Genomic DNA, 125,980 nt, shown 5'->3' with positions numbered 1-125,980 from the left:
AAGATAGGATTTTTTTTAATACTGTACACACAAATGGCAAAGAATGAGAAAACACTGAACTCAGCTGCATCAAGCATTATTAAGTCTGACAGAGGTTTCTTGTAATGTATGCCCATGCATTTTTATTTTTGTTTTCTATATGCTGAATTTCTTTGCTAGCACTGAACATACAACCCATTGTAAATAGTAGCCAAATAACGTCTGGATCTATACTTGATAATAATTAACCCCAAAGCCAAATATCCTGCATGGACGGAGAGGTATTTGGCTTTTTTTCACAGTCTAGGTGCTCCAGATGTCTCATCAATGACTTCTGGGTTGCACTGACTTTGGGGGTAGACTAGGCTAGCAATTTTAGTTACCCATTGCCAGCACAGGATCTACAGCATGCACCCACTGGAGAAGTGGGAGCAGCACTGGATTTTGGAAAGTATTTGACAAAATGTGTTACAGACAGCATTTTCTTTTTGCAGTTCTACAGTTGGTTTGAGAAAATTCATGTACTTCTAGGCAACCAAACCCTGTAACACTGTGTGTACTGCCCCCTCATAGGAAGCTAATACAGTTAGCTAAGGTGTGGTCAGTCCTAGCCCCTCTTTCTAGGAATGTTTTGTTATCAGGAAATGGTCCCAAATCATAACTCATTTTCCCCTCTAAGAATATCAACATTTCTTTTCTTCCATTCTGCCTTTCCCAAGTCCCTTTTCCATACAAAGCACGAAGGGCAGAATGAGAACACATCACGCACCCCTGAGCCCCTCCCACCCGTCATCCACTGGCTAATTATTGTGGTTATGCACAAACGTCCTTCAAGGCCCTATCCTCACATCCACAAATGCCAACTGACCCAGTCCCCAACAGCCTGCAATAGAATAGATTTCAACTATCTTCTTTCTGAGCGGTGATTTTACCAGCACTACAGAGCTCACTACTCCGAGCACGTTTGAGGCTGTTTCAGCAAAGGGATGCCTTTTTTGGTGGGTTTGTTTTGTTGTTTTTTTTTTTTTAACATCTGTCATTATCTATCCTGACGTAATATTTATATACACACATACACGTATAAATAAATGCAGACACATACACGTATAGATAAATAGACCTACATGCTGACTTAAACAGACAAGCTAGCAATCTGCTTTGTTAGCACTCCTAAGCTGATAGTCTATGAAGTAGACAGCTCATGCATTAACTCAATACCCTCCTTAGGAACCTACAACATTCTAGGAATATTAGGGCTGTGGCAAAGCCTTCAGTAGCTGCATCAGCTTATAGTCATTGACCCCGGTGCTGTAATGTTACCCAAAACTACCTTTAGTCCTGTTTTAAATGATTAAAGTGCTCTGCCTTCGCTGCTTCCTGTAGGAGGTTATACTGCAGTTAATCTTACCATTATTGAATTTTTCTTGATGTTTTAATTTAATCTTCCTTTGCTTTATCGAATTTCATTATTTGTCGTCATATCTGCTCCCCATCTGAACACCCTCAGCCTTGTAGATCAGAGGCCTCGCTCTCCACCACTTTCCACCTCGCAATCTCATTTACACTGGCACAGAATGAGCATTAAATGCCACCGTGCTGGCAGGGTACAGTGCTCCTTCCAAAGCACAGGAGTAAACAATTGCAAAGAGACAGGAACTCGGCGGGGATTCTCAGTGCTGCCTTTCTTTTTCTTGATTTACTACGGAGTGGTAAATGGGACACTTTGGTCAGCCATGTCTTGATCTGTAAATAGGAATCACAGCAACCCCTGCCTGAAGCACAACTGGTGGATTTCATTGTTATCGATCAAAAGCTTTCAAAAAAAAAAAAAAATCAACATTTTTATAGAGGCTAAATCAGGAGGAAAGCCAGCCTTTGGGTTTCTGGCTGGCTGCTAGGTCCCAGCTGAAGGCAGCACTATCCTTGCTCGAAAAGATTTGCCTTGCCTCTTCTACCATTAATTCAGCCCAACACAGACAGACTCAGCACAGACTTTCAGAGGACAAAGACAGACAGAATGAAGGAAGTTTGAGCCTAGAGGAACAGGACTAAAAATATTTTTAATTGAGACATTAGCTCCCTTTATAGGCTGATTTGAAGTAGAATGAGTAATGCTTCCAAAAGCACTTAAAAACATGCTTGTACAAAACCTCCCTGGATTGCCCAACGCAGCTACATCCTCATTATGGGAGCACTGTGCATTCATTGAAACAGCAAAGACAAGAATCTATCTCCAGCATATCAGTGGTTGGTAGGGCATGGCATAACATCCCTCAGACGAAATGCAGGGAAGAGGCATTTGCACACATGCATGGGAACTGTACAACAGCTCCTTTTTCCTACAGTGCAAGGAAGCAATTAGCTTTACTCAACTGCGGGGCTCTTCGTAGTCTTTAAATAGCAACATATAAAGCATTGCTGTGACAAAGCCAAGTCAATCCTGTAAATTCCTGGACCAGAACTTTAGCAGAAGGACTCAGGCCATTCTCTCCAGTGGTTCCCATTGCTGTCCTGCCTTACCCTGCATCACTCTCCCCACTACCACGCATGCCCAGGGCCAAACACATACACTGCTATGGATACCAAAAACAAGCACATACCCCTGCAATCCTTATCATTCCTCATGCTTATGGAAGGGGGGTGGGGGGTCTTCAGTTGTGGGCTGCCTCCGGGAGAAGTATCCAGAAACACAGATAGGTTCCAGTCCTGATAGCTTTCTGAAAGGTACAACACAGCCCGATCAGTGGCACTGCTCAGCAAAAAGGCAACAGAATATTAGCAGTTCATGGTGAAAACCTTACCCCTCCCCCTCTAATTTCTTGCAAATCTTTCTAGTTTTTCTTTCTTCATTAAAAAAAAAGGATAAAAACAAATAGTTTGTACGTAAAGCAAGTAGAAGGGGATTGTTTTTCCAGTCTTTTGTAAAGCAATACTAAAAATATTGAAGAAGCAACACCTTTGTCCAAGCATTTTGCTTCTTTTCAAAACCATCTTTTGAGGGAAAAGTATTTCCACAGATTTTCAGCATATTCTACAGGTTCACCCTCATCCCACCTGGCACTGCATTGCTAATAGGAGGAAATACACCCAGCTGGCAAAGAATGATGAGAAGCACCTTTCCCATCTGGGCTTTAACTTCCACCTATTCATTCCAAAATCCAATTTTTCCTTAAAAATCCCCACTAGCAGAAGATCCTTCACTGCAGTGCATCAACACTGCTTTCTGCACATTTCAAACTCTCCATGGAAAGGTCTCCCACTGCTTCCCTGCAGAGCTTATTCCAGACTAATACATCTCAATGGCAAAGATTTTTCCCTTGCTGTTCAGCCATAGTTCTTGTTCTCCCCTCCTTTATTACCATCTTTATTACCTTTATTACTTATCTTTTAAAATTATTCTCCTTCCCAGAGGGTGAGAAAGCTGCCTTTTTTATGCCAATAATTATCATAGTACAAACACAATGGGAAAAAGGTAAACTAAGTAACACACAGGGCTTGAGTGTGGGATAAAGGAATACGTAATTCAAACTGAAACCTCAGAGAATTACATCCTTTTTTACAGTTTCCAGAAATAGTAAATTTGAATCAAAGCTATTTGCTTGACCTGAAATAGTTGATAATATGCTGCAAACCAACACCTATCATTCCAGATTAGACAGCTTAAGGGATGTGCATCGATACCAGCTAAGGGAAGCAAAGTTTCTCCCAGTATTTGGCTTTTTTTTTTAGTACAGAGGTCATTAATGTGCTGTATCTTACATACGTTACAAATTGAACTTGGTACATTAAAAATCAGCTTTAATTTATGGGTTACAACCTCCCTTGTTTTAATGTTATTTATGTCAAATGACCGCAGAGCTACAAAGTCAGCAGTCATGGATGGCTTACAAACAGCAACAGCTTTGAACTGAAGACTTTATTCTGCTTTTAATGCTAAATACCATGCCTCTTCCCCATAACTTACCAATCTATCCTAATTAAAGATTATAACGATTTAAAAAAGACTTTCTTCAAGACATTAAGCAACTGCACTAGCTAACTTGAGTTTTTAGCCTTCATGTTTATGGCTGCTCTAAATGCTCTTACAAAGGTTTTATACTTTGAAAACTTTAAAAGCAGACACAATGCAGTGTGCATACTGATAGGAGACAGCCTCAGGAACCTATGTTCTACTCTTCATTGTCTTGATGAATCACTAAGCGATCTCTAAGAAGTCATCTCACCTCTCTTTGTCAATTTTACAATAAATAGATGAAGTTCAGTTCACAAAACCTCCGAAACACCAGAGAGAAACCTGGAGAAAGCATACCAGAAAAGTACTGCTACTATTGTCAGAATGCAAAAAAAAACAGAAAAAAAAACACCAACAAAAACACTGTGCCAGAAAAAAATCATGGGTGGATCGTTCAAAAGACCAGGTGACAAAGACCTTGTGAAAATTCCTTCCTGAGTTTTGATCTCAGCCAATAGTCTGTTACTTTCATATGTAGATGTGTGCACGTGTTTCTTTTTGGTTCCAAGTTAAACTAGTGCTAGTCACAGGAGGTTACACAGCTGCATGGGTGGAGTTCACCACCTCTTCCCATGTTCTTCTCAGCTCTGTCACAGCCATGACTGGGAGCTGCCAAAGGCTCCTCGGACCAATGAGGCATCTGACAAAAGGCGGGTGATGGTATATTTTTGATAAATTAATAAGGCATTCCAATAGTATTTCTTTAGGAGTTTTATGTTATGAGAAGCTCTCAACCTTATTATTTTCTATTTTCGTACTATAAGTGGGCTTTGCTTACAAACATCAGAGGACAGATACAAAATGTACCGTATACAACTGCAGGTAGCTTCATTTGAGAACAACTTTCTAGAAGAACCAAGTTTCCTGTTGTCTTCTTTTGGAATTGTAGTGCATATGTTGAAACTTGTATATCATTTACAGTATTGAGTCTTGTGCCACTGCTGTACCTGATGTATCCAATCTGGATTAAACAGAGTATGTGCCACAAATACCAAGATGATGCCGTAGATTTCTTCTAAAGAATTTTGGGAGGTTCTTTAGAGAGTGCTGGGTGATGACCTCAGCAATCTGAGTTGCAATGAAACACTAACAACTCTTACTTCAGCAAGAGTTGACAAGAACAGTGAGATAAGAGATGCATTAAAGCACATACCTAAGGGAAACCCTTACCAGCTGCCTCCTTTTGACTGTTAAGACATGCAGCAATCTTCATGTTAGAAACAAGAACAAAACACTCAGATCATGCAGATGTAATGCAGGAGAGCCCTCTTGCCGTGGTAGTTTGTTGTGGTACGATGGAGCATGGCAGAGGAAGGAAAGGACAAAAATAGTCCTGAGTTAACAGTTAAAAGCACATATTATGCCTTTCCCTTCAAAGGCACTCGGGTCTTGGGAGCTCCTGTTAGGCCAAGGCTAACAAGCTGTATTTCAGATGGGTCAGTTTGTTTCAATTGGGGGGAAAAAAAAAAAAAAAAAAAGCAGCATTGCTCTAGTCTTGATTATATTAGGAAGAATCGCTTAGAAGCATTTTTTAAAAAATAACATTTAAAAATACTTACTATGTAAACGAACACCCCAGCAGCAGCTGCATTTACATTCTTTTGTAGTAAAGCAAGACGCCCACAAGGGGGCAGCATTTCCCCAGCTGAAAAAAGCAACAACAGGTGAATCTTTCTTAATTAACCCTCTGACTTCCGTGCCACTCATGAGTTAAAGCAATCCTGAGGTTCTTCTGACAGTCCAAAAGACACAGCTTGAAATGTAGATATCCACAACTACACAAAATGGTTTCAAGTGCTGCCAGGGACACCACAGGATTTGCGTGGGATTATTGCAACAACATTAAGAACTCTCACAAGCAACAAAATTTATTCACAGAATGTATTCAATTTCCCAAAATTGATTTGGAAGTAGCCAGAGGTGAGCAAGCAAGTATCCTTGAAGACATTCATTTCACCAAATACAAGAAAAAGTCCTCCTTGGAAGTGCAAGTCATAGCAGGTAGGAAATAGTGCTTTCACTGAAGGAATTCCAATCAATCTTACTCTGACCATGAGAAGAAAAAAGCAACAAATCACACACCTGCTCTGATGAACGCAGCAAAAATCAATAGAACTAGCTACGGAGATCTGGCTCTGTGATCTCACACATACTAAAAATGAAGTTCCAAAATGAGTGTGAAGTCAGTCCAGTGTCAGCAGCCTAAGCCAGCCACTACTTTCATCTTGTCCTGCTTCCAGACAGCTACATAAAAAAAACAGGGCAACTAAAACAGGAAATACAAATTAGATTTAGAACTAACAAGTAATTTCCTTTCTAATTAAAGCTTTTCTGTAAGCATGGCAAGTCTGACACTCCTGCACCCTGAGGAAAGGCCACTTATAGGAGCTGCACACCTCGTACATCATTAAACCATCCCCAACTGCACAGCTTGCCATTTATCTAGCTCTAGAAATGTTATTTAAGCAGTGTTAATTAACTGCACTTAAATTAGCAAAACAGGTATTGAGATGCAGGCTTTAGTCTGCCACTATCAACTGGTATATTACCAGTGCCCTCTGGTTAAGAATTACAGAGAAGAGGATGATCTCTGACAATAAGCAGCTTCTGTAGCTTCACTGTGAATTCATCTTCAGCCAAAAGTCACAGGGAAGAAAATCAAGTAGAGAAAGCTGGGCTTGTTTCACATTTTCTCCTTACTGAGGTTTCTTACGTGGAAGCAACCTTACATGGAAGCAACTGACTTGCCTTTTGTTTACTTACTATTTTAAAGACTGCAACTGAACATTTAGTTGTCTGCCATTTCATTTTATTAACAACTTGTAACACCACTACTGGAATGCATATAAAACATTTACCTAGACACATCCTGCTTATGAAAAAAGACAGTAGTTTACTTCACCCAAACAATGTCAGTACATTAATCACCGCTTTCCAGCAGTTCCTGAAAGTAGACCGAGTTGACATAAGCATTCATCCACATCAAGTGGCTGTAACTTTTCCTGTAGTGAAAGTGAGAAACTGCAGCATAGTAGTTCTGCCATGCTTGATAGTAAGATTTCCAGTAGTCTTCGTAACTCCACGCCTCGTGAGGAAAGCCAGGAACACCATCATCCCAAGAGCCACAGGAGCAGTCATCTCTAGTTTTTCTTGGGGTAGGATCAGGGTACTGATGGGAATGCTTTTTCTTTTCTTTGGCATTTTGTTTCAGAGCTTTCTTTTTCACCTGATTTTGCTTTGGGGCTTGTGATAGCTCCTTCGGCTTCCCTGGTGTGGGACAAAAGCCTGTAAGACCCTGACAGGTGGTGGGGACAGCATTTTTTGCCTGCTTGTCTGAAAATGCTTCAAAGCATGAGTTATTTCCACTACTGTGAGAGGAAGCCCTTGAACTGTATGAAGCATCACTGTCATCAGACAGAAGGTCGTTTGCTACCGTGTCTCTATTATGTTCCACCTCTTTCCACTCTGTACCACCATTTCTGGGGAGTTCACGTTGATCTCCTGGGCCTGAATAGCTTCTTAAAATTTCAACATCTCTCTCCAACCCTTCTTTAATAAAGTATTCGTAGTCTTCAACAAACTCTGAAAAGTCCCAAGGACTGTTCTGTTGGTTTTTGAAGGATGATAAGCATGGAATTCTGGGCAGATTTCTTTTTAAGGCTTCCTCATCTGGAACCTCTGTGTTACTCTGCCCAGCCATTCTGGAGACAGTTTCTTCTTGATTCTTCTGCTTCGTATTGCAGCTGGAGGTTTTGGAGTTTCTGCTGCTTTTTTCCACCTTGGCAGAATTTGTGTACTTTTTCACCTGCTTTTGTTCCAAAGCATTTTTTGGCTTTTCTACAGAAGAATTACCAATTGGAAGATTAGAATGAGGCTGAGGTACCTCTGCAGAATTATCCTGGACAGGCTGAAGCACTGGTTCTTCTGGTTTAAGACACACAGCGTCAGAATTTACTGAAGCACCTGTGTATACAACAGGTTTGACTTCAACCTCCCCATCTTCAAACTGATCCATCATTCCAGGAGGAATAGGCTCTGCACAAAAGGGAAACAAGCAAGCACTCAATTAAGTGCATCCTTCCTTCCAGAATTCAAATGAGTACTGAAGCAATAAGCAGATAAGATGTTAGGATATGTAAAATTAAAAGTGCAAACCAATGCCTTCACTTCTTGAAAATATAGCTCAAGTATACAGAACACTTTTTCCAAGGGAGGCATCAAGAAGCTAATTAACACTGTATGTACTACATTAGTGAACTATTATTCATTTCCATTTTTAATCAGGTAAAAAGTTTAAACAATTTTAAGAAGGTGAAGTGCTACAATTCTAGCAGAATAGCTTCTAGCAGAGCAGAGGAGTGAATCTTTGGCTGTTTCTATCATTCCTTCCTCCTACTCTATCTTATAGCCTTGTAAGCCTTGCTGAAAGGCTTACTACTACGTTTCTGAAGTTCCAGGAGTTCTGTAGCTGCGTAAGAAACAGTTGGATTTCAAGTTCCTGCCTTCATCTACAGACATGCACTACAGACATTTTCTATCCCTTTGTTTATTACAGCAGTTACACAAGTGGTCAAAAGCACTGAGGATAAAAATTCTGACTGTACCAAAGTTATTTCAAGTTTCAGCAAATATTCATGTCAGACAGCTGTTACCCGAAGTCTTGAATGAACAGCAGAAAGAAATCAATAGGGAAAAAAATACACAGCTGCATTCACAGGACAGAACGTACCTGGTAAAGGAAGAAGCCGTAGGTTACATTTCTGAGCAATTTTCATCATCGTGTTTTCTTCCTCTCCACGGCAGCAGTATGTCACAGATAAGCCTAAAGTTCCTGTGGTAGAAAACAAAGTATAATCACCTAATAGACCCAGAAGAACTGGTGCAACCTCGAGAAATCCATGGGACTGTTTTTACCGAAGCGCCCGGCTCTGCCAATACGATGCATGTATGTTTCCCAGTCTACAGGGACATCCAGATTGATGACCAGATTCACTTTTTCAGCATCAATTCCACGAGATGTCTTGAGAAAACAGAGACAAAAGGGGATTCATAACTGAATGGGCTTGAAAAGATGTTTATGTACTGCAACACATTTGCGAACAACTGCTCATGTAGTAACTCAAATTGTTGCAACACGTTATAAAGCATCTACAATTTCCCAGTGAGTTTACATGGAGAACAGACATCCTGCATTGGAATGTAAAAATTATGGATCACTGTTTTTTCTTTTTGTACTGACAGTACAAACAAGCATGTTTCTTCCAAGCATCAAAATACCTGCCAGCAAGTTGTAACTTTTTTCATGACAGAACCACCAGCAGCCAACTGAAACACATCAGCAGCCAAAAAAAAAAGGCTGAGTACTTCAAACATAACCATTGCTCTATTTGAAGTTGCACTGTGAGTATACTGCATTAAGGAAAGCCTAATCTTTCCCACAGTTCCCACCCAAAGTAAACCCACCTCTATTCCTCTGGAATCTCTGCAAACTTCTGCCATTCAACAGCAAAATTACAAGTGTTTTTTTTTTTAAAACAGAAGGATAACAGATGACAACTAAGTTTCAAACTTGAGCAGTGCCCAAATCAAATACTTTAATAGCACATCAATGTTCTAGTCAAATTAATTCTCTGAAATGGATGTATTTGCAACAGTCAGGTACACTATGACATGGTAACTCACCAAGTCTGTGGAAATCAGAACTCTACAGTGGAATTGCTTTAGTTTAGCCATAGCATCAAGCCGCTGGTTTTGATTCATGCTGCCTAGGGAAAGAAAAAAACAGAAACAACTTCAATGTTCAACAGTTTTATGCCTCCAAAACTCCTGGAAGGCTCTACTTTATAAACTATAGATGACATGAGAGGCAAGCCAATTCTAAATGAGTAAATATAATGAATAAGACAAGTGCTCATTTTAAAAAAGAAACCCATTACAGATACTTAACCCATCTGAATAACACAGATTTCAGACCAATTTTTATATCACCACCCCATAAGCCATGAAAACCTGTTGAATTAAAAATTGAACGGAAGATTTCTAATGAACACTAAAAGCTAGCTGTTAGCTTTTTTACAGGGAAAATAAAGAGATTTAAGTTCAATACCTGCATTCCCAAAAAATACAGCTTTGAGCTGCAAATACAGCTTTATCCTTAACACTCTACAACACTTGGCCAAGTATTCATAACACGATTTTCAAACAAATTAGAAGGCTGCAAGCTTCATCAATGCAAAAATTTAACTAACATGGAAGTCTTAGAGACCCTAATGCTATTCTTAGTAATTCAAGCAGAGGCCATGCAAAACAAGCTTTTAAGATCAAGAGGTATTTTCTTATGTTAGGTCATATTTACACACAATTTCAACCAACAGAGAGCTCTGGACAGGCTTACCTGAAATGCACTCAGCAGGAAAGCCTCTGGATGTTAGTATTTCAGCTAGATGTTGAGCCCTAACAGAATATTCACAATAAAAACAGTAATTAAGAGTGCACATCTAACAGCCCACATACATTTCTTAATACAACACTGTTCTTTATAGGCAAAGATTCCACTGCCATCTTATGGACAGTCCATTTATAAGTGGACATGAGTAACAGATAATAGGACTCACTGTAATCTAATGTACGAGGTACTTCTGTGCTAAAGTTTTACTGTTAACATTTCAGACTATTTCAACACTTCAGCTCTGTATTTCAGAAATTTGCATATTGTTTTGAGACCTTTATAAAAAGTGTTAAAAAAGATGTGCAGAAATTTATCCTTGAATGGATTTATTACCTGCTATGCAAATTTGAGAAGACTAACGCTTGATTAAATGGAATCTTGCTGAACAACTCTTGCAGGTGCTGGGTTTTTTCCTCAAATGTTTTGTGTGGAAGTGGATGGGAATTCACAATTTTGTAATACTGCTTCAATCCTGAGCATGAAACCAAGACATCAAATTAAGGATTTCCATAAAAAGAAAAAAGGCTGAGACATGCTGACAAAGACTTTTAAATGCAAACACACCCACCAAATAAAATGTTACAGAGTAGGTTTTTTCTTAAATGAAAGAAACACAAAGAATCTGAAAATTGTGAAGGCATGCTTTGGTCTCAGTACACTGTTCACAATCTATTGACAACACGATCAATAAACACAACTCACCAATGAGACTTGGATCAGTAGGATTCAACCTCACAAACGTTGGTTCTCTCATGTACATTGTCAATGCATTAGCTAATGACTCAGGGTAAGTAGCTGAAACAGCAAGCATCTGTTTATTGGCTGGCAACGAAGAGTAAATCCAACTGTGAGAGACAAAAATGGGAATGACTAACAAAAATTGATCTAATGTGCAGATAAATACAAAGGGTAAGCATTTTTCTCACTTGATTTGCTCCTGAAAGCTGCCTTCTTCCAGAAGCTTGTCTGCTTCATCAAGAATGAAGAGCCGAATACTGGCAGTGTTCAAGTAGTCCAACTCTATGAGCTGTTTTATTCGACCTAGATATGAAGAAAAAACCTAACTGAGCTTCTCAAATATTAGCTCCGAGTTCAAGCTAAAGAGAATCTAACTTGCCATTAATTAAGGACTGGTTCTCAATGGTCACCTTTTAAAATTAATTTTAACAACCCTTAAAAAAAAAAATCCATATTTAGAATAATCTCTCACTGAAAACACCATCTTGGTCTGAATGTTTTTGGCACTGCCCCTTTTTCAGTAGTAAAAGAGAGTTCCAAAGGAATCCAGATTTCAGAAGTACCAACTATTGTACTTTCAAGTATCAGACAGCATCCAGTGAAGCAAATTGAAACATACCTGGAGAGCCAACTGCTATGTGGCATTTCTTTAGTCTGACTTTGTCCTGGCTCAACGGAGTCCCTCCAATGAAGACGTGGCATTCCAAACCTTCCATTTTTATCCCAATTGTTGTGATAACAGCATGAATCTGCACAGCTATCTCTCGTGTGGGAGCCAAGATAAGAACCTGTGAGTAACAAACAGCAGTATTTGAAAGCCACACAACAGTTTGTAAGATTGAAGCACATCAAGTTGTGATGTGTTGTTTAGAATCATAGGATGGTTTGGGTTGGAAGGGACCTTTAAGATCACCTAGTCCAACCCCCTGCTATATACAGGGACATTTCCATAGCCCAGGTTGCTCACAGCCCCATCCAGCCTGGCCTTCCAGGGAGAGAAGATCCACAGCCTCACTGGGCAACCTGTTCCAGTGTCCCACCACCCTCACAGTAAAGAATTTTTTCCTAATATCTAATCTAAATCTTCTCTATTCCTGTTTAAAGCCATTTCCCCTCTCCCCTTACAAAAATTCCCTCCCCAGCTTTCCTGTATGAACCCTCCAAGCTCTGGAAGGATGCTCCTTTTGGAGCCTTTTCTTCTCCAGGCTGAAAATCCCCAGCTCTCACAGCCTGTCCTCATCAGGGAGGTGCTCAAATTTCAAATACTGCTGTTTATATACAATTCACTAAGTGTCCAGACACTTATCCCAGTACAAGAAAGACAGAAAGCTGTTGGAGAGGGTCCAGAGGAGCCACAAAGATGATCAGGGGGCTGCAGCACCTCCCTGCAAAGACAGGCTGAGGGAGCTGGGCTTGTTCAGCCTGGAGAAAAGAAGGCTGCGGGGTGACCTCAGTGCAGCCTTCAGTACCTAAAAGGAGCCTACAGACAGGAGGGGAGTCAGCTCTTGGAAAGGGGAGGTAACAGCAGAAATGGTTTGCAGTTGAGGGAGGAGAGATTGAGGTTGGATGTCAGGGAATAATTCTTTCCTATGAGAGTGGTGAGGTGGTGGAACAGCTGCCCAGAGAGGCTGTGGATGCCCCGTCCATCCCTGGAGGTGTTCAAGGCCAGGTTGGATGGGGCCCTGGGCAGCCTGGGCTGGTATGAAATGTGCAGGTTGGTGGCCCTGCATGTGGCAGGGGGTTGGAGCTTCGTGATCCTCGAGGTCCCTTCCAACCCGGGCCATTCTGTGATTCTGTCACCGAGGCTCACCTGCGTGGCCGAGCTGTCCAGCAGCAGCGCATCCAAGGCGATGGTGGAGAAGACGCACGTTTTACCGGTGCCAGACTTCGCCTGCACGATGAGATCTGGAAGGAGCCCACACACGTCAGGGAGCACCGCTCCTCCCGTCCCGCCCCCGGCTCTGCGCGGCCCCCCACTCACCCAGCCCGCACCGCCCCAGCGGGATGGCCTTCAGCTGAACGGGCGACGGCCTGTGGAACCCAGCCGCCTCCAGTCCCGCCAGCACCGGCGGCGACAGCAGCAGCGAGCCGAAATCAGACGGGCCGCCGGGCAGCAGCACGTCGCGCGTGCGGAACCGGCCTTCAGCGGGCGCCGCCATCTTGCGAGAAGGAAGCGAGCGCGTGCCGCATCTCGCGAGAAGTACCTTCGGCCCGCGCCGCTCATGCGCTCTGTCCGCCCCCTCCGCCCGCCGCACCGCCAGGGGGCGCAACGGCCGCGGGGCCGCGCTGGGTTGGCGCGCTGTTTCTTGGCGGGCTGTGTTTACCTGTGTGCCTGCCCTGTCCTGCCTACAAATAAAACAAAATATAACCATGGTGCAGCTCTGAACTTCAGTCGAATCCAAATGCATGAATACTCTGTATGTGCATTACTTACTGCCCTCTGTAGAGCACTTGTTTTGAATTGTGGGTGGTTTCATGCACATGGGTTTTATTGTCGCCGCGGTTCAGAGGCTCTGGAAGTGCAGCTTCCATTGATGGCAGTGGGATCTGAAAGGTCTCAGCCGTGGCTCACACTGTACCAACACGCAACTGCTGTTATCCTGACATCTCCAGGAAGCCCCAGTGTGCTGTAATGGCTTTGGGTGTGCCAAGGTCTCCATCACGCCTCTGAAATTCCTCCTGTTTGCATTCCTTACAGGGAGAAAGACACGAAAGAAAAAGTGGCTGAGTCTGCTCTGCTGTTTTATATCATTAGATGAGATCTTCCCGTGAATATCTGAGCACAACACCCACCTCTGCTGTGGGAGCTCAGCCCTGCAGGGCGGGCAGATGGTGATGGCAGGGCTGGGCTGCTCCAAGGAGGTGACATCCAGCATCCTCTTAGCTCCAATTGTTCTTAATTGTTAAGTGGATATTCCCCTTGGGTCCTCAAGGGGAAACGGGTCTCCAATGAGATAATTCTCTGGATACATCTGGGAAAGGAGACGTGGATGTAACAAATGCTTTGATTAAATGCAGCCTCTTATAACCCTTTTAAATTGATGTGATTTAAACAGACAACGAAGAGCAGTCAGGAGTATCTGTGCTCACTGGGGAAGGGTAGAGAAGAGGTGATAAAACATGCCCATGCATTGAGCTGCTGCTCCTCTCTGCTTCCCTCACCTCTCCCTGAGATAGCGGGCATGTTGTGGTACAACTCAGTGGTTTGGATACAGATATCACTGTCCTCTGCCATGCCGTGTTAATGAGACATTCAGACACATTGCTTTAATTCAGAAAGACACTGCTGTCTGTGGAGGCTTAATCAATTTTCTCAGCCTCCACTGGAGTTTGGAGGGAGGGATTCCAAACCATCTCGATGTCTGTATGCTGCACAGGACACGGCCACTGGCAGATTCATTGCCCATCTTCCTTTGTTTTTGTCCCTCGCTGACTGGGCTGCATCAGATCAGCTCCTGCAGCCACCCTCACTCCCTGCAGTACGCACACAGTACTGAAAGCTGTGGCACAGGCTCTGTCTCTTTATTTTTACATGACCTCCAAAGTAACGCCATGGACATTTGCTCGTTCACACTAGTCAGCCACCCCATCATTTCTGGTAGCTCACTGTAACAACCATAGTACCTGGTGCTTTAATAAACCCCAGCTCCATAAGTTAGATGTATCAAGGGCTTAGCTCTTCCAACACACATAGCAGGAGCTGCTGGTGGTAGAGGCATGATTCAAGGTGAGACAAGGCCGTGTCTGATGGAAGAGATGCTCAGATCCTCAAAACTTTCCCTCCATTGCTGTCCCAGGGGTGCAGAGTGATGCTACCACACTACGTAGAAATGCACACTGCATTTAGAGCAGTTGAACAAGAAAAAAAAATAAATCGTGGATCTGAAAAACTGGTGGGCTTCCTACAGTCAATTATCTGTGAATGTCAGCTTAAGTATTTCTCATCGATGTTGAAACAGTGTGGTGTTGTTGCAAGCTGAAGTCTGCACATCGCAGATTTCATCAGCAGTGCCACCTCGCCTGCACTGCAAATGCCCAAGCGACTGCCAGGGGAATTGTTAGCAGAAAGAAAGGCTTAGAAGAAAACACTTCTAGGGCTAAGTCATCCCCTAACTGCTCAGTGCGTACTTTATTTCCCCAAAACAGCACTCACCACCGTTTTGTCCCTCTTATGATCCCACTTCATGTCCTGATGTTTTGTCCTACCTGATGCAGAGATAGGCATCCCTACCCACAGCAGGGAATTGGTGCTAACTGGTTTTTAAGGTCCCTTCCAACTCATACTGTTCTATGATTCTATGAGGCGCAGAGTACATATTCAGTTTAATTCCACCCAAGATTCCTTCCTTTGTGAACCTACATATATAAATATCAGCTTTGGATAAACAGCTGTGTAAAGCACCCAAGATGTGCACGCTCATATCAAGGTCAGCTTCTCACTGCTTCAGATCACAGAGCACTTATCTTCCAGCAGCAAGGCAGGGCCCATATCACGTGTTCAGCTTCCAGCTTGCATTGTTCCAAGTCCTCCTAAGACTGACACGTGGAGTGCAAAGAAAGATCCAGGCATCTCGAGTACCAGCACTAAGTACTCACTGCAGATTCATCCATCTCTTTCTCTGGAACTTATTCTCCATCCACTACAGCTAATCCTGTATTAACTCTTTGAAAGAGTAGAATAAAGCACTCCAAGAGAATTTCTACTGGCTTCCAGAGCTGTCAAGTTGTGTACATCTTTTTAAAATACATTCATTATGGGTTTGAACGTAGTTACTGTAAACAAGCACCTGCCTTGTCTGATTCCTTTAGCTTCAAAGGATTTGTCTTTTATATCTGCTAAGATGTGGAGTTACTCAGAACAAGTCTTGGTTTCCATAATATTTATAAAATAGTTTAAAAGTGAGATAATCTCACCCTCCTTTAGCAAACGAGTTCGGATGAAGACATGCTCTGTACTTTGCAGCACATAGAAATCACTCTGAGGAGGGTAGTATGTGTTTGTTTACACTGCCATAGTAACTGTGTGTGTTCTCCATACAGTGAAAGTACCATTGATGCTAACACAGATAGTGGATTCATATTCACCACCACTGCAGAAGCAGGCACTGATGCAGCTACTTCCAGACTGAAAAGCCTCACATGCACAATTAATAATGATCTGGAAGGGAATGCCCAAAAACATGCATAGTGCCAGAGGGGCAGTAAGCAAGCAGCTTGTCACTCCACCAAATTCCCCCATTCCATCTTTAATCACCATGACTTACAAAGACAGAACGTTACTGTTTTATTCTTCCCACATTCCACTTCCAGTCTTTTTCTGACCCTTCTCTGCAGCACGCATGAATTAAATAGCAAGCTGTCCCAGGCGAGGGCCCTGCATTATTTATCTGTGCTGTTTGGAGCCTAACACGGTGGGTGCTGAAGGAGGTGAGGAGCAGAGGTCACGCTCACACACAGATACACAAACACATGTGTTATCCTTTCCCACAGCTGAGTATTTCTGAGGAGAAAGTTAATAAAGTCAAAGCAAGCTCTTGGTTTTCAGATACACGTTACCTTTTTGTTATTACTCAAGGCTTGCAATTAAATGAGAACTACTAAACCTCCCATGTCTTAAAAAAATAATTTTGGTTTTTATGTTAGAGAAAGGCAAGTCTAACGCAGGATTTCATTTTAAGTATGATAACATTACGGAGTCACAAAAAGAAGCCATCAGAATATCAGCTCAGATAAAATATTTCAGCTATGGCAGTGATGAGGGGTTTACCACGACTGCCCAGAGTTTGCAATAAATAAATATCATCTCATTTTAATCTTGGATAAGCTTTTATACGAAGGTTTGCTAAATTATTTTTCAGCTAGTATGAAGATGATCTAGGTCACAGAAATGCAGCCAGCCGAGCTGTAATCCAATCGTTCTGGAGCTCCGGATAGCACAGTGAGAGCAGCAGTTCTGCTGCCCTAGCACTTACCCCACACTTCAGTGCTGGCCGTGGAGTTTTTGGGGCTGGAGCCCAACTGGGGCTGTGAGAGCCTTTACTTCAGGGCTGCAGGCATAGTGGGGTATGGGCCTGAGAGGAATTCAAGAGCCACAAGTGCAGAGACTGCATACAACAACCAACCCCGTGGAATAAATGGTTCTGTTTTCAGGGGGAACTCACCACTTAATGCACAAATATAGAAGCAGAATCCAAGTTTTTGATCTGATATTCTTACCTACCTTGGATGGCTGCTCATGGCCCAGTGGATCTTAAAGGCAATGGATGCAATTTAGGTCATGCTGAAGCCTCAGCGAGAAGAAATTCTGAAAGATTCGCCTTCGGTGTGCAATAAAGTAAAAAGAAGAAAATTCAGAGATAAGCACGGTTGTTAGTTCAACAAAGAACAGCCTCGTGAAAGCACTGAGGAACAAGATCAATGAACTGAAAGACAGCAAACGAGATGAGGAAGCCCTCAGCTGTGAAGGGATAGATGTGTTCTCCAACGAGAAGGAACGAGGCAGTTCACGTAAGTAAGTACAGCTCTGAAGGCATATTCTATTTTTTGCCCAAGGATCTCAATTTTTCATTTTATGCTGAAATAAGCCACGTTGCTTTCTGCTGAAGGGGGTTTTGCTTTCAACTCTGTGCTTTCTTGGAGTCCTGATTTTCCACCACGCTGCACCATCTGCTCATTGCTCACACTGCTGCGGAGCGGAAGGGAGCAGAGCCTGCAGTGTTGTCCCCACTGAGAATCCAAATGTTGGGCTGTGGGGAAATCCCACTGAGGAAATGCTCTTCATTTTCCTGTTCTCTTCCAGGTTCCCGTTACTTTGGAGCACACGGATATTCTGCTCCTTTCTATATCAGCCTCGCTGGACATATGCAATCCTGGAGGCTAAAAAACTGACCAGAACACTGACCTTAAGCAGGAGCCAAGCAGAAGCCAGAACCTTTTTGCTGTTCATCATTTGCTGGCAGATCACAAAGCTCAGTCCTGCAACTGTGACAGAGCTTTCTAGAGCACAGCATCTGCCGTGGACATGTGCAATAGGTCCTGGATGCTGGGCATACTGGAAAATGCAGTATTGCTCAACTTAGATTCGATGCTTCCAATAATTATAGGTATGCTGGTTTTTGTTTGTTTTATATTGGAATATTGCAAGCGCTGGGAGAAGCACCATTTAAAATAATGATAAACAAACAACTGCTGTAAAGGAAGCTGTGGGGAGAGAGTGCCATGCCTGGGATAATTCCTGATCTGATTTCATGCTGTTTTTTAAGATGCCAAAACTGCAGTGCTCAGCAGCAGCCGCCTTTGTGTAGACCTGGAGAACAGAAGACATAGAATCATAGAATCATAGAATGACCTGGGTTGAAAAGGATCACAATGCTCATCCAGTTCCAACCCCCTGCTATGTGCAGGGTCACCTGCCAGCAGACAGACCAGGCTGCCCAGAGCCACATCCAGCCTGGCCTTGAATGCTTCCAGCAATGGGGCATCCAAACCTCCTTGGGAAACTTGTTCCAGTGTGTCATTCACTACTCTCTTTGTGAAAAACTTCCTCTAAATATCTAACCTAAACTGTCTCAATTTAACCCCTGTCTCAATTTAAGACCATTCCTCCTTATCCTATCACTATCCACCCTCGTAAACAGCCATTCCCTTTTGATGGCTGCTTCAGTCCATTCCCCACCAAACGTAAAAGGGCACCTACGAATACCACTGTTTCAAAGCTGACTTGGATAAATTAAGCACTTGATCACTTTTCAGCTCAAAACAGCTGAACCTAGGCTTACTTATGTATTACAAGTATAAGCTTCGGTGCCAAGCCACAAGGAAGGTCTAATATCTAAATATTACTCTACAGCTCTGAGGTAATTCAAAAATTAAAGAACTTTGCTCCCTGTTTTAAGAAGAGAAAGATCTTGAGCCACCCAAGCAAGGCAGAAACCTCAGATCTGAGGCTGTGGGTCCTCCTGCAAACAGACCCTTCAGGAAGGCACAGAAAGAGGAGGGAGGATCTTTCGGTGTAGCATGAATAATTGGTGGAGGCAGGCGTTCCAGCCCGTGTTCTCCACACAATGCCATCTTTCTGATTTTGTACCACTGACTGGCTGTTCAGAGCTGCCATATGACACTTGACATGCTTGGATAGGCAGGGGAGCAACATCCCCCAGCCCTGGGCCTTGGGGAGCATCCAGCTGGCCAACGAACCCAGCCAGACTGCAAGAGAAGGTGATGGCTGGGCCAGTTGGCTGAGACCTTAGGAAAGAACAGGCCTGGCAGGTGTCCTGCTCACCTCCCAGTGTGCTGTTAGAAGCAATTAACTTTTTGATAAGGCCATTTCTTTAATACGTTAATATCTTTGCTGCCACACATGCTACAAAACCTTGGAAAGAGGTGCAAGTTTCGTGCCTCCCTTTGTAGGCAGGACATGGAAATCCTGCAAAAAGAGGCTGGAAATCTTGAACAGAGATGCTGGAAAGATCAGCAAATGTGAATTTCTGAGCATTTCCCAAACATACGTGGAAGCCCAGAACACCAACTTGCTATTTAAGTTGGGTTTTGACACAAAGGTCAGCTTTCAGAAGCACCAAGGCTGACTTCTACAAACAAAAATGTCACTAACAATAAAAAATGCTTTCCTTCAAAAGAATTAAAGACCTGAAGAGCAAAGGCTGCAGTCGGTCTTTGACAGTGCTGACATTTACAGCAGAAAGCAAGTAATTGTCTCCCACCCCAGACGTGAGAGCAGAGAGCAGTATCACTCATTCCATCAAGTTCTTTCCCACTGCAGAATGATTCACACAAGGCTTGTTAAGCCAGCACAGGGAACTCAGCATTTATTACTCCAACAATACATTGTGCACAGGAGCAGAGAACAAACAATACCGACATAAAAATACGTGAGAAACGTTGGGAAAAAAAATAATAAAATTCAAAGCCTTCCAAATGGAGTGCAGCCGCCAAGCCCAGTATGGAGCTCTGGAGGTGTTTCCTGGCTCTGTGTCCGTGTGTCTGTGCAGGGAGGTGGCCAGCAACACAACACAGCAAAGTGGAGTCTTAGAATCACAGAATCACAGAATGGCCTGGGTTGAAAAGGACCACAATGATCATCTCCTTTCAACCCCCTGCTATGTGCAGGGTCACCAACCAGCAGCCCAGGCTGCCCAGAGCCACATCCAGCCTGGCCTTGAATGCCTCCAGGGATGGAGCATCCACAGCCTCCTTGGGCAACCTGTTCCTGTGTGTCACCACCCTCTGAGTGAAATGCATCCTTTCTCAGGACAATGAGAGGGTCCAGAGGAGCCACAAAGATGATCAGGGGGCTGCAGCACCTTCCTACAAAGACAGGCTGAGGGAGCTGGGCTTGTTCAGCCTAGAGAAAAGAAGGCTGCGGGGTGACCTCATTGCAGCCTGCAGTACCTAAAGGGAGCCTACAGACAGGAGGGGAGTCAGCTCTTGGAAAGGGGAGATAACAGCAGAAATGGTTTGAAGTTGAGGGAGGGAAGATTTAGGTTGGATGTCAGGGGGAAATTCTTTACGATGAGAGCGGTGAGGTGGTGGAACAGCTGCCCAGAGAGGCTGTGGATGCTCCGTCCATCCCTGAAGGCGTTCGAGGCCAGGTTGGATGGGGCCCTGGGCAGCCTGGGCTGGTATTAAATGTGGAAGTTGGTGGCCGTGCATGTGGCAGGGAGTTGGAGCTTCGTGATCCTCGAGGTCCATTCCAACCCGGGCCATTCTGTGATTCTATCATTCTATGACAAGGAGCAGTTCTGCGCACCGACTCCCGCACTGGCAGTGTGATGGGTCCCTGTGCAGCCCCTCACCGCCAGTGCTGTGGGCAGGGCAGGGCAGGGCAGGGCATCCCCCTCCCACGAGCTGCGGGTCGCCCATCCCCGCACCGCCCGGACCCAACGCCAGCGGAGCGGAGGGGTTTCGGGGCCGCCCCGCCGCGCCGTGCCCGCACGCATCGGCCTCGGGTTGGGGCCGCCCCGCGGGGCGGGCAGCGCCGGGACCCCCCTCCCTTTCTCTCCCTTCTCCTCCCCTCCCCGCCGTGTGCAGGCGGAGCGCGGAGCGGCGCATGGAGGGGCAGCGCTGAGCCCGGCCATGGAGCAGCACCTGCGGCGGCTGAAGCAGGAGCTGGTAGGGGGCGGCGGGCGGGGGGCGAAGCGGGGACGCGCGGGGCCGGGGGGAGCGGCGGGGCTGTCCGCGGCCGGCGGGGCGAGCGGGCGCTTTAAAAAGGAAAAAGAAGCGGCTGTCAGAGAAGATCGGGAATCAAAGAAGCGTTTGTGGGAGCGTGCGAGAAGAGTAAGTTGGCAGGAATCAAAATGATGCGAAGAAAGCGTGCGGTTGTCAGCCGTCAGACGTTTGGAAAAATACCTCTTCTTCAATAGGAAAGCCTTTGTCGTAAATCAGCGCTGTTTTCTCGCTCGGATTCGGATTGTAACCGCGCTGCTAGAACTTGCTGGGGCTTGTCTGCGAGCCGGGCATTGTTGGTGCTCGGGGCTTTGCTGGGGATGGAGCAGCGGGATGAACTGCTGCCTTATGGATCGTCTTCGGAGGTTTGTCTGGGGAGCAGTGCAGCGACCCGATAAATAGATAACGAGAACAAAAGGGGAAGACGAGGCAAAGCAGAACGGGTAGGTGAAGTTTCTGGTGTAGGGCTTAACAGGATGGTGATTTCGGATAGAGTTCTGTGGGTTTACCCACGGTTTTCCTATCCTTCATGAATTACAGGAAGCATTTCATGTATAAGCAACAGTGCTGAGTCAATAGAGAGACATGCCGAGGTCCACTGGAGCCTCAGCACATTGTAACCTGGAAGGTCTTTAAAATCTGAGCAAGCTGGAAGGTGGATTAAATGAGTAGAGTCCAAAAGAACGTGCCTAGAATAACATCCTTCACCCCGCATTTTGTCTTAGCAATACATACATCTCATTCCCTGAGCAGCATTTTATTAGCCAAAGTATTGTCACTTTGAAAACTTATTTCAGCCTGAAATTCCCATCTTGGTGCTGCTCAGCACAGCCATGTCAGGGTGCTCCAAAAGCACGATGCCAGCAAGCAGTGATTTACTGGAGGTGGGAGGTCTGTATTAATTAAAATAACTGTAAGTGATATCCTCAGCAATAATAGCTTTTAAAAATCAATACTGTCAAGATAGCCTGGAATTAAAATAGATTAATGTTTCTTTAAAGACCGGCAAGCAGGGCAAGAGACAGCTGGGGCCATCTGCACTCAGTGGCGAGTGGGAACGGAGCCTCCTGACCCTGCCTTCCTGCCACTTTCTTCATTACATGGCAGGTCGTGCCTCCAGACATTAAATGCACCAGAACCGAGATTCGTGTGGGAAGGACTCAGTTTGTTTGCGCTGCCAGATAGAGACAACAGCTGCCCCCTGTGCAGCTAAATGGGAACCTGGGCAGAGAGCATCGAGTTCAGAACCAAGGATCTGCAGCGTGTGCAGGAGCAGATACGGTCAGGGGAGGAGTACTGATGTGTTGTTGTGTGGGAGCAGCTGTGCACCTGGAGGAGCTGGGCAGCACAAGGCAGAGGTGTGAGGCCTCCTGATCTGCACAAGTTTGCTCCAGTTTCAACCATCACAGCTGTTTACTGGTTTTGAGAAGGGTTTTGTGTTTTTTTTTTATGTTGGCACAGCTCCCAGTTCACAAGGAAAGGTTATCTTCCAATGCAACCCTATCCCCCATCAGTGTGGGATTCGAAGATTCCAGCTCTGATAATTATTTTTTATCCCTGTTTTGTGTATTAAGACCGTATTGAAGTGACTCTGTGCCTGGCTGAGGCTGCTGTGCCTGGATATCCCAGCACAGCTGTGTGCTGAGCTCACACAGCCCTTTGCCAGACGTGGCACAGAGCAGCATGGGTCCAGGCATGCACACCCAGCCTCGGTGTCAGGCTCTGGGAATGTCCCCCAGGCCTCTCACAGCAGCTCCTGAAGATAAATTTGGCCCATTTCAGTCAATGAGAGCACTCATATTCCTATTGCATGTTTTCCATTGTAAGCCGATAGTTTCTGGCATGTGTGGTGTCCCTTTGATTGGAATTCATTCAGAAGCTTCCACTCACAGGCACTATGAAGCCAGGCACAGCTCAGCTGACACAGCCATTCATCACAGCCACACGTGAGCCCAGCATGGAGCTGCATCCATTCCTGACACTGTGGCCTCATCCCAGTCCTGGCACCGACCTCAGGAGCAGCTCAGCACCCGCTGGGTCAGCTCACTGCCCCTCAGCCTCTGCATATAAGATACAGAGACTTTGTTCACCTCTTCTAGTTTGTAGGGCTGGCATGGAGTACGTCATGCTCTGCCACTCCTTCTGGCATCTGTCCTTCATATGGCAGTCATGAAACCTGCCACAGCACTTACGCAACTTCCATTAATGCAATTAAACTAAATACCAAAAGACTAGCAGGCAGACTCTGAGTCTGCAAAGATCCTCCTGAGGCACAGAAGTATCTCAGCTTTCTGAGCTGCTGAGTGTTATCTCACCAGCGATGTATGAGCATTTAGCTGGGCATCACCAGCCAGCTGGGCACAGGGAAGGACGTTTGTGCCTGGACATCCTACTTAACAGCAATAGGATTGTGCCAGGAGAGGTTCAGATTGGTTATTAGGAAATGTTTCTTCTTAGAAAGAGTGGTGATGCATTGGAACAGGCTGCCCAAGGAAGTGCAGTCACCAAGAAAAGGGTGGGTGTCACACTAACATGGTCTACAGCAGTCACAGGCATGGTCTGATGGTTGCACTCAATGGTTTTTAGTGCTCTTTCCAACCTTCACGTGTCTAAAGGTGCCCCACCTGTGTCTGCAGTGCTTGGGCGAGGCTCTGCAGGGCTGCTCATGTTTTCTGTCTGCAAGTGTTCTCCTCTTCCTGTGGCACCTGGTGCTCTGTCAGTTCCTCCAGTTCAGCTTGCTTCTAAACTGATCTCACTGCTGCAGCTGGTTGGGTTTTCCAACTGTTCGTTGCTTCTTAGTATTTCCTCTCCCAGTAAATAACTTCTCTACACAGAAGGCTGTGGATATCAGGCTTTCTGAGGTCCCGTGTTTCAAGCTGAGTGCTGCAGTTGATATGGCACACAAGGAAAGGATGCCATCAGTGGGACCTTGATGAACTCGAAAGGTGAGTCCACGTGAACTTAATGAGGTTCAACAGAGCCAAGTGTGAGGTGTTGCACTTGGGCCAGGACCATCAGGTGTGTGTACAGACTGGAAGAATTCCTTGAGAGCAGCCCTGCCGAGGGGTCCTGGTAGATGGAAAACTGAACTGTGCTTGCAGCCCTTCCAGAATTTCATTTGTCTCATGCTGCAGATGGCATTACTTCTGTAAACTTAATGACAAAGAGATTGTTTGCATTTGTACATAGTAACATCAGTGTAGTACAACGGGATTGGGATTTCCAGTCTCCTTCACAATCAGAAGAATAAATCACTTGTTATTTCTGGCTAGGGGCTGCTATGTCCATGGGGCAGATTTATCTTGCATTTGGGGTTTGTGTGGCTGTTGGGTGAGGGCTCACAGTCAAGTTGGCCAGAGCTGCAGCTTGGATCTGAGCACCTTCATCTTTCTTGGCTTTGTGTTGTTTTTTTTGTTTTGTTTTCTTTTGTTCTGTGGTTTTGGAAGATATTTAAAACAAAACAAAAAAACTTCTGACTTGAACTTCTGAATGTCCTCATTGCACTTTGCATTATAAATGCATCAAATTATTGATGGAGAGTCCAAGTCCCTCCTTGTATTAATGTACATCTTGGGAGACAGAGTTTCTCGCTATGAATATCTTACAGGAATAGAACATTTGTTCTGTGTGAAAATTACGACCAATTATTTTGTACTGTCTCACACTGGGTCCTATTCTGATAACTGTCACACTTAAAAAGGATCCTCTGTGCCTTCGTTAGTGCTGTCCCAGAAGGAAGGTCCAGCAGACCAGGTGTCAGTAATGTCAGTGATGGGCACCAAGGCCTGGGGTTGTGCAGTGATGTCTGCAGGTAGAATCACAGCATCATTTGTACTGATCAAGGGCTCAGTCCCTTGCAGGTTCCGTCGCCCCTGGGGGTGGCACCTTGGAGGTTATGGCAGAATCCCTCCTTGGTGTTGCCTTGGAGGAGGGCAGAAAGCTCAGGAGCAGATTTCCTATCATGTATAACCCTGGACCTGGTCCTCTTATTTCCAGGGAGGACTCCTGAAGATGACTGCATTGGATTTTTGTATTTTTGAAACCACATCTGCATGTATTCATCAATGTTTATGATACCCCAGTGCAGGCAGACACTGCTGGGCTGCAAACTGCCATTACAAATGGCAGTTGCAATTGAACGGAAAGAAGCAGGGTGAGGAGGACAGCTAAGTGCTGTGATCCTTGTCTTCCACGGGTAACATCTGCTTGTGATCTGTTTAACCTCCTGGGAAAACCTTTGGGAAAGTTTCAGCATCCTTCCTTCCTCTTTCAGATGCTCACGGTTTACACCCTAATTTACTCTGGAAGGAAAAGAGGTTAAGATGACTTGAAATCCATGTGAAGAAATTCAAGGACAGGCAGAACACTGCAGGCCGTAGCATCCAGAGAGCACAGCTGGAGGGAAGCTCCCTGCACAGTGCAGACCTGAGCTGGGGCAGTTCCAGCTTGCAGAAGATTAATCACAGTGACCCGAACAGAAACGGAAACAATGTGATCAGCTCAGCACTTCTAAAATAATTTTGGTCTCCATTAGGTCACCCCCTCTAAATACCAATTGTTTCTGTCTGGTGCTGTTGCCTATCAGCCCTATTATTACAAGCTGCTATTTGCCGTTTGCTCTTTCCTGTTCCTCTCAGGAATAGCTTCCTCCTGTTGCACTGCTTTTGCCTCAGAGCCGGACATCTGTCTTCCTCCTCATTACACAGCCATGCTCAGAGCTCTTCTGCCCCGGTTCCGTCTCAGCTGCAGCCCTGAGCAGGCAGCGCACAGAGAGACTGAGCAGGCACTCACTGGAATCATAGAACGGCCTGGGTTGAAAAGGACCACAGTGCTCATCTCTTTTCAACCCCCTGCTATGTGCAGGGTCACCAACCAGCAGACCAGGCTGCCCAGAGCCACATCCAGCCTGGCCTTGAATGCCTCCAGGGATGGGGCATCCACAGCCACTGGGAAAAACTTCCTTCCTTGGATGAGTTTAAAAAGTTCATTTATCTGTTGGGTGGGAAACAGCAGCAGGAATTTCCCTTTTTCACACATCACAGGTATTTGGGTTTGAATTTGTTAAAATGCCAGCACATGTGAAAGGGCTCCTTGGGGCGAGTTGTCATCCTGCAGTGTTAATTAGTCAGGGAAGGTTCATTGATTTATAAATTGTGTAAACCAGTTGTGGCCGCTCCGGGAGTAAAACTCTTCCATGCCAATTTTTTAGGGAAATGTTCAGAAATAATGGATTTTGAGATGCAGTTTGAGGCATCCAGCTTTAACTGACAAATTTGAATGCCCATGAGCTGTCGTAGTTCCCATCTGTCTTTTGTTGGAAGCAGAGGTGAAGCTTTGAAGCCCCTTCCCCTGTGCTCTGGCTGGGATTTGCAGCTCACAGGAGCACAAGGCGGAGCATCTCCTGCTGCCCACAGTGCCCGGGTTACATAAAGCCACTTGCATAACCTCTGTGAGTGCAGTCAGGGGCTCTGTGCCAGATGAGGGTTCTATGGGGTTTGTGCCACACTCTGTCTCAAGCTGCACTTCAGTTCCTTTCACGCCACGTTCGGGCTCTGTGCTCAGCCCTGTGTTCCCAGCACCTCGCAGCCAGCATCCTTCCCACTGTGTCACTGCACAGCCTGGTTCATCCAACAGCCCGGGTCTCTTAACCTCACTCCCTGGCCAGCACTGTGCACTGTGTTCTGGGGGAGGCATTTCTGTTTCCACTGCTTGAAGCCCAAAGAGCCGCAGAGTGGGAACGTGGGGAGGTGGGTTCCTCTTGGCAGAGGGGAGGGAACGGCTGTTAGGCACGAGGGAAGAAACTTTTCTCCCCAGAATTCTCTTTCCAGGGTGCGTACTCTTAATTACCGCAGAGTAATTACAAGTGGATGGGATCCAAGGCCCTGCAAAATGATCTCCAGTCGGTGATTTCACTTGGGCTTTCTTTCGATGCTGATCCTACACTGTGAACAGCAGAAGACAGTGCAGGCTTCTGTCGGATTGGGGTCTGTTGGCTTTCCAACTTCCACAACCTGAAGCTTCAGCAGCGTTTGCAAGCAGAGTTAAAAGCCTTTGCAGTCCTTTTGGTGAAAGTGGGATCAGTTCCTTTTCCCAGGGGGGAGACTGCAGCCATCCCCAAAATCAGCATCCAAACCTCAGCATCCTTCGTGGGAGAGCATCTTTGCAGAGGAAAAGGGCAGTGCTGCTTCTCCAGGGGCTCACACTCCCCAGGCTGGCATTGGCTCCTTTGCTCAGGTTCACTTCCCAGCATGAGGGAAGTGCTGGAACGGGACTGTGGGGCTCAGACCCCATCTTGGGGGGAGGATGAGTCCATCTGTGGGAAACGATCACACGGATGACAAATGCTGCCCATGAAATATTAATGCTTAATAAAGCCTCGCCGGATGAGGCATGCATTGTAATGATGCCACCCATCATGGGGGAGTTAATTGAATCAGTGAGGTGAGCAGTGGAGCCGGCCAGCATATGCTGGGGTTTGATCAGCCCAGTCATTACCAAGGACCCTTGTCACTCAGCGCCGCGGTGCCTGCAGGGGATTTGATGAGAGGCAGCCAATGGGGGGCCGGGCCAGCTCCAAATCCAGCTTTTTGCAAAGCCCCAGATAAAACAGACTGCCATTAATAAGGCGAGAAAGGTTAGGACGAGAGGCATTACAGCAAATCTGGAGAGGTAAGGTGATAGTTTCGTCTGAGGCTTGTAGAACATATGGCCTCAGCTTTTGTGCTGGTAACCCGAGAGCTGTTAGTCTGGAAGTGGGGCACTATTTGCATATCTGCAGAAGTAGAGTTTATTTGCTGGTGTTAAAAAATGAGCTAGTTGGGGACTCTAGGCAGTGACTGGGAGGGTGAGAGCTTCTCTGGGTCTTCACGGGCAGCGCATTCGTTCTGAGTGATAACTGTGTTTCTTGGGAGGGAGGCTTTGAAAAATCAGTGCAGTCTGCTGGTTTGGTTTTGGCTCTGGGTTGTGAAGTGCAGGCAGAGGTTGGTGGTCAGAAACTGGTGTGGAGATTGCTGCTTTTGGATTTGGGTTGTTGCAGAAGAGCAAAGCTTTTGGTGGCTGCTCTGGCATAAAGCTCAGGTCTGGGTACAGAAATGGAAATGGAGCAAATAATTGAATTCATTTAGCAAAAGCAAAGGAGAGGTAAAAAGCTAAAGCTGGAGATGGTGAAGCTGAACAGAAGGCGCAGCTGTCCTTCACCTTAAACTTAAAAGATCTATGGCTACGCAGAAAAAAAATGCAGGGAGCCTTTTAAAGGGCTCGTTTCTGGCAGCGTAGGCTAAAGCTTTTCCTAGACAGCGCTAATCTGCTCTGCAAACCACCTTGCATGGATGCGACGTCTGCACCTCCAGCCCCAGCCCCTGCTGCTCTCCCTCTCCTTCCCATCCCCTCCCCGAAGTGGCAGCTGTTGGAAAGTATCGCCCATTTGTTTTATGGCACAGCTTTGGGAATGTGATCCAGATCCTACCTAAAGAGAAAGCAGCAGAGCAAAAGAAGAAGGGAATGTAGAAGCTCTGGAAAAAAATGACTTGAGTTTTTCAATCATGGGAAGTTAAGTCTGTATGGCAAATTTCAGGGATAAAGCAGGACTGCTGCTAATGTTCTTAGCGTGGGAATCAAAGAGATTGCTGCCTTCCTGGAAATAAGTTTGGAGTTGGTTCGACGTTACCTCCAAAATTTCAAGTACGTCGACATTTCTTTGTCCTCCACTGAGAAGTGCCTGTAACGAGAGAGTTCAGCTCTGAATAGGCATTATGTAGTAATGTGTGATCCTCACTAGGATTTCATTTACTGTAGCACTTTGGGTATAGAAACAGTTCTCGGGGGAAGGCGCAGTCTCATTATTCCCACTCCTGATTTCCGTTTGTTCGCTGCACAGTGCAGAGCAAACAAAAGCAGCAGTGAAGGCTCCAGCTGCAGGCAGCCCGGCTGCTCCCAGCCCTGCGCCTTGGGGCTCTGCCAGGCGATTCCTGCCATCTCCAACTATTTGTTTTTGTTGTCAGGTCACAACACCCCGCTTCTTCTGTCAGCTTCTCTTGTTTCTAGAGGGTCTGACTTATTTTTAAACTGTTTCAAATCCCTGGAGAATTTGAGACGTATCCGATGGCCGTTCCGTGCGGTGTTTGGATGAGGGGAGGGGAGGGAGCTCTGCTGCTTTTTGGGGCTCCCGGACACTGACAAGTGCCTGCTTCTTCCCACAGCTGTCCATGAAGGAGGTGGGCGACGGGCTGCACCAGCAGATGAACTGCATGATGGGCGCGCTGCAAGAGCTAAAGCTGCTCCAGGTCCAGGCAGCTTTGGAGCAGTTGGAGATTTCGGGGGGCCGAGGCCCCGTCCCTGAGCAGCACCTGCACTGTCAGGGCGGCACAGCGGGGCCGGAGGAGCGGCCGCGGAGCCGAGCAGGAGCTGGGGGCTGCAGCCCTTCATCCCTCACCTGCTCTGTGCCACAGCCAGCACTGCCCCGTCCCACCTCGCTCCCAGAGAGCGGCCGCCTCGGAGATATCATCCCCTCTTCTTCCTCCTCTTCCTCCTCCTGTGGCTCCCGCTCCAAGGGACCCTCCCCAGCTCCAGCCAGAACAGAGCGTGCACATCCCAGGACGTCTGAGTGCAGCAGCCAAGGCATGGCTGGCGGATGGACGGTGTGTGATGAAAGCCATGACTGGACATCCTCCCTCATGTCCCAGAGCAGAAACAGGCAACCCCTGGTCCTGGGAGATAACATCTTCGCAGACCTGGTTGGGAACTGGTTGGACCTGCCAGAGCTGGACAAGAAGGGGGAGAAGAGCGAAGCATCGCTGTCTGCTGGCAGGTCCCAGGAGCTCTGCAGGAAGTTCTCCCTCACAGCCAACATCTTCAAGAAGTTCCTGAGGAGCGTTCGGCCAGACCGGGATCGGCTTCTCAAGGAGAAGCCTTGCTGGCTGCCGCCTGAAGACAAGCAGCCCGAGATTTCCAAGAGACCCAAAAAGACAAACAAACTCAAGGGGACATTTTACTTCCCTCTTCATGGGAACATCCAGAACCATCACAGCAAAGCGGAGAGGTGCCCGAAAGTGGAAAGCCATATTGAGAAACCTAAAGTGGGCACCAAGAAAGTCCGTGATACGATAGACTACACCCAGTCCGGGTTTGATATCAATACAGCTGTTTGGGTCTGAGTTGGTCCGTGGCTTCCCCAAGCATCTTCCAAACCAGGGACTGAGGCCATGCGCTGTGCCCTGCCAGGACCGAGCAGGCAGAGCTCGCCATGGAGTGAGCTGTGGCTTTGGCCATCAACACATGGCATCTCTGCTGGCTCAGCCCCTTGAAAACCCTCAGGGGCTGTTTGTGAAAACCATCAGCTTCTTTGGCAGCTTTTGGGGTGAGCCAGCTCCCAGAGCCTGCCTCAGTGACAGCAGATTCGGGTCACCTCTGGTTGAAACAGCGGCAGGACAAAGTTCACCGTGTGTGTGTGTGTGTATGAGTGTGCAAATATACATATAATTTTTTAAGAAAAATCTTCTCCTGCTTGCGTGCACTTAAAACTGGGTTCTGAGCCTGGCGATTTCAACAGTGACCCCAAAGGACTTCTTCGAAAGGAAGGAAAATTCTGAATTCAGAAGACAGCCGTACTCAGACAGTCGCCCATTGCAGGTGTTGGATCCCAGCTCTGCTGCGTTTCAGCTGTTTTTTCCACCCAAGCTGCATCTCTGCTGTACCTGCAGCACTCTCCTTCCCCTGCAGACAGAGCAGCAGGATGAGATCCATGCTCAGAGAGCTGTGACGTTGGCCAGTTTCAGCAGCTTTGCCTCTTTCCCCACACTCTTCTCCCAGGGGTCACATTGAGACACAACACAACGTTGCCACGGATGTTTCTTGTTATCGTTGCACTGTGACACAATTTTGCAAGAGACCTTTGTTAATCCTTTTGTTTCTTATGCTGTGGTGTACAAACCCTGTCCTGAAAGAACCAAGTTCTTCAGCATCCCGCTCTCCAAGAGCAACCAATAAAGCAGCATCATCCCTACACGGGGAGCTCCGTGTCGTGCTGTCGGTGTCCAAACCATGCATGTCAGCCTCAGCCCCCAGACCCAAACCCCAGCATGGAAGCTGAGGTGATGCATGTGTCTGCAGGCCCCATCCCACTGGGGACTCATCCTGAGGGCTCAGCACACAGCTGAGTTCTGTGGTGTTGGGTTGCAAAAACCTGTTCTGCTCACTCCAAGTGTAAGAGTGGGAGCAGCAGTGTTTGGGTTTTCAAACATGCAACTCTTTCAGCCTCCCTGGACGCATAGGCCAGTGGAGCAGAGGAATGGAGAGAGAAATATTTTCTCCCCTCAGAAATTAAATATAGGCACAAGGCAAGCCCTGCTTCTGCCCATACAAGGAAAGAAGAGCGGGTCAGCATCTGCCAGCACTGCTCAGCACTTTTTCAGGAACCTGAGTTGCAAGCAGCTTTTGTTTTCCTTCCTCACAGGCTTTAGGTCTGATTGTTTTGTCTCACATTTCTCAGAATGCTGAAAAGCTGCTTTTGCAGTATTTTATTTATCAGCAACCCATCCTGTTTATTACACATGCTCCCCCCAGTCGCCACCGGTCCTTTCCCACCAGCAAAGAGAAGGAGCTTTCTATAAGCAGCAGCAACACCAAACAGCAGAATGCAGCACAAGAGCTCTTTCCAGAACCAAAAACCAAATTCCCCCCTTTCCTTGGCTGTGCAGGCAGCTGACCCCACGCCCAGCACTGCTCCTGCTGCCTCTGTGCTCCTTCAGACCCCTGAGTGTACTTCCAAAGGGCATTTTGCATTGCATTAGGATTTTCTGGGGTGTTTACAGTGACAAGCTGAGTGTGATCCAGGCTTCAAACAGCTGCTTGAAAATCGTGAGTCATTGTAGTTGCATCTCCACGTTCTTGAGAGAAAAAAATATATATAATTAATATTCCTTAAGAGGCATTCAGACAATAAGGACTATCAGCCGAGCCAGACGCCCTACCCCTTTTTGTCTCCGGAGCAGGATTTGCTAATAGACGTGGGGAGGATTTGTGAATTACCATTTCACTTCTCCAGGGACTTTTCCTGAAATGATAATGGCTTTTTCTCCTCTTTTTTTTTTTTTTTCATGAAACTGCCATGAAATAGTCCCCCATTATTAAGTATGAGACCTACCTAATTAGCACGATGACAGTCTTTAATGAGGTCCTAGCCGTGTTCTGCATCTTTGATAGGTGCGATTAATACCAAACCCTGTGCAATAATTACAGGATCACCTTCCCCCGTGAACCTGCCCTGTAGAAGGCAGCGCTCGAAAATGAACCTCAGGAGTTTGAATTTATTAGAAATCTCAATTCTTGGGGCGTGCAAAGCCCAGAGAGAATCAGATGTGCTGGAGTTAATTTGACACCAATAACATTCATTCAGACACGGGGGGTTAATGAGGCAGTGTGAAAGATGGTCCTGGTCCTGTGCTCACTGGTGGCAGCAGGAGCACTGCTCAGCACTGCCCATTGATGCCCATTGATGCCCACTGATGCCCACTGACCCCCATTAGTGCCCAGCACTACCCAGCACTGCTCAGCACTGCCCATGGATGCCCACTGCTGCCCAGCACTACCCAGCAATGCCCATTGATGCCAACTGCTGCCCAGCACTACCCAGCACTGCCTATTGATGCCCATTGCTACCCAGCACTGCCCATTTCATAGAATCATAGAACGGCCTGGGTTGAAAAGGACCACAATGATCATCTCTTTTCAACCCCCTGCTATGTGCAGGGTCACCAACCAGGCTGCCCAGAGCCACATCCAGCCTGGCCTTGAATGCCTCCAGGGATGGGGCATCCAAACCTCCTTGGGCAACCTGTTTTTCTGCCCATTTCTGCCCATTGTTGCTCATCACTGCCCATTAATGCCCATTGCTGCTCAGCAACTCCCATCACTGCCCATTACTGCCTGTGCCATGGGCCCAGGGCAGCGCTGTGTCTGTCCCATATCACCATGTGCAGAGCTCTGGGCTCTCCCATCTGGTGCCCTGATTCCCAGGGCTGCTCCTCACTCTGCCTCCATGCTCTCCCATCCCAGGCAGCACCGATGCTTGCAGCGTGCTTCCCTCGGTCAGATGGCCTCCAGAAGGCTCACAAATGTGCCTGTAATTAAAAAGCCTCTGTTTTCAAAAGCATTTCACAGCTTGTTGTCTGACAAGAGGGTGGGTTGATGCTGGGCAAGAGGAAGGCAAACACAGGCATTGCCTTCTTGCTCCCCCCACTGCTCCTGGTGGCCCCACTGCTGCACTGCTGCGTCCCACTGACCAGAAAGGCTCCTGAGTGCAGACAGAGCGAACTTAACAATTTCCTCTCAGTTCCCCTCGTTTTGGGTCTGGTATGAGGAAAGAAACCAACTGTCATATCCGTGTCCTTCACAGCCCAGTGCTGCTCTGTTCACTCCAACACATTTCCCATCACCTTCATTGAGTTCTCAACCGTTAGCAGAATCCCTTCTCCCCCTTTAAGCTCCCAAGAACTGAACCACGCTTTAACACCCGTGTCTCTGCAGATGAGGGTATGTTTATCTTCCCTTTTGTTTATTGTACCCACGTGGCATTTCTAATCAAGTACTGAGCCCTCTCCAGCTGGCGGGCAGCCTGGGCTGGTCTCACAGAACACATACAAACCACTTTCTGGCACCAATTTCCCTCAGCTGGGAGCTGTGCCATCCCTGCTCAGCTGCAGGGGATGGGGCTTTGCCCTTGGATTAACCTGGGGATGGCTCCTCTGCCCGCTCCTGTCCCTTCCTGCAGCTTTTGTGGTTCTCTGCCCTGCTGTGAGAAACACCTGCTCGGGTTTCTTGGCCTTCACCGAGCTGGAGAGCAGAAAGGAGAAATCAATCCCCAGGCAGAAAAGCAGAGGCTGAAGGGCAGCTCGGAAGCACAACTCCCAGTGCTGCGTGTGCCGGACCCCAGCGTGGGCACTGGTCCCCTTAGCAGCCAGAGCAGCCGTGTGAGATGGGCCCTCCCAGGAGCCTCTCTGTGCTCACAGCACCGGCTTGGTGCCGGCGGGTGACATTTGGAACCCAGAGCTAACGAACGTGACGTGCTGTCAGTTTTAATTAGTCCCTTTGCTCTGCCTGTGACAGGTGAAAGCTGGAGCTGGAGCCCTGGAGGATGCATGGAGAGGGGAGTGCCAGGAAGGGACTCGGCGGTGCACGGCAGAGCAGTGCCTTCCTTCTCCAAAGGGCCACTCCATCCCACAGCAGTATTTCTGTCCTCTCCTATCTATAGCAGCCTGCTGGGTCTGGAGGCACAGAGCACTGCCTGTGTGCCTCAGGAGCATTGCAGAATGCTTTCACATCTGCTTCAGACGGAGGACGTTGCAGCAGCCCCGTCTGAAGGCAGAATCGAGGTCCCAGGTCACTCCCAGCTCAATGACAGCAGCATTGGCTGCCGTGATGGCAGTGGTGCTGTGCAGCTGCAGCTCTCCCCGCTGCCTGCACCAGCCCTCCCCATCCTCCTCTTTTCATTCCGTTCCAGCCCGATTACAGAGAGGTTGCACCCGGAGGCAGCTCACCAGGCATTTATGCATGCAGCTGCCTGAGCTGAATGCACGCATGTTAATGTGTGGAAATGAGTCGGGGCCACTTTTGTACCAAGTTTTCTGCTCTCTGGATCGAGCCCACCAGGTCTTCTGGGCCAAAAAGAATTCAGGAGAGGACCTCTGTGCTATCTGCCCACCTCATCTCTTAACATTGCCCACATACCAGTGCTGCTGTTGGGCAGATAGCAGAGCTTTGTTGTGCACGTCCCTCTATTTCCCTTTGCTCAGCTGCTGCTGCTCCATGACTACTCAAGCTTGCAGGGAAGGCCATCACCCCCCAACCCTGCAGCCAGAGTGACCACTGCCACCCAGGTGAGCAGCCAGCATGCAGCTCAGAGCAGTGCAGAAGCCAACTGCTGCCAGGCCCTGGCTGGGACTGCTGCTCCTGTGCCATGCGCTGCTGCTGAGCAGCTGCTCTGCCCCTGCTGTCCATGCTTTGGTCTCCTGGGACCAACCTGTCATTGCTACAGCATGTCAAAGGTATGCTTCCCCATATCTCTACCAGAGGGGATTATGTTCCCAGCGGGGGCTCGGGTTCTTTTTTTTGCCATCATATGATTTAATGTGACAACTGTAATTTGATGTGACGCGTCTTTGCAACAATTCGCTACCTCGGAAAATCACAAACAAGCTTAAAATAAGAACAGAACGCATGGACTCACATCTCCCTGTGTGCTGCAGCTGGAAAAATAAGCACCGACTTGAGGACTTCTCCGTGCTTCCTTTGGGAGAGAGTGAAGTCGTGGACGTGATGCTGTAAAATAATAATGTGGATCCCAGTCCTGCAGTGAGAGCTGTTGGCCAGATGCCTGCACCTTCCCAGAGCCCCTTGGAGTTCAGAGCAGCCATGTAGGAGCAAAGATCTGTGTGTATCTCCTAATGTGCTGAGGTTTCAGTTCCTGCCCTAAAACAAGCAGGATTAGGACAAAACAGACTCATAGCCTCAGCATCCTAGGCCATCTAGCTGAAATTAAGAGAGCAGAGTAAACCTACAGTGCTTTGGAATTGAAGATGTACATTTACTGAGCCCTCTGGTTCCAAACCATTACGTTGACACTAATTAATCCTGGCATACCCACTAATTGGCTGTCCCAGTGGCTCCTAAGGTAGAGGTGAGGAGCTCTGCACTGGGACAGCCCCAGTCCTGGGGATGGGGATGGGGAGAAGGGGCTGCAGCTGCAAGCAGGGAAGCAGTGAAGAGTTTCCAGCACCGCTGGGCTTTGCCCTCTCTGCAGTGCTATGGGATGTGGACATGATGGGTAAATCCCCATGTCAGCACAGTGCAGGCGGCCAGTGGCCAAACCATTCTCCCCTATGGGATCCCCAGTGCTGACCCCATGGAATCCCACACCATTGGAGCAGAGCTGGGCACAGCCCCACACGGTGCCCCCACCCCTCCTTGGCCACAGACAGTGAGGAGAGGATTACAGCTGTCTGCAAGCAGGAGAACATCAACACTGCTGCACTCACCTAATTACGTTATTTAACAGGATACCCTCACATTGATTGTAATTACTCATATAATTTGGGAAGCAATTCGCAGTCCATCGCTGCAGGGTGCACGGATCTCAGCTGGGAACAACGTGCCCAACTCTTCCTGCAATGGATGGAAGCTCTGCACCCCTCCAGCCATCCCCCAGCCCAGGGCTCCATAGCACACAGCAGCCCCCAGCCCAGGGCACCATTCATCAGAGGCCCCAGCTCTGTGCCATGGAAATAACTTCAGGCCACCCCACTCCTCCATCCATGTGCTTTGGTTGATGATGACTGCACGCAGTCAGTAAAGTCAGAGTAAAGTCAGGCCGTGCAACCCCAGCCCACACTTGTTTGGATTCTTCACCCGCTTTTGTAAGATCCCGACTTAATTAGGTTCCAACAATCCCAGAGGAATGTTTAATTAATGTTATAAAGAAACAATGGGATGATTAAGCAAGTCTGGGCTGCTGCCATGCGTGGGGCGTGTGGCACTTGTTGGGGTGAATGTGTTGGGGAACATCATCCTACAGACCTCTGTGCCATTTTATTTGTCGCATTAATCATCTGCTCCAGTCCTTCTCTCCTCTTTGTGCTCACTGGGGCAGAGAAGAGGAGCAGAGATGGAGCTCAGTCTCTCTGCAACTGCAGAGTGAAAGCTCTGAACAAGGAGCCCTCCCACCCCTCCTCCATCCCCACTCTGGAACAGCCCAGCAGCAGCTCTGAGCCACGAGGGCCCTAAAAGTAGTCCAGGAATAGCATCAGGGAGAGCCCTGCAGCAGAAATGTGCTCTGGAGGCAGCACAGCATGCAGGCTGAGAGCAGCATGGGGCTCTGCCCAGAGCAGCAGTGGATGCACAGCTCCTGGGGTGGGACACAGCACACCATGGGTGTCTGCAGCAGCCAGCACTGTCCGTCCTCTCCCACCCCATTTGGCTCCTCTAAATGTTCTCAAATGGTTAAATGATGCTCTCATTGCATGATGGCTTCGTGGCATTGATTTTAGGCCAGTTGCTATTTAAAAGATAATTCTCGCTGCTCAGAAGCCTGCTTGCAACCTGAAGTAATTGCATTTGCCTTGGGTTGAATTCCTTTTGCAGCTTCTAAAAATAACCCCCACCCCCCATTTCTTCTGCTTTTCACAGAGCATCTGAGAGCAGTGAATAAACACTGGGAGGGACGTGAAGGAAGAGGAAGTGGAGCAGCAGGGAGGTGAGGAAGCAGCAGCCCTGCATCCCATCAGGGAAGGATGCAGCTCAGCTCAGCACAGCAGCAGTCAGAGTTGTCCAGGGGAGAACACCCAACTGCACCCCCCTGTATGGCACTGAGTGGGGCTGGGAGCTGCAGGGCTGTTGCCAGCAGTGTAGGGATATGAAGGAGTGAAAAGGCTGTTTTCTTGGCCCCACATGTGACTGTTTCAGCAGAGGACACAGTTCCCTCCCTGCGCCCAGCAGTGCAGCAGCTCTGCCCCATCTCTGCCCTCTGCTCTGCACACCCATCGTTATGCTGAGCCTTTTGGTGTCCTGCAGATCAACGGTGACTGCATGTGAGGTGACCAACGTTGGATCTCCCTCATTTCCAACAGCATCTAGCACACAGGAGCGGCCCACAGGGGCTCCTGCACAGCTGCAGCTCTCAGCACACCGTGCTTCAGACCCAGTGAGCTCTGCCCTGAGTTGAAGCTGCACTGACACAGCAGTGGCACTGCCCATTCCCAAAGTGGAATGAAGAAACATAGTGTGATGTGGAGAGTCTGTGGCCCTCCAAATGTTACACTCACACACACTGGGGATAGGAAAGGCTGCATAAAGTGCACAGCTGGAGCTGATTTGCGTGACGATTTGGGCGCACATGAGCAGGAAGAGCAGCGGGGCTGCTGTCACTCAGCTGTGCCATCGTCACTCCAAGCAGGTTACAGGGAACCTGATTTCTCTGGAAGGCACTCAGAGCAAAGAGCGAAAGGGTTGCTGACTTCCATACTGCTGAGAGGAGCATGGCTGAGGCTGATCAGGAGCTCACATCCTTCTGGCTGCAAAGCAGCACCAGTTCTTGCAGCACAGGATGCTCCTTGGGAAGGGCTGAGCTCAGCCCTGCGCTGCACAGCTCTCCCAGCTGCTCCTCCTGCCAGGAGATCCAGGAAAGTTCCCCTGTGTGTCCTCCTCCCCTCTTGAAGGGGCTGAAGGCAGCGCTTTGTTGGGGAGCAGCCCCGAGCTGCCCCATAACGCGTGCAGTGTGCTTGGCTCCGTGAATTTCTCCTTTGTGCCTCCATCCTCAGCCCACAGCTGCTGCTGCCCCACTGCATGGGGCCAGAGCACCCCCAGCACAACGGGCTCCTTGTTCACCCCATGATTACAGGAGCGGCTTTTGGCCTTGAATGTTGGCACCACCCAAAGAAAATGTCATTGGTGTGCAAACACAGCACTGTGCTGGGAGCTGCTGTGGCTGAGGCAGCAGCACTCGGGGCACTGGGCTGTAACTGCAGCTCCAAAGCTCTGATAAATCATTGCCTCTTCCTTGGCTGCTGCTCTCCTGGAGCACAGCCCTTTGGGTCAGGGACCCTGCAGACACGGGGGCATCATTCCATGCTCTGTGCCTGCTGATGCACAAATGCTGCTCCCTGCGCAGCGCTGAGCTGAGCTGAAGGCAGGAGCCCAGCCAGGAGCAGCCACAGCAGCACAGCTCTCAGCATGGCTCATTAGCCCTGGCCTGGACGCTAATTAGGCTGTTCCTGGTGCTGCCCTGTGCACTGGCAGGGAGATGGGTTTGCAGGTGATCACTGCTGAGCTGCTATAAAACTCTGCTGGCAGCCTGCACTGGGAACTGACTCAAACCCAATTCCCAGAAACCCCAGAGGCACTGAGCTCGGATGAGTGCTGCTTTTACTGCTGGGCATTTTCATGCACCAGGTCCCAGCACTCGCCCTCAGTCTGTTTCAGCATCCATCACACCCATGGGGTCACTGTGAGCGGTCTCAGGCTCTTCTGGATAACATGGGAAGAAGCAGAGCTGCTCCACGTGAGCTCGGGGAGGGGGCAGCCATCAGCTCCATCAGCCCTGGGGCTGAATTCAGGGGATGCTCTGCTGAGCACAGCCCTGCACAGAGCCAGCGAAAGACGTGGAGCTCTCTCATCCCTGCATCCCAGCTGCTGGGACAGGGCCAGGCACAGCCTCATCCTCCTGCACACAGCTGCCTCATTGCTGGGGGAGCAGCGTGGGAAAAGCACTGGGAACGGGCAGTGTGGACCCCAGGGACCCCACGCAGCCCCCCCCCAAGCTCTGCTCACAGCCCTTGCCTGGAGCACACGTTCCCACGAGTCGCTCTGAGCGTGCACAAAGCCCCGTGAGATGGCACAGCTGCTTCCACAGCTGTGTGGGGGTCCTGCCCCATGCACAGGGGCTGGGGGTGCAGAGGGGACCACGGGGACGGCGCTGGGATTGGATGGATGGGGCTGAAGTCACTGCAACGAGGTGCAGCAATGCGGGGGCTCTGATCTGCACAGAACAGCCTGTACTCACACACAAAATAAAAAATGAAAGCCCAGCTCTTCACCGAATGTTCCACAATAGGAATTAATTTCATTTCCTTGGAGTCAAGTCCTGGCAAAACAGATAAAAACACTCATTAGTTTTAATGATTTTTGCAAAGGTCAGCTCCGAACTTCACATTAATTAAGTTTCTCATCCTGCTGCTGGCTATAGGAGCTTGTGTGCATCCGTGTGGTGCCCCTGCAGCCACTCTGACCAACCCACAGTGGGAAACGCCATCCAAAATAACCTTCGGAGGACAGAGAGTGAGATAAATACGCGTGGATGGGAGTTTAAGAAGCAGCGAATTGGTACAGACAGCAGTGATTCACTTTGGCTGAATCTGTGCTCAGTGCACTGCAGCAGCACAGGCGCAATGACTTCGGGGCTGTGTGGCTCAACTGCAATTGTAAACGCTCTCCTTGGAGCAGAGCTTTGAGTTACTTTGCTTCGTTGGGTGAAGCAGAAGCACGTGAGGGCACTCCAGGAAGATTTTCTTTTCCACTTCTCTTTAGGACACTCTTCAGTAAACACATCTTTAAACCCACGAAGCATTAAACACCGAATGCTTTGGGGCACATCCGATTTGTAAATGAAAACTATGCAGCATTTATCAGAGAGCAGAAATGGGGTGGTTGTGCTGCACACGGGAGAGCCAACATGTACACCAACTGCTCCGGGTGTGGGGTCTGCAAGAGGAACTGATCAGGGAACCCCAGAGCAATTGTAGGGACCCACCAGGAAACGGGGACTCTAAAAGAACCAAGGGGATCCCAAAGGAATCTGGGATCCCAAAGGAACCCACAGGGAGCCACAGACCCCTAAGGAACCAGGGAACCCACCACAATTCAGGGTCCCCAAAGGAACCTGGGTGACCCCAAAGGAATCTAAGATCCCAAAGGAATCTAAGATCCCAAAGGAACCGGGGGAATCCATTGGGAACCAGGGGACCCCATCACAATTCAGAGACCCCAAAGGAACTGGGGGAGCACCAGAAACCCCAAAGGAACTGAGAGATCCCAAAGGAACCGGGGAAGCCACCACAATTCAGGGACCCCCAAAGGAACCCGGGGGGAGCACCAGGAACCAGGAGACCCAAAAGGAACCGGAGGAATCACCACGATTCAGGGACCCCAAGGGAACCCGGCCGGGGATCCCAAAGGAACCGGGAGAGCCCAAGGGAAGCGGCGGCTGCGGGCGGACAGCGCCCCCTGGCGGCAGTGCGCGGTACCGGCGAGCGGAGGGCGGGCCTCCATTCCGCAGCCGCGCCGAACAACATTAAAATCACTTCATTACTAAAATAATTGCACGTTTAGTAAAGATAACCGACCTGCAAACGCCGCGCTTCGGCTCCGCCTGAAAAAGGAAGCGCGGGGAGCTGCAGCTTGGTGCCCAATTTGCCCCAGTAGCTGTAATGCAGGCAGACGGACTGACATTGTCACCCTATGCCTCCATTCTGCTTGGGCTGCATCGAGAAAGTGGGATCTCTGCTCAACTCCACAGCTGCATCAGGGTCAGATGGAGAAAAACAGCTCATTTATGGGGATTTCTCAGCGTTGGTTCCCATTAAAAGCACCCCACGAACCCGGGAAACGGTAACAAAAGCACAGAAACAAAATGAAAATGTACTAAAATTTAATCATTCATAAAAGCTGTAATTTAATCTGTGACAGTAAAACACAAGAAGCAATATTAGAGTTGGTTTAGTATATTATATATATTTGCTTTTAAAGCCATAGAAATCAGTTATCCCAGTTTTGTTTTTTTTCCTATAAAAGACCCATTTTTCCAAAGCATTATGCACAAACATTTTTAATTAGAATATAATGGCAGAATGAAAATAATGATATTCTGTAACTTTTAAATATAAAATGAAGTCAATGACTCAAAAAGTTATTTGCTGCAGTGAGTTCAAAGGGAAATCTCAGATAATATATATCTATAGTTACAGATATAAAATATAATGGTGGAACATTTTTAGTGCTTGATGGGGAGAAATTATGATATAAGGGTCAATATGAAATTTTAATTATAGTAGCAATGTCTAACATTTGAAATGCATCCATGCTCCTTTGTATAATCATACGCTACAGTCAATTATATTTATTTTTCACATCTGTTAACTGCTATTGCAAAGGAGAAATGCTACTGTCTTCAATTTCCAAGAGATATACAGAGAGCAATTTCTTTTTCCAGGGATTGTGTGCAAACCATTTTAAGATCTAAATTCTTCTCGTCGTATACAAAAACAGGAGAAGCTCCTTCAGATATGTCACTAATTTCTGTAAGGTGGTGACGTTGGGAACGCTGGCACTTTCCATTTAGGCAACAGTTCTTCATTCCTGCAATCTAGGAAGAGAAAAAGAACGGGTTTCTCATGTTGTAAGTAAGGGCATCGTGCTGCTCACGGCCAGAAGCTGCAGCTGCAGAGAGGCTGCTTTCTTCCAGCAGTACGACAGAGCAGCTGTCAGCACACTGAGTACCCTGCCAAGATACACAGGAAGATTATTTATAGCACACGTCCAACCTTTGGTGGTGTTTTGTTTTGGGTTGCGTTCCTGGTGGGCAGCCATTGAAATCCATGTCCCACCCAAACCCGTTTGCAATTGTCCTCTTATCAGCCAGGGCTGTGACAGCACCACGAGTCACCCGACTGCCACTTCAGGAGGAAGCACGGCTGACCCAGGATGGCTCCAAGCACAGAGTCACAGGGAAGAGCCTAAGAGAGCAAGGAGGAACACTGCGCCCATCCCCACCAGCTCCTGCTGCGTCACAAACCACAGCCCAAGCAAAAGGAGGAAGGCTGATATTTCCCTGCCAGGTCCAGCAGTGGAAATGGCTTTCAGTCAGAAGAGGCCAACAGGGGCAGCAGACCAGCAAGAACTGTGTATTTTGGAGCAGACAGAAGGCAGAGGAGCGGAGGGAGGGGGAAGGAGCCCTGTCAGGAGCAGCTCAGGTGTGCATTACACCCAGCCTGCAGGGGAGACATCGCTTACCTGGCTCAGAGCTGCTGCACCATGGGAGTCTAAAGCAGCAGGCATGATTTCTTTTTAGGCTTCTTCTTTTCCACTGGTGTTTTTCTATTTATCTGTCTGACCAGGTCATAAAAGATCTGAAAAGGAAAGAAACAAACTGAGTACCAAAATAACAAACACTACTCAAGTGTCAAAAATCAGGCAGGTTGGCAGGTTGATGCTCCTTCCTGGTGCCTGCAGTCTTATAAATTCAATCAAGCTGCCTCCATTTAGCTGCACTTACTCCTCAAGCAACTGCTTCTTAAACAAGAGTGCACAGAGCTCCCATCCGTTTGCAGAAAATAAGGGAGCAGCTTCTGGGCCCTGGCTTCACTCCCCATTGTGTAGGATGCGTTCTTGGTTTCCATCACAGCCATTCAGACTGGAGCTGTCATTCACTTCCTGCTGATCTCATGTGCCTTTGGTGCTGATCTGTCTGAATTCATTAATAATATCGGCAAGGAAAAACAGATCATCTGTCTGAAGGAGACTCTTCCAGAAGGGGATGATCACAAAGATCTCTTTTTGCTTCAGCAACAAATTCCTTGTGAACACTTTTCGCTGTCATTTGTTTTTTTAGTAATAACCGCTCTTAGCAAAATGAGCTTTGCAAACTTGCCTGGAGTTGGGTCATGGTACTGAGCAGAACTGCTTCGACCTCCAGAAAGCCCCACCTTTCTCCTCATTTACTTTCTTCCTTCTGGAGCTGCTGATTGCTCACAAATTCTGGTTGATTCCAAGGAAATCCAGAAGACAAACAGGTTGTAACAGATTTCAATGCCTGGATATTTCAGATTTTCTGCCTTGTATGTGCATGAAAGCACAAGTGCCCAGTTGGATACCCCAAACAACATGAACCCATGCTGCCTTCACTGGGCTCTGGTGTCAAATATTAAAAGCACCTGAGCTGCTCCTGCACCTCCTTTGCTAAGCTTCCTACTGCCAGATCTGGGTAATGAGAGCAGTTCACACCCAGATGCTAAGTGTACAGATGACACATAAAGGAAAGGTTTCTGTAGGAGAAACCAACCAATAAAAGGCATTTTCTATTCTGATGCAGAGCAGCTTTCCATCTTTAAGCCTTTACAAACAAGAGCTAAGGCTGTACGAAGGGAACTGCCATGTGCTGGGGCAACACATGGCAAAGGGCCCAACATCTCTTTGCTGGCAGATGAGGTTCCTGCAGCCCCATCCCAACAGCAGGAGCTCCTGGCCCTCCCTGCAGCACTGGGCATGGCACACTGGCCATGAAGGATGCTGGGTTTGGGCCAAAACCCACTGCTTCTCCTTATCTCAGGCTCCTAAACGGTCCCAGTTATTTCCTGGCACCAAAGCTGCTCTGCTCAATGGGGTCACCTTAGCATTTGTGAATGGAAAGCTGGCCCTTGGTCCTGTCAGACAGCTCACAGGAGGGAATAAAACCTCAGTGCTGGATGGCAAGAGCCATGTGATGCCGGGCACACCGACGTGCAGAGGTGTTTCTCATTTAAACATGGAGAATTGTGCAGACATTTACGTTTGGAAATGGTCTCAGTAAATTAGTGGCTTACCAGGGGAGGACTGTGATGGGATGTCTGCTTGAGCAGCCAGATGTAGCAGGAATGTGAAAAGCAAATACTTTCAAAACCAACAGCCAACACTATGCAACACAACAAGTGATACAGTGGGGCATATCCACATTCAGAATAGCAGCAGTTATCTTAAAAACGTACAGGAGTTTATCTAAGAGCCATCCAGCTCACTCAGGACCCTCTTTATCCATGCCCTCTGACTCAGGCCACAGAAAGCATTTACGTGGAGGCGTCACCCACTCTTTACAGACAAAAAGGAGCAGATTTCTTTAAAACAGATAGGAAACAGTAGCTGAAGAGGCTGCATCTCCTGTTGCAGACTTGTCCAAGTTCCTCCCAGGCTGAGATTTCAGAAGCACCCTATCTTTCTGATAGGGAACTATAAGCAGCACTGCATGCTTCTGTGTTCAGTTTTGGGCACCTCAGTACAGAAAAGACATGGAGGTGCTGGAGCAGGTCCAGAGAAGGGCAACGAGGCTGGGGATGGGCTTGGAGAATGTGGGCTATGAGGAGAGACTGAAGGAGCTGGGGCTGTTTGGTCTGGGGAAGAGGAGGCTGAGGGGAGACATTATTGCTCTCTTCAAATATCTGAAAGCTGATTGCAGCAGAGCGGGGCTGGTCTCTTCTCACTGGTGACAGGACGAGGGGGGAAATGGCCTCAAGCTGCACCAGGGTTTAGGTTGGATATCAGGAAAAACTTCTTTACAAAAGGGTTGTTAAGCACTGGAATGGGCTGCACAGGGAGGTGGTTGAGTCACCATCCCTGGATGTGTTTAAAATCCATCTGGATGTGGTGCTCAGGGACGTGATTTAGCTGCTGTTAGAGTTGGGGTAGGATGGCCAGGTTGTGGTTGGACTTGATGATCTTGAGGGTCTTTTCCAACCTGAGCAATTCTACGATTCTCTGATTCAACTCTACATGGCATTCGTGTAGAAGTAACAAAGAGCAGCTATAATACTTACCTCATTAACATTGATTTTAGACTTTGCAGACGATTCTAGAAAGGCACAGTTACACCACTGTCTTGCTAAGTTTTGACCCTGTTCTTTGCCGACTACGCGTTCTTCCTCCAGGTCACATTTATTGCCAACCAGAATCATTGGAACCTGGAGAAGAGAGAAGCAAGAGGACGAGATGTGGCAGCAACATAACACACCACGTGGACTGCCCAAGCAATGCTGTCACTGAAATGCAGCCGTGTTCCCACAACCCCAGCACACGGCCATCTGCCCATGGCATCACAACGCAAACTGCATCACTGGTGCATTTCACACACAATAAAAGGACGTTCACTACAAGTAGCACTGAAACCATCATTAAGATTGACTTGCTGATAATAACTGAAGTTCCCAACTAATGAGCACCTGCAGCTCGGCTTCCGAAAGGACTTCTCTTCCAATAAATAATCTCATGCCATGTTAGAATAAACATTTGGTACATTTTCAACACATCCAGCCTACATCCACGATGCAGACACAAGAAGTCTATTTGCTCCACAGCACAGCGATGGCCATCAGCCCCTCTCCTTCAGCACCTCTGCATCCTGTTTCCCTTTGCTATGCACATGTAGAAAAAAAAAAAAACAGAACTGTTGCTGGTGGGTGTGTGCCTCGTTCCATTTCCTGAAGCATTTCATTCTTTGAGCAGAAAATGAGCACTCTCCAGCTGGGAAATAAATCATCCACTTCCTTTGATAATTTCCTTTACGTTTTCTAATCCTCTTGAAAGTTAGTATTTGTATTCTCCCTCTCATTCAGCTGCACTCAAGATTAATTTTTGTATTTAAAACAGCTGTACTGATCAGAAAACGATGGCAGTTTTATTTTCAAGAAGTAAATTTTACTTCTTATATCACAAAGCTGAAGGCACAAAACCCCCTCAAAAGCTCATTTCACATTAAGGCCAGGCTGGAAGGGGCTGTGAGCAACCTGGGCTAGTGGAAGTGTCCCTGCCTGTAGCAGGAGGTTGGAAATAGATGATCTTATAGGTCCCTTCCAACCCAAACCATTCTGTAATTCTATGATTTCCAACCATATCAGCCCAATTCCCTCCCTTCAGACTTCGAGACCCTTCAGAGACCTCCAAAACTTTAAGATGTGTTCTGAACACATCCAGCAAATAGAATAAGGAAATGAAAATGAGAAACAATAGGAAAAAAGTGCTACTTAATGGAACAGATTTGAAAAACATGAAACTTTTTATAAGGTTATTTCAAGAAGCAGCGATCATCACGGAACAGAAAATGGAAGTACAACAACTTGATTACTTCCTACGTCACGTAAAGACTGGATTTTAAATTCAGACTTAGGTTAATGGTTTGAGAGCTGGGATGTTAAAAGATGTGTTCTGAAACTTAAAACAGGAAGCCCAAAACTGAGCAGAAGGTTGCATGAAAGTTGAAAACGTCCTGAGCCTTGGGTTCAACAAGTAGGCTGCATGTGGCTCTGGGCAGCCTGGTCTGGTGGTTGGCAACCCTGCACACAGCAGAGGGGTTGAAGTGAGATGATCATTGTGGTCCTTTTCAACCCAGGCCATTCTGTGATTTTAAGTACCACCCCCTGGCACAACACTATAAATGCGTTTTAGCAATTGAATCATTACTGGCAAATTTAACAGAGCTAAAATGAAAGAAAAAAAAAGTTTTGTCTTCAATTGACTCCCACCATTTTGCTGTCGCTTCCCATCCAGACTGTCAGCTTTCCAGCGAACTCGAGATGTAACACTAAAAACAACAAATACTGCAGAGGGAACTCCAACACAAAACTTGGCTGTGCAGCAGTGAGTATTCCTAGAAAGACATTTTACTCACGTACAAATTTCCACGTGCCTCATTCGGAAGGCATTCTATTCATTTACAAAACGAGACAGCATTTTACTTACATCTTCAGTGTCCTTCACCCGTAAGATCTGTTCCCGCAGGTCCTGTAGGTCGTTAAACGTGGACTGTGCTGTTATTGAATATACTAGTGCAAACCCCTGGCCGTTCTTCATATAGAGATCCCTCATTGCTGTAAATTGCTCCTGTAATCAGGGAAAGAGGAATGCTATTAATGCAGCTGATGGATGTTTGCGATGGAATACCTTTGCTATACGGAGATGAGGAGGTGGCACAGTGCAGGGCACAGGCAGGTGTTTGGGGGAATGGTTTTAAACTGAGACAGGGGAGGTTTAGGTTGGATATTAGGAGAAAGTTTTTCACACAGAGGGTGGTGATGCACTGGAACAAGGAGGTTGTGGATGCCCCATCCCTGCAGGCATTCAAGGCCAGGCTGGATGTGGCTCTGGGCAGCCTGGGCTGCTGGTTGGAGACTCTGCACATAGCAGGGGGTTGGAACTGGATGATCGCTGTGGTCCTTTTCAACCCAGGCCCTTCTATGATTCTATGGTTTGCCCCCAAAGCCTGCTCCCAAAGACCTCATCCTTTTGTCAGTGTGTTTTGACCACTTGCAAAGTTAACAAACAAAATTATCACACATCAGTATGTCGATACAGTGACCCACTGTTGGGTTATTTAACAGAACTGTTTGATTTGCTCTATTGCTTCCACAGGATTATTAAGTTCTATACCTCACTCCACTCTCAAGGAAGCAACTCAGTGCCATTTAGAAAGAGGGCTTATACTTACTGTCCCTGCTGTATCCAGGATTTCAAGCATACACTGTTGACAGTCTACTTCCACTTGCTGGGGAAAAAGGGAAGAGACAGAAACAGTTAAAACTAAAGACTCTGAAATGAGGCAGGGGAGAGGAATCTCAGCTTCATTTTTTACTTCTGCAGCAAAGAGCTTTGCAAGAGAGCACCTTCCCAGCACCTGGGACTTTGCTATCAGAGCTCAGTGACACCCCCAGCTGGCACCTGGGCAGCTCCCTTGTGCCACAGGGCTCTGCTCACACTCAGGCATAACAAAACTTTTACCACCTAAGAGACATCTCTGATTCCCCGTGGGTAATTCTACGAAAGCGGAATAAATCTAACAGCAGAACTCAGAATTTATGCTTAATTATCACAGGCACAAAGGCTGCAAGTTTTGTTTTCTGTTTTGGTGTCTTTAATTATGGCAACAATTATGCTAATCTGCAAAACAATGGGTTCCTTGACATCAATCCCAGAGAAGAAAGCAGCACTGTTGATAGAGCTGCATAACACCAGGGTCAGGGATCCTGACAAGGACTTCTGCTCAGCCCTGCGTGCAAAGCAGCTGCAGAGATTTTGTATGTGCCTTCAAACTAAGCAGAATAACACCATTTCTAAGAGAGAGCAACAAAGCCATCAGAGATCTAAAGCGAGAGCTGCAAGTTGTGTGAGCAACGGAGGGTAAGTTCTCCTATTAAACAGAAGTAAACAGCCAAATTAACAGCACCATTGGCCCTTCCCTTATTATTCAGCTTTACAGTGGCTCACACCATTGGGTTGGCCAGAAGCCTCAATTCTGTGAAGTGCTCTGCAAAGCCAAAGGAAACGATCTGTAGTTTTATGGATCCGTGATGCTCTCAGATACACAACTGGCTCTGCCTGATGGGCTTTCGTAGCATTATAAAAAAGCAGCATGCACTGTGAGATGTGAAAGGAATGAAAACACCATTACTTTACCTTTCTGTATGAGTCTTCTATTGTTGGGTCATATTTTTCAACAAAAATTCCCTGAACGAACTGTACAGTCTGGGGAGAAAGGAGAAGGGAAATAAATCAGGTAAGCAAACGGACTGTGATGTGTTACCAAAAAACACTTCACCAACAAGGAGCAGCACCAAACTGCTCCATGCTGCTGAGAGAAAATTCAGGAGGGGAGAAAAGACATAAATTATCAACAAATTTAAGTAAAATCTGTGCAATCTGTCACTTCTTGAGCCACTCTGGGGAAACTGCTGGCTCGTTTTTTATAAAAGATGAGATCCCCCAAATGCCTTCGTTTCAGTGCCTGTGACTTCAGAAGAATAAAAAGCACCAAATATGGGAAATGTGAAATCTGATCCGAGGAACTGGCAATGCATTTGCTGTGGAAATCCCAGATCTCAATTAAGTCAGAGTGACAGTGAAGGTACCCAGGATTACACACAGAGCACACAGTTCAATCCAGTGGCACTCCAGACACTCAATTTGTGTTAAATCACAACAGAAGGAGACATCATTCATGTAGAAAGGGAAGTATTTCTTCCCCATGTGATTATTCAGAGCAAATCTGCCCTAAATATTTCCCCTCGTGCTGCCTCTTGGATGTCATCCATCCCTGGACACTCAGGCTCTGTATGTGCTGCACTCTGACTCCCATTGCTCCCCAGTTTTCCTGGTCCCCTGGAAGGGACTGGAATTTTTGTAGACATTTCAGTTTGCTTAAGGTGCTGTGGAAGAACAGAGCGTATCAAAAGCTTTTACTCCTCAGTCTCGCAAGGATTAGGATGAGATCTCTGAAAGACCACATCAAATTCGAGTCATAATTGAACAACCTTCCCCTCTATCCTTCTGGATTCTGCAGGTGATCTGACAGCCCACAGCAGCCCATTCCAGCAGGAGTCTGGAAAGGAGCAGGGCTCTCTGCTGTGAGTCAGCTGCTGTCACCCTCTGTGACAAGGAGCAGGGCATGTTTCCCTCCCAGATAACCTCACACTTGACTACTTCTTCACCATCCTGGCTGGGGTGAGCTGCTTGGCTGATCTTTGATAAACAGGTGACAGAAATCTGTCTTACAAAGCTTTACTATCAACTCTGCTATGTAAACCTCTTAGGAGGAACAACAGGAGCACTTAAGGAGTGCAAAGTGCCATCAGTGCAGCATGGGCTGGGTGCTGGGTATCCACAGCATTACACATCTGCAGGAAGCAAGCACCAAATGCTGACTGTTCCAGCAGTGATTCATTACTTCTTTCTTCCCAGAAAAAAAAAAATAAATATATATATATATATATATAGACAAATTCACAGATCCTCCAGCAGCCTAACAAAGGCAACCTGAGTGTCACTAAGTGCAGGTGAGCAGCAGCACAAACATCCCAGCACACTCAGTGAGCAGTGCCCACGAGCAGCATGCAGCAGTGCCAGAACCATTCCCAGCCACTCACCAAGGCAGACTTGCCCACACCTCCTGAGCCAAGGACCACCAGCTTGTACTCACGCATGGTGTGGGCTGCTCAGGTACCAGCAACCTGCAAGGCAAGAGGAGATCAACGTTACCAGAGCACTGCATGTACACCTCCAGGACACTGCCTTCTCAAAAGAGCACTGCTGCTCTGCTGATGTGCTGAGAAGAGGAATCTCTGCAGGAATAGTGAAGATTTTCCTTGTCCACCTGGATGCTCAAGTTTCGATGGCTTCTGACAACAGCTCTGGCTTGTGCCCTGCAGAGCAATAACCATCAAAGCACAGATCCACCCTCCAACACGTTGCAGTGCCCATATGCATCAACCACACGCAATCCCACACTCCCATAGCAAACCTGACAAAGTGAAAGGAAGCACTGAGTTGTCACAGAGCATTTTAATTACAGTAAGCTTTGCCCTGAACTCACTGCCTCCTGGGTTTGGGATGCCCAGGCTGGACCTGCTGGCTTTCTGCTGTTGGGAAACACTTTGTATGCAGTCACAAGTCCCCCCCCTCCACTGCACCACCTTCCCTCTGTGTCCTCAGTGTTTTACAGCCATGAGGATGAGATAACAAGGCTGGTGAGCTGTGAGCAGGGGCTCAGCCTGCAGGGAAGGATGCAGGACAGCAGTTCTCCCCAGGAAGGTCAGCCCGACCCCACAGCTGCCAAGCGCTCGCTGCTCATCCAGCCAGGGCTGTGCCTTTTTAAGGAAATCTTCCAGCTCCCCGAGCTCGCTGTGCTGCACGAGAAAACCTCTCATTCTCCTCGAGATTCCCTGACAAATAAGGCAAGTGACAAAGCTGGCCATAAACATTTTACGCTCTGTTTACATTTTGAGCCAGGCTGGGTTGTCCCGGTCGGGGCGTTGGGCAAACAATGACCTCAGCTGCCAGTTATCCTCTCCTCCTTCCCAAGTAAGGGTTCAGAAACATGAATGCTATGAGCCCAGGGAAGTTTCATTTCTCAAAGGCACTGCAAACCAACGTTGCCATGGGATTTATGGCCGCACCAGACCGGCTACAAATGAAAAGGTGTTTCTTGGAGTTCGATGCAGAAATGCATCACCCTGCCCACTACAAAACACATCACCTTGTCCACTACCACCAACAGCTTCCTGCAAAGAATCAGGGTCGTGGCTTCAGCCTTGCTGCTGTCTCCCTGCAGCCGGGGGAAACCTTAAGCCAGGCTGACATGAGCCCAAGCTGCAGCAGGGCCGACACTGCATCCCATCCACACTGAGACTCTCAACCCTCAGCCTCACACAGAGAGCTGAGCTTAAGCCAGCAGCAGCACCCAGAGCTTGAAGTTAACCTCAGGGCTATTTTTTTTTCCACCTCTTGAAACTGTTGTTGCTTAATTGCATAAAAATTGTGAAACGGAGTCAAACTGAAAGGGGTTTTCCAGAATGGTAGCCTCAAATATCTCAAAACAGTGCACAGACACTGCTTGGTCTGAGTACACTGATAACATTTTTGGATAAGATCCTGGCAGCTCTAAGCTCTTCTGCTGAAAACTTCCCAGAGAAGTAACATTCACTTCCTTTTATTTCTAGAACTGTGGGTTTTGTTAGGAAGGAGAGGGGAATTCCAATCAGCAACACTTTTCCTCTTGATAATCCTTGGAAATTCCAAGGGGGTGAGTATTTTATAATAAACCATCAATGCAACCCATTGATCTGTGCATCTCTCAAGGCTCCACGGGATGCTCCACCCAAGAAAGCCCTGAAAGTAAATCACGCTACGGGTTAAATATAGCTGTGAACTCTTTCACTTCTTATTTATAGTAAAAATACTTGTGGGAAAGTTCCAGCCAGCAGTAGTACAAGACTGACTTCTCATTTCATCTCTGCAGTATTTGCTGATTTTTTTTTTTTTTCAAGTGCAACAGGAAACCAAGATCCTGAATCGCATAAGCCTCGTTACTGTAGATCCCACATGCTTTAATTATCTTGTAGCTCTTTCACAAGTTTGTTAATGTTACCTGTTCATACAGCACAGATAGAGCGCTCCAAAAATCACCACGTTCCATCCCAAGCAACTTTTTGTTTGGCAAACTGCACGTGCCCACCTCGACACAGGAGACACGTGGCATTCAATGCCACCCAGAGCATCGTGCAGTGCAGGAATGTGCTCTGAAACAACAGCTGCATTGCAAAGCAGCATGAAATGATGGGTGTTCAGTGCTTCTTTCGATACAAGAGAAGACTGTGATCGGTACAAAGCGTAAAAGTTTCCTATCCCAAGCAACCCTCACGTGGTGCTCACCACGAGAACAGCTACCCACATGCAAATGTAACCGTCTGTACATCACACGAAGGCTGTTCACCAGTTCTTGAGTGCCATGTATCTGCAGCTGGTTGGATGCTTTGAGCAGCAACGAGGTGATCCCATCACAGGAGAACCGTTAGGGCTGCGCGGTCGGTTCTGCCTCTTTCACAACCAGAAGAAAGAAACCAGACTGCCTCCATAGGTTCACGCTTCGTACAACGGTAGATGACATCAGGAAGGAGCACAAAACTTCAGAGCTGTTTTCCCCCGCTGCAGAAGCAAGGCTCAAGCAGCTTTTAACTTCACCAGTTGTCAAATTAAATATTAAAAACTCATACCTTGGCATAAAAGATCTCTCATCAGTGTTAACAGCACTACTGAAGGGTTTCCCAGGCTCCTTACGAGGGCACTGAAAGAAAAAATAAACAAAAATTAATTCTTCAGAATATATTTTTCAGCCAGTAATGTTTGTAAGCATAAAATTCACTCTTCAGAGTGTGGAAATCCTGGGCACGGAGGCGGTGAGGCCCCGGTGCTGCATGGCACAGGAAGCCAAGCAACTGCTTTTGCAAGATGCTTTTGCAGCAGCTCTGCATCCAACGCTGCAGAGCCACCTTGAAACCCCAGAAATCAAAAAGCTGCAGAAACAGTTAAGGGAGATGTTGAGATTTCTGCTAAATATCCTTCCAAATGCAATAGGAAGTGAGCCTACAGCAAAGGGATTCTTGCTGACAGCATTTGTACGGATCCAACTTAAACACACCTGGGAACAGGGAATTCCAGTGCGCAGCTGTAGGACCAAGGGCAGGTGACAACTCGGGCATGCAGACTGCATTTGTGCTGCAACGCACAGCTCCATGTGCACAACAACAACACCACAGAGGTCAGAGAGAAGGAGCAGAGAAGCTCAGCACTCCTACCCCAGCTCCCAGCCTGGTTTGCACCCACAGACACCAATATTTGGCATCTGCAGTGCCACTGCCAGCACCCTGCCCCACACGGCGGCCGTGCATGGGGTTATTTTTACCCTGGCAGCTCAGCACTGAATCACGGCTACTATAAACAAACCTGTTTAATTTTGAGCTTCTAAGTGCTCCTCGTGCCAGCTTTTTCAATTACTACGAACTAGGCCATGAAAAGCTCGTTGTTTTTTGTGGGTTTTTTTTTTTTATTTTTAATGTCTACTGGAGATTGCTCAATACTCCACCAAAACTCCTTCTTTACTCACAGCTATGTTTGCAAAACAAACTCTAACCCGTCACAGCAAGGACCAGACCCTGGGCAAAGCCAGCACGAGGGGCAGGACATGATATGCAGCTTCACTCCCAACAGGGCTCTGCTGCACACCACGTTCTGAGAGATTAAATTACTCAATGAAAACGAAAGGACTTTAAATACTTCCCCAATATTAATCTGAGCCCTCACGATGCATTGGCCAGGTGAAAGCAATGGGAAGAGGGATGGTGGGTGGCAAGCAAAGGGCGCTTGCCTAAAAAAATCACCTAATTAAGTAGCAATTAATTAGCAAATGGTTCTCTAAAAAGATGTGAGCCCAACATCGGCCTGGACTTGAAGGTGTTACCACCAGCAGTGCCACTGCAGCCCTGCTCACCTCCCTGCCCCGGGTGCAGAGCAGCTCCTCCAGCAGCGCTGAGGCTGTCAGCATCAGGAAAGCAGGGGAAGGCAGTGCTGGCAGCAGGCAGGCTCCACAAGACTTCCACCTGCAGGTCAGCAAACTTCCGTCCACGCCATCTTCAGGGTATGACTTCGTTTTATTGCTCGTTATCAGCGCAGGATCCAACACTGTGCTGAACGTATCTGACAGACTGATGTTACACAGCCCAGGTAACATCATTACAGGTGGTTATTTCAGGTGCTGTGGTAAGAACCTGACTCCCTTTTTCATGAATTTAACAGGAAGAACATTTGCACTTCCACCGACTGCTTTCAGCATCAAACCAGCAGTGTGAGCAGCACGCAGCCAGCTGCACCACGGCAGCTCCCTCGGCAGCTTTTATCCTCCTAAATGTACCACGGGCTGAGACTGAGATTATTTCTGTTAAAAACAAGGGACTCGTTTCCATTCCAGGCAGGAACTTGCCAAACTGACCTATCTGTGCTTTGCTAATGATGCTGGAAGAGCACAGGGCATGTAGGATGGTCAGCACAACATGGAGGTCCATATACATCCAGGGACCAAAACCAGCCACCACGTGGGTCTGTGCAACAACAGCTGGGAACTGAGCCAGTCCTGTGCTGAAAAGCAGTTCAATGAAGCACCACGCAAGGAGCAGAAAGCGAAGAAATGTTTCAACATCCTGCTGTTTTTGAAAGGGAACTTTCATCAAGAATTCACAACCTCACAGCAGCTCCCTAATGCCACACCGTGCTCAAGAGCTGAGAGGAGATCACCATTCAGCACTTTAAGGCTGAACAGACACACCTGGGTTTGGAGAATGAGGCAAAAGAAAGGCAACAGCTGACAACCACGGGCAGGAGTGCAGGAGGAGCAAAGCTACCGGCGAGCCAAGCAGCCTTTGAAGAAAGCACAAGAAAATCCCACTGTCCAGAGAGCTCCTGGCAGCGTGCAGCTGGGGATGGAGGTGTGCCCTCCCTGCCTTGCACACATCCACTCCTAAAAACCGAAGTTCCGACCGTGTGCTGCTCCTGAGCCACATCACTGGCACAACATCACCGAGTTGGAGCCGGTGCTGCCAAAGCTGGGGCTGACTCAGCTCCCCCAGCAGCACAACCCCTGGCCTGCGGTGTGAGAAAGCCCTTCTGTGCACAAACACCTCGAGATGGAGCTTCTTCAAACCGTACCCCTTCCTGCAGCCGGCTTCTTGCTGAACTCACACTTTTAAATATCACCGTGTTTACTCCCATGGCAGCGACTGCCCGTTTACTCACTCTAAATTGCTTTGCCATTGAAGCACTCTGTGCAGCCAAGGCCTGCTGTACTCAGGCGGCTAATTTGTTTTTTGTCCTGTTGGTCTGCGCGTGCACAAAGTTGCTGGGGATGATGCCAAGCAGAAAAAGGGCACGGAAGGGAAGGCAGCAGTGCAGCTCGGAGGCTGACACACTGCTACAGCTCCAGAAGGAAAATCAGGAGGAAGTTTTTCCACACAGAGGGTGGTGAGGCACTGGAACAGGTTGCCCAAGCAGGCTGTGGATGCCCCATCCCTCAGGCATTCGAGGCCAGGCTGGATGTGGCTCTGGGCAGCCTGGGCTGCTGGTTGGTGACCTGCACACAGCAGGGGGTTGGAACTGATGAGCACTGTGGGCCTTTTCAACCCAGGCCATTCTATGATTCTATGAAAAATCTGTTGTTTTGCCCCTTCCCCACCAGTAAAACACATCAACACAAAAAGGCACCGCATACAGAATCAGCTCACAGGACTTTCATCTGCTGTCCCCCACATCCACCACTCCTTTTGTGAATTTCTTTTTTTTCCATTTTCTCCAGCAGAAAAAAAAAAAAAAACAAAAACAACAACAAAAAAAAACAACACAGAAAAAACAACCAACGCTCTGACCTTTTTAACACTGATTAAATTCCAGCCCGAAGCTGGGAGGCTCCATCGTCGCAAAACTCCAACCATGCTCTGCTCAGGAAGAATAATTTGTTGTGCTGATAGTAGCCTGGCAACATCCCTAACCTGCGTTCTTCCTGGTTTATGCAATTAGAGTAACTAAGAGCCACGAGGTAGGCCGACTCTCACTGCCACTTTAGCCTCCGTTTTAAGGAATTCTTTCCTTTGAGCAGCAATATTGGGCACATAGAGGCAAACCACTGCCTTCTTCCCATCCAAAACACAGCAGCATGCTCGAGGGGTATTGCAGCCATGGCTTTGGTGGTGCCCACCGAGCACACGGCCAATTAGTGCTGCACTGTTTGGCAGCTGATGGCCCACACCAGCCCGGTAATGAGCACCCAATTGGTGTTAATGTGTTTTATCAGCACCATGCAGGACAGCACCTCTTGAAACCTTTCATGGCAAATTTCCTGGCTCAGTGGGAACGCGGAGAGCAGCAAGTTGGATGGACTGAGTTAACTTGAATACAGAAAAAGGTGCCTTTTTTTTTTTTTTTTTGTAATAAAGTGAGGCTATCCAATATGGCACTGAATCCTTCAGTATTTGCTCGGTCCTGTAATGCTGCATCCTGGAGGGGCCAGAACAGGGAGAAATTCTCTTCTATGGCAAAGCTTTTAAGAGAAGGAAGATGCAGAATGTTGTCAGCAGCTCAGTGCTGGCACCTGAAGGCATCAGGGCCCGGAGCTGAGAGCTGCACAGCACTGCTCATGGTGTTAAATCCTCCCGAGTCTGCAAGGCTTGAAAGGGCAAAACAACTGCAGCAGTTCCTCCCGGAATTTCCTGCATGGAAAATAAGAGTGACACTCCTCCCTAAAGGAGGCTGCTCTGCTGGGCTAAAGCACTTCTATATGAGCCACTTCAGTGTGCATGGGTAAAGCTTGATGGCAACCAAAATAGATTATTATACAATAAAATGAAAACCAACAGTCCGGGTTGTTGGACTCCTGCCCAGCAAGCAGGGATGCTGTTCTCTGGGTTTGAGTGGTGGGGAGGAGCTGTGCTGCAGTGCTGGGCAGCAGCAGGAGGGCCCTGGGCAGCTCCTCCCTCTGCCCCACTGGCACTCCTCTGTGCAATGATAAGACATAAGGCAATAGGAAAAAATTATCTCCTGCGTTAATGCGTAAATTTATGAAGCATTACGGCCTGGAGACAGTCAGTTCTGTACTCTGATCCAGCTCTTAGAATGGCCTGCACTTCATTTGAATATTAATTGCCATTATCTGTGATTTCTGTACTTTCCATTTTGCTCAAGACACCTTCTCAGCAAAGCTGACCCCCACATGCAACTCAATTTCTTTCCTGAGAAACTTATGCAAAAATCAACCATTACAAAAGCAAGGATGCTGCTAATTTCAAAAGCTATGCAGCAATGCTTGTTGGGCTTTTTAAACCTTTTCCCTGCACAGATGCAGTTTGTATGAACACAGCATGAAAATGACAATAAAAAAAAAAAATAATAAAGTTTCAGCCTCTCTGTTCTGCAGACTGGGTTTTGCTGAGCTGCAGTGCATGGTCCCCAGCCCTGCATTGCACTGCACTGTGTGCTCTGCTGCCAGCAGGGCGCTGAGATTGCAGAATAAAGGACAAGGCACAGAGGAAAGGACCCCGGAGCATTCAAACAGCTGTTTGATCACTGTAAAGGAAATGCCTGAGAAAGCTGTGTTCTGATCTATGCACCTTCTAGTGATCGATCTGCCCATGAACACATTCATCAACAGATCCAAAGCCAGAAAGTCGCACTGATTACAATACTATTATAAATCATCAGATGAGTTAAAAGCCCTAAATACATGAATATTTCATGAGAAAGGCTGCTGGGAACAGCTTCAGTCTCTAACTTTAATCTTAATGTTCTTTTCATCTACAATTAGTGTTACAAACCAAAGCCAACATCTGGCCACGTTTATTTCCTCTTCACCTGTTTTTATCCCATAAACCTTTTCGGATCTCTGCTCTTCAACCCAGTGCCAGTACGGGAAGGGTGTGCTGGAATGGGACAGCTTGCATAAAACAGCTGCACCAGAAATAACCTTACTCAGTGAACTATGATTTACTCCAAGCTATCATGCAGTAGGTGGCACATAAAAAGATATTATCCTGCATGTCAGCTGTCTGTAATGAAAGTTTTTCACTTCCCAGCAGCCCCTCCCTACAACTTAATGTTTATTTGCATTGGAGGAAAGGATATGACATGAAAAGCAACATAAAAGGCCGTGCAACCAATACATCCAGCCTGACTGCTCTTCCCACATGCCTGGCATGTTGCAGGGTCTATTTCCAATGGATGCGTTGGGGTGATGCTCAGCCCTGGGATTGAAGCCATTGGTGCTGCGAGCACGGCATGCACACCTCCTGGGGCAGACTGCACTGCTAACCCAAGTGTGTTCCCAGCATTAAAACACTCCCAAAGACAACTCTGGATCCAATAAAACATCCGAACATTCCAGAGAGCTCCCAATCTCCTTCAGCCACAACATGGCTGCGGACACACTCGGACCTCTCATTTTCAGCACTCAGGTGGACTTAAACCCTTTCCATCTTATCAATATTGAAAATAAATAACAGCCCGCGGTGACTCAGAGCACCTGCCCAGCACACAGCCACTGCCTGGCACCCATATTTTCAGCTAAACGAAAGGAAATTGGGGAGGAAGGCCAGGCCCCACCAGCAGCCCCATCCTCAGCACGCCCAGCATCATCGCCAACCCCGCACAGGATCCGACCTCCCCCCATACAAAAGGCTTTGCTCATCAGACGCAAACAAACAGCAGTTTCCAAAAGACTCTGAGCTCTGCTTTGGTCGACGTTTCTCAATCCAAACAGCTCCACTCGCACCCTCAGCCAGGCTCAGGTGAGGCCACCACAGCTGTGAGGCAGCGCCTGTTCAGGTACAGCCGGTATTTCCCAACGCCCAGGACCTGCTGGGCCACCTGCAGCAGAGCAGAGATCAAAACGCCGTCTGCACGTGGCTGCACTCCCATCCACACACATCTCACAGAATGACCTGGGTTGGAAAGGATCACAAAGATCATCTCTTTTCAACCCCCTGCTATGTGCAGGGTCACCAACCAGCAGACCAGGCTGCTCAGAGCCACATCCAGCCTGGCTCTGAATGCCTCCAGGGATGGAGCATCCACAACCTCCTTGGGAAACTCTCCTGCTGCTCCACACTGAGCAGCAGCACGTCGTCGTAGCGGAGCCCTGTTACTACTGTAGTGCAGGCAGAAATAACACTGATGCTTTCAGTCTCACCTGCAATCAGGTGAGCTGCCTGCTGCGCTGCTCTGAGCATCATCAAACACAAAACGCACATACAAAAGTTCTGAAATCCACAAGGACTTCTGATCAAAACCAAGGGACATCTCTGGCACCCTGTTTTTTTTGTTTTTTTTTTTTTTTTTTTTTCCCCTCCCACACACAACAAACCTTCCCATAGCAGATGAGCACGCTGTAAGATTAAACACCATTTCTGATCAGGAATGCAGCCCTCAGTCGCTGCCTCCTCCCCGAGCATCACCCATCTTCCCACAGCCTCCTCCACTGCAACACCACCACACGGACTACCTGAGCCGACTTTAATTACTGCACTGCTTGCAAGGGCAGATGAGATCTCTCAGCAATCAGTTTCTGTCCAGTGCAGAGCTCCAGAGACAACGCTGTTCTGCACAGAGCCCGGAGGAGCAGCAGCAGCACCAGCAGATCCAGCACTGCAGCACTGAGCATCGGCAGCACCGCGTTGGGCAGCCACGTGGCCTTTATGAAACATAGCTAAGGCATTCCTTCTACAGCTCTTCATTTAACAGATGGGGACTTACTTTCCCCACTGAAACGTCAGTGAGTGCTGGAGACACGGATGGTACTGGCCGGGCTCCTGGCTGCTCCTTGCTTCCAGTGCTGCTGAATGCTCCATGACAGAAATTCAAGGATGGGAAAGGAAAGGAGTTAAATCTGCAACTTGCTGAAGAGCTCTAACCTTACTGTAAGGCTGCAGAGGGTGAAAATATCATTTATTGCTACTTCCAACACTATAGCTTTAAAAATAAGAGATTAAGAAAGAAGTCCAGCATTCTGGGAAGTGTTTTACTCATAAACAATCTCCCTCCTATTGGACTAAGCAATGAAATTTATCACTTGTACACACAGGACTGAAATGTAGCCATCCTTACAAGTTCCTGCCCATTTTCACAAAGTAAAAGATACTGAACTTGATGATGTTTGCAACAGGACCCACGGGCAGCATGCCGTACCCCAGGCCAGAGAGTGACAGCAGAGCTCACCCTGCTGTATTCCCACTCCAATCTGCACCTCTGCAAAGAGCTCCGTCCTCCCGTAACCTCCCTGCCCTCGTGCTGCCCCACACAACCCAAGGAGAAACCTGCTTGAGGGCTTTGCAGGACATTAACCTACAAGCAGAAGGCAGCCCAGGAGCACAATACCGGGCCCTGGCTGCCACCATGCTTCAGAACTGTGGCAACACAAACCCCGCACATCCCAGCACCCAAAAGATACCAGCTTTGCTTTCTGACTTCCCACCATCCTCACTTGTCTCGGCCACGAGGTGCACAGGACCTCAAGTTTTGCAAAGCGTGACACAACTGCATGAGTAAAATCTGAGCCTGGCATATATGAGCTTTCATTACAGCCCTGCTAAACAACCCCTCTTCTCATAAACGTTTCCACTAACGAAAGAAAAAGAAAATAACAGTGAGCTGAGCACACAACCGCAGCTGAATCGTTAAATGCTGCTACAGAGCAAACACGGCAGCCTTTAATCTGTGCAAAAGGGGAATCAATAAGTGCTGCAGAGCTCAGCACACAGCGATCCCAGCTGTGCTCTGACCCCACACCCACCATCTTCTCTTAAAAAAAAAAAAAATAAGAAAAAAAAAAACCCCAAACCCAATCAAGGCAGAAACGCAACCCAAACTCAACCTAGTTTTAAACTCAGGCCTCCTTTCGATCTAATCCCACTGAATTGAATGCAGCCACCTGCAGGCAGAGCACGGTGTTAATGCTCTGCTGGGGCAGCTGAGGCAAAACGAGAACTGGAAGGTGGGAAATCTCCATGATAACCTCCTGAAAAGTCCCCACGTGTCACCAACACCCTGTGCTCACACATAGGAAGCAGCACATCAGTACAAACACACACTGAGAGCTCAATGTTAGGACTCAGAATAAAACTTATACATTAGAGCAGGTCCACACATTGCACTGCTGCCATGCAGTTAAGTTCAGTTTCTCTAAGTGCAGATGGGACGGACAAGAAATGGACCTCAGCTTACAGTTTCAAGTATAAACTGTTCTGATAGACACCGTAAACACGAGTCTCCAAATAAAAGCATTAGTGTGTCAGGGCATTACATGGCACAGTTCAGTCCGTTTGGCAAAGCTCAAAATCTTCACAAAGCTCCTTACCCTGCAGCTCTCTCAGGGCTCAGCCCATTCTTGGGGCCGTGGAACACGAGGGCTGATGGGGTGAAAACTCCACACATGGAACCCATCACTGTCAGGGAGCCCCAGTCCCACGCCAGCATCGTAACCTCCATGAGAACACACGGTTGGGTCTTGGGGCATCAAAAGGCCAATAGCATTTCTTTGGCCACGAGAATGAATGGACACTTCAATATCTGTGTTTTTAACGTTGATCTTTTCCATAGCAGCAGGACGCGAGCACTGTGCTGTAGGGAAGCAGCCATAGCAACGTGGTGTGATGTCAAAGCTCCATTCGTACTCCGGACACAGCGGTCCATGTCACTGATGTGAGATGTGCACAGAACTAACCCCACAGTGCCCAATGCTGACAGCTCCTGGGACTCAATGCAGCGCGTTCTGCTCCTCCCCATCTCCATCCACACCGATGGCCTCAGTGACCCCAACATAAAACATTTCCCTGCCTCTGAGGACCCCGCCAGCACAGGGGGGGATCTTACAGCACGTGGAGGTCAGAAAAAGCACAGCCCAAATCAAACCAGGGCCGCAGCTCCCAGAGAACAGCGCATCTCCTGGCACAGCTCAGAAAACCCAACGCCACCGCTCACGCAAAACTACAGAACCAACAGATACAACGAACACTCCGAAAGAGCTTTCAAACGAAACAACCGCTTCGGGAAACGCCGTCGCTGCTGTAAAGCCGAGAGGGGTCCTTCGTGCTCCGGTCGGAACGCGGCCCGGCACAACAGCGGAACGGGCGCGGGGCCGAGGCAGGAATTCCCCCCGACTGCGGAACGGAGAGGAAGCGCTGACCGCCGGGCCGCTCCGCCCGGGGCCCCGCGCCGCGCCCGGGAAGCGCCGCTCCGCCGCCACGCGCACCTGCCCGCAGCGGGCACCGCACGACTCCGCTCGTTCCGTTCCCCCGCTTCGGGGCCGGGACGCTCCGCTGGCGGCCTCAGCCTCACTCCCGACCCCGGTACGGCCGCTCGGCCGCGGCGCCGCTCCCAAGATGGATGTCCGGGGCCGGGCCGGCAGCACCGAGCGCAGCGCGGACAGCCGCCCGGCGGGACGAGGGCCGGGCCGCCCCCGGAGCGCCGCCGTGACACCGCCTCGGCCTCGGCCCTCCCCGCGGCCCGGGCCCCCCCCCGCTCCGCTCCGTCCCAACCCCTGGTCGTGGCCCCACCGTCGTCCCGGTGCAGCGCAACGCCCGCAGTCGCCCCGCCCGACCCCGCGCCGCGCGCTCTCTTCCCCCGCTCACCCTCCGCTCCGCTCCGCTCGCGGTTCGGCCGCTGTGCGCGGCGGTGGCGGTGGCGGCGGCAGCTCCGCTCCGCCCTCAGCGCCGGCCGCGGCCCGGGGAGGGGCCAGAGGGGCGGGCTGGGACGTGAGGGGCGGCCCGGCGGAGTTCCGGGCTGCGCGGTGTCCCGGAGCGGCGGCGGGGAGGGTCGATAAGAGAGTGGAGCGTTGCGCTATCGGGGGGCACAGCGGCAGCGCTGGGTGCGGTGCTGGGGTGGGACGTGAGCGGTGCATCGGGGGTACGAGAGCCCCCGTGGGTGCGTTTTCTGGAAGGCAGCACTTCGTAGTGATGTCGTTGCTTTTTTTTATAACAGAACCGTGAGGAATTAAGAAATGTAAGATTGAGCTATGCGCGTAATGTAGCCGTAATGAAGGGGACGATGAAATGCTGGAAGAGAAAAGCACGCGTGCTACAGAGTGACTTTGGGTTTGTGAGACAGCACTGCTGGGCTGCTCTCTGCCCTTGATGACAGCCAGGTCAGGGGATGCAGCCCTGAGCCCTGCTGGAGCCGTGTGTGTCCCTCAGGGCAGGACAGGGGACCAGGTGGCCTTTGAAGAGCCCAAACAATTCTGCCATTCTATTCTATAATCCTACGCGGAAAGGATCGCAAAATCTCCAGGCAGTCAGCGGCCCGGAGCTGGACGCAGCTCAAAGTCCCACTCGGGTCCTCTGCTGTAATCAAAAGTAAACAGTGCTTCAGCACTGCTCTGTGCACGGGGCAGGAGCAGCGCAGTTTTGCTCGCAGGTATTATTCGTGGCAGTGACACTGCTCTGATGTCCCTGTTCTTTATGGCTCAGCTCCTCCTTTGGGCACTGCTGTGCTGGAGGCCAGCAGCTGGGCCACACTCCTGCACAGGGCCTGCTGTTAAGCTTATCTAGAAGACAGGCAGAGAAAATGGCAGAGCAAACGTCCTGCAGGGCGGTGCTCGGAGCTGTGTGGGCACCAGAGCAATGCATTTCACTCACAGATCTCCTTTAATACCACTCTATAAACTTTATCCCCAGTGCCAGTGCATCTGCAGCTTTTCCCACTCAGTGCTACTGCCTGAGGAATTTCCTTCTATCCTGTACTTGGGCAGTTTTATCTGTTTCATGGGTTGTGGGTCATCTGAAGTTGCAAAACAATGGGGGTCCCGGCACACCCAGGGCCTGATTCAGCAGAACAGAGTACTTGTTTGAGGTCTGTTCTGGGAAAGCTTGATTTTCTTCCAAGTTTTCTGCAGGTTTGGATGGAAGCTGATAATATTTGTTGCTGAGTCAGACTTTGCAATGGGTTGAAATTAAAGTTGGTTGAACGCAGAGCCGGTTATGAGGATTAGAACAGGAGAAGGAAAGAGCGTTCCCAGCTCAGCTGCAGTCAGAAGGACCTCTGCAGCTCCAGGAGGGGCTGCACCCACGTGCTGCTCCCCACAGCCCCCACTGCCCTTCGTGGGGCAGAGTGGGTTCACCCCATGCTGCTGTGCCTTATCTCCTATGGTGTCAGCAGATCCAAGCTGCCAGCACACCTCATTGCATCCCATGTCTGCACCTACACAGCTCATTTCTCCCTCAGAACATTTCCAGCTCACAACAATTCCTCTTTTTCCATACGTTGCTGCAGTCTGTGGGAAGGCATCCCCTTCCCCTGGGTGCCAGCATCCCATAGCAACAGAACCCCCCCACCCACTCTCAATGGTGTCAGTGGAAGGAAAGGTGACAACCAGCACCTGTAGAGGATGCGACCACATGGCTGCTCTGAGCCCATCCAGGCTCATAGAAATGAATCATAATTCTTCAGGACTTTAATTAATTCCCCCCACCTCTCCCCCTCCCCCCCCCCCAAAAAAAAAAGCAACCTACATTTGTCCAATTGGGTGAATTATCACAAGTTGAGCTGATGTAAATATCCATCTAATGCCCGTTTGCTGATTTAATGAAATCCAGAAACAAGTTGCAATCACGTAACGAGCCTGGATTCCTGGCTGATAGAATCACAGCAATGCCTCATGTGTCCCACGCAGCTCAGAGGGAGCTGAGCAGGGCTGCAGGATCCTCACTGCCCAGAGCACACGTGGGGTAGCAGAGCTCCCCGGGCCCTCGCCTGTTCTCTGCATATCCTGCTTGTTTCCTGAGCACAGGCTCAGTGGCAGCTTTATGCTTCTCCTTCTTAAAGAGGAGTTATTTTCCTCCAGAAGGGCCATCGCTTTGCATTAATGGTAAAGGAAACGCTGAGCGAGAGGGAGCACGGAGCAGCTGTGCCCACTCACAGCCCGGGCTGAGAAAAAACATGTTGCACCCCAAAATGAAGAGCACTGTGTCGTTGTGGACAGGAGCAGCACATCACAGCCACCACCAAACTGGCAGCAAAAAGGGATCTACAGCAACATCAGCTGTTGCCACCTCACCAGATTTCTGTACCGATCCAGGGCTGGAAACTGCCCGAGCAGGGTTGGGTGTTCTGTGAGGTTCTGTGCTGGAGCTTTGCCCTTCTGTATAGCAGGTGGGGGTGCTGGGCATGATGGGAACCTCACACCTCACCTCTGGCAACAGCTGTGCCACGGCCAAGGAGCACAGAGAGTGGCAAACGTCAAAAGTTCATCTGCTGTGTCTGTTGGTGGCAAGCAGCACTCACACCCACATGTCAGCTGAAGAGCAGCCTAGCTGCATCCTAGAAACATCTGGGGGGGGGTTGGCTTTCAGCACTTTCCTCTGCTCGGCCTTTGGAAGGAAAAGTGTTTGCATAAATAACAGCAGATGCTTTTTAAAATAGCCCATCTCCCATCCAGTGTTCGGTAATAGAGAGGAGCAGCAATAAAACAGTTGCAGGCGATGCGGGAAGCGCAGCAGATGGGCGGCACGGAGCTGCAGGCAGCCTGTGCTGTGTCAGTGCTCATGGATGGTGCTGCTCTGTGCTGCTGCAAACTGTGACTGTGCTGCTGGGAAGTGCTGGTGGGGCTGCGGGGCTCTTCTCTGCTCAGCATTAACAGGCACAGCACTCAGCAGTGACCCAAGCAGCGCAGGACATGCACCGGGGCTTGTGCACTAATCGATGCCATAACACTTGCCAATCCTGTGAGGTAACTGGGGCCAATTCTTGGAACTCCCATAGTATCAGAAAATTTCACCTGCATTGCTAGAGTTACAGAAACCACAGAGATATCAGCCTGTTCCATCAGCTGTCACCTGTGTTTGTGGTGCAGTGCTGCACATCAGGCGGGCTGGTTCTTGCTGACGGCTGCAGGCAGTGCTGCTGCTGCGGGCGCTGTGGGGTTCAGGCAGGGCTCGGGCCCCACTGCCAGCTCTGTGCCATGGAAGCAGGAACGTGTCCTGCTGCCACTCCAGCGGGGATCTCCCAGCACACAATACAGCCCCTGGGACCCAGTCAGACATAGCAGCATGGGGACGTTGTTGTGCTGGCACTTGATCATGTCATACTGCTCTACCAGGAGCCCTCATTACAAGCAGATGACCTGGCTTACCAACTGGTTTCTTCCACTGAGGCTTGATTCAGAAAGAGAGTGACTAATATCGCTCCTCTCATTGCTCAGAAATGTCCTCCGTGCGGTTCTTCAGGTGTCACCATGACTGCTCCATGCGTGGTGACCTGCACTGTGACCCCGTGTGTCAGCGCAGCACCAGCCTCCAGCTGCTGGCACCTGCACAACATCAGTGTTGCAGTGCTGGTGGCAGCAGGAGGTCTGGAGCCCACGGCTTCGTGCAGGGACGAGCTGCAGCGGGGCTGTGCGGTGCCAGGAGGGCTGCAGGGATGTTTCCTTGGAGCGTGCACAGGCGAGCGGTGCCAGCAGCGATCTGCGAGGCCCTGCAGCAAGGCAGTGCCCCTCCTTGGACTCACCTCATCCAGATCCCACGGGTGGCGGCTGCTCTGGGATCTCCTCTCTCTGTAAGGGCCTCTCAAGCTCAGTCTTGGTCGTAGCAGCCCTGGTGCACACCTTGCATTGAGTGCGAAGGCAGTCGGGTGGGAGAACAGAGCCGGCAGCCTGAGGGCCAGGAGACAGGTGCAGCAGGGAGGGGCAGCTCGAAGTGCTCACTGGTGACAGCTGCAGCTGCGCAAGCTGCAAAGCACCAAATTGGAGTGAACCCTCCGTGCCCTGCAGCACAGATGCTGGCTGCAGGGTGCTGCAGATTCAGGCTCCAAGATGCTGCAGGTGCCCGTAGGCGCAGGGTCACCAGCAGCACTGGGCGGCTCCTGCAGCCCCCTGCTCCCACCACTGAGGTGGGCCATGTGTCAGAGAGGCCTCCCTATTCTGAGAACCTATTAAAATCTTTGCCTCGGTTAACCAAGGAGCCTGCACCATTGTGGTTTGCCCTCACATGTGCTGTCTGCACATTTGGTGGCCTCTGGCTGCCCTGGCACAGGATTTCCTCTGCAAATGAAACTCGCAGGGGATGAGGACACCAAGCATTGGCTGGGCTGCAGTGAGCACATGGAGCTCTGTGAGCATGGCTTGAGCTCGTTTCCTGCCTACAGAGCAAACAGAGCTGAACTCAGCACCTTCATCCCACCACCCCACACCCACAGAGCACAACGGAAGCAGCGAGGAGCCGAGGGGATGGGAGCACCATGGCTGCATCTCACTGTCCCCCATCTGCTTCAGCACAAAACACAGCGGTTGTGCCATGGGTGCCTGCTGAGAGCATCATCCCAGCACGCTGCAGCTCCTTGCCTCACCGAGGTGCTGCACAGCTGCACCAGATGGGCCCTACATCTCGTTCTCCAGTCACAAATGTTCTGCTGTTATCCAGCCAGCAGCACGCTCAGTGCTGCTCAGTTTATATTCCCTTCTGCTGGAGAATAAGTGCATCGCCATTCCTCTGGCGCCAGCCTAATTCATGGGCAAATCCTGATGTATGGTTCTGGGACTCAGACGCTGTGCACTGAGGGCAGTGCTGAAAAATGATGTACCTACAAATGAGGGCTGTAGTGGTGGCAATGGATGGGAAGGGGACAGCTGAGCTTTCCACTCCATCAAGAGATCGGCTTGCGTGTTCCGCTGCAAATAGGCAGTAAAGAAAAATGAAACTCCTTTTTTTCCTGAGTTAATCACAAAAACAAAGGAGGCCTCGATTCCTGCCACGCATCATGGAAAGGGCTGGGTCCAAACAGAAGCGAATTAAAAATAACGAGGTGCAATCGGTGCTTCCTTCCTGCAGGGCACGGCTCTGCCTGCAGCCCTGCAGCTGTGCCACAGCACGGGGCGAACCCTGCCCCATCACAGCATGGGTTCTGAACTCCACCTGGCTGCAAGACCCAACCCTGCTGTTTGCTGCACCCATGTCAGTCTCAAGTAAATCCCTTTAAGCCATCAGGGCCACTCTGGGCTTACCCAGAAAGAAGTGGCCGCGCTATAAATAACGCCTTGCTTTGATTAGAGAGCTAAAGGCAGGAAAACAGCACTTAGAAACCATGCAGGGGAAATGTAACCTTCCCCCTTAAGTAGTTATGCCACTGCTGCATTGACCTGTGAGTGTCACTCAGAGCTGAGTCATGTTTTATAAATAATTTGCACAGAGGCATTCCCCATTGAGAGCACTCAGCTGCACAGAGGGGCACAGACCGTGCTGTAGGACAGTGAGGCCCAAACCTGCCAGGTGGGGCTGGAGGGGAGAGTGAAATTTGGTCAATAATGGGGAGCTGGAAGAGCAGAGGGCAACTGAACTGCAGCCAGAGTGATGGAGCCAGCGCAGCTGCTCAGAGGGCAGTAATGGAGTTTTAAATGATAGCAAATGGCCCTGCCCTGAGCTTCACGTTGGACTGAAGAAGCTCTGCCTTCAATCATTTGTCTGAATTTTAGGATTTCACTCAGGGAGCAGGAAGGCAGCTTGTACTGTTCAACAGTGAGCAATGCCTGTCTGATCCATGCTTACACTGCGTTGCTGGAGGTCCTCCTACAGTGTACCTGCAGCATTGATGTGCACCTCGATAACATCCATGCTCATCCAGCTGCAGATGGAGCTGCAGTCAAAACTATGAAGCATTCAGGGACTCTGTCTTCAGCACACACAGTTTGTTACTGAGGTTAGTGACTGGGCTGCACATTTCGGGCAGGGTCGGCTTGGCATTTCCTCCAGGTTTTCCCATACGTGAGAAATACTGACAGTATTTGTAATGTAACTGCATCTGCCTGCAAGGGCACAGGTGGAACTGCACGCTCCTGGCTGGGATGTTCCAGCTGTGCCCAGGGAGCAAGGTGCCCAGCCCTGCCCAGCAACAGAGAGCCCAAGAAAGTCAAATCTCCATCCTCTTCTGAAGGGCATGGATGCTGAGGCACGGAGCAGTGATGTGATTTGTTCTCAGTCGCCAGTGCCAGAATCTCATTCTGCTCGTTATTCTCCAGACCACAATCACTCTCTGTTAAGCCAGATGTGACCCCGCTTCACATTCACATCCTCTCACTGCTTTGCCTTCCCTTTTTCTAAAGGCAGGGAAACCAGGAGGGAAAGCAGTCCTTGGGTTCTCCACATCCTCAGCAGAGCACAGCTGCAAGCAGGGGACACGGGCGAGGTTGTGTCACAGCCATGCTGCCCATGGCTGCACTCCTGGTTCCGACCACCAGAACCACCGCAGGGCTCCATCTTAATTGGCTCCACGCTTCTAACGGGACATTGGAAACAGACAAACTGGAGGCAAAACAGAGACAGGAAGAGACAGGGAGGGGAGTTACGTCGCATTTAATGAAAAGGGAAAGCAGTCAAGAAGAGGGGAAAGAGAACCATGAGCAGCACAAGGGGCTCAGGGCCACAGCAGGATGGAGCCCAGCCCTGGGCAGAGCTGCTGGCTGCCCTGCAGTGTTACAGTGCCCTGCAAGGACAAAGAGGCTGTTGGTATTGTTGTCACATGCTAAGATCATTGTCGTGGGTTGTCTTGGTTTTGAGGTTTTTTTTTTTTTTTCTGGATGTGATTGTCACTTAGAAAGACTTGTTTTTCTGTAAAGTCTCTTCTCTCCTCCACCCCCAGTGTGAAAAGCAAATCTGTGCTCAGAGCCTCCGCTGAGATTGCAGTTAGACCATTCCCTTCCTGATCCTTATCTCACCAGGATGTAGGAGGGTCTTCGGGGAATAGCTGGAAGCCTTTTTCTGGAGCCATCCAAGAAACAAGCTCTGACTGCAGCCTTTAAATGGCAAATCCATTCAGTTCTGGGACCGGGCTCCGAGGTGCAGTTTAACCCCATCGCACTGCAACATCCCCGAGCTCTGCTGCACCAGAGCCATCCCAGCACCCAGCACGGGCCCTGGGCACTGCTCAGAGCTCTGCAGGCTCCAGCTAAATAGCAGGATCTAAAAATACACCTCTGAATCCTAATCTCAAACAAAGCCTTAGATTGCTGGCTCACAAACCTACTCCAGCTGCTTTCTGTGCAGCAGCAAAGCCAGGGCTGAGTTTCTGCAGGGCTCAGCGTGAGCTTATCCTGCATGGGGCTGCAGGGTGGTGGGGGAACAAAGAGGGGATCCTGTGTAGCCAACCCCAATGTTTCTTGCACAAAGCTCCTCCTGCTGCCAGTTTCATCAGTGCAGGAAGGCCAGCTACTTTTATGAAACACGATGCACTGTATTTGGCAGCAAAGGGGTCCAAAGACTCCAACTGCATCAACTAGCAGAAGGATGATGTGCCATAGCATACATACACACACTGTGTGCCCCATACAGCCTGGCCCTGGGCAGGAGCACAACCCATCTCCCTGGCACCCTGCGGGTGTAGAGCTCAGGGCAGGAAACAGATGCTGCTGCTGCAGGAAGCATCTGGAAATGAAGGCGCCCTTCACCTTCCCAACAGAAACAGGGATGTGTGGAGTGGAAGCGGCCTGGTTTGGTCCCAGCTGGGGCAGGTGCAGTTCAGATGGGTTTGACAACACTGCCCTTGGCTGACACTGGGGATGGAAAACCCCAACCAGTGTTACGCAGCACCATCACTGAAAGGTGATGTGCTATGGTGCGCCTTTAGGAAGCACAAAGCCTCGCTCTTTCTCCACAGCACCTGAAAGGAGCCTCCTGTGCAGTGTGCCCTGGGTACCCAGGTGAGGTGATGGAGCATTTTTCACAGCCACGAGGCAGCATGGGTGGCTTGAAAACAAACCTTTTGCTTCTGTCCTATGCAGCACTGAGTGTTTTCTTGTCTGTTTGCAGCCGACACCAGAGGAGAGTGGCCCTGCTAAGGCCCCTACAGCTTGGGCAGCAAGAGACATGAGGAAGAGGTCAGCCACAGAGGTGACGCAGCAGCTCATACCCAAGCACCACCAGGATGTGTTTGTCCCCTGCTCACAGCTGCACAGCACCAGCTGGTTGGAGAAGCAATTCGGGCTGCAAACCCAGCACACGCCACTGCTGGCATTCATCTGCTGTGCCCACGGCTGTCAGCTCCTGTTAGAAAACCAGTACCAACTCCATGTGCAGACTGGGACCACTTCAGAGAGGTTCTTCTTTGCATTTTCCCCAGCAGTAATGGGAACAACACACCTTCCATTCAGGGAGCATGGGGTACTTGCATGAGTTTCAAGGAAGCCAGCCCATTTCACAGAAGAGAATGAGAAGTCTTCTTTATTTCTAACTCTGCCTCTTGCCAATTTCACTTCCCTGGCTATGCCAGAGATGGCAGAGATAGTGATGCTGTGGCTGGAGGCGGTGCTTTCTACACGCACAGCCCTGTGCTGCCCACTGCCTGTTCTGTGTTCCATGACCTAACCTTGCCTTGCTGTCCCTTTTGATTGTACAAGGAGGCCTTTTGGCATCCACCACCCTGGGGGCAGGCCAATAAGGTTGGGTTGGTGGTCCTATGGGCTTCTCCTGGAACTGAGTACTCCTGCTTGAAAACATCACTGTCACTATAGTAATGCCACATTGAGGAAGGTCTGGAATGCAGCAAAGCACCCTATAAGCTGCATCATTTCCTAAAGTGACCGCAGAGTGATTACCCACATTGATAGAGGCAGCATTGCACAGTCAGTTCTGAGTGCAGGTTTCTCACTTCTAAAATTGCTTTATCTGCTTCCTTCTACCGGTCACATTTTGTTTTGGGTTGCTGATGAGCAGTCCTGGGAGAGTTGTTTTTTTTTTTTCCTTTTCTTTTTTCCATTTCAAAACTTTATTAAAGAAGGTGAAAGCTACAGAGTTTTGGAAGGGCTGCGGTGAGCTTCACACGTGTCCAAAACGAAGAACGTTTCCTGAATGCTGAGACGGACAACAGCTGATTTACTGCTGAGCACTAAGGATGTGAAATTTTGGAGGACATTCACACACCAGGGAAGCACAGAGACGGCCCACAGCAACACCGTGGGTGCCACAGAGACCGCCGGTTCCCATGTGCCCACAGGACTGCCCAGACAGCAGCAGCCCCACCAATGGGACCTTGAACACCAGCCAGGTGATGGGCAGCACGGATGTGATCTACATTGGCATTGAGTGCCTGGTGGCTCTGCTTGCTGCCCTGGGGAACATCCCGGTGGTCTGGGCGGTGAAGCTGAACGCAGCCTTCCACAACACCACCATGTACTTCATTGCCTCCCTGGCGCTGGCTGACATTGCGGTGGGGGTGGTCGTCGTTCCTCTGGCCGTGTTGGTCAGCCTGCACGTCAGCATCCCGTTCCATTTCTGCCTCTTCCTCTGCTGCCTCATGGTGGTTTTCACCCAAGCCTCCATCCTTTCCTTGCTGGCTGTCGCCATCGACCGCTACCTGTGCCTGAAGCTGCTCATCAGGTGAGCACGTGGTTCTGTTCTCTGGCTGATGGGTTGTTATGCAGATGCCAAATGCTCTACAGATTTCTTTGGGTTTCTGAGGATAATCTTTTAAATGTGTTCTCTTTTACTGTTGCCTGAAAATAATGAAGATTTATGAAGGCTTTCCTTTTCTAGGTTTGAATGGAAAGACATACAGAAAGCATAACTGCAGGCATAAAATGAACATATTTTTTGGGGAGAAGATCTGTATGTTGAAAAGTGAAAAAGCAGTTTGGCCTTACAAATAGAATGAACCAACATAAAGAGTAAGGTGCATGCAAGAAAGCTAAGAAATAGAATAGGATCACTAGCAGTGGAAATACAAGTAGTATCCTAGAATGGCCTGGGTTGAAAAGGATCACAGTGCTCATCAGTTCCAACCCCCTGCTGTGTGCAGGTCGCCAACCAGCAGACCAGGCTGCCCAGAGCCACATCCAGCCTGGCCTTGAATGCCTCCAGGGATGGGGCATCCACAACCTGCTTGGGCAACCTGTTCCAGTGTGTCAAGGAGCACTGAGATCATAATGAAACAAGAAATAAAACAGCAGCCAGCCACAAAGAAGGGAAGTTAAACGTAGTTCATCTCTCATGACTGTTACAGTAAGGAGCCATGGCTTATAACAAAATAAGGTTTTCCTTCCAAAAGGAAAAAGAAAAAAAAGGAAGCTGGTGCTCCAGTTTATCATAATGAACCTTGAGTTTTTGAACATGAGTTACTGAAATCATCCATAAGTATTTTAAACACTTCTGTTCAATGTGGCCTTGGTTTTCTTCCTCAACAGATATAAAATAATCTCTACAGAGAAAAGGATTTGGTGGGCGCTGGGGCTGTGCTGGTCTCTGTCCCTGCTGGTGGGATTAACACCAATGTTTGGATGGAACAAAGGAAGAAGCGCCAGCTATCACACGTGTGAATTTATCTCTGTGATGAGGATGGATTACATGGTGTATTTTTCGTTCTTCATGTGGACTCTTATCCCTCTGAGCATCATGTGTGCTCTCTATGTGGCAGTATTTTACATCATCAGGACAAAGCTAAGTCAAGGAGCAACCAGCGGGAGAGGGATGGGAGTGTTCTATGGGAAGGAGTTCAGGAAAGCCAAATCTCTGGCACTCATTCTGTTCCTGTTTGCTGTGTCCTGGTTGCCTCTGTGCATCATGAACTGCATTTTCTACTTTCACCCTGAATATAAGATTCCTAAACCTTGGATCTTCTTGGGAATCTTATTGTCTCATGCCAATTCTGCCATGAACCCCGTTGTCTATGCTTGCAAGATAAAGAAGTTCAAAACCACTTACCTTTTAATTTTAAGGACCTACATCCTATGCAGAAAAAAGCCCGAAGCCAGACTCAGTTCTTACAGATTAAACACAGCAGCTGTCATAGACACAGAATGAACGTTGACCCACCAGCACACACCAGACCACTGATAAAATGCTTTAAGGAACTCATAGGAAAAACATGTCCTGTTTCATCTGCTGCCTGACACAAACTGATGATAAGGGCAAGCTCCTCACACGCTATCTGATTCCCATACGACATTAAGCCCCAAAAGTTAATTTGCAAACTTTTACATTATTATAACCCAGTAAATTTGGCTTGGTTGTTGCTGTACCAAGCCCAGACATTCTCAGGTAAGCACCTCCCTTTAAGAGCACATTCTGGTTCTTGTTTACTAACTTGAGTGTTGCTTGGCAGACTGTGACCCAAAGCACAGTTATCAAGATGGACTTTTTGCTTCCAGCTCCGATCCACAGGCAGTAAGAAATAACGCAACAGTTCTTGCTAGTTTCTAGCTTTAACTCAAGCACAACAAGTCTTTTGGTCAGCATTTTGCTTTCTCTTTACTTGCACACAACCACACCTGCACCGACGTTTCGCTCCAGCAGCACAAGTGAAGTTACAGCATCACATGAGACCTCCATCTGCAAATGAAAGACTTCACCAGGACCTGTCCCCACCCTCTGGGTCTGTACATACATGTCTTACATCTGTATCATGTAGTTTCAAAATACAGAAAAGAGTTAAGATTAATTTTGTCCTTTTTTTTTTTTCCCCCCTCCCATAACAATTGTCTGGGTGCACTGAAAAACAGTGCAGGATGTCCTCACTGCCTCCTCTTACACCCATCATCTCCTGTCCATTTCGATGATCAGATGAAGTCTGGTCAGCTTGTGCTGCAGCCAGTGCTGCCACATTTTCATTAAGGATAATAAATATTAGATGGATTTTATGCAAAGTCAACGCGTTGCATGAAATCCCTGCTCTGTTTTAGCAGGTGTCCCAACAGCTCTCAAACTGCAGTAGATGCTATAGCACAGCTTGCACAGCTCAGTTTCAGGGAACATGGGTTAAACCGAACACAGGCAATTAAAGGCAAGGCTCTTTTTTCTCTATCTTTGCACAGTCTAGGAAAAAAAACAAAGGGGAGTGCATCATTCTGTTCTGTAGCTCAGTAGGCTACATAAACGCCAGTGCCTGCTCCTTTAACAAAGATCAGAGATCACAGTTCATTATCTGATGTAATCCTTGCTGCTGCCCTGTTACATGGTCCCACCCTTAACAAGGCAGCTGGCAAAGGAAGTCACTGCACGAGTACATCACAACTTGGCGATGTGATCGCTGTCAGTAGATGGAACCGATTGCTTTCAGCAGGAAAAAAAAAAAACCCAAAACAAACAAACAGAACACACAGAACGTTACACCTCAGAATGACGCAGATCAAACTTTGCTCGGGTGTTTCCAGCGGCTGCTCGGTGCTGCCTCGCAGTGGTGCATCACAATGTAGTCCGGTGGTTTAACCAAGGCACTGGGCACTCATCAAAAATGCTGCAGCCCGTGACTGAACAGGGAAATAAGGGCACAGATGTGAACAGGTGCAGAGAAACATTTCTGTTTTTCACTTCTCTTCAGCAGTTCCAAGCAAAAGCAGAAACCCACACGGAAAATGTGCAACAAGTTGTCACCAGGATTGCTCTAGATGAGGGAAGGTGGTGTAGAAAGCAACTTGTCCCCAGCGTTGGCAAGAGTTGTAGAGTTGGAGATGCTGTTTTCCCCTCCTAGCTATGAATTCAGCTGATGTTATGTACTGCAGCTGGATATCTCGCAGAGCACTACAGTCCTCCGTGCAACAATCCCATGGCATCCAACATGCAGAAAGTGCAGGTGTTCACCTGTCAAATTCCACTGTCACACAGGTGCTGCTTTTGGTCGGGGCTTGATGACCACAGAGGCGTAAGAAACCTCACTCTGCGATACGAGAGGTTACAGACATCAGAGAAAGTGCAAATGTAACATCTCAGGACAAATTGCTCGCTTTGATTTTGACCTCAATGCTACAGAAACTGAGCAGCTCTAGGAATTATAATTTTGACCTTTACCTGGGTGTTTTCAGCAGATTCCTCACATTGTGCCTTGGAGGGAACTTGTTCTTGTAGATTTTCTTGGGATCTCTTATACTCTAGAAAGGAGGAGAGCAGAGTGGGATCAGCCAGTGGTGCAGTCGTTATCTTTGAAACAAACAAGTTCTTAGTCCACACTGCACTCCCTGATGGTCACTTAAAGGTAACAGAACAGAACTCCTGCTCTTTGTCAGAATTAAAGGATGCTTTAATTACAGAAGTAGGGAGCAATTAGGACCCAGTGGGTTAGTCTGCCCTACGTGCAAGATAATTTATTCTTCCCTTCCCCCTTAACTGCAAGGCACTGAGTAATGCTTTCTTGTCATTTGTACCACAGAAAGAGGAATTGGCTGTGATATTCTGCCAGCCAATTGTACAGTTGCCTCTCAGCTGACAGCTGGGCAATCCGACCTGAAATCTGTTGCAATCTTCACTGCAAACCAAGCAATTTGGAAACCCAAGAACCATGCTGCTGGCATTTCCTTGACTGTGCCACTTACTTTTTCTGATGAGGCAGATGACTCCAACCACCAGAAGAGTTGACAGGATGCCAGAGATAAAGGCTAAAGCTGAGTAGAATATTTCAGGGCTGTTGATGCACAGGAAATAGGGTCAGAATCACATTCTTACAGAAATATCAAAGAATTAGCAGCTTTCAAATTCAACCAAGCTTATCCAACATCCTATTACCAACCCCCATGAGATTACAAGATTCCTGTAGTAAGAATTACTGAGTACCTAGAGCACAGACTAGGAAATTCTAAGCCAACTTGTAAAAACATGGGGCATAAACTGCATTATGTGTAACTTCTCCCCCATAGGAGGGGCTTGTAGTTTCAAAGAACTTGGTGTTCAGAGTTAAGAAATAAAGGTGTAGCATTTACTTATCAAACAAGGATTCGCCTTCTGAGTCTGGTAAGGCAGCAGTAGAGGTCTGAACAGTGGTATGTACTGTGACAGTAGTGGAAATGGGTTCTGGTGTAACTAAAAATAAATAGGGGAAAAAAAAAAAGAGTTTAGATGTGTTAATAATTCCAGTACTAGTACAAGTAACAAGCAAAGCACTTCTTAGAAGTGTGAACCTATTCAAGAATGACTTCAAGAAATGTTGTAAGTATAACAATTCTGTACCAGAGGGCTGAAATTGAAAACACCAGGCAGAAAAAGAGCAGTGATCCACACCGCCACTGCTCCCCAGCAGCCTTTGGAAGCTGTGCAGTACTTCCCCAAATACATTTATCCACAAAGCTACCCCACAACAACCCTTTCTGAGCCAGGAAAGTGGTGAGGTAGCCAAGAACACTGGATCTAACAGGACTCCTTAAAAAAAAAAATAAATAAATAAAATGAAATACCTGGTTTTGATTTTGAGGAGGAACTTCCCATTCTCTCCAAACACTGGTGAACAGCAAGAGAACCTAAAGATGAGAGGAAAGCTGTATTTACACTCACATACCCAACACAAACCTAGCATTCTCATTCACACCTCAGGCTCAATTTAACTTTTATCAGTGTTTTAGGCATCTTACACAAACTTGCATGAAACCACAGCAGGAAATCTGGCAATAACAGAGGATGAGCCTGGCTTCTCAACATCTCACTCCTGCATCTAAGTGCACACACGCCCAGTACCCTTGTTAAGCACAGTGTCTTCTCTCAAAATGATGGAATGTATTTCATAGTGGACTAAAAAATATCCCCAGTATTATATAGCTAAAATAGAGTGAACTTCATAAAAATTTCCATGATCAGAAGCACAGGTAGGAAAAACATAAAGGGACGTTTTTTCTCAAGTTACATTCACAGAAAGTTCAGAATTAAAACATTATTCTCAAATTCAGGAGGTGCAAGCATAAAGATGGGGAAAAACATAGTTTTACTAGGATTTCCCAGCCTGGTCTCTCTCATTATATGGTTTTCAAACTACACATTGCAAAGAACATCCAGCTATTGCTCACAGCACGAAAATGAACTGTTCTCACCGTTACTTTCACCTTTTTCTCCTGCACACCCCGACAGCCAGCTCCAAGTTCCCCATGTCAGATCTCAAAGCACGCTGCGTTTGCAATAGCAGAAGCAATGTTGTGATACAGCTTCACCTTACCTCACACACCGTACAGCAGCCGCCCGTAGAAAACTTCAGTAGTGCTAGCACTGCTTGCACAGCACTACGTGCTGCCTTTGTGAAAAGAATGTGTCCAGCTTGTGAAAGCACCAGTTAGCTTAAATTCGAATGAGACATCAATGTGGAAGTTGAGTAACTTCACTTTTTTTTTTTTTTTTTTAAACAGGAAATGATGAGAAACCTTTATTGTCAGGAAATGCCAGGGGGAGAAAAAAAAGTCACCTTTACCTGAAGGTAGATGACTTTTGCCTTTAAGAGTGTCTCTCCTCCAAAGAACACCCTTATCTCTGAGCTGTTGTAGTGGAAAAGGATGTAAAAACCTCTGCTATTTCACTTACTCCACTGGGAGTGCTTCCTTACCACAGTACCAGCCCACGTACGAAAGTTGCATCAGTCCCTCCAGGGCATACTTATCAATTCTACTGTTCTAATCCTTATGCTGATAAATTCAGTAGAAGCTGAGCTTTGTCATCTTCTGATGTTTCCTGCCAGTCATATTCTCTTTTCTGCAGAATAAGAAGAAGCTTTTGTAATTATTTAAAGCTTTGTTACTTCTTCTTTTTTTTTTTTTTTTGTTTTGTTTTGTTTGTTTTGTTTGCCTATGAACTGAGGACACCAGCTCCAAGCATCTCATTGGGTAGGCGAGTGGGAAGACTAGCAGTCATTTTGATTTTAAAAACACATTAACAAAAATAACCATAGGGCATTTCTACAGGTAATTCTGAATTACAAAAAAAAAAATTCACAACTGTATTAGCACCACAGTGAGAGTCAGCATCTCATCTCCAGAAAGGTTCACAACTGAACCAGGAACCAAACAAAGCTGTGGTTGGAAGTAATGCCCCACTATAATCAAACTACCATGGCTACTTCACACACACACATATAAAAATCACACTCAAACAGCAAATATTTTTGTTTGTTGGTTTTAATGACATTTTACAATCAGAGTTTCCAACAATAAGTAATGGGACACCTCAGAGGGATCAAGTACTATGTGGCTACACCGCCACCTGGGCGCTCTTCGATAGTGCCTTCAGGTCCAAAATGCACTTTGCAATGCTCTCCTTCTGCTGCAAAAGAAAAATAAAACATTTTCAGTAGAAAGCCTTTATGAAAAGAAGCAAAACACGTACTTAGTGCACTTTTTATTTTCCCTTTAGACACTCAAAATGAGTTATAGACTGAAAGGTATAATGCTATGTAGCTTATAAGGAGAGATTCAAATCCAAGCAGTGATCTGTCTTAAATCATATTTCTAGCTCTGCTTGTATATATTTCATTGTTATCAGGTTCATTCCTTAAAAGAAAGGGCATCCAAAGTCCATCTGGGGATCATAAGCCATTCTCTCATAGAGAGGGATTTTTAGAAGAGAATTCCCTGGTGTGCCCTTATTGCAGGGTTAGCTCTATGCTGCAAGAGCAAACAAAACCAGTGACTTGCTCACTTCACTAGCAGCACCAACACCTTCTATCTAGTGTGTGGGCTTGTTAGCTCTCATACAGCAGCAGGAATGCATCACTGCTGTGCTTGCAAGCCACCCAGATGATCTGGTATTTTTTGACTCAGGTGAGAAGGACTGGACTGCAATATGCTTATAGACTAAAACATAGCACAGATGAAAGCAAACAGCAAAAACCAAAACCTGCTGAGGCGTGATGCTCTGAATAACGCTCTTCTCCACCCACTGAACCATGTGATCTTGCTCTTTCTGACGCTTTAAGTTCTGCAGAGCCACCTGATAGTCCAGCCTTTTCTTTACTTCATTGTATACTGTCAGCAATCTTTCTCGGTAATTAGCTTCCAGCAGCATGGCAATATTATTCTAGACACAGAAATCAACTGATTAATGTTTGACAACAAGACAATACAGCAGAACACAGCCCCATACAAAGTCAATAGATCAGGTAGTGGAACTAGCCTTGTCTGCAACAAATGTCTCATAACTGGTTTGTTACTTGTTAGTAACTTAAGAGGCACCCGCAGTATGTGATGGAAACAGCAGTAAAAGCGAGCAGCAGAGCTAGAGCTGCATACCCTCTTAGCATCAAAGAGGTAACTGCGGCCTTCAACTCTCCACTGCTCCTTTTTCTCCTCCTCAATGGCAGTTTCCAGTGCTTTAATTGCTTCATTTTTCACCTCTAAAGCTTTAGCAACTTTCTCCTGAAAATAGAAACAAAAAATGATTCAGAATTAAAGCAAGCTGCAAAGAAAACAAATGATCTGCAACCTATTCCTGAAATTCTGCATTACAATTTGAGAAATACCTACACCAGCTAGATTGCATCAGGTTTGGGACGGCATGACAAGAATTACTGTTCACAACCAACTGTACAAAAAAATAAAAAGCCATAAAATATTTGTTTTGGTGTAAAGTGCTTTTCCTTCATTTTTTTCCCCCCCAAACTCACATAGCAACACCAACCTAAGATCTAAAACATACCTCATTTAAGCATCGTTACAAGAATAGTAGGCTCAGATTCTATTACAGCCCAGATCTACTTAAGCAGATCAATTAGTTTTTAGCTTCTGCAAAGTTGGATTAAATATTATTATTTTTACCTCATTAAGTTTGTCAGCAAAAGCTGCTACATCAGCACCATACTTTTTAACGGTGTAAATGATGACTGTCAGTATGCAGGCAGCTGCAACTGTCTCGTGGTTAATGACATAGATTTCCTTAGAGAGTAGGTAAAGCAGGAGCCCAGTTCCCAACATGTAAGGTCCTAAAAAAAATAAAATAAATCAGCATTATTTGCACTGGAGTGAAACACCTAAAAGCAAGTAGATTAAATCCAGGAAACATACAGAAAGGACACTGAGGTGCTGGAGCAGGACCAAAGAAGGGCAACAAGGCTGGGGAAGGGCTTGGAGAATATGGCCTATGAGGAGAGACTGAAGGAACTGGGGCTGTTTGGTCTGGGGAAAAGGAGGCTGAGGGGAGACATTATTGCTCTCTTCCAATACCTGAAAGCTGATTGCAGCAGAGCGGGTTGGTCTCTTCTCACTGGTAACAGGATGAGGGGGGAAATGGCCTCAAGTTGCACCAGGGGAGGTTTAGATTGGATATCAGGAAAAACTTTAGTTTTTAGAAAGGGTTGTTAAGCACTGGAATGGGCTGCACAGGGAGGTGGCTGAGTCACCATCCCTGGATGTGTTTAAAATCCATCTGGATGTGGTGCTCAGGGATGTGATTTAGCAGAGGGCTGTTAGAATTGGGGTAGGATGGTTAGGTTCATGGTTGGACTCTAAGATCTTTGAGGACTTTTCCAACCTGAGTGATTCTATGATTCTATGACTCCTTTCTACCATAACCAAAGGCAGAATCAGACAGCTTCAGAACACCACAGTGGGAAGGACACCACGAGCAGCACTGCATCCAGCTCCTGGCTCCACACAGGACCGCCCAAACTCAAGCCATATTCACATGGAAGTGCCTGCTGCAGGCCTTGACTTGACTATTGTAAGGTTGTTCAAAGGCACTTAGCATGTGTAATACTACACAGGCCTCATAACCACCCTCTCTTAATACCTAAAGAGTAGAAATTCTTCCTCTTCTCCTTAAATACCATGCTTTAAACACATGCAAGATGCTGACCAATGCTGTGTTTTCCCAAATACCTTACCTTTTTTATGCTACAAATTACAGACACATCTAAACAAGCCTAACTAAACGCAAATTAAAAACACATCACAGAATCACAGAACTGCAGAGTCTGGAAGGGGCCTCTAGAAATCATCCAGTCCATCTCCCAGGCAGATGTGAAATCTGTTTCTTGGACAGTGAGGAACACAGCATCTGCATTCAATCAACATGAATAAAATGAAACTGTTAAATCAGCATTTTTGGCACAGAATGTTTTCTGGGAACATTCACTGCAGAGGGAGCAGAATTCCCTTCTGGAATTCCCCCTTCCCCCAGGAGGGGCTACTGCACTACCAGAGCCGAGCATCAGGGGGCCAAAGTCCTCCTATTTCTAGAGAGAAATAAACTACAAATTAGGTGAGGCTTTGCAGAACATTTGGTTTTTTGCACCTTAAATAGGCTCCCTATTAAACAGGGACTGATTTTGATGACTGACTCCTTGAAATAAAGTGTTCCCCAAGTTCTTGACTTATGGAGAATCTCAGTTTGAGAAGAAAGCAATCAAGAGTTCAATTTCAACTCTTACAAAAGTCCTTCACTTCTCTGCACGTCAAAATGTGAGTCGGGTTACGCTAAGAATTCAGGAAAGCAACAGAAGAGGCCAAAACAAAGTGACATTTTTATCAGTCTGAACCCTTCCTCCAAGTCAGACGATTTGCTGTCAGCTCAAAACGCAAATACTAACCTGTGACTCCGGTTTTAGGATAGAGAAACTGGAAGAACTCCTCAGGGATCAGGCCGTGTCGGACCTCTCCTCCTTTCTCGGGCAGCGGAGGCACAGGAGCCAAGCGGTGCTGAGCGGTGTGAAGCGGCCGCGCGACGTGCAAGACACTGCAACGAGAAAGCTTCCGTTCAGCTCCACGGCGTGCAGAAAGAACCGCCGAGGGAAAGCAGCCTGACAGCGCGGAACTCACCCTGCACAGACGGGAGGCGGGAGGCCCTGCAGGCCCTTCAGCACGGCCGGGGCTGCGGGAGGAGAGGGGCAGAGGGCACGTCAGGACGGAGCTCACACACCCTCCCCTCCCCCCCAGCTCCCGCCCGCCATTTCCCCGTAAGGAGCCGTGCCCGCTCACCGACGCGGAGGACGAGGCGGGACAGCATGGCGGTACAGCGACCCTTCGTCCCGGTGACCGCCGGCCGGCTCCGCACCACCGAGATGGCGGCTGGGCGGATCTCGCGGGACTCTCGCGAGACTCTCGCTGAGGCAGCTCTCGCGAGAGGCGACGGCGCGCGCGCGGCGCGGGAGCACGTGGGGTCGCCGCCGGTCCCGGTCCCGCTGCGCCACCGCCGCCATGGAGGAGCCGCCGCCCGAGCAGCCGCCGCCCCCCGCGACTCCGACGCCCTCAGCAGGCGGGGAGGAGGATGAGGCCGCGGGGGCCGGCGGCCCCGAATGGAACATCCCGCCTAACGCGCCCGCCTGCATGGAGCGGCACCTGGAACGCGCGCATTACCGCGCAGGTTAGCGGCCCGCGGCACGGGGCGGCGGGGAGCGGGGCGGGAGGGGCGACGGGGAGCGGCACCGCGGGCGCTGAACGGCTGAACGTCCCGCAGACGGAGCGCTGCTGCTGGGCGCCTCGGGGCTGAGCGGCCGCTGCTGGGCCGGCTCCATCTGGGTGTTCGCCGACCCCCGGCGCGCCCCCAGCGAGGGCTTCTGCACCGCCGGCGTCCAGACCGAGGCGGGCGTGGCCGACCTGCGCTGGGTGGCGGACAGAGGAATCCTGGTTGGCTCCGACTCCGGTAAGCGCGAGCCGTCGCCCCCCGCCCGCTCCCGCCGGGCTCCCCCCGGCCGCACCCCCCGTTCCCTTCCCCCCGTCCCGGTGCCCGCGGTGAGGCGGGGCCCCCGCTGTGCCCCGCAGGCGCCGTGGAGCTGTGGGAGCTGGACGAGAAGGAGACCCTCATCGTCAATAAGTTCTGTAAGTACGAGCACGACGACATGGTGGAGGCGGTGGACGTCCTGGCGGGCAGCACGCGGGCGGTCAGCGGCGGAAGAGACTTCAGGTGAGCTCTCCCGGCCCCCGCTCCCCCCCCGGGATGTGATGCCAGGCCCTGACTGCTGCCTCTCGTCTGCAGTGTGAAGGTGTGGGACCTCCCGCAGCAGGCTGTGCTGCACTCCTACAGAGGTGAGTGCCCACTGCGTTGCAGGTTGTGGCCCCCACACGCGGGTGCTTCAGTTCCTAGCACAAGCGTACTTCTCTGTTCGTTTTTTCCTGCCCAGCCTGTGTTATAGGACCCACTTCTTCTCTTTTCCAAGTATATCTTTGAATTTCTCTGCTTTCTTCTCTTCTCTGTACCTGCATGCATAATGTAAGCTGTATTTGCTTTGAATGATGCTCACCAGAGCTCTGGGGAGCTCACACTGGGCTGTCACAGAGGCCATGCTGTGCTTACTTGGTCACCTCCTCCTGCCCCTCTGTAACCAACCTTTGGTCTGCAGAGGATTCTTCAAGCTGGTGCACATCGTGAGGACGTGGCTGCAGTGACTCTCTTTGGGTTTGGCAGCTCAGTGTGTTAGGACATGCTTGGATTGCCTTGGATAGAAGTTACTCTTTGTCTGCTGTGCCTCTAGAGATCCTCGCTCCCTTCTCTGTGTTGTGCAGTTGGGCACTGGGCACACAGGGGAATGTTGGATACAGTCTTTGATGCTCTTTATCCTTTTGTGCTTTTGGTAGCTCACTCCGATGCAGTGACATGTGTGGCTGCCTGTCCTGGTAAGGACACCATCTTCCTGTCCTGCGCTGAGGTAAAGCTAATTCTATCTGAATCTGCCTGATAAAGATGATTTAACTTAATTATTTGCAGCTAAACACATTTATTGAGAAACTACCTGTCATATAAAATGTCTGCACGTATGCTTTGTTCCAATGTTGCAGTCTGATAAGTTGCTGATGGGCTCATCCAGCTGTTGGTGCAAGTTTGTGTTAAAACAGGGGAATTCCCAGCTCTGTCCTGGGGTTACTGAAGGAGCTGAGTATTAATTCGAGCATCATTTTAAACACAGGAGGAGCTGATGTGGGTTTGAATGTGGATTGGTAACAGAAGTGCAGTGAATCTGAGTTTACGCCTGCCTCTGCTCCAGAAAGAAATTGTAAAAATCTTATTTGCTTTGAATCTATAGGATGAAAGAATATTACTGTGGGACACCAGATGCCCCAAACCAGCTACTCGAATTGGTATGTTTCTGAATGCAGTCACTGCTTACGTATGAAGTTGTGTGAAGAAATACACTATTTCATGCCTGAGTTCTCTATGTCTAACCTCAATCTAGTGGTCTGGCGACTTGGTCACAGAAGCCCATTAGAAGTCTAGTTCTATCACAGAAGTAAAATCAACGTTTAACTAATTATCGTAGTGCTGTAGCAGCGTTAAGTGGGCTAGGGTAGGAATGTCTTTATAAGGACTGCTCTCTTCACTCTTACCCCAATTTATTTACTTACAGTTTGCAGTGCCTGTAATTACCTCCCTACCTCAGTCCTGTGGCATCCACAGGAAAGTGACATCTTTGCTTTAGGTAAGAAGTGCTCTTACTGTTCAGCTTTCACGAGACAAATTGAGGTCTTTCTATTCACGTGACAGCTTTGCTGATAACCTCATTCTCTCTTCTCCTAAAGGTGATGAAAGTGGAACAGTTGCACTAGTAGACACAAAGAATCCTGATTCTGCCCTCAGCTCCATTGTGCATGCCCGACGCGTTACGGGCTTTGCATTTTCTGCACATAGGTACTGTCTAAAATAAGGGTGTAGAATATGCAGCTATAGATACATTTGAATGCCAGAGTAAAGCATTTCACAGTAAAGCATTTTTTGTAAATTTAATTGTGTATTTAATTGTTCTAACCGTGGTCTCTTCTCTGCCCTCTAGTTCACCTTTGCTGGCTTCCATCAGTGAAGATTGTACAGTAGCTGTTCTCAACTCAGACCTTTCAGAGGTGTAAGTACCAGACAGTGTATTCACTGGGGCTTGCTGATTTCTCATTAATTGTTTATGTACTAAAGGGAAGGTGAAAATACTCCTTGAAGTGGGGAACACTGTCCTGACAAACTAGCAATTAGGAAGCGCAGAAGCCAAAAATTCATAGCAAGCAGTGCTCCATGGCTAACAGTGCTCTGTTTTCCAGGTTCAGAAGCCGTTCTCATCGAGACTTTGTAAAAGGTTTATCGTGGTCTCCTTCAGACGATGCCTTGCTCACTACAGTTGGATGGGATCATCAGGTTTTACATCACACTGTCCCCATACCAACTGGTGAAGCTTCCGGAATCAACTGTGTAAAAGAATAGTTTTATAAACTCATTGGTCCAAATTCCTTCCTTGCATTACTTTGGTTCTCCTGAAGTCGACCATGTTTGTGAACTGGAGTGGTTATGGATTGTTGTCTGCCTCGAACCTTGTGACTAAGAAGGTTCCTGTAGTAGTTTTGAATTAAGCATAAATTAGTTGCTAACTAGACTGTACCATCTCCTCAGGAGTTGGATTCACCTGCAAAAAGACTGCAGTTTTTTACCTGGAAAAAGAATAGTGACTTCAGCCACAGAGGAGCCTTGGAAGAAGGAATTAAGTATAATAAAATGAAAAAGACTTGTTTCTTCAAACCACTCACAAAATGAATAGAAACAGATTATTTGGGGAGGTTAAAAGGAACCACCTTTACTGAGGTAGATGCAAAAGCCTGAGCAAAGTGTTTGCTCTTTAAATACTTCCAACTGGACAGGAAGATGTGTTGGAATTTTAATGGTAGAAGAGTTTCCTTGTTGTCCTCAAAGCCACATGCAGTTTAGAAGGTTGCTTTTTGCTATCTTCTATTGCAAATAATCCCATGCTGAGAACTGTATGTCAACTTCTGCTCCACTGGTGGGTATCAGAGTACCAGTGCTTGGTGTGATACGTCACATGCTGTACAATGCTCTACAATAAGGATCCCAGCTGCAGTCATTAAACATCTTTGTGATGGTGCATGACATGCTGAAATACCAGGACCTGGTAATGCTCACCATTGCTTGGAGCTGAGAGCAGCTCAGGGGCTTTTCTGCAGCATGCTGAATGCTGAGAGAAGTTTGCTTGACACCACATTTCAGCTTCTCTGTGCTGAATACAACTGACTCCAGAATAAGGTTTGTGAACAGAAGTTTATATAAGAGAAAAACTGGACTAAGGACTTGAGTCTTCATTTTTGTTGTTTCTGTTATCAGACTGCTTAGTGATAATTAAGGCTCCTGATAGATTTCAGTGAGTGACTTTTTGTGCTGGAAACTGAGAAGATCAAGCATTCCCATAATCCCCTCAAAGACTTCACGTAATCCTTAGAGGTTGAGGTTGTTTTTTTTTTTGGTAATATAACATACAACTTCTCAAACTAAGCTGTTTCCTTTGAATATACTGAACTGACAATAAATGGCATTGCTCTGCATACATGGCCGCTGCTCCAGGTTTGCCTTTCCTAGAGACAACAGTGGGTCTTAGCTAATGAAACAAAAACTTCTGTTAGAAATGAATGCTACATTTTCTTTACCGTGGTAACAACACGACACTGTAAGCAACTACAATGTCAGAATTGTTTTCAGAGCAAAATTCCCCATCTAAAGCATTGTATTGGAAAGGTAAACAATTATAAAGAACAAGTTTCCTCAAAACTATCCCTTCAAAGAGTTAAGGACAAAGGTTGTGTATTACAAACTGCTGCTTGTGAAAAAAGGTGTCTTTGGAAACGATGGAAGACAGTTTTAAAATAAACCATAATTTTCATTTACAACTGGCTCTTTCACCAGGCTACCTCTGCAATATTAAGTGCCATGAGGTCATGGGCTGCTGAAGTTGTGATTTCAGTCCCTGGAGTTACAAACGTGCTTAAATAAACATTCACCAATGCAGTGCAAGCAGGGACAAGTTTCAAATAGGAAGTTTTAAACCACGTAAGTTCCTCAGATCACCGTGCTGCAGCGCTGCGCAGTCCAGGGCAAAAAGCAGCATAGTGGAGAAAAGGTCATTATTGATACATTATTCCTGTTCTTGTACAGTCGATTAAAGACCATGGTGGCACATTCTGGGCTTCGTCCTGCAAGCCTTTGGGTAAAGCTCTGTGTTCTGCCGCAGGAGGGCAGCAGCATGACAACAGCCAGGGGTTTGCACGCATTAAAGATCATCTACCTCTTTTACCACTTGTTTTTTTTTTCCCTACCATCATAAGATAAGCACAGAAGAGCATCAGTTTATTTAGCAGTTGCTTTAGCTTACCAAGGCTATAAGCACTGGGAGGCAGCAAGGCCATAACAAGCAGCATCACACCAGCACATCAGTGCCCACTGACTTACAAGCTATCTGCAAAGGAACTGAAGGATCCTCTGGGTTTTGTGGTGTGCTGATGCTGCCCAAGCTGCTTCACGCCCTGCTCAGGCTTGGGGACACTGCTGTAATATATTGTGGCTAGAGAAAATGCTTCAAGATACATTGCACACTTCCCTAATGAAGAACCTTGTTTTGTAGCCAGGATTAAAGAGATGAGAATGCAAATAAGTATAATTTGGAAGAGTGGAGAGAGTAAGCCACTCTGGAAACAAGCTGCCTTTTATGTCAGTGCTTGCATTGCTCATCCTGCATTTTCAATTTTAAGCACAGCATTCTAGTCAGGACTTGCAAATCACTATGCAAGTTTCATTCCTAATGAAAAGCTCCAAACCAAGAACACTATTTATAGAAACCCAGGCTGAACTGTAAAGCTGCTCCATCAGGCTGCCTACCCTGCAGGGCATGGGGTGGTTCTGCAGCAATGGGCAGTGAGGAGAGCTGTGCTTCTGTTGTCACTGACATTGTCACAGCAGTTGTTGATGCTGAGCCCTAAGCAGAAGCTGGCCCAACCCCTGGGAAAGGTGAAGTTCAGTAGATAAGGCTAGATAATACTAAAAAAAAGTCACACCACGCATCGTAAAACAGTACATCCAGAAACATTTAATGCAAGAAGGTTGGTGTTCAGTGGCACTCATAAATAAGAGACTTTGTTCAAACACTTTACAAGTAGAGCTCTCAGTTCTACTACATTAGCAGGTGCTTTAGAGGAGGTGCAGGGGCTCATTTAAGTCGAATCAAGACTTGAATGACCACACTGGCAAGAGAGGGTTGAGGCATTAAGAATTCCACTGTCAGCTTTCAGGATGGCTGCCAGCACTCTAAGGTCACTTGGCTCTGTTACCACCCCTCAGTTTCCCTCCTCTATCGCTAAGTTTATGTAGTAAAGCAGCTGGGGGAGAAGGAAGAGAAACAGGAATCAGAGTAAAGCAACGTGTGTGCTGTGCTGACAAGATCACCCGGCCAAGAGGGAGCTCCCAGCAGCTGAGTCCTCGCTGCTCATTGCACTGAACTGCCCTGTAACAGCTCTGACAGCCACTTCTTTGGAATGCAGACAGTTCCCCATGGCCTTGGCCTGTTTAGTCGTACTGAAATCCTACTATTTTCCTAAAGCAGCGGGGACAGCCCGCAGTGTCTAAAGAACAGAATCGTTTCAATGCTTCAAACATTCACGTTAACCAGTTTTACTGGGAAGTCCTACTTGGTTTCATTACAGCTTAGTCCATATGCATTCCCAGGATGGGCGTTCTTTGAGTAAATAAACAGCTGGCACACAAACCTGACATATTCTCATGCTATTTAACTTAAAGCAGTGTCCACCTGCTAGAAACAAGATGCTCCACGCTATGTATTACAACGACTTGTGAATTGCATGTCTGAATGAAATAGCAAACATGGGATTCAAAGCAAGTGCCAACGCTGGATTTCACATTTGCTCTGAGAAAAAAATGAAACTTTTGTTAGGGATATTTGTTGAGCTTGAGCAGAATTTGAAAGAGGAAGACAATCCAGAAATTGCATATATGTTAAAGGATTCATCTCCAAGTCTGAAGTCTCCCAGCAAGTCTTTTAAAGTAATTTTAGGAATTCATTTGAAGTTTAACTCATTATGCAAAAATCTACAGCAGGAAACAAAAAGATCAGGTTGCAACATTATCAGTGAAGCTTCTTTGTTTTAGGGGAAAGTGGTGAAATTCCATCCTGAATGTGTGAAACACAACCCCGCAGCTATGCAGACAGCATCACAGCTTCACTCCCAAAGATCAATAATGTTCTGAGGGTGCTCCTCACACGGGGAAATTCCTCACTGGGGCTGGAGATTGGCAGATGGCTGTTGTACACACACTGTGTACCAGCCCAGGGAGTTACTGCCTAGTTCCTCCATAGTTACTCTCCTCCATAAACCAACATCCAGCCGTTTAAAATGTGCTGTTTCAATACCAGCTGGAGTGAACACAACTGGAAGCATTCCAAGTCACTGTGAGTTACTGGCATAAAAACATCCTATGAATTAGCTATTAGGCTGATATGGTATTTGTGTTCTCATTTCATTCGCAGCAAAGTTCAGAATATTTGAAGCCTCTGCAGCATTCGAAACAGCTGTTAAATTATTAGGTAGAGCTGGAAATAATGTAAAACAGAATGTCAACAGCGTGACATTAATAAAGATAACTTCTGAAATCTGCACTGTGAGGGGAAAACTTATCACCGAGTTTTGAGTCTAATTGTAGAGCAAAATCTACTCGCAACACAAAGCAGAATAAGCTTGAATGGAACTAATGATACTGTATGACACTGAGAACAGAAAGTGCTTTCAATAAAGGTAGACTCGTGTCTCAAAGTGCTTTTAGTTTGTCAGCGATTAGAAAATACTCTCTACAAGTTTTTACACCTATCTTACAGTGATTTGCAGCAAGTTTACCTGGGAGGAAGATTTGCTTCTAACTTCTGGAAGTTAACTATTCAAAACCTCAGAATAATACACTCTCACTACAGCTGACCGCAGTGTGAAATACCCTCTTTCAGACCACTCTCCTCTCCCATCACACAGCATTGGCTCCTTCAGGCAGATCTGCACCAAAGTGTCCACAATGCTGATGGAAACAGCTGGAGAAAGGTCCCTCAGGTACACCACACCCCGGAGTGTCAAAAACTTTACACTTACACCAAAACTTAGCTTATTCATCCCCTAGATCAAAGATCTCACGTTGCCAACGTGCTTCACTGCCACCCAGCCGGACCTTGCAGTCTCCCACGACAAAGAACCAGCAACACAAACGTGCAGGCACCAAAAGGAGTGGGAAAGCAAGAGCTGTGCTTGCAGAGCAGTTGCTCCCAGCCCTGGAGATGGGTACTGAGAGCATGAGCTGGCTTAAGGCATCAGTGTAATGGGTTCACTCAAGGCTGAGGGGGCGGTGATGCAGGCATCCTAAACTATTTCTATCCAATTGACCTCACATTCTTAATTCCCCTAAATTCAGATACATACTGGCTTGCTTCCATTACACACATCTCCAGCTTTGGCTTCTCCCCACTCCCAAGCACGATTAAAACAAACAAACTCCAATCTCTCCAGTAATGATCTTTAAACTAAGGGTCTTTTGCATTTTAGAAGACCTATCAGGCTGCAAATTTGAAAATAATACTGGGGAAGAAGGAAGAAGAGAAAGAAAAACATCTTTGCTCACATAACAGTAGCCGGTCTGCAGTAACTATGCTCCATGACAGTCTTTTTGAAGAGTCCAAGTACCAGGTTTGCTCTCCACATTCATCCTCAGCAGTGTCGAGCAGTGTTTGCTGGCCAGGTGGAGAAAACCTCCAACAACCACACACCTCGTTGTCTCTTCCCAGCAGAAGGATGAAGGCAGTGGAACAGCCCTACGGATGAGCCTATCGGTGCCCACTCTGGTAGGTGTAGGAGATGGGCTGCCGTGCCCCGGGTCTGACCGTGAAGGTGTTGGTGGGTCCACCATACTGTGAGCTGCCGTGGGCAGGTCTGAAAGGAAAACAGTGGGGAAAGTCACCAAAAGCCAAAGAAACTATTTGTCTGTATTCAAAATGCTTTTCTATTCAAGCATGATAGTTACAATAGAAGCTTTCCTCTTTTTCCTACAAGAAGCCCCCCCACGCAGCAGCCCTCCACCCACAGCTGCAGAAATAAGTGTGGTCATCAGCACGGCCTCTGCGCTGCCCTTACATCCTCACCACAGAGCTGGTGGAACAAGAGCCACTGCAAAGCCCGTATCTCTGCCATTTGTGGCAGATGACCCAACGTGTTGCTTTCCCACCAATTTCTCAGCCCAGAACTGTACTAACAACCAGAGGTCACTTCAGAGAGCCACATACCTGCCAGCTACTAAGAAGTCCCCATTCTGCCCCTTGTACTTGGCGTCAGCCCCGCCGTACGGCCCAGCTTTCCCAGCTGAATCGATGGAGGTGCGCCTACCCTGCGCGCTACCAGGGCCGTTCCAGTGGGCAGAGCTGAGGCGGCGGGCCGCATCCCCAGCTGAGGAGCTGTACGCCCCAGAGCCATAGGATGTGAGCCCCGTGCCCCGGGCAGCTGCTCTGGGGTAGGAGTGTTCAGGCTCGGAGACGTAGAGCCGCTTTTTGATCAGTGGGCGGCTACTCGGCCCTTGGCTGAGGTAACCGGCGGTGCTGCTGTAATCTGGGCGCGGAGGTGCCAGGTCACCATTCCTCCTGCTGTGCTCCGAGGGCTCCTGGCTGCTCCCATAGCCGTAACTACGGCCGTAGCCAGGCCACCTGAAGTACCGCGGTGCGTCAGAGCCACGGCTACACTCAGGGAAGCTGGAGCACTTGTGGTTCTCTTCACGGCTCTGCGGGATCCCACCAACCTCATCCGCCTCATTGCTGAACTCGGGGGGCGGGGGGATGATGGTGTAGTCCAGCACTGCCTCCCCATTCTCCTCCTCCTCTCCAGACATGGCATGGCGGGGAGGGTTGGGGTTCTTTGGCTGTCCCTGCTCCAGCAGACCCCGCAGCAGGCTTGAGGCTGCAGCCCGCTGCTCCCCGGGGTGCTGCCCATTGCCCACGGCCTGGCCCTGCTCTGAGGAACTGGAGAAGGACAGCGGCTTGCTCTGTGCTGCCGAGGGCCGGGGCACCACGGTGAAGGAGTAGGGCTTGGATTCGTGGCGGTAGAAGGTGGTGCTGGAGGTGGTTTCCGATGCGCTGCTGCCAAATTTGGTGTGTGGCCTGGCTCTTGGCAGACCCCCCGCATCGCTGCCCTGGCGGCCCCGCTGTGCCCGCTGCCGGGCTGCCAGCAGCAGTGCCATGGGAGAGCCCCGCTCTACCCGCTCTCCTGTCACCGGGTGGATCAGCACCTCCTCCTGCCCTGTGCCCAGGACTTCCGGGGGGCTGCTGGCCAAACTCGGGGGGCATGCAGGCTCAGCTTCACCAGCCCCGGCCCGGTGCACTTTGTACTGGAAGATGTTGGTGTTGGGCTGTGGTGCTGGGGAAATGGGGGGCGATGGGATCGGGGGAGCTGGCGCCTCTTCCACTGCTCTCTGAGGTGGGCCTGGGGGGCTCACACTGCTGTCAGGGGAGCAGGGAGCAGGGGTTGAGCTCTCCATGGCCTTGTCAGCAGCAGGGACGATGGGAGCAGGATGCTTCTCTTGTTCTGTTTTCTTCTCCACAACTGCAGCAGCTGCTGGGGCTGGCAGTGAGCTCAGGGCTGGTTTTGGCAGCACGGCGTCACTCGGATCAGGAGGGCTCAACCCTGAACGTGAGGCACTGCTACCATCCTCAGGGCTCTGCTTCTCACCACCGAGCCCCAGGGCTGGCTTCCTTTCCTTCTTCAGGGAGAACACAGCCTCCAGCTCACTCCTGATCTTCTTCACGCTGTGGGGCTGTGCAGTGGGGCTGCTCTCCACAGCTGGTTGTGCTGCACCAGGGTGTCCCCCCACGGTACTGGGGCTGCTCCCAGGCCCCTCTCTCCTCTCTCTCTCCTCTCCTGTAGGTGAGGACAAAGCTTTTCCAACAAGCCTGGCTCCATCAGACCCATGGCTACCAGCATGGTTGGTGCTGCCATTTATGGGCTGGGGGGCTGCTGGCCCTTCTGGCTGCCTCTCATCCCTCCTGGGGGAGCGCAGCAGGGCCGACAGCTCGTGCTGCAGCTGGCTCAGGCTGCTGGGATCCTTCCAACTGTCCTCACAGAGTGGATAGTCCGGAGGGGGCAGCTCCAGGTCGTTTGCAGTGATAACTTCAGATTTTGGAGGAGAGTCTCTGGTGTCTGTTTTTGGCTGGAGGTTCTTTGGCTCTGAGTTGGGCACTGAGGTCCGGCTGCTGAGCACAACGCCCGGCTTGGGGCTCAGTGGAGGAGGGGCTGCCTTGGTGACGGGCTGTCTTAAAGGCGGATTTCTTTCCTTGGCTTCTCCTCCATGAACTTTGGCTGCGGGTCTGATGGTGAAGCAGGGCGGGAGGGGCGGCCGTGCGTGGGGCTGCCGGGTGAAGGGCTCGATGCGGGAGGGCTGGCTGTCCTGCATGGGGATGGAGGAGGACCGGGTCGGGGCAGGCGGGGGCACCTTGAAGGACCTGGGGAAGGTGAGGTGGGGCTCAGGGCACTGCTTAGGGGGTTGTGGGCTTTCCTCTGCACTGGGGGCAGCCGGCACCTTGGTCTCAGCAGGACAGAGCGGCCCCTCATCATCCACCTGCCTCGTGTTCAGCACTGTCTCAGACTTCCACTTGGAGATGCCATTGCTGAAGGGCGCAGGAGCCTTGCTGAGCGGTGGGGCCGGCGGGATGAAGTCTGGAGGTGCTGGCGTGATGGGGGAGGGCAGAGTGGGCTCTGGAGGTGGTGGAGGTGCCACGGCAGGGGGTGGTGGCACTGCCTCAGGTGGTGGCAGCGGCGGCGGCGGTGGCAGTGCTTCGGGTGGTGGAGGAGCCGGTGGGGCTGGAGGTGGTGGTGTGAGCACCTGAGCTGTTGGAGGGGGTGGTGGGGGCACTGATGGTGGTGGAGGGATGTCCTCATCCTCATCTTCCCTCTCGAGAGCCTGTGGGCGCAGGTCCCCCACTGAGCTGTACATTCGGTAGTTCCCGTTCATCTGGGAGCCGGAGTCTGTAAGGAATAGCAAGAACAGGGTGGCATGAGCACCTCCACCAGCACTGCAAAGACCAGAATTTCCTCTGGAGAGCCATCCTCCTAGGAAGCTGGTTTATTTTGCTCAGCAGCTGTCTAAAGCTTGCTTAACTCTAACAGCCACTACAACTCAACTTTTAAAAACAAATTCATTTTCAACGACCCCAAAAAGTTATTAATAGCAGGTCTGGTTTTAGCATTAAAATCTCAGGATCAGACTGTCTGCTCCAGAGCGTGGCACATGCACACTTTCTTCAAAGAATTCCCCAAGTCCAAGGAATTGCTGAACTCATTGCACTGAAGGACTTTGGAAAGACCCCTTACCAGAAGCTGCCTTTTCCTCAAAGTCATCCGGCACTGATGGTGTTGGCACAGCCACCCCATGGGATTCCTGGGCGTTCTGTTGAGAAAATAGAGCTGTTTTATGCCCAGGGATTTAGAATAAAGGCTTGACAAGCAGGCACTAGGCTGTATAGCTGGTAATCTAAGCAAACAGAAACCTGATGGATCCAGTGCCATTTCATAGCCATGGAGGTACTGCAGCTGCCGCTGCTGCTGTTCAAGTGGACACGGGAAGCGGTTGAGGTTGCACAAGCCACAGGACAAAACTTCTCTTGCTCGTCAGGTGCAGACAGGCTGAAAGGAGCGTGGTTGTTTCACACCCAAGCTTAGGGCTCCACAACTTGACATCAGCAGCGTTAGTTTCTCACCATTTGCCTATCAAGCCAATTTAATCGCTCTCTCTGGTTCTGTGGGCATTGCTCTGCAGCAAGCCCTGACAGCCTCTGCCACAGCCACTGAAGCTGCAGAAAGGCTTCCAGGTTTTTGGGAAACTCTGGCACCAGCATATCCGAACAGGCTGGGGAAAACTGCTGCCTGTGAGGTTTGCTTCACTCTCAATCACTCCCTTAGCATTCACACTGAAGACCTAGCAGCGCATTTAGCTCTTGCAGGACCGTGCAATTTAGCAGCCTACACATCTGTGAGGATGCCCACAGCCAGGGCAGCTGGGATAATTACAGCCACCCACTGTGAGATATTCACAGCACAGTGACTCACCCAGAGTGCTGACCAGGGCTCCTGCCTCACGCCTGCCAAAAGCAGAAAGGCTCTCCTCCTTCCTGCAGTGACTCACTGTAAGGTTGGGGTTGCAGTTACTCATGAAACGTACAGTAACGCACCCATGGCCGAAACACAACCTGATGCTGAATCAGGCTGCCATGCAGACGTAAGCAACTGAAGCAGTGCACTGGGCTTTCAGATAGCAGTGCTGAGAAAAACCATAGCGAGGACATACCAGGAGCTCCCGTGGGCAGGAGCTGGGGACAAACTCCTGTGTGTGCAAAGGAGACACTCTTCAGCTTGCACCACGTCTGTGCAGTGTCTTGGTAATGATTGAGCCAGCGCCCTTTGCCTTTCGCTGGTACCAGCACTGTTTTCACAGGAGACTGCTGTAGGATTCCAAAGTCTGTTTGCTCAAAGGTTAAGCTGAGTGCCTACAGACAGCCCCGTGCAGGGCACAGGCAGCACGTGAGCATTACATGCTGGATGTAAGGAGATTGGGAACGTGAGCTGCTGGGGCAGAGTTGACTTGAGCAGAAGCCTGAGCCCCTTCAGAAGGGCCCTGTGTCCTTCCCATCCCCAAACATGCACATGCTACTGCCCTTGCAAAGTCTATTGTCCTGCAGATGACCAAATACCCTCTATAACCACAAGTGAGTCAGCCAGGTAAAGGCAAGCCCAGAGAGAGTAAATAGGAACGCAGAGCTCATGGCATAGAGTAACTGATCAGGGAAGTTCACACTGGTGGGAAGCCAAGGTCTGCTGAGGCATTAGGACAGATCTCTGTTAGTGGCAAAGTGCACCAGGTGAGCTTTACAACCTCTTCTAAGAGCTCCATACCATTCCTAAAGATACAATGTAGAGGAAAGATCCTCAGCTTCAGCTGAAAGCCAGATGGAAGATGAAGAGTAACAGAGACACTTTAAGACCAGAGAACAGAATTGTCCGATGCAACCAAATTCCAAAGGCCAAAAGGAAAGAGCCAGTGGTACCCATTTTCCATGGAAATTCATTGCTGCCAATCTCCAGAACACAGTGAGGGTTTCTACTCATTTACAGGAGAACAAAAGCATCTGAGCGCTCGTTTGACCTGAATTAAAAGCAAAGTATGCATCACACGTTTGGATAGCAGTAGGTAGAAAGGGAAGAGCAGACAGAAGAGATCTATGCAAAACTGGAGGAAACAAAGTCCACACATCATAAATGAACCATTTTGGACATGTTACTTCAACAGGTCCTAAAAACTGGGCAAGCCTGTTTCACGCTCAAAATTTCTGTGGCAGTCGCTAATGCTCAGCATCTGAAAACCCACCCATCTTCACATCACAACCTGGCTTCTAAAATGGAAAGCATCTCCAATGCACTGCCAGCCTTGAGAGATGACCAGAAAGATTATTTCCCTCTCATGTGTTTGCTAGGGGTGTGACCAGCCCGAAGCTCCCGCTGATTCACAGCAGGCTGCCATGCTGTGGGTGGTGCACCAGGAACCTGCATTTCCAGTTTGTGGTGCTCGAAATCAGATTTGTGCGCTGAGGATCCTATTAGGGTGAGCTTTCACTGCAACAACCAGGAATCCCTTTTCAGCACTGAGACAAAACCAAATATCCTCTGTCTCCAGTGGAAGAGCTTGCCTGTTGTTGTGGTCCTCAGCTCCCCTAGTCTTTCCCATGGATTTAGAATCACAGAATTGTTTGAGATAGAAGGAACCCCTAAAGGCCACCTGGTTTCACTGCCCTGCATTGACATCCATCAGGTCCTCAGAGCCCTGTCCCTTGGGTGTCTGCAAGGACAGGGTACCACCTCTCTGGGCATTTCCTGCGAAGCCCATGCTTCCCACCCATTAAGTGAGCTCAGTTTAAGGCCACTTCTTAAATAAAGCACCACAATAGCTATCTTGCATTTCGAGAGTCTTAAAGAAGCCAACTATTTCCCCATATAAGGACAGCTACCTCCAAACTCTATTCTGAAGCAAAGCCTGGGAAATTTGGTGGTTAACCAAAGGAATTTCATCCCCTAAGTGCCAAAGCTTTGCCTTCACCTGCAGGAGAAAGGGACATTGCACAGACAGATGGCTGTGCTTTGCCTGTTCCATCCAGGGCTGCCGGTGCCCAGTGGTGTGCAGGGAGGGCTGCCATGCAGGGAGCAGGCACTGCAGGGCAGGGTGTGAGCATCGCCTGACTCAGCTGCCCACGAGCTGCTCCCCAGCATGCTGCTGGCTGAGGAATGCAGAGGGGTTGGGTGGAAAGAAAGGGTTAAGGCTGCAGAACAGCCCAGTGCAAATATGCGTGTGGCAGCAGAAGTGTCTGTGCCAAGACAAATCATCATCAAACCTGATCAAAATAATGCAAATAATCAACCCAGACTAGTCCTCAAAAATATGTGGCTTACACCTACTGCTGATTTCTTCAGTTAAACACGTTACTCTCAGAAGAGGAGCACAGTTGATAAGGATCCATCGCTCTGGGAGAACCCCCCCAGACCACCTATGCTCCTGAAGGCAGCAGGAAAACAACACTGCCAGGGTGACAGCCCAAAGTATTTATTCCATTTGTGCCATTTAATCCAGTACCATCTTCACTTCCACTAGGAAGATGTTTGGAAGCTCTGAGAAGATGCAAAAACCCAGCAAGTGCTATGGGGTGCCAGCTGTGGTCATGTGCTGAGCTCTGTGATACCAGAGGAGTTTTTTCAGGCACTGCTCCTAACTGACTCAGCCCACGTGATTTCTTTCACCTCCTGTGGTCTTCTGGAGGGCATTGGGGAGGGCACAATCCTTTGTAGCTTGCTAATTATGCTCTCAAGCTGCTCTATAGCCTCCCCCTTGTTGTCCTCCCAGTGACACCTGTGCAACCCATGAATGAATTGCACCCAGGTGACAGCAGACCAGCTCTTCTGCTACGGGTGATGACTGCTCTGAAGGATGAGGGTGTACAAGGAAAACATCCCTTGCTCAGACAGGACATGCTTGTCAAGACTAAGGACTTCTAAGTGCGTTCAGTGACCCGTGTGTATCACTTCAGATTTAGCTGTCACCATCTCCAAACTACCTCTGAGCAACCACACACTTCCCACTTCATGTACCTACCACGAGGTAAGACCACTGGAAAGATGCCTTACACAGGAGGACAGCTTGCACAGCACAAGTGGCAGTGCAGCACCAGAGCCAGCACTGAGCACTTGTGGCTTTTTGTGTCCCAGCTGTGGTCCAACCACCTGTGGTCCACGTATGCTGGCACTCCTTGCTTTGGGCACTGGTAGCTCTGCTCAGAGCTGTATCCTATACACAGAGATTGGGAAAAATAACTGTCCAACAGCCACAAAGCTTTGTGATTGTGTCCAGATAACACAGGTGTGACAACTGCCCACAGCTGCTCAGATGCAGAGAGCAAAATCCACTGTCCAGTCCCATCCCCAGCCATGCTGGGTGGAGGAGCTCTGACCAGGAGTGTGACTTCAACCACCACAAACTCATCTAGCAACACGAAGATATCAGCTTTGGGATTAGCTCAGACATGGACATGCTGCTCTTCCCTCCACATCAGCCTTTGGCTTCTGCAAAGGTTCTGTCACTCCCCAAACTCCTTACAGAAAAAGAAAAAATGCAGCTTGGTCATTCCCTGCTTACTGAGCTTGTGATGTTTGACATTCATGTCTGGTGTTTGCTATGGGACACAGGAGATGCTGCTCCTTTGTTTCACATCAGCACAAAGAGATTTGGAGTCAGTGCAGCCCATCAAGCTCTGCAGGCACCCGCTGCATCGCCTCCTTGCTCCTGTGCCAGAAACAAGAGCTTTCCTCCTGCTCCATCCAGCACGACGCCGGATCAGAGACTGCCAGCAGTTGCACAAAGAGCAGCGCCAGCCAGATCTGTTCATCTACACACTCAGCAATTTTGACAAAAATGAAAGTACAAGGCAGATAATGCTCACATCTCTCACCCAAGCATCTCGCCTATGCCCAACACGAGCCTTGAACTCGAATCACCTCCTAATCCCTCGCATCCATCATCATTACAGAGTGGTTTGGCTTTTCATTTCTTTTCTTCCCCCCCCGGGAGGAGGGTGAGGGAAGCAACCAGCCTGGCTGGTTCTGGGTATCAGCCCACAGCACTGCTGGCCAACACTCACCAGGGGCAGGAATGTCAGCAGCGGCCGCACTCTGGGACGAGGCTTCAACGTTGCAGTTCCAGAGTCGGTCATCGTCCCAAAGCGATTGTCACCATAATACACTTCAATCACATCCCCTGAGAGGAAGAAAGGACAGTTAGCAGCAGCACTGCATTCAGGGCAGCAGGAAAACAGCGCTGGGCAGCACCTCGCTTCAGAAAGCACTGGGAAGGGTTTGTTGTGTCAGCTGCCAGGAATGGGCAAGGAGCATCACACTGTGTAGGGGACTGGAGCTGAGGAGGGGAGGAGGCAGGTCTGGGCTCTAGGTGCTGGAGGTGGGAGAGCACAGCATCTCTCTGACAGGCTCATTTCTAATAGCAATGAAGCAAAATTTACCTCAGAGGACCAAATGTCAGTACAAGCATCCAATTCACTCCCCACCCAGATTTGGTCTGAGGAAGGAAGATATCCCTCTGGGACAGCACAGCAACAGACACAGGACTTCCCCAGGAGGTGCCTTCTGTCTTCTCTCTGCATACCCCCAGCAGGACAGGTGCTGGGCCACTTATCCAGCTGGAGGTGTGACATGGCATCCCTTGAGCATCCTTCTGTGTGTTGCTGGAAGTTGGCCTCTCATAATTGGCACTGGAGGACAAATTGCTCACCCCAACACTGAGCCTCCAGCCAGCCTTATGAAGAGAGGCTCCAAACTGTCCATGAAATGCTACGATGAGCACAGAGCCCTGGCAATGTGAGCAGAAGCTCTCAGGTCCTGCTGGTTCCCAGCCCTGTGCTTCTACCTTCAGCCACACCTCTTGGGCCAGTTCATTTCTGACGGAGAATAAAGCTCATAAAATTACTTTAATTGCGTTCTTTGTGTCTGATTAACAGCATGAACTTACAAGCAGAAGCTCTGAAGCATGTAAACCCCACCTTGGCTGGAAGGAGATGCACCAATAATTCCCAGCCAAGCAGACCACCACCGAATACAGGAGTCTGAAAAGGGAGGGGGGGAAGCATGCAAAGCAGCCAGGACCAGAGAAGGTCAGCAGCAGTGCTCCCACCAGCAGATTTTGATAGCAAAGAGGCTAAAGCAGAAACCAATCCTTCCGCTCCAAAACACTGACACTGAGAAGTAAACAGACTTATTTTCCCCTTGAGAAGTTTGGAAGCACAGTGCTCAAGCTCCCATGCTAAAGTGGGAAGCGCAGAAATAGTTTCTGTCAAGTTCCATACTGAAATTAAAGGTTGAGGAGCAGAAGAGCAAAAGTTGCATAAGCTCAGTGGTAGCAGAGGGCTGCGGTTCCATGCCTCCACCACCTCCGATCAGGGCACCTGCACAGCTGACCATATCCCCTGGAACAGCTCATGTCCCCCACGCTGCCACCCCCTCCTCATGCAGGTGGAGCCCCTGGTGGGGTCTCTGGGCAATCCTGGGCTGTCATGGCACACAGCCATGTCTGCTGCTAAGGCTTGATAAACAGAGTGGGAAGGAGACATCAGGCATTGCATACGTATGGACAAGACCAGGAGGCAGGGCAGATTTTCTGTAAAATAGTAAATGAATCAGAGCAGGTCCAACTGGGGCTGGGATGGATGGAATGCAGTCTTACGCTGCAGAGTAGAAATCATTAAACAGGAACTTCTGCTGAACAAACTCAAACACCTCAAAGGGACTTCAGAGAGCCTGTGGGCCTTCCTCTCATTGGCTGCAAGAAGCTCTGCTCTCTGGGGACCAGCAGAGATCAGCCAAGAAGGAAACAGAGGTTTACACTGAGTTCAGGGAGATAAGGGGAGGGCAAATGCTTAAGTGCACCCCCACAGAACTAAAGCACTTTCTTCACCTGGAGTGAAGGAATTGGCCACGGTGGGGGCTGGAAATGACTCGGGATGGATGAAAGAATTCAGCATAACCATGAGCTGTAGCAGCAGGTCCAGCAGGCATGCAAGCTTCTCTTTTCTCTCATCACAGGTTGCCCTAACGTACAGTCAGGTGTATCCACCATCCTCTGTCCTTATGGACTTCCCTGAGATGCCAGCAAGTAATTACTGTTATTGTTAATTTTGCATAACCCCTCGGGTAACCCCACATTCAGCAAGCAAGCAGCAAGAGCCAAGGCCAACACAACATGGGAATGTTGATTCAGACAGCTTTGTGGAGCGGAGATAGAGCGGTTCAGAGACCTGAAATAATGTGAGAATTTCCTATTAAGACATCGAGTAAGTAAACTCAGTGAGAAAATGTATTAAAGATCACAAGGTCTTTGATCCTAGATTACTAAGCATCTCTAACCTGAATGCATTTAATTAAAGTAAAATGAAGTGCTTGTAGTTGTGCTTTCTTTGCTAGATAAACAGGACCTGCCTGCTGCAGGTCTGTCACTGCGCTGTTTCCTGGAAGGAGAGCTTGGGGAAGCTACGGAGCCACAGGGAGCAGCTGGCCCTGGCCACGTGTTGGCCACTCTGTGGCATTCGGTCTATTTTGAAGTCATGTGTGTCCCCTCAGTTGTGGGAAACAAAATAAGCGATTTACAACGCGCAATGGAACTCCTTCCTACTCCATGGTTGGTTGCATCACCTGGAGCAGGCGCAGCAGGGCCGGGAACCGCAGCGAGGAGGCGGCAGCAGTCACTACGTTCAGGAATCTCTGAGTCAGTGACAGGCAGACCTACACCCTTCCCACGTTGCTTAACTTCTGTTTACTTTGTATGAAAAAACCAAGGTGGGGATTCGTATCACCATTTGGGCAGGAGACTCTTTTTGGCAGCAACCACGGCATGCAAAGGTGCAGCAAACCTTTGAGAGGCAGGGAGCGCATGGGGCTTCATAGGGTGAAAATAAATTGTTTGGGATCCAAGAGAGCCCTGGGAGCATCGCCCCACTCAATGCACTGAGCACACACTGCTCAGAGCACAGTCACTCAATGCATGTGCCACATAGAATCATAGAATGGCCTGGGTTGAAAAGGACCACAATGCTCATCTCCTTCCAACCCCCTGCTACGTGCAGGTCGCCAACCACCAGACCAGGCTGCCCAGAGCCACATCCTGGCTTTGAATACCTCCGGGGATGGGGCATCCACAACCTCCTTGGGCAACCTGGAGCCATAGAAATGAACCAATGGCACGAACACCATGAGGACGGCAGGGAGTGATTCAACCACCTGCATTTATGCACAAGTTCCAGGACTTCTGGCTTTTACTCTGCGCAGCAGCTCCTACACCTGCAAGGAATGCCTTTGTACTGCGCCGCAGCCATGGGAGTCCATTGGGTAGCAAGCAGGCAGCAAGTTTGTTGCTTGATTTTTGTTTGTTTACTTTTAACTCAAGCCACATCAGAGAGAGGCCCGAATCCCGCTCGCATTCGCAGCAGGCAGAAAGCAGCGATTTTCCCTCCGTGTTCGAGAGCTGCATGAAACTCCGTCACGTTTTACCCGAGTTCCATCAGCGGCCTTCGGGGCGCAACCGCGCTGCGACGGCACCGCTTCGCCCAACAGCCGGGGAGCAGCGCTGGAGGTTCCGCTGGGAGCTCACACCGCCAAACCCCATCCTGCAGCGGCCGCTGCCACCCCGGCTGCACCACCGTCACCCCCTCCTCCCCTCCTCCCTGAGCCCCCAGGGCGCGGCGTTGCGATTACAACCAAACGAAACGCAAACGGCACCCCCCTCAATCACGGCGCTTCGTAAAACAGCTTTAGGGAGGGGAGAGGAGAGGAAAGCCGGGCAAAGAGCGGCACGGCCGCATCGCGGGGACGAGATGGGAACGGGGCAGCCCTTCCCCCCGCCCCGCAGCGCTCCGGGTCGCCCCTCCCCAAGCTTCCCCCCCCCCGGCAGCACGGAGGATGAGGAGCACTGACCGGTGCCGCCCGCGCTGTCGGAGGTCACCTCCTGGCTGAAGATCCAGGGGGGGTTGGTAGCGAAGAGCGAAGCGGCGGCCGTGCCGTGCTTCTTGCCGAAGAGGCGGCTGAAAGTGCCCTGCACGGAGTGATGCTTCTTCATGGCGGGGCTCGGCCGCTCCGCTCCGCTCCCGGCACCGAACCTCCGGCGGCACCGGGCCGCTGGGAGCGGGAGGCAGCGGGCAGGGAGCGAGCGGAGCGGCCGGAACACCTGGCCCCGCCCGGCCCCGCCTCCGCCAGGTGCCCGCCCGGCTCCGCTCCTCCTGCCGCCTGCCTCTGCTTCCCGTTCAGCCCCAGGTGCAGACACACGGCTTTTCCGAGCCGTCCCCAGCGTGGCGAAGCTTTTGCCCGACGGTTGTCTGTCTGTCCCGCTGTCCCGCGAGCATAGAACGGCTTGAGTTGGAGAAGACCCGCAAACGCCATCAGGTCCCACTGCCCTGCGGTGCACGGGGACACCCACAGCTCCATCAGGTGCTCAGAGCCCCATCCGCTGCCCTGGGGTGCAGCTGAGTTGCAAAGCCCCATTCACACATACGGATCCCCTACAGTTCCCTGCAAACACCAACCCTCCCTGCACACCCCGCACTGCTGGCAGCTGGGCTATTTCAGACACAGAAACTGAAAGACAGTGGGAACTGACCCCAGATATTTTTCTGAAGCGTCCCACACTGCCATCAATGTCCCATCACACAAATAAGAGCTGAGGGTTAATGAGTAACCTTGGTTATTAATAAATGATGGGGCTTACAGGAGAACTTTAAACCCCAAATAATCGTCAGAACATAAACTCTGAAGCACAGCTACAATGTAAGGCCCTCCTTACATTGCAAGGTCCTCCTGTCTTGCATTTATTTCTGCTTCCATGCTGTTTTGGCAGTCAGAATGATACAGATTTATTTTCCAGTGATATCTATCACATATTTAATCACTTTTTGAAATCCCGCTTTCCACAGCGTTTTCTTTATACACAAAGCACGGAGTGTGTGGGAACAGTGAAAAACGAACACTGCTGTGACAGGGCAAGAGGGAAATCCAACCACATCGTGAAAGGCCAGGCAACACCAAGACAAAGAGAGCCAACAAAAGTGGCAAATGCAAAAGGGGAGAGGAGCTGAGAGGCTGACCGTGTGAGCTCTGGGGCTGTTACAGGCTGTGATATTTCAGAACCCCTTTCCAGGATGCAGCTGGATCCACCCCACGCCCATCCTGCAGGCTGATGCTGCCAGGGAAGCTCCAGGCCTGACCTGCTCTGTAATTAGTGGGGCTCAGCCCTTGGGACTGTTACCTTAACTGCTGCTTATGGGGAGGTGGAACGGAAGCAAACAAACATCTGTCTGAGTGCATCTCCTGCACGCCCCGGGTGAGCCTGGGGGCTGCAGCCATGGATCAGGGGAGAGGGGCACCTCTGGGAAGCAGAAATCAAATGCGAGGAAGGAGCCACATGCTGCCAAAGGGAGCGGTTTTATTTCACCAGCCGATGGGTGAAACAAAAGCATTGTTATGTGCAAAGGACACAATATCTCTGCGAGATATGCCAGGTGTATGTGCTGGGCTGATAGTCACAGTCTTTGACTGAACAAATGGAGCAGGGCGTGCAGAAAGGCAAAGAAAGTCACAAGAAAGGGGAAGGAGAAGAGGAACTGTTCTGAGGAGATAAGCCAAGAAAGTTCCATGGGATGAGGAAGCCTGGGCTTTGCACAGAGCTGCTTCACAAAATGCTGTTGCACCACAGAAATGTCAGAGGGGCTGTGAAGCTGCAGCACTGCTGTGCAGTGACAGGGAGGGATGATTCAGCCCCTTCCACAATCACCAGGAGTTCCTGCACCCTACAGATGGGGGTCACGAGAATACTTGAATGGAAAGAGCAAAAGCACTCTAGGTGTGGTGCAGGCTTCTGCACAGAGCAGGCTCAGATGATGTAGTGAAGATACCCCACTTAGTGACAGCTGTATTTTAAGGGAGGCTGATGTTGTTGGTGAAGCAGGTGGGCTGCTGGGCTGGGTGCTTGCAGGGAGGAGCTGGGAGGACTGGGAGGACTGGGGTGGCTGCCAGCTGACTTCGTGGCACAGAGATAGCCCTGTGAGCACTGCCGTGATGGAACACTGCTGTGTGAGGCTCTCTTTGATCACAGGTGAACACCCCAGAACAATCTGCCTTTGCATCAGTGCAGGGAGCTGCACCCTGCAGATGCGGATCTCCCTGGTGAGAAATGCTTGTGCAGTGAGTTCCCCTGCCAGACCCCATAGAAGTTGGGAGGAGAAAGCCATGCAACGAAGCAGCTCGTGCCAAAAGGAATAGTGGGTCTGTGCTGCTGGGGCCACGAACTGGTGGTGGTGGCAGAGCAGCTGCATGGGCAGCCCTGGCCAAACCCCTTTGCCTTGGGGCCACCACCCTGGTGACACCACAATGGCCCCAGAAGCCCCAGTGCAGGGAGAGCTCTGCTAACAGGACCTGGTGGTGCCAGGGAGCAGCAGCATCTCTGCCTCTCTGTATATGTGTCAGTCCCTGTGCAGGGACAGTGACAACATCCCAGGGTAGGGCTGCTGCTGCCAGCAGGGCAGAATACTCTGGTAACTCAGCCTTGCCCCTGTGACCCCACCTGTGGGGATCTTCTCTGGGAGTCAACAGGCAATGTGGGAGGGATTAGAGGGCTCTAAATGCATGGCTGAACAAAATAGGATTGCACAGGACTCTTAATCCCTGCTAGAGCTCTGCCAGTACCATAAATAGTGCCGTGGACGTGGAACTGGTGCTTCCCCTCCATGATCACGTAATCAGGTGCACCCACACGGGCACGAGGGATCTTTCAGTGCCCCAGAGGGTGAAGAGGAGGCCCCAGGGCAGGCGAATCCATGGCATGAGCAAAGCCCAGAGCTCAGCACTCCCCGACCCAGAATCCTGCCCATCACTGCCCTATCGCAGGGCGCGTGCAAGCCTTGCACATCTCAGAGGCATCTACATGACTTAGCAGTTAGGTTTTCAAAGCAGTCAAGGCCTTGCCCACACACCCCAAATGCGCTGCCTTAATAATGCTGATGCCTCCCTGCTGGGTGGGTGCAGTTGCAGCAGCTCAGTCGTGTGTATACTTGTCTGTTATCTGTCAAAGCACACAAGGCAAGGAGCTGTAATCATGCATATGTGTGACTGTGATTAGTACTGAGCAAACCTCAGAGTGTTTGGAGCAGGGAACCACAAACCACAGTGCAAGGTCCGCTCTTACATCTTCAAGACCCAAAGCCCCATGGGAAGTGCTGGGAGCCAGGTTGTTTCCTTGCAGGAGGGACAGCTGATCTACTGCTTGTGCTGAGCTCTGGCCACAGGGACTTCCAGGCACTGGGCAGATGGCTGCATCTGAGAAATAAGTGACAAAATGAGGCGATAAGCCTGGAGGATCTCATCATTTCCCTATGAGGCTGAGGGAGATTTCTATAAATGATTCACTGGTGTTCCCCTCATAATAGGTTTAGCAGCCTCTGTTCAGAGCCAGATACGCAGAACCAAAATAGAGAACCAAGTAAGCCAGGGCGTCACGGAAACTGGGAAACCTCTTTATGTGGTTAAAAATAAATTCAGACAGCGAGGAGTTTATTTAGGACGCCCAGAAGTAAATAGGATAATTGCTGGGGGAAGAGCCAGTTTCCATCGGCACAGAGCTGCCATCAATGAAAACAAGATAACTGAGTCATGGTTAAATAACCATGGCAAAATAATTCTGCAGTCAGGCTCAGCCTCGAGTAGCCGGGGGGCACAAGGCAGGGCTGCTTGCTGGGCACACACCCACACTGTGTCCTCCTGCAAAGGGCTCTCATCCATATGGGTGGGATGGGTGCTTTGTGCTGCCTCTGGTCCGGTGCTGTGCACGTCTCTGGTGTGCTGACCTTGGTGGCAGGGACGGGCTGGCCTCACCAGATTCAATCATCCTGTTTTCCCCTTGGCACTGCTGAGGGCTGTGCCTCCAGGCTGTGCTTGCATGCTGCTGCTGCTCACGCCCCATTGCACCTCATGCATCAGGCTGGGGTAAGCTGCCTGCACAGCCTGTCAGCTGTGGCTGCTGCTTGGAGGAGTCTTGACACGGCAGTGGAAGGAACTCATATTGCTATTATTTATAGGTGTTATTACTGAGACCCTAATCTGGGACCAGGGCTCCACTGTGCCCAACACCAAAGGGAAAAGCAGTGTCCTCCAAGCAGTGGGGGATGAGCCCAAGTCCCTCAGCGTGTTTTGGTTTATGTTCATTCTGATTTTTGGCCACTGGTACGCAATGATCACGTTGGGATGTTGAGCACTGCTGAGCGATAGCAGTGCATTTGTCCACTGAAAATGCATTTGTCCAACTTTTTTTAGGTGACTGAAACCCCAGAAGGCCACACATAGCAAAGACCAGAAGAGGGCAAAGGGAATGGGGGAGAGCAAAGCAAAGCAGGATGCTCCCCACCCTCCACCCAGCCCCAAGGGCCAGGGATCCCCAGCACAGCACTGCTCAGAGCAGACCTTGGCTTCCCGCTTCGTCCCCTTTGTTGCCCACACTGGGGGCCAGGAACCCGACTCCTTCAAGTTCCTCTTCTACACACGGCACTGCTCCAACTCATACAGCCCTTTCTACACCTCACAGCGGCCGACCTGTGGGTACCTCTTTCACCACGACACCGATCACACCAAGAAGGTGATGGACGTCCAGAGCGCTAACATCATGAAGTGGGGACCCATCCCAACTCAAAGCCGTAATGCAGAGCAATAAACCCAAGCAGTGAGAGCAGCTGTTGGTCTTCCTCCTGCTTCCCATTTGAAGGCACAGATCAGAAGTGACACGGAGCCAGGGGACGGGCGGCAGAGCTGCCCTACACACAGGGAAATTATTATTCCCAGTGGCTGTGGGGTGGCTGGCACATCTTTGTGCTGCTCTCCTGGAGCATCCCAGCCTTGTGTTCCAGTTGCAGTGTTAGCAAAGCCTCTGGAAACTGTTGGTGAGCTCACACTCACCCCTAGCACGCAACCCTGCCTCTACTAATGTGCACCCAACAACTGCAAGGCCTGGCTGTGCTTTGGGACAGGCTGCCCCATAGAGGCTCCAGGCACTGGGCACAGCAGGAGCAGAGCCAGCCGCAGGCAGGAGCAGGATTAGTACATCCAATTACAGTTCCTCGATCTAATTCCTTTTTCATAACTGTTTTATGCTTATGTAATGCCATCTACCAGAGCAGACCTATTCCTGATTTACTTCAATGCAGGCTCAACACCAGGCTCTGCAGGCAAAACTGGGCTCTTTGTCTTAAGGCTGTGATCTAAAAGCAGAAGTGCTATGGGACAGGTTCCCTGTGGGCAGCTCCACAACGACAGTGCCTGCAGAAGGGCCCATGCCACATCCTCAGGATATGCCCTGTGATCTCCCAGTCCTCCTCTGGGTGCTGTGAGGGTGGCTGTGGGGCTCACAGTGGTGCAGGAGCTTCCATGCACAGTATCTGGCAGCTGAATTCACACTTACACTTTACCATTCAAAGGAATGATGTTGCTTGTGTCCATCTCAGCACACTGAATATACCCTAACAGCATCCCTGATAGGAGCCAAAATGGAAATTTCCCTCTCTGAATTTCGAATTGATTTGAATTAGAGAGGCTGTGGATGCCCCGTCCATCCCTGGAGGTGTTCAAGGCCAGGTTGGATGGGGCCCTGGGCAGCCTGGGCTGGTGTTAAATGGGGAGGTTGGTGGCCCTGCATGTGGCAGGGGGTTGAAGCTTCACGATCCTTGAGGTCTCTTCCAACCTGGGCCATTCTGTGATTCTGTGATTCCCACCTGGGAATCTTCCAGCAGAATAAGGCTGAGGAACAGCAATAGGGTGACACCACCACCAGAACATCTCAGTGCTTTTCTCTCTTTTTCTTTGACACTGATCTTGGTGCAAAAGCTGTTGTTCGTGTGAGTCCACAGAAAACTGTAAGTGAAGTGGATTAGGAGCTTACACCGTCACGGAGCAAATTCTGCCCTCCTAATCTTCTGCTGGGCTGTAATCTGCAAGACTTTCCCATTTTACCTCCTTTCTATTTTAAACCTGAATGCTTAATGCTCCTGGTGGGGGTCCATCCTGCTCCTCATTGGCTGAGGGAGGATTTGCTGGTACTTAAATGGCACCCTCTGCTCTGTGTCTTTATGCTTTTTGGTTGTCGTGCTTTTACATTTGCCTGAAGAGAGAAAGGAACCTGTGTCCATCAGCACCACTGCTGGACTGGGACCAGCACGAGGGACTTTAAAGGTGAGAAGGAGAACTTCAAAGCCCCAAAACTTCAGAACTCATCCACCAACCTCAGAACTCATCCACTGACCTCCAGTTTTGGCTGCAAAGTGACCAGCGCTCTGTGTGGAGATGGGGAACATGGATGGGAAAGCAGTGGAGGAGCTGAGTGCCACCGAGTGCCACCAGTGGTACAAGAAGTTCATGACGGAGTGCCCATCAGGCCAGCTCACCCTCTATGAGTTCAAACAGTTTTTTGGCTTGAAAAACCTGAGCCCGTCAGCGAACAAATACGTTGAGCAAATGTTTGAGACGTTTGACTTTAATAAGGTAAATATTGTCCTTCCCACTCTGCTCTGTGGGTTGGCTGCGTGCTGTTCCGTGTGCGATGGCGGGTGTTGGCAGTGTAGGTGTGCATCTGCAATGCAGGGCCTGATTGTCTGCAACCTCATAGATTGTAATTAGGCAATGTGAAGAAATGCAACAGGGCATCAGTCAGCAGAGCCTCCTCACCTGCTGACTGCTCTGGAAGAGGCTCTCCAAGGATTGATACTTCCCTTTGAATTTAAAGTTATTAAAATTGCAGGGTTTTATTGGGCATGCTGCGATCCCCTTAAAATGAAGTGCCCTCAAAGCCTTGGTGTTGTGACACCTTCTGTTTCCTGCAGAAGCCCAGCGTGGCACAAACAATGCTTTGCAGCACAGCTTGGGTGTGTTTTTCTGTAGTTATGAATTGTAAATGGATTGCAATGTCATTGATTTTGTTGCATGTGCTCTGCACTGGCAAGGAGCTGCCATTCCCTGCAGAGGTTTGCATGCAGGTCCTGAGCACCAGTGAGATGAGGATGATGCTTCATGCTTAGTGGGCTTAATCCCACTGAAATAATACAATTTAGGCTTTAAATGCTATAAAAGTGGTTTTGCTTATGCCTGGGCCCTTTCCTTGCTCGCTGCCTGGTGTTTGATTCCGTGCCTGGAAAAGGAATTGATGCTCAGGAGATCCCTGCTGGGAAGGGCTCAGCTGCGATTTGCACTAATCCAGCAGTGGAGCAGAGCAGATGATCCCTTCTGGAAGCTGCTCCATGGGAAGCCCGAGGCTTTGTTCATTGACAAAGCACCACCTTACTCTCTCCAGAAGACTTTCCATGGTTTTGTAGCATGCACCATTTTCCATTGAAGCGATTTGGATGGGAAGGCCATGGTACCGATATCAATAGCACGTGCCATTGAATCGCTCTGCATTTCAGCAAACCTCCTAGACACGGAGCAGCATGCAGAAGCAGCAGGCTGCTGGCAATGGAGCACAGCCCAGGACAGCTCTGCATGGCCCTGGATCCTTCATGGGTTTGCTTCTCTCCTGGAGGTTTGCAGACAAACCCCTTGACAGCAGAGAGGAGCTGTTACGTGTGTGCAGAGAGCAAAACGTTGGGTGATCCATCATAAGCCTGCTCCTCTTTGGCCTCTGAATTACTGCTGCTTTGCGTAGCATGATTCCTTTAGCATGGGGAGATTAATCCCTTGCCAGGTACATATGTCAAGTTTGCTCATGATGGCTCTGTATAGGTTAAATCCTTCTGCTTCTAGGATGGCTACATAGATTTCATGGAATATGTGGCAGCCCTGAGCTTGGTCCTGAAAGGCAAAGTGGATCAGAAGCTGCGATGGTATTTCAAACTCTATGATGTAGACGGGAACGGCTGCATTGATCGGGGAGAACTGCTAAACATCATCAAAGTGAGTGGGCTCTGCTTTTCCTGCTTCTTCCACAGACGAGGGCTGAGGGTTATTAGACACGGGTGGAGAGAGGCTGCAATGGGAACATCCCAACCCAACAGACAACTCCCTGTAAATCAGCAGGCACTGCCCAATGCTCCCACCCACCCTCTGCAGAGCACACTGGGACCTGTCTCACCCTGACCCTAACCCTAAGCCAACCCTAATCCTAACTCAACTCTAACCCTCACCCTGGCCTTAGCCCCAGCCTTGAGCTGCCCCACACCTTGGTGTACAGTGAGCCCCCTGTGATGGCATGCTGTATGAGCATGGCCACTGCAGCCTGGGTTGAGATAAGCACTGAATTTAATCTAAGGATTTGCAGAGGTGAAGGGCTCCTGGCTTATCCCAGTATGCCCACTTAAGCTTTTAATGCATTGAGTGCAATTCAAAGTGATTTTAATCTCCATTATTTTAGGAAGGACTTACTTGTCCCTAAATGTCTGGAAAAAAGTGTATGTCAGATCACTGAGCTCCTTGTTGCAGTACATAAACCTGCACAGTATTCAGTACCATTCTGTGTGTCCTTTCCTTCCAGGCCATCCGAGCCATCAACCGCTGCAATGAAGCCATGACAGCTGAGGAGTTCACAAACATGGTGTTCGATAAAATTGATATCAATGGGGATGGTAAGGAAGTTTCCCATGCAAGTTAAGCTCTGCCCTCTCCTTCTCCTTCCCTGCAGCTGGAGCGATTCTGGGTGTTGGGTGCCCCGTAGCAGTGGATGAGGGGAAGGTTTGGCTCCCACTGCCCTTCCATAGGTCCCTGTGGGCACCAGGGTGTGGAGCTGCGCTGCAGTGGGGCTGGTTTGTGTGCTATGTTTCAGCCTGTGCCACAATCCTGGGCTGGTGTGGGGGCTGTGGGTGGAGGATGAGGGCTGCAGGACATAATGAGACCTAACGAAGCCCTTCTGGCTGTGTGTCACAGGTGAGCTCTCACTGGAGGAGTTCATGGAGGGTGTCCAAAAGGACGAGGTGTTGCTCGACATCCTCACCCGCAGCCTGGACCTGACACACATTGTGAAATTAATCCAGAATGATGGGAAGAACCCACACGCTCCGGAGGAGGCAGAGGAGGCTGCCCAGTAAACTCCAGGACACATTCCTTCAAACTCTTCTTCCCCCTTCCTTTGCATTATTGATACGAAATGGGCTGTGACTGCTGGAGCTGGGGACTGTCCCAGTGCCATTCTGATGCTGTGACGGAGCACTGGGCACCCCATGAGCACAGGGACTGATGTCCCCTCTGAACACTTGGCCCTGCTGACACACAGCACTGCGGGGGGAGCACGGGGGGTCGATGCAGCACAACCTGCTGGGGACACGGCCGTGCCATGCTGCTGCAGGGCTGCCAGCGCCCACCCCAACTCGGGTGCCTCTGAAGGTCGCTGCTGTGTAGGGGTGTGCAGAGCCCCACCTCTGTGGGCAGGGAGAGCTGCAGCACGCAGGGTTCAGGTACATTAGAGCAGTCAGAGCTCTCACCAAGCCAGTGGCCAATGCCAGCACCCACATAGCACATGCATCTGGATGGGAGCTCAGCTCACACGAGGACTCCGCTCCTCAGTGGGACCTCCGTGGGGTACAGAGCTGCTGCAAACAGGAATGGGGCATGTGTTTATCTGCAGGGACCCCAGCTGGTCCTCTGCACAGGGATAATGTCCCTTTGAAGAGCAGAGCGGTGCTTGCTTGTGCCCAAAAAGCAGATCTGAGATGTTTCTTTCCATATATATTTTCAGAGTTTTCTCAATGTTTTCCCCAAAAGCAAATGGCTTTGGTCAACATTCTTTGATTTGTTGCTATTACATTAGCAATCATTAGTGATAACATAAGACAAAAACATCTCTGAGTTACGAAAAGGAGAGAGGCGAATGCAGTGGCTTTTCTTTGTTTTAAAGCATTAAAAACACAGAATGGTGCCTTTTTTCTAACAACAGTCACAACTTGAAGGGTATGCTCATACCTGGAACGGTCACAATGTCAGTAACCCCAGAGGGACCAGGTCAGGAATTCTCCTGCATGTCTCATCACCCATCCAACAAACAAACCCTCGCAATGCTCCGTGGCACCTCGAGCATCCGCTGCTTTCTGCAGGCAGCAATGGTCTCCATGCAGCTGGGTGTGCTGCAGAGATGGGCTCCACAAACACCCCAGCTGTGGGGAGCAGGCAGCCCCAGCACCCAACAGCACAGCGGGCTGAGCACCGTCCCCCAAACACCCACCCAGCCCTCCCTCCAGCACCCTGAAGTTTCCTCATCTGCTGGGAGCTGATTTCAGCACGATGAGGCAATGCAGGGCACCAGGAAGGACTTTGTTGTGTATGTCTGGATGCTTGCAATTCACAAGCGAATTTTTTGGTCCTTTTTTTTTTTTTTCCTGTGCACATTTTTCATGTGGGGGCAACTGTACCTGGAAGCTTTTGTACTTCCAATCTTATAGTGAATTAATAAAGGTGTTTTACAAAATCATTTCACCTGGTGCTTTTCTCTTTCTATCAATCTCCTGCTTCCAGCAGAACAGGTTAACTCTCTGACACAAGCTCTGACACAACCTTTGTTTTTGTTATGTCCTTCTGCAAGAACAGCACAAGCAAGGAAGGAGCCCTGGTTTCTCACAGTGAGCGCTGCCTGCTGCTCTGAGTGCTGTTTGCATTGAAATGTTTAGCTTTCTTTAAGCAGAACTCACCCCTGGGTACACCTGGAGCAGCTTCTCTGAGAGTTCTGCTTTATTTCCTGGCCTTCCCAGGCTCCTGCTGCTTTCCCTCTGTTTCCTTCTGTCCCCATCCTGCCCCTTTCTGCTGCCCAGGGAAGCAGGGAGATGCACTGCGCTCCTGAGTTGCTGCAAGAAGCCCCAGCAGACCCGATTTCAATGCCATAGGAACCCCTAAAGACAAAGCTCCTCTAAAAGGGTCTGAGAACCCCAGCTGGCACCTTGCACCCCTCAGCACTGCTCTCAGGAGGATGTTTTCTCAGCCTCGATGAAAACAAAGTAAAAACAATGAAAAACTAATATTGTGACTCCCTAATCACACAGAATTGGTTTATTTTTCTTTTCCAAATGGCAGCAGCTGTGCTGGAGCCACAGACATGTTGTCAGTGATGCCAACAGGGAGAAACGTGCAGTGCAACCCCTGCAATGAGCGGAGGATTTTGGGAGCAGTGGGTGCACCCATGGGGCTGCTGAAGCCCTGAGCTGCCCATTGGTTCTCAATACTCCCAAGGGGATCCCAGCTGCTCTGGGGATGAGCTGCACACAACGTTCTCCCCTGGGCAGCCACAGAGCCCCAGCGACACACAGGTGAGCCTCACCTCCCAGAATACAGACACAGATCAATAAAGAGCGTGGCTAAGCACAGTGTAACCACCCTCTGTCCTGCTCAGCTTCATGATTTTGGCTGCTCAGAGCTGCACTCAGCACATTCCCTCTCATAGCGCTTGAGGATGCAGTGCTCCCCACTCACAGCCCCTCACTCTCAGCCACCTGCAGATGCTTCACCTCCAGCTTCTCAACCCATTTATTTCACCTTCAATCCCACCCAACCCTGCGTGCATCAAACCTCAGAGCTGACGGTAAGGAGCTCAGAAAATCAGATGGCATTTGCCCTCTCCAAGCCATCCTGTTTCCCCATTTAGACCAACAAGAAATCCGATCAACCAAATCCAATTCCAGCTGGGCTGCGAGTCTGGAAAATGGATTATGCAGAATGTCTGACTTCAGTACCTTGATGTAAGTGTGAGCTGAGTTTGGGAGGAGATCAAAGCCTTTATACCTGTGGATCTAAAAGGAGGACTGAGACCAAAGCACCTTGTGATTTCTCAACAAAAGATCACAAGATTGGGAAGCGATTTTCCGCTGAGCTGCTCCAGCTCAAGCACCTCTGCTGTCCCCATCAGTGCCAGCATCCTGCAGCTGAGTCCCAAATGATTTTTTTGGTTCCTTCCTGAGCCTCACAGGGACGAACCAGAGGCCATCTCACAGCTGCACCCTCAGCTCACAGTATTGTCAGCAGCTCTGTCAAATTCTATTCAGAAAATGAGTATTGATCACACACACACTTGCCCGTGTCGTTGCATAGCAGCCATCAGAACTCCATTCCTGCTCTCTGTCTGCAACACCATCCCCACCTCTGCCTCACCAAGGTCAGCTGCTGCTCTTAACTCCCATTTTCTTCCCTTAAACTCTTTCTATCAGTCCTAAACACCAGAATGGCGGTCAGACATTCTGGTCTCCAGCTTCATTCTAGCAAAAAATAACTGCTACAAACCAACTTTTAATAAACCAACCTTTATTAAACGCACGATACAAAACTCCTGGCACCATCTGCTCGGTGTTAGGATGCCCTCTACCACCCCAGTGCAGGAGTGCGTGCACAGAGATGCACAAACTACCCGCCCCACTGGGAAGCAGGGCACCAAAACCCACAGCATTTTGGTTAAACCACGGCTGTGAAACTACAGCAACTACAGAACCATTTGAGTTAAGAACTGTGAGAAGCAGAAACGGAGTGTCACATTGCCTGAGATGCTGAAACGTGAGGGTTTGATTTGTATTCTGCCATGAGAACGTTTGTCCGAGAGGCTGAAAATCTGCAAAGTGAATCTTGTCCCCCAGGTCCCCATATCAACTGGAAGGGAGATGTTTCCTTCAGGTGGATAAACTGTTGACTTGAATGAGCCTTGAATCCTTCCTTACAGCAGCATAAGCGAGGAGTCTAATCTGCTCTGATAAGCAGGCATGCCATGAGTGAGAGGGTATTTACAGAGAGCTCTCAGAAAGGCTGTTTCAAAGTGGAAATGTACGTGCATTTGGTCTCCAGCACTGATTGTGCCCTACCCTAAACACTTCCTCCTATTCCTGGACTTAATCATTGGTTAAGTGGACTAAACTGCAAACCAGCAAAGTGGTGACCTGGTGAAAAGTACTACTGTCATGATTAAAGGCCACAAAAAAAACCCACAAAAACAAAAGAGAGATTGCCAGCTTCTTCATGGATGTGGCTTGGCCCAGTGATCCCATGGGAAAAGTAAAACAGGAAAGCTCAGGTAATTTTGCAGGTGAATATTTTCTTGTAAAGAAAAAATACTTTGAAAAATAAATCCAAGGGAAGTGAACCAAAGAATGAGGCCAACTCAAATTCTTTCATACGGGTAGGTAGGTATACGGGTCAGCTGTAAGAACAGCAGAGCTCAACCTCCAAGCTGTGCCAGTTTTCTCTCTGCAGAGTGGCTCAATGAAAGTCCAGTGTAAAACCACTGTACATCTTCAGTAATACAGTGGATTTGTCTGTCCTCTCCTGTTCTCCAGCCCTGCCAGCTGAGCAGTGTCACCTCCTCCTGGCAGTGACACTCTGAACTCACCCTGCTCTTCCTGCAGCCCTTGTCCCATGTGCAAGGAGCAGAATCTGCTCTGCAGAGGGAGGCACTCGCAGTGACTGCTCCCCCTGCCCAGCCCATGTGCTGCCTTTTCCTCAGCTGTGTGCAGCTTTGGCTTACACAAATATAAACCTTATAATCTACAATACAATGGTGTTCAACCACTTTACATTATTAGTAGTATAATCCACTAAATATGCAAACACTTTACGAACCATAACAGTATTCCAGATGGTGCAGACTGTCATCAGAGCACCCCTATTGCTTTTGGATTAGCATCTGTTATCTGCAGACATCCATGATGCAAACAATGATGCTGCCCTGCACAGAGATGGCACCGCCACCACCAGGACTTCTCACTTCCCTGCTCTGTTGCCTGGACCAGATGCTGCCCAGGTCCTGCTCCACTTCACCATGGAAAGTTTGTTCCTCGGGGTGTAACCAAAACCCAGAGTGGCATTGTGTACACACAGAGACTTATTCACCGACCAAAAATAGTCTCTGTGTCTCAGGAGTCCTCGCAGCACATGGGATTAGAGTGAGATATGGCTTCTTCAGCCACTGCAGTTTTCATCTGGATGCTGAGATTGTATTGACAAGGAAAGCCACTACACCCTGGAGTAAGAGAGCCACAGCCACAGTCTGCATCACATCTTCAGCCGTATCAAAACTGGGCTCCCTCAAAACAAAGCACTTTTCCGCCTCTGCTCTGAGATCCATCCCCCAGGGTTTACATCCATTTGCAACATCTTCATCACCCACTTGTCCTTCCTGGCCCCATCGATGAACTCATCCAGGGACAGCTGCCCTGTGTGGGAGGTGAGGAGGACAGGACAGGGAGACAAAACAGGACAGATCAGACACAAGAAGAGGACAACAGGAAATGAAAACCACCTCCTGTGTTTTCCCCATACAAACTCTACAGGTCAGCTGGCTAAAAAAGGCCAATAACAGGGTTGTAACCCCATCCATTCATTCCATCCTCCCCCCATCCCTTTGGCTAGTATGCAGTGCCACGTTAGCTCACAAGGCTGAGCCAGGATCACAAGCACACCCCGCAGGCACCACTGGGCTGCAGTTTACAGGCTGGGATGCACTCTGTGGCTGCTGTGGGCTCTCAGAGAACAATGCTGGTGCAGCATGCAAACAGAACAGTGATATTTTACATTAAAATAAGAACAGATTTCCTCCTGCTAGACCAAGCTCCAGAGCTCTCAGCTCTGACCATGAACAGACCAGAACCAAACCCAACTTGTCTGAGTAATGCGATCATTCTAAGCGATTTCTTGATAAACATAATTAAAACCAGCCTGCCCAGCAGAGATAACTTTTCATTATGCATGAATGCAATCTGAGCCATCAGTTCCTTACCATCCCCATTCTCATCCACCAGCTGAAATATCCTGTCCACAACCTCCTCTGGTGTGAGCAGTGGGGTCCTCTCCTCCACCTCTGACCGACACACTTTCTTCAGCTTGTAGATGGACTGAAAGGAAGATCACAAGTCAGAAATAAGGCTTGGAAAATGAAGAGCGGTGATGAAATTTACTGTTTTACCAGCAGTGCAGAGGCCTTTTACAAAGACTGCAGTTTTAACCTCTCTTGAGAAAGATCCACCTCTGATCTTACGCTCACACAACTAGGGATTGCTTTATCTGTGCCTTGAAGCTGTTTACTCTCACAGAACCTGGTCAAGACCTCAGAGCCCCCTTGGAAAGAAAAGGCAAGAGTTTCAGATAGGAAAAACTGGCTTTTCAATATGACTTTTTCCTAAGGCCAGAGCAGAGCCAAAACCAGGCCTACCGACACTTCCCAGCCCCCCTGGAGCTCCTGCCTGAGCTGCAGGCCCCGAGCCTGCAGCATCACATACCCTAACTCCTGCTTCACTTTGTCATTAGAAAATGGCATTTTCCACCTCCGCCTGACATGACAGCCACCTGCTCATCATTATCTCCGCTCATTAGGCTGAAGAGTTTTGTCTGATGTCTTCCCAGAGAGGGGATTAGCGAGGGCCTAACACAGCTCTGGCCAATTCCAGTCTGACCTCAAAACCATAATTGAACCTGCCCAGGTCCGGCTCCCAGATGCTCCCCACCTGCCCCTGCAGGTGACACACTGGTTGCTATTTCCCAGCTGCTGGCTATCCAAAGGACTTGATTTCCACAGCTGATTCCTTTTGGTATTGCATTTACCCCCAAATCCTACAATATCATTGAACCTCATAAATACGGCCACAAAAGGGTGAAGCTGTGACTGGCACACTCCCTGAAGGATTTACCTGAAGTTAAAGGCCACTTACCTGTATCTGCCTGCTAACCCACATGCCTCCTCACACATCTTCACAGTCACTAATTAAAACTAAGCACGGAACAGAAACCCAGAAAGGACTAATTACAAATGGGATTTCTTTGCTAGTTTGTGCCTCCCAGCATATTCTCAGCTGCTGTGCAGTCAGGAAGCCTGGCTGCTGGGAGGAGCAGGGCTGAAGCATTCTTTCTTTGGCCAGGACAGCGGGCTCTGACGTAAAACATCTGACAGAAAGGTCTGAGCAGAAACCCAGAGCTCACAGCACTGCTGTCCTCACTGCTGGGCTCCACCAACCCTCTGACCCTTCACCAGGGTCAGGCACTGTCGCTCTGCTGCCTTGAAATCTCAGGTATCACAAAAACTGAGTGCATCACAATGTTGCAAAGAACTGTGATTGCTGAAATGAGAGATGAGGCAATGCCAACTTACCTCAACAATTTCTAGCAGCTCAGGTTTGTCTATGCAGCCATTCCCATCCTTGTCATACACTTTGAACGTCCACCTCAGCTTGTGCTCCAGTTTTCCTCGTAAAACAAGATTCAAGGCAGCCACGTATTCCAGAAAATCGATGGTGTTATCCTGAAGGAAAAAAGGAGAGTCTCACTGATGCTTAACTGGCCGTGACTGATAGAAAACCGCTTACAAAACCTCAGTGCAAAACTGCCAGACCATATTGCATGGGCTGAGAGTATCTGTGCTGCTTTGAATACAGTCAAGAGCTTCAGAAAAATAAGACTGTCAAGCATCCCTTACCCATTTCAAGATGAGAAAGGCAAACATATTACACTTCTATGAATATTACAGGAGAGCATTATGCAATCTTTTGCACTAATATATGAGAATGTATAAACTGCAACTAAACCAACAAGCCTGCTTGCCCAGGAGCCTTGGGGAAAGCACCCCAGGAAAGGCTGCCTCATTTTCCCTACAGCAAAAGGAATCCATACCAGGAGGTCCGAATTGGACAACATTCCTTTGCTTCTGAGCAACTGCAATCAATGTTTTGTTACATGCCACCTGCATGTATGTACACGCACTTCTTGTACTGCATATCAAGTCACTGTAACCCCCCTGGCATAACAGATTTTTTCCCACTCAGCCTTTGCTAATTGGTGTCCTTTTGGTAATACTGTCACAAATACGACTGCCTACACTTAAACCTTTCAATCCATCTACAAACACTCCAACAAGGATGTTCTGCCTTTAGTCTGTATGCAGATTTGTGAGGCCATCCCATGCAGAACACACTCAGTACGTGCCCCTTCTGTCCCATGAGAGCACCATGACATGGGTGGGAGCTGCACCAGAAGACCTGCATCTTGCAGGAGGAAAGGTGCTGATCGCTGACAAACCAGCATAAGAATTCCTCGCTGCTTACCCCATTCTTATCAAAAGCTCTGAACATGTTTTCAATGTACTCTGCTGCTTCGTGGTTATCCTGGACGCCGAAGAACCTCTTGAATTCATGCATGAAGAGGGTTCCGCTGGGACATTCAACCACAAATTTCTTATACCATTCCTGTAATTCAGCAACATCAATCTCTGTCTGTTCCCCTTCAGCGTTGGTAAACTGCTGTCCCATTTTGCTCCGTAAGAGAAGAGAAAATCCAAATCCCTTTGCTTGTATGCTCCTTTATAACACCTTCAGTTGCTTTTTCTTTTCCTGGCTGTTCCGTGCCTCTATTTGATGTGAATATCGTGACTTCGTGTTGCTGCTGTCTTTTAATTTCTCCTTCCCCAGGCTGTGCCCACCTCCCCAGCTGCGTGCGCTCACTCGGTGCTCACAGAGCTGTTCTCTGCGCCGGGGCAGAGCAGCATGTGGCAGCAGACACGTATAAAAATAACTAAGATCATTAGGAGATTCCCACCCATGAGCCACAGAGACCTTCAGATGTTCTGGGCTGTGCCCTATTTAGAAGCAGGCTGCAGAGGCTCAGGGTCCTCCTGCACATTAACACCTTCGCACTGAAGAATTTGGGAACTCAGCTTCCTTTTGCACATTGCCCACATGCTGTGTTCACTTCATTATGTTTTTCATTAAAAAGAAGGATAATAAGCTCCCTCACGTTAGTTTTTCTAATGGAGGCACATATCACCTGTTTGCAGGGAGTGCTCTAACTTTTCAGTGAAATAAGGCAGGTGAATGAGAAACACTGAGAGCAAACCCTGATAAATATATACAGCTCCACTCACGTGGGAGAAGCTGCTAATGTTAATGGGACTACTGACATAAAAAATTAATTGAATGCCTACTACAAGCTCAACTCTACACAAAGTGATAAAGAATTGAATACGTGGAGGCAAATGTTCCTATTGCTCTACATGATGGACATTTTCAATGAACAGCAATATATCTTTTATTTCCTTTCTATACAGAAACTGTATTTTTAAAACCTGAGGCCTCTTTATTCCTCTTCTGTGCATTTGGCAGTTGAAGTACTTCTGCTTGCCATGTCTAGCTGTAATACTGACCTCCTCTTGCTCTGTAGAAGCCTGGTATGGGGCTGGTCACAGCCACCTGCTGCCTAAAACCCCCTTCCCACCACCGTTCCCTATTCCTGCTGGGGCTGCCAGCCCTGATCCTCATCATCCCAGGTGTTTTGAAACCGACCACTTATCTGTGTCAGCTGGAAAGAAATGACCTGTAGCTAAAAATGTGCCTGAGCCAGGCTGATAGCTAGATAGGATTCTCCTTTTAAGAGGATTGGAGTAGCGTTAATAGGAAACAATAGACTCCCCATTATAATAATATTAAAGACCATCAGGATTTAAGCTGTTCTTTTTTGGAAGCAGATTGGCTTGGGAAGAAGAGTTTCTAATATGGAAAAACAGAGGTCAACAGTCAGTCTAAAATTTGCTGCTGTGGGAGTATTTTGCGTCTGCAGTGGGGCTTCCTCTTAATCTGCTTACAGCTGTCAATGAGCTGCCAATAGCAGTATGTGTGCATGGGGAGATGCCTGTGTGTGTGTGCAGATCTGCAGAAGTAGAGCACAACTGGGGGTGTCAGTAATTCGCAGTGTGTGAGGATGCCCAGGCAGTGAATAATGGATTCACTTCAGGATCTTAAACACGAAGAGGACAAAAGCTGCTCAGCAGTAATGCGATGGGTGGGGAAGACCAGGGGAATTGTTGGGAAGGGTAAGGCTCTTCTCTTTCAATTAAAGTCAGCTACTTGGGCTTTCTAATTTGGAGGAATCGTGTTTGTCCTTCTCTGCACCTAGAATGCAACAGAATTACTAAGATTAATTCTTCCTTTTACAAATGCTGTGGACAAGTTTCACCCCCCTGAGATAACTCATTGGCAATGGAGCACTGTGACACCTGAACTTCATAGGATCTCATCATTCAGCCAGACCTGCTGGAAAGCACCTTTGCCAACCAACTGTTACTGCGGTATTACATTTGTTGTATTCCCCATTCCATTTTCCTCAATTGACATTCCTTGATTCATTTCACCTGATACCTGGTGAGGGCAGGGCTCTAACTGGGTCAATGAGCTTGCAAGAAGCAGAGCTGCTTCTGCTGGGAAACGAGTTGGGGGGCTCTGCATGGCTCTGCAGCACATTGAAGGGTTCTGCACCATTTTGTGTGGCGCTCCTGTGAGCAGCTGCATGCTGGAATGTGAGCACTGAGAGTGCACAACAAGACTGTGCATGCCTGGGACAGTATGCTGCCTCATTGCATAATTGTGTTTTGCCTTATGGGAACTTCGTGATCTGTTCCCAGGACAGAAAATGGCTCCTTGTTGTTTCGATGACTACAAGCTTTTCTAGCTAGGAACAGAGGACTGAAAGAGACCTGAGCTACAAACTCTGCCTGGTGCTGCTGCTCATATCAGGGCATGGAATCAGGTTAATACAAGTACTGATGTTATTTTGGTACTGAAATGAAATATCATCACTCCTGGTATGAAAATTGCCCTGCAGACACTTGCTGCCCGAAGCATGCACTCTGCAGACTACAGACACAGCTGCTGCCCCCTGGCCAGCAGGACATTACTTTGTGAAGGACAGTTTGTCAACCAAAGGAGTTCTCTGCATGCCTCAAAAAATAGATGCAGATCACTGTAATAAAGAGCCTGGTTCTATTCGGCTCCTTGAAGGATTCTGATCAATGCTTTATAGAGTGATACCTGCTAAGAAATATCACATGAGCAATTTGGGTGATGAGTTGCAAAGGGGAATATCTGATTACGCATCCCCAGAGCATTGCCCATACAACCGAAACACTGCAGAGTTTCCCCATCGACAGCGTGGAAAAAGAGACGGCTCCTTTCCTGTCAGCTCCCCAGCACAACGTGCTGCCACATGCTGCAACAGTGCCCTGGAGGAACTCAGGGAAAAGCCCTGCAGAGCTCTGTGTTATGTGCCTGGCAGCTGCAGCGCCCTTCACAGAATCACAGAATGGCCCAGATTGGAAGAGACCTCAAGGATCACGAAGCTCCAGCCCCCTGCCACATGCACGGCCACCAACCTCCCCATTTAATACCACACCAGGCTGCCCAGGGCCCCATCCAACCTGGCCTTGAACACCTCCAGGGATGGATGGGGCATCCACAGCCTCTCTGGGCAGCTGTTCCAGCACCTCACCGCTCTCATAGGAAAGAACTTCTCCCTGACATCCAACCTCAATCTCCCCTCCTTCAACTTCAAACCATTTCCCCTTGTTCTGCTGTTATCTCCCCTTTCCAAGAGCTGACTCCCCTCCTGTCTGGAGGCTCCCTTTAGGTACTGAAGGCTGCACTGAGGTCACCCTGCTGCCTTCTTTTCTCCAGGCTGAACAAGCCCAGCTCCCTCAGCCTGTCTTTGTAGGGAGGTGCTGCAGCTCCCTGATCATCTTTGTGGCTCCTCTGGACCCTCTCCAACAGCTCTCTGTCTTTCTTGTATTGGGGGCTCCAGACCTGGATGCAGTACTGCAGGTGGGGCCTCACAAGAGCAGAGCAGAGAGGGAGGATCACCTCTCTGTCCCTGCTGAGCAGAGGCTGGGGATGGCTGCAGCGTGTGGGCAGTCCTGGCTGTGCGAGGAGATCAGCTGCTGTGAGGCTGGAGGTGCAGTGAGGGCTTCACACATTCTGTACTGCTCCATCATTTCAGGCACAGCAGCATGAACTTTCCTTGGGATGGGCGGTCTGCAGCATCCCCAGGGAGGAGCAGAGCTCTGCCCAAGGAACATTCTGAGGTGCTCTGAGCATCCGGCCACCAATCTGAACCACTCCGACTTTTCCCATCACCAGCAGACAGCAGTGCAGGTGACAGGAATGTGGGGTGGATGTGCTCAGTGCTGGTGCTGAGCTGCTCAGCAGGAGATCAAAGGTCTCCCACACTCTGGGAGCTCAGCCCGGTGTCTGAGTGTCTCTTTGCTCACCACACCAGCTATTGCATTGCCCCCATCCCTGGAGGCATTCAAGGCCAGGCTGGATGTGGCTCTGGGCAGCCTGGTCTGGTGGTTGATGACCCCGCACATAGCAGAGGGTTGAAACAAGATGAACATTGTGGTCCTTTGCAATCCATGCCGTTGTATGATTGCACATGGCAGGACTAATAACATGGAGGTGTTATTAGAGGAGCAGCTGTCCCTCACTTTCCATATCAAAAAAGTTGGAGAAAACCAACCAGCCAAATCTGAAGTTCACCACCACAGCATAGTCCTACAAAGAAAACATCAACCTTAGATGTTTCTCTCTCATTGCCAGACATTTTGCTCTGTTCTGGCAAACTCCTGCTCATTGTCACTTCCAATAGCCACGCTTCAGTGACAAATGAAGGCTGAAAGGTTTATCTTTCACGTGGCATCTTGCAAGGCACACTTCCCAAGGAAAATACAGAGTTCCATTTTCTGTTCGCATGAAGGTTTTCAGCATTCTGCACATTTAATTCCTAAATCTTGCTGTTGCACTGAGCTCTGGGGGTGGGTTAGTCTTCCCAAAGTCAGGATTCAGCAGCGTCCACGGTGTTCTATGATGGAGGTGGAGGGAAATTCCCCACTGTTTGTTCTAGTTCATTGAAACTAAACGGGGAAGCATTATGCGATCTCCTGAAACCAAGATTCACCACTGAGTCACGGCTCTCCACCTACAGGGAAAAGAAACGAAAGGCGAACGAGAAGCGAGACCGGCGGGATGCTGAGGGATGCCGCAGGCAGCGAGGAGGGTGCGCGCAGGGCCGGGGCTGCGGGAGGAGGAAAGAAGGTACGGCTTTGTGAGAAAGCGGCTGTGCGCTGATCTTTTAAGTTTTTAAGGCTTTAAGTTTTGGTTAAAACGTAATGGATGGA

At 49.0% G+C, this 125,980-nt stretch overlaps 11 protein-coding genes across 15 annotated transcripts; 5 read left to right on the top strand and 6 right to left on the bottom strand.

Annotated features, from left to right (window-relative positions):
- Positions 1–5,843: 5,843 nt before the first annotated feature.
- DDX20 (DEAD-box helicase 20) lies at positions 5,844–13,388 on the bottom strand. Its single transcript, XM_010724288.4, has 11 exons — positions 13,159–13,388; positions 12,988–13,082; positions 11,797–11,965; positions 11,366–11,480; positions 11,142–11,284; positions 10,773–10,911; positions 10,386–10,444; positions 9,674–9,756; positions 8,906–9,011; positions 8,721–8,822; positions 5,844–8,026 (listed from the first exon to the last, which is right to left on the bottom strand). The coding sequence occupies exons 1-11, from the start codon at positions 13,334–13,336 to the stop codon at positions 6,912–6,914; spliced, it is 2,304 nt and encodes a 767-aa protein (XP_010722590.2). The 5' UTR covers positions 13,337–13,388; the 3' UTR covers positions 5,844–6,911.
- Positions 13,389–21,072: 7,684 nt separating this feature from the next.
- On the top strand, positions 21,073–31,359 carry INKA2 (inka box actin regulator 2). 3 transcript variants are annotated; one of them, XM_085210385.1, is made up of 2 exons: positions 21,073–21,305; positions 29,558–31,359. In XM_085210385.1, exons 1-2 carry the CDS (start codon positions 21,270–21,272, stop codon positions 30,509–30,511), a joined length of 990 nt encoding a protein of 329 aa, XP_085066511.1. In that variant the 5' UTR covers positions 21,073–21,269; the 3' UTR covers positions 30,512–31,359. The 3 variants fall into 3 exon arrangements, with proteins under 3 accessions (XP_085066511.1, XP_085066509.1, XP_085066510.1); XM_085210383.1 differs by lacking the exon at positions 21,073–21,305 and adding an exon at positions 21,490–21,802; XM_085210384.1 differs by lacking the exon at positions 21,073–21,305 and adding an exon at positions 24,281–24,304.
- A 10,174-nt stretch (positions 31,360–41,533) lies between these two features.
- RAP1A (RAP1A, member of RAS oncogene family) lies at positions 41,534–63,264 on the bottom strand. 3 transcript variants are annotated; one of them, XM_085210137.1, is made up of 9 exons: positions 63,128–63,264; positions 53,183–53,253; positions 50,558–50,641; positions 49,092–49,160; positions 48,127–48,183; positions 47,382–47,522; positions 45,464–45,607; positions 42,912–43,027; positions 41,534–42,264 (listed from the first exon to the last, which is right to left on the bottom strand). In XM_085210137.1, exons 3-8 carry the CDS (start codon positions 50,612–50,614, stop codon positions 42,941–42,943), a joined length of 555 nt encoding a protein of 184 aa, XP_085066263.1. In that variant the 5' UTR covers positions 50,615–50,641; positions 53,183–53,253; positions 63,128–63,264; the 3' UTR covers positions 41,534–42,264; positions 42,912–42,940. The 3 variants fall into 3 exon arrangements, with proteins under 3 accessions (XP_085066263.1, XP_085066264.1, NP_001290132.1); XM_085210138.1 differs by lacking the exon at positions 63,128–63,264 and adding an exon at positions 56,381–56,516; NM_001303203.1 differs by lacking the exon at positions 63,128–63,264 and having other exon boundaries at positions 41,535–42,264; positions 53,183–53,254.
- Positions 63,265–72,449: 9,185 nt separating this feature from the next.
- ADORA3 (adenosine A3 receptor) lies at positions 72,450–74,269 on the top strand. The gene is made up of 2 exons (XM_031556958.2): positions 72,450–72,850; positions 73,654–74,269. The coding sequence occupies exons 1-2, from the start codon at positions 72,456–72,458 to the stop codon at positions 74,267–74,269; spliced, it is 1,011 nt and encodes a 336-aa protein (XP_031412818.2). The 5' UTR covers positions 72,450–72,455.
- A 1,714-nt stretch (positions 74,270–75,983) lies between these two features.
- Positions 75,984–79,190, bottom strand: LOC146542630 (transmembrane protein C1orf162 homolog). The gene is made up of 6 exons (XM_085210212.1): positions 78,378–79,190; positions 77,629–77,691; positions 77,158–77,257; positions 76,774–76,862; positions 76,253–76,332; positions 75,984–76,121 (listed from the first exon to the last, which is right to left on the bottom strand). Exons 2-6 carry the CDS (start codon positions 77,657–77,659, stop codon positions 76,062–76,064), a joined length of 360 nt encoding a protein of 119 aa, XP_085066338.1. The 5' UTR covers positions 77,660–77,691; positions 78,378–79,190; the 3' UTR covers positions 75,984–76,061.
- A 118-nt stretch (positions 79,191–79,308) lies between these two features.
- Positions 79,309–83,274, bottom strand: ATP5PB (ATP synthase peripheral stalk-membrane subunit b). The gene is made up of 7 exons (XM_003212929.3): positions 83,119–83,274; positions 82,960–83,011; positions 82,731–82,876; positions 80,962–81,125; positions 80,437–80,562; positions 80,045–80,224; positions 79,309–79,471 (listed from the first exon to the last, which is right to left on the bottom strand). Exons 1-7 carry the CDS (start codon positions 83,144–83,146, stop codon positions 79,400–79,402), a joined length of 768 nt encoding a protein of 255 aa, XP_003212977.2. The 5' UTR covers positions 83,147–83,274; the 3' UTR covers positions 79,309–79,399.
- Positions 83,245–87,451, top strand: WDR77 (WD repeat domain 77). The gene is made up of 10 exons (XM_085210210.1): positions 83,245–83,503; positions 83,597–83,782; positions 83,902–84,043; positions 84,116–84,165; positions 84,715–84,785; positions 85,161–85,215; positions 85,482–85,553; positions 85,654–85,762; positions 85,905–85,973; positions 86,161–87,451. Exons 1-10 carry the CDS (start codon positions 83,338–83,340, stop codon positions 86,318–86,320), a joined length of 1,080 nt encoding a protein of 359 aa, XP_085066336.1. The 5' UTR covers positions 83,245–83,337; the 3' UTR covers positions 86,321–87,451.
- Positions 87,452–88,959: 1,508 nt separating this feature from the next.
- C28H6orf132 (chromosome 28 C6orf132 homolog) lies at positions 88,960–104,286 on the bottom strand. The gene is made up of 5 exons (XM_085210209.1): positions 103,996–104,286; positions 100,161–100,276; positions 95,296–95,371; positions 92,226–94,950; positions 88,960–91,875 (listed from the first exon to the last, which is right to left on the bottom strand). Exons 1-5 carry the CDS (start codon positions 104,135–104,137, stop codon positions 91,770–91,772), a joined length of 3,165 nt encoding a protein of 1,054 aa, XP_085066335.1. The 5' UTR covers positions 104,138–104,286; the 3' UTR covers positions 88,960–91,769.
- Positions 104,287–108,433: 4,147 nt separating this feature from the next.
- CIMIP3 (ciliary microtubule inner protein 3) lies at positions 108,434–108,772 on the top strand. The gene has a single exon (XM_031556961.2). It carries the CDS (start codon positions 108,434–108,436, stop codon positions 108,770–108,772), a length of 339 nt encoding a protein of 112 aa, XP_031412821.1.
- Positions 108,773–110,394: 1,622 nt separating this feature from the next.
- On the top strand, positions 110,395–113,123 carry GUCA1A (guanylate cyclase activator 1A). Its single transcript, XM_085210300.1, has 4 exons — positions 110,395–110,592; positions 111,847–111,996; positions 112,574–112,664; positions 112,963–113,123. The coding sequence occupies exons 1-4, from the start codon at positions 110,395–110,397 to the stop codon at positions 113,121–113,123; spliced, it is 600 nt and encodes a 199-aa protein (XP_085066426.1).
- A 3,188-nt stretch (positions 113,124–116,311) lies between these two features.
- Positions 116,312–121,625, bottom strand: GUCA1B (guanylate cyclase activator 1B). Its single transcript, XM_003212957.5, has 4 exons — positions 121,089–121,625; positions 120,140–120,289; positions 118,775–118,889; positions 116,312–118,211 (listed from the first exon to the last, which is right to left on the bottom strand). Exons 1-4 carry the CDS (start codon positions 121,290–121,292, stop codon positions 118,084–118,086), a joined length of 597 nt encoding a protein of 198 aa, XP_003213005.2. The 5' UTR covers positions 121,293–121,625; the 3' UTR covers positions 116,312–118,083.
- Between the last annotated feature and the right edge of the window lie 4,355 nt (positions 121,626–125,980).

Source organism: Meleagris gallopavo, chromosome 28 (genome assembly GCF_905368555.1).
Source record: "Meleagris gallopavo chromosome 28, MGAL_WU_HG_1.1, whole genome shotgun sequence".
NCBI classification, from domain to species: domain Eukaryota; kingdom Metazoa; phylum Chordata; class Aves; order Galliformes; family Phasianidae; genus Meleagris; species Meleagris gallopavo.
Note: the sequence above shows the minus strand (reverse complement) of the source record. Positions and strands in the feature narration are given on the sequence as shown.

Coding starts and splice junctions, on each gene's coding strand:
- LOC146542630 (XM_085210212.1), bottom strand. CDS start 77,659: ATGGGAAGTTCCTCCTCAAAATCAAAACCAG. Junction 76,863..77,157: donor GGCGAATCCTTGTTTGATAA/GTAAATGCTACA, acceptor GTGCATCAACAG/CCCTGAAATATTCTACTCAG. Junction 76,333..76,773: donor CATCTGCCTCATCAGAAAAA/GTAAGTGGCACA, acceptor CCTCCTTTCTAG/AGTATAAGAGATCCCAAGAA.
- ADORA3 (XM_031556958.2), top strand. CDS start 72,456: ATGTGCCCACAGGACTGCCCAGACAGCAGCAGCCCCACCAATGGGACC. Junction 72,851..73,653: donor TGCCTGAAGCTGCTCATCAG/GTGAGCACGTGG, acceptor CTTCCTCAACAG/ATATAAAATAATCTCTACAG.
- ATP5PB (XM_003212929.3), bottom strand. CDS start 83,146: ATGCTGTCCCGCCTCGTCCTCCGCGTCG. Junction 82,877..82,959: donor CCGCCTCCCGTCTGTGCAGG/GTGAGTTCCGCG, acceptor TTCTCGTTGCAG/TGTCTTGCACGTCGCGCGGC. Junction 80,225..80,436: donor ACCTCTTTGATGCTAAGAGG/GTATGCAGCTCT, acceptor TTCTGTGTCTAG/AATAATATTGCCATGCTGCT.
- CIMIP3 (XM_031556961.2), top strand. CDS start 108,434: ATGGGGGAGAGCAAAGCAAAGCAGGATGCTCCCCACCCTCCACCCAGC.
- GUCA1A (XM_085210300.1), top strand. CDS start 110,395: ATGGGGAACATGGATGGGAAAGCAGTGGAGGAGCTGAGTGCCACCGAG. Junction 110,593..111,846: donor AGACGTTTGACTTTAATAAG/GTAAATATTGTC, acceptor TTCTGCTTCTAG/GATGGCTACATAGATTTCAT. Junction 112,665..112,962: donor AATTGATATCAATGGGGATG/GTAAGGAAGTTT, acceptor TGTGTGTCACAG/GTGAGCTCTCACTGGAGGAG.
- GUCA1B (XM_003212957.5), bottom strand. CDS start 121,292: ATGGGACAGCAGTTTACCAACGCTGAAGGGGAACAGACAGAGATTGAT. Junction 120,290..121,088: donor GAGCTTTTGATAAGAATGGG/GTAAGCAGCGAG, acceptor TTTTTCCTTCAG/GATAACACCATCGATTTTCT. Junction 118,890..120,139: donor AGCTGCTAGAAATTGTTGAG/GTAAGTTGGCAT, acceptor TCTTCCTTTCAG/TCCATCTACAAGCTGAAGAA.
- WDR77 (XM_085210210.1), top strand. CDS start 83,338: ATGGAGGAGCCGCCGCCCGAGCAGCCGCCGCCCCCCGCGACTCCGACG. Junction 84,786..85,160: donor TCTTCCTGTCCTGCGCTGAG/GTAAAGCTAATT, acceptor TTGAATCTATAG/GATGAAAGAATATTACTGTG. Junction 85,554..85,653: donor AAGTGACATCTTTGCTTTAG/GTAAGAAGTGCT, acceptor CTTCTCCTAAAG/GTGATGAAAGTGGAACAGTT.
- DDX20 (XM_010724288.4), bottom strand. CDS start 13,336: ATGGCGGCGCCCGCTGAAGGCCGGTTCCGCACGCGCGACGTGCTGCTG. Junction 10,445..10,772: donor TTCTCAAATTTGCATAGCAG/GTAATAAATCCA, acceptor ATATTCTGTTAG/GGCTCAACATCTAGCTGAAA. Junction 8,027..8,720: donor ACGGCTTCTTCCTTTACCAG/GTACGTTCTGTC, acceptor CCTTTTGTGCAG/AGCCTATTCCTCCTGGAATG.
- RAP1A (XM_085210137.1), bottom strand. CDS start 50,614: ATGCGTGAGTACAAGCTGGTGGTCCTTGGCTCAGGAGGTGTGGGCAAG. Junction 49,161..50,557: donor GTGTGGGCAAGTCTGCCTTG/GTGAGTGGCTGG, acceptor CTTTCTCCCCAG/ACTGTACAGTTCGTTCAGGG. Junction 48,184..49,091: donor TAGAAGACTCATACAGAAAG/GTAAAGTAATGG, acceptor CTTTTTCCCCAG/CAAGTGGAAGTAGACTGTCA.
- C28H6orf132 (XM_085210209.1), bottom strand. CDS start 104,137: ATGAAGAAGCATCACTCCGTGCAGGGCACTTTCAGCCGCCTCTTCGGC. Junction 95,372..100,160: donor TGCTGACATTCCTGCCCCTG/GTGAGTGTTGGC, acceptor TTTTCTCAACAG/AACGCCCAGGAATCCCATGG. Junction 91,876..92,225: donor GACTTCTTAGTAGCTGGCAG/GTATGTGGCTCT, acceptor TTTTCCTTTCAG/ACCTGCCCACGGCAGCTCAC.
- INKA2 (XM_085210385.1), top strand. CDS start 21,270: ATGGAGCAGCACCTGCGGCGGCTGAAGCAGGAGCTG. Junction 21,306..29,557: donor GGCGGCTGAAGCAGGAGCTG/GTAGGGGGCGGC, acceptor TTCTTCCCACAG/CTGTCCATGAAGGAGGTGGG.